The sequence below is a fragment of the Anarhichas minor genome, unplaced genomic scaffold (assembly GCF_050575085.1).
Source record: "Anarhichas minor isolate MPS153535 unplaced genomic scaffold, ASM5057508v1 ptg000054l, whole genome shotgun sequence".
Lineage (NCBI taxonomy): Eukaryota > Metazoa > Chordata > Actinopteri > Perciformes > Anarhichadidae > Anarhichas > Anarhichas minor.
In genome coordinates this window covers 4,368,035-4,489,930 of record NW_027466500.1, presented here as the reverse complement: position 1 = coordinate 4,489,930, position 121,896 = coordinate 4,368,035, and the positions used below count along the sequence as shown (strand labels likewise).

The window sequence follows — 121,896 nt, the reverse complement described above, 5'->3', positions numbered from 1 at the left end:
AGAAATATTCCACAACAATGACCCGTACAGGATGCTATTGCAGTAGTCCAGTCGAGAGGTGATGAAGGCATGGATGAGTGTTTCAGCGGCTGTGGAGGAGAGGAAGGGGCGTAGACGGGCAATGTTTTTGAGATAAAAGAACGCGTTTTTGTGATGTGATTGACGTGGCTTTCATAGGAGAGGGCTGTACTTCCTCCTTCATTTCAGCGATGTGAACAGGATATGGCCCACCTACAGACAGTGCACGTCAAAGAACAGACTTGCTGCCAAAACCAGTCAGACTCGGATTTGAATACTTAAACATTGCAGCCGCTGACAAGCACCTTGGAAGAGTGTTGTCGTCTCATACTCAGGAAACGAACACGGTAAATAGCTAACAGTAAATCATGCTGTAAAAATACACTTAATTTGTACAGTTACCTGTTAAAATGATAATGGTTATAATGTAGTTATTTGGCTTTCTATGCTGTTTTTAATTCGTAAATGTGCAATTATGGTATGAGCCAAGTGAAAAGGCTAATGTAATATTAGAACTCAACTAAACCCTATTTGGACAGGATACATTTCCATCTGGGAGGTGGGGTGATTTAAACATTAGCTGGTCTGTGATTTTTTTTTTTCAAGTCCTGAGTGCATAACATTAGCAGTTAATTCCAGTAGAACGAGGCCCATTTGTGATGTCAGCTAGGATTCAGAGATTTTTGGACCTGTCCACCATATCACAATCAAGAGCGATGGAATCATACTTTTTTTGGTCAACCTGGTTTCTTTTAGAGTTGAAATATCTTTATTGTTTTCTTGGATCAATATTTGAATAGTCCAGTCCAGTTTTTCTATCAAGCTTCCCAGATTAATTTGGACAAATACAAGACCTCAGCGGTTTACTAAGTCAAGAGAAGTATCTAAAGTATGATCAGAAGTAGTGATAGAAGTCTGTAGTGCAATTGTAATTGAATTAGAGGCAGGAGCAGTAGGATTTGAATAATAAAAAGAGTCATCTAAAAGGGATTTCAGTTGAAATGAATGAAGAATATATATTTATATATATATATATATATATATTTATATATTTATATATATTTATATATATATATATTATTCAACCTTGAATATGATCAAATCAGATATATGAGATACACAGCAATCTCCGGTATTAAAAAATTAAGCCAACACGCAAGTGCCAAAAAATGGCCCCTTGAAACTGTCTTGAAAAACAAATGACAACTGTACAGAGGGGAATTTGATTATAACTCACCAATTTTAATTATATTTAGGCTTAAAACTGTGCATTAAGGGTGTGGACGCTTTGAGAGGTGCTGTCACTCTCGAAGCTGTTAATCCAGTTGACACTTGATCACTTGGAAAGTTTTGTGGAATTTATGGCAGTTGACTAGCTGTTACTTTGTGTAATAACAGGATACTATGGGTGTTGGGAGAGTTCTGTATTTATGTCAACGGTTGATGCATTTTATGGTTATTTCAACATCCATCCATGTCTGAATATTGAACTGACAATTGAATGAAACAGAGACAAACAGTATAATTAGCTCCGAGGATGTAGGTTTGGTTTCAGCTTGCAGATATTTTTGTCAGGCATCCAGCAAAGCAGAGAATGACTTGAAGCATTTCCTGTCACTGTACATCAGACTTGCACAACAAGGTATCTACAAACCAGCCCTTCTTCAGTTCATTGGTACCTCTGAACTGTCTTGTGTCAACAGCTCTCGGGTTGAGATCAAAACTCTGCAGTGGTCAATTCAAACAGTGGCCCCTCTTAATGTAATCCTGCTTTTTAGATACTTGTCTTGTTGCAGCACCGAACTTCTATCAGACCTCAGGTAACAGTCTACAACCTGGTATTTTTTTATGTTTTAAAAAAGAAAGTTTTACATTTTTTTAATATTTTAAAATCAGACTTAGTGACAACTTTGTGTTTTACTTATTAGGGGAGAGCACTTTTAATTTAAACCTACAATCTCATTTTAAAATCTATACTTTGACAGCAGAAATTTGTTTTCTAATGTTGTGACTTCAAGGGAATTAAGGCCACAAATTATTTTGTTTTATCGTTCATCTTAAACAATTTAATTTTTCCCTGTCAAACAGTTATACTGTTTGCACCAGTCTTCAGGTTCAGCATGGCTGTCAACATTCCCGGACTGATAGCAATGCTGTTCTTCTACCTGCTGGTTCTCGGAGTCGGCATCTGGGCTTCTATCAAGTCCAAAAAGGAGGAGAACAAAAGTGCGGCTGACAAACTGGAGATGGCTCTGTTGGGAAACCGAAGCATAAAAAAGGTGGTGGGGATCTTCACAATGACAGGTACAGTGTTACATTGTAGATAGGTAGAGGAGGTGGCACTTTAACTGGATTTAATTGTCCGTCCTTTACAGCCTGCAAGCGGTGTTGCTAATTCCTTTCACTGGAAAGTAACTAAAGCCTACTTAAACATGCGTGAACGTATTCCAACTTGCCATCACATTTGCCACCACAACATAAATGGGAAAACATAGTATTATATAAATGGAAATTCTAGAAGATGGGGTTGTGACGAACTGAATTCTCTACAGCATCAGAAATTGTTTTTTCTTTTTGTATGCATGTACTTTTCTCTATACTGGTTTCTCTTGTGAACTCATTTCTGTGTTTGTATGTGTCTGTCCCTCCTGTAGCCACGTGGGTTGGAGGCTGCTTCATCATGGGCCTAACTGAGATGATATACACCCCCTCTATGGGACTAATGTCGGCGGTAATCCTCATAGCAGCTTATTCTTTTACCTTTATTTTTGGTAAGTATTAAAGAATTACAATCAAGAGAAGTTTGATCATGTTTGCATATTTCATACAACAAAAACACGAAGTGAGAGACAAAGAAAGGCAGAAAGGGGATAAAGCACATTACACGTAACAGGCCCACAGAGGCCTTCTCTGGATGAATTAATTGACTTCCTCTTGTCTGCTGCTTCAAGCATTTTGAAATTGTGTCAGGCCTCATGAATGAAATTGAATTCTAATCATATATAGTAAATTAGAGGTGTTTGTGAGATTCATTGATCTTATAATTATCATTGTACAGCCATCTCTTTTGTAATGACTGTATCGGGAGAAAAAGTATTTTAGGGCCCTTGTGCATCATGTGATCCTGTGGGCTTGGTTTGGGTGTATTAAGAGAGCTGGACACAGCACTGCCACAGAAATAAGTAGAACCAGCATTGCTTCAGGAGACTTTTAAAGGAACGAACCAGGGTTAATAGACCAACAGGGATAGCTGAGTTAGCATGACTTCCTCTGTAAGTAAGGTTAGCCTAGTTAGCAAGGCTGAAGGTAACCAAAGAAGGTAACCTTCTGCTGCCTGTCACATTGTGCCTTGAGTCCCACATAGCTCCACTGGACTTGAGACCATGTTTGATGAAGTCTGCCTGATCTGCCACTTATTGAAAGCAGGTGTGAATGCAAGGCTCATGATCAGATGTTCATGTAATGTTCAAATAGATCAGATGTTCATATAACGTATCCAGACGACGCACTGCATGTGAATACCAGGGAGGTGATGTATGTTTTTGCTGTTTTTCTTTTGACTGTATGCATCTTGCATTTGTTAAATTTGTCTGTCTGTTTTAATATTCAGGTGGCCTTGTGTTCATCAAGCCAATGAGAGACAACAAATATGTGACCGTGTTGGACCCTTTCCAGATCAAGTATGGAAAAGCATTCACAGCCATTCAGTCACTGGGTGCACTTCTCAGCGATATTTTGTGGTTGGCTGGATCACTAATCAGCTTAGGTACGGTATACAAGCACTTTACCTACAACTTCTTTATAGTTTCTATTTTGACAACAGGTGCATGTGTGTGTTTCAGGTGCCACCATGAATGTGATTTTGGATTTGCCCTACTCTGTGAGCATCTGGATCTCTACTGCTGTGGTGATTGTCTACACACTGCTGGGCGGCCTCTACTCTGTGGCATACACAGACATCATACAGGTCATCCTCATTTTCATCACCATGGTGAGGATACTATATTGGAACGAAAACAAAGTGTTCTAATGAAATCCGATACAGTAGTTGTGCAATTAATGAATGGTCCTACAGTTTGTGGTGATCTATTTGGTTGATTCATATCGTTCTTTAATGATGCTGACAACATATTCTAATAAAAAACAATTATGTCCTCAAAAATGATTTATTATTACATTATGAGCTTTGCCAGGGTATTTTCTGGGCTTGTTGTACTGGATTGCATTGGAATGCAGGTGTACCTATTATACGAATGTTAAAAGGTTTTTTTGTCTTAAGGAATTAGTTTCTCATATTGAAATGTACACACACACATTTTCTGTAGCTTACCTTGCTTTATTTTGCTGTTTAAATGATTTATTTTTGCTTTAGTTGCTGTCATGTGTTCTTTGTCTTTGCAGAGTGTCTGTTTACCGTTTGTCCTGATAAACCCCACCCATGTGGACATTACTCAGACGGCCCTGAACAACACTTTCCAGGCGCCGTGGATTGGTAAACTGGAGAGGAAGTTTGCTTGGACCTCTATCGATACCTTCTTATATCTGGTGAGCTCAAGACATTTAAGGATGGTTTGCTCCAGTGTAAATACATCAGCCTCCATATAATGTTGCAGCTGGTTACATACAATAAATGGCTATATTGATTTGTATAATGTTGGCATAACAGTTTCATAGGTTTTTCAGGAAAACTCACAGGAATATGATTCAAATTTTATCCTCGTCATTTGATTAAAATTGTCACTTTCAAGTTGCAGTCAATGTAAAGCATGGAAGGTTTACTGTAAATGTCCCACAATGGTCTAAGTGTTTCTTCAGACCTTCTCCACCCTGAAAAACAACATTCAGGGAACTTGTTGTGAATAAAAAACCTACATAGTTTTAGATTGGTTGATTGGGAGTCCTGCTTTGGTCCAGTTTTGGGGACTGATGCACCTGGATTGATAAAAGGACAATGGTAGATGTTATTTTTATTTCTTCTTTCTCCTGTTTATTCAACCCGCAGCCCACCTAGATTTGATCAATTTCTAACCATACCCATGCACGCACATTAAGAAATCCTTATTTTTTACCCATTACAAGAACGTTTTGTGCATTACCAGACCCTGGTTACCATGTGAAGGACCCTAGAAGATTGCCTGTGCTGATAAATGATGAGCACTCAGTTCAATTGTTATCTAATGGTTGTCTTAATGAATTAAACTACCTACTAAATGTGATGTGTGATTGACTATCTCAACGTTCACAGATTCAATAGGAATAACAATTAATATGACTGTATTACTTCCAAGACACTGGGAAGCCTGGGAACCCAAGTCTTCCACCAGAGGATATTGTCTGCTACTTCCACATCGGCGGCTAGGACCACATGCTTTGTTGGGTCTTTCTCTGTTATCATATTTGGAATACCTTCTATACTGATCGGGGCAGTGGCTGCTTCCACAGGTAATAAGAGCTTTTAAAGACATCAACAGATTTTTATTGAAAACAAATTGTCTGTCCTTTACAGCCTGCAAGCGGTGTTGCTAATTCCTTTCACTGGAAAGTAGCTAAAGCCTACTTAAACATGCTTCTCAACGTTTGAGTAAGAATCCCGAGCATAGTCAATTGAAGATTGCATAGATTTAATCAGAGGAGATGTTTAAGACAAAACAATTAATAGTTTAAGAACTGATGAGACATTTGAGTTCCCAAAGATAGCTGAAACAAGTAACTGTGTTAAGACAGATTAGGAAGTCATTTAAATCAGCAGACAAGTGAATGGAGAAAATATAATTGTTTAGTATAACAGATGATGTGTGAGTTGTGTGAGATTATGAGTCTTGATTGACAGCCCCGAACAATGACAGCATGGAGATAAGAGTGAGCATGTCTGAACTGTATGAGAAATAAACTACAGGCATAAGCATGCAAAAGGGAAGTCTTCCTGACTGGACTTAGTCTAGCGCTTCATTTGGCGGACAACATTATATACAAAGTTAATGGAAAGACAGGATTAGGTGCAAATTCGCCCAGGCAAATTGCAAAATTGCAAATTGAAGCACATACTTGAAAATTGCAAAATTTGAGCAGCCAATTTGTGCAAATTCCGAGGCTTTGTGAATCTGCTTCATTAACGCACAGAGATTAGTGGAAGAGGGAGAGAGACATGGAGACAAATGGGAGAAGGGCGCAGAGCTCCTGGTGAGATCATTTAGAGGCTGAACTGAACTCAAACACAAAAATGGTCGAGCTGTTAAATTCTTGCGAACATAGCTGGTCAAAAATATGTTTCATTCTCTCTTTGTTTGTCATATCTGTCTACTTGCCAGACTGGAACCTCACTTCTTATGGTTCTCCGTCTCCATTGGAACGTGGGGAGGCAGCTATGATCCTGCCTATCGCCCTGAACTACCTCACCCCAACCTTTGTCGCTATCACCGGCACCGCAGCCATTTCTGCCGCTGCTATGTCATCAGCCGACTCTACTTTGCTCTCCGCAGCCTCCATTTTCACTTGCAACATCTACAAGACTATCCTGAGGCCTCAGGTGTGAACAACTAAGAATGTTTATTAATGCTACATCTCAAAAAAAAGGAGGCAATCCTTCCTTTTCAAAGATTTGAAAGACTTGAATGAGAAACTGAAAAGAGTTGGAAGCGACTGCGAGTGGCATAAAAGTAATGAATGGGCATTATGGAGAAAAAGGGCAGTAGATAAAGTAGAAGGGTAGAATGAGAAAAGATTGAGAGAATGTGAAACCTTAGCTCCATTACTTCTCTGAAACAAATTTGTCTTTGCTATTTCCTTTCTATTCAGGCATCACAGAGAGAAATCCAGTGGGTGATCCGTGCTACTGTGGTTGTGGCAGGCTTGATGGGAGCATCACTCACCAACCTTAAAAATAGTGTCATTTGGATGGTGTTCCTTGGTAATGAAGTGTGCTACATATTGATCTTCTCTCAGCTCGTCTGTGTCCTCTTCTTCAACATATCCAACTTCTACGGGGCTGTTATGGGCTGGTCGACAGGGTTGGTGTTAAGACTGCTCAGTGGAGAGCCATCACTAGGGGTAGCACCAGTCATACACTTCCCAGGATGCGATCTCGAGGATGGCATTTATGTTCAGTACTCCCCAGTGAGGACCATCGCCATGCTGTCTGCCATCGCTGCCAACTTGTTGTTCTCCTACCTGGCTTCTGTGCTTTCCAACAAAGGGTTGCTTCCTGAGAAGTGGGATGTGTTCAAGGTGAAAGCCCAGCACTCAGCACAAGCACCGACACCAAGCGATGACGGCAAAACATACAATGAGAAGGAGACGCTTGATGAAAATCAATCTCACCAAGATACATTAGAGCCAATGATTACCACCACATGTTAAAGATTTTATGTGCAGTACTTTAATGTAATAATAATAATTATTATTACTATCAACATGCAAGCAGTTTCTTTTGGAGTATTCAAGCTACTGTATTTGGGTTTTTCATAAATGGGGGCTTATCCTCTGAGGATGAGGAGGACTGGAACGAAGAACTTGAGCAAGGATGATCACATTGGTTGTGATATGGATGAGTTGATGTAGCCATTGTATTTCTATGTGTTTTTAAATAGATATTCTTAATTCATCTTAAAGGACAGTATACAAAAGAAAATGTATTTCATTCTGAACTCTTAGTGACGGTAGCAACTAATCAGTTACTTTTAACATGTAACACTTAAAGGTAAAATTTGTCAACTTTTATTTGGATATTCAATCAGTGCTGATGGTAAATGCAGTCCATTGAAGAAATAAATTCTGCAGGTATTGCTATATTGATGTTGGCTGCTGCACCGTAAAGCAGCCTCTATCTGTCTGAATAGAGCTGAGTATCCGAGTTAGGCCAAATACAAATAAAAAGAGTAAAACAATGTATCTTTTGTTTGAAGAGGAATTTTGGATGGATCTGGATGTGTGTGATGCTGTCGGATGGATCAGGCATGTCCCTGCACCTTGTTGTGGCTTGTCTTTTGGAGTAAGGGACAGCACAAAAACATACATAACTAACTTTACAGGTTAAAAGCAGATTTAAATAGATGAGTTTTAAGTGCAGTTTTGAAAGTTGCGAGTGACGGAGAATGTCTGAGGTGCTAGGGGAGGGAGTTCGAGAGGGAGGGGGCAGCAATGGAGAAGGCCCTGTCCTCGGTCTGATGCTTGGACAGAGTAGTTGGGGTATGGAGGTTGGCATCGGCGGATCTGAGGTTGCGGTTGGGAGCGTGTCGATGCATGAAGTCCGAAAGGTATGAAGGGGCGAGGTTATGAAGGGCTTTGTATGTGATGAGGAGAATCTTGAACTAGATTCTTTGCTGTATGGGGAGCCAGTGGAGGTTTTGAAGGACTGGGGTGATGTATGATGTCGTGGTGCGGGAGTGGGAGAGCAGTTGGGCAGCTAAGTTCTGGAAGTATTGTAGTTTGTTCATGATTTTGGTGGGTGAGCCGTACAGGATGCTATTGCAGTAGTCCAGTCAAGAGGTGATGAAGGCGTGGATGAGTGTTTCAGCGGCTGTGGAGGAGAGGAAGGGGCGTAGACGGGCGATGATTTTGAGACAAAAGGCGTTTTTTGTGATGTGATTGACGTGGATTTCATAGGAGAGGGTTTGATCAAAAATGATACCAAGGTTACGGACATGTGTGGAAGCAGGAACAGTGGTGTCATCGCTGCAGAGAGAGAAGTTGTTTTGGGATTTGTTTGTTGATTTGGGGCCGATGATGAGGATTTCAGATTTGTCGGTTTGAGAAAGTTGGCTTGCATCCAGGTGTTTATATCTGTGAGGCAGTTGGTGATGGTGGAGTGGGTGGTGGGGGTGATGGATTTGGTGGAGATGTAGAACTGAGTGTCGTCAGCATAGCAGTGGAAATGGAAACCATGGTGGTGTATGATGTCGCCAAGGGGGAGCAGGTAGAGGATGAAGAGGAGGGGACCGAGTACCGAACCTTGGGGGACACCTTGAGAGACTGGGGCTGTGTCAGACTTGAATTTGTTGATACTAATGAACTGTTCACGGTCAGAGAGGTATAACTTGAACCAGGAGAGGGCTGTGCCAGTAATGTGGAGGGAGGACTTGAGACGGGAAAGGAGGATGGAGTGTTTGATGGTGTCAGAGTGTGCACTGAGGTCGAGTAGTACCAGGATGTTGAGGGAGTGGTCATCAGAGGAGAGGAGGAGGTCGTTAGTGACTTTGATTAGGGCAGTTTCTCTGCTGTGATGAGATCTGACAGAGAGGAGGAGCGGGCAGAGGGCCGGGAGACAAGACATGGCTAAAGTGGAAGGGATAGGGTCCAGGTCACAGGTCGGAGTCTTCATTCCAGAAAGTGATTTATTGAGATCTGAGGGGGAGAATTGGGAGAGTGACCAGTCAGTTAGTGGGGGATTTACAGATACTGGAATTGGCCAGTTGGTTGTAGATTGTATACGTTTTTGCTTGGTATTACCTCATCAAGCATGTTGCTTGAGTTCCGTCAGAAAGATAACTGTGATTTTTACTCTATATTTCTTAAAGAGAACAAGCTTTTATGCCAACAAGTTAAAAACATCTGTGAAATGGCTTTGGGATTTAAGGGTCAGGAATAGCATAATATTGTGAGATCACTGAGAAATGAATGACAAAAAAGCACGCTCAACAAAATGTCTCTCTTAAGAATAACATGTGGTAGAATCTTGTTTTGTGTTTGTCCCTAGACTCAACAGACTCAAGTTTAGGGCAAAGGTTGGCAGCTGTACTTTCTCCCTCATTTCAGCGATGTGAACAGGATATGGCCCACCTACAGACAGTGCACGTCAAAGAACAGACTTGCTGCCAAAACTAGTCGGACTCGCACATCAGGTCTTTCTTTCCCCCAATTTGAATACATTGCAGCCGCTGACAAGCACCTTGGAAGAGTGTTGTCGTCTCACACTCAGGACACGAACACGGTAAGTAGCTAACAGTAAACCATGCTGTCAAAATATAATTAATTTGTACAGTTACCTCTTAAAATGATACTAGTTATAATGTAGTTATTTGGCTTTGTATGCTGTTTTTAATTCTTAAATGTGCATGGTATGAGCCAAGTGATAAGGCTAATGTAATATTAGAACTCAACTAAACCCTATTTGGACAGGATACATTTCCATCTGGGAGGTGGGGTGATTTAAACATTAGCTGGTCTGTGATTTTTTTTCCAGTCCTGAGTGCATAACATTAGCAGTTAATTCCAGTAGAACGAGGCCCGTTTGTGATGTCAGCTAAGATTCAGAGATTTTTGGACCTGTCCACCATATCACAATCAAGAGCGATGGAATCATGCTTTTTTTGGTCAACCTGGTTTCTTTTAGAGATGAAATATCTTTATTGTTTTCTTGGATCAATATTTGAATAGTCCAGTCCAGTTTTTCTATCAAGCTTCCCAGATTAATTTGGACAAATACAAGACCTCAGTGGTTTAGTAAGTCAACAGAAGTATCTAAAGTATGATCAGAAGTAGTGATAGAAGTCTGTAGTTCAATTGTAATTGAATTAGAGGCAGGAGAAGTAGGATTTGAATAATAAAAAGAGTCATCTAAAAGGGATTTCAGTTGGAATGAATGAAGAATATACATATATATATTCAACCTTGAATATGATCAAATCAGATACATGAGATACATGGCAATCTCCGGTGTTAAAAAATGAATTCAACACGCAAGTGCCAAAAAATGGCCACTTGAAACTGTCTTGAAAAACAAATGACAACTGTACAGAGAGGAATTTCATTATAACTCACCAATTTAAATTATATTTAGGCTTAAAATTGTGCATTGAGGGTGTGGACGCTTTGACTGAGAGGTGCCGACACTCTCGAAGTTGCTAATAATACATAGTGTGTCATTCATTAGAATCAACAATTTAGCAAGTGAATGAGCACCCAGCCATAAGCATTTTGGATGTGATTCAGAAACATTTACGCAGAGTTAATCCAGTTGACACTTGATCACTTGGAAATTTTTGTGGAATTTATGGCAGTTTACTAGCTGTTACTTTGTGTAATAACAGGATACTATGGGTGTTGGGAGATTTCTGTATTTATGTCAACGGTTGATGCATTTTATGGTTATTTCAACATCCATCCATGTCTGGATATTGAACTAACAATTGAATGAAACGGAGACAAACAGTATAATTAGCCCCGAGGATGTAGGTTTGGTTTCAGCTTGCAGATATTTTTGTCAGGCATCCAGCAAAGCAGAGAATGACTTGAAGCATTTCCTGTCACTGTTCATCAGACTTGCCCAACAAGGTATCTACAAACCAGCCCTTCTTCAGTTCATTGGTACCTCTGAACTGTCTTGTGTCAACAGCTCTCGGGTTGAGATCAAAACTCTGCAGTGGTCAATTCAAACAGTGGCCCCTCTTAATGTAATCCTGCTTTTTGGATACTTGTCTTGTTGCAGCTCCGAACTTCTATCAGACCTCAGGTAACAGTCAGTTATACTGTTTGCACCAGTCTTCAGGTTCAGCATGGCTGTCAACATTCCCGGACTGATAGCAATGCTGTTCTTCTACCTGCTGGTTCTCGGAGTCGGCATCTGGGCTTCTATCAAGTCCAAAAAGGAGGAGAACAAAAGTGCGGCTAACAAACTGGAGATGGCTCTGTTGGGAAACCGAAGCATAAAAAAGGTGGTGGGGATCTTCACAATGACAGGTACAGCGTTACATTGTAGATAGGTAGAGGAGGTGGCACTTTAACTGGATTTAATTGTCCGTCCTTTACAGCCTGCAAGCGGTGTTGCTAGTTCCTTTCACTGGAAAGTAGCTAAAGCCTACTTAAACATATGTGAACGTATTCCAACTTGCCATCACGTTTGCTACCACAACATAAATGGGAAAATATAGTATTATATAAACGGAAATTCTGGAAGACGGGGTTGGTGACGAACTGAATTCTCTACAACATCAGAAAACAATATTTGTTTTTGTATGCATGTACTTTTGTCTATACTGGTTTCTCTTGTGAACTAATTTCTGTGTTTGTATGTGTCTGTCCCTCCTGTAGCCACGTGGGTTGGAGGCTGCTTCATCATGGGCATAACTGAGATGATATACACCCCCTCTATGGGACTAATGTCGGCGGTAAACCTCATAGCAGCTTATTCTTTTTCGTTGATTTTCGGTAAGTATTAAAGAATTACAATCAAGAGAAGTTTGATCATGTTTGCATATTTCAGACAACGAAAACTGACATTGCTTCAATCAAAAGACAGATTAGCAGTGTGTAAATTTAAAAAAAATAGTTTGGGCCCATTCATTACAATAAAGGATGCTCACACTGAAAACGTTTTTCAGGCTTCTTTGTTCCTATGCAATTTTGGGCCCTGTTACGTACCCTTTTCTATTAGTCCAGAGGATAAGTAGACGAACATACAACAACCAAAGAATGTGAAATAGTCAAAGGTGGAAGTAACAATTTAACAGTATTTATTTAAACTCAGGTATTTTCAAACAAAAGGTTCACAAACAAAGTGGGAGAGGGTGGGACACGTGGTCGTACGAAACAAATAGAAATCAAGGGGGGGGGGGGGGGGGAGCACATAACAGGCCCTCAGAGGCCTTCTCTGGATAAATTAATTGACTTCCTCTTGTCTGCTGCTTCAAGATTTTTGAAATTGTGTCAGGCCTCATGAATGAAATTGAATTCTAATCATATATAGTAAATTAGAGGTGTTTGTGAGATTCATTGATCTTATAATTATCATTGTACAGCCATCTCTTTTGTAATGACTGTATGTATCGGGAGAAAAAGTATTTTAGGGCCCTTGTGCATCATGTGATCCTGTGGGCTTGGTTTGGGTGTATTAAGAGAGCTGGACACAGCACTGCCACAGAAATAAGTAGAACCAGCATTGCTTCAGGAGACTTTTAAAGGAAAGAACCAGGGTTAATAGACCAACAGGGATAGCTGAGTTAGCATGACTTCCTCTGTAAGTAAGGTTAGCCTAGTTAGCAAGGCTGAAGGTAACCAAAGAAGGTAACCTTCTGCTGCCTGTCACATTGTGCCTTGAGTCCCACATAGCTTCACTTGACTTGAGACCATGTTTGATGAAGTCTGCCTGATCTGCCACTTATTGAAAGCAGGTGTGAATACAAGGCTCATGATCAGATGTTCATGTAATGTTCAAATAGATCAGATGTTCATATAACGTATCCAGACGACGCACTGCATGTGAATACCAGGGAGGTGATGTGTGTTTTTGCTGTTTTTCTTTTGACTGTATATATTTTGCATTTGCTAAATCTATCCGTCTGTTTTAATATTCAGGTGGCCTTGTGTTCATCAAGCCAATGAGAGACAACAAATATGTGACCGTGTTGGACCCTTTCCAGATCAAGTATGGAAAAGCATTCACAGCCATTCAGTCACTGGGTGCACTTCTCAGCGATATTTTGTGGTTGGCTGGAACACTAATCAGCTTAGGTACGGTATACAAGCACTTTACCTACAACTTCTTTATAGTTTCTATTTTGACAACAGGTGCATGTGTGTGTTTCAGGTGCCACCATGAATGTGATTTTGGATTTGCCCTACTCTGTGAGCATCTGGATCTCTACTGCTGTGGTGATTGTCTACACACTGCTGGGCGGCCTCTACTCTGTGGCATACACAGACATCATACAGGTCATCCTCATTTTCGTCACCATGGTGAGGATACTATACTTTTATGCTATACGTTTTAGGAAAACACGAAGGAACAGTCTCTTGACTGTGTTTGGAACAACCTGTGACTAATCATACTTCATTAGTGCAGAAAACATTGGAACGAAAACAAAGTGTTCTAATGAAATCCGATACAGTAGTTGTGCAATTAATGAATGGTCCTACAGTTTGTGGTGATCTATTTGGTTGATTCATATTGTTCTTTATTGATGCTGACAACATATTCTAATAAAAAACAATTATGTCCTCAAAAATGATTTATTATTACATTATGAGCTTTGCCAGGGTATTTTCTGGGCTTGTTGTACTGGATTGCATTGGAATGCAGGTGTACCTATTATATGAATATAAAAAGTTTTTTTGTCTTAAGGAATTTGTTTCTCATATTGAAATGTACACACACACATTTTCTGTAGCTTACCTTGCTTTATTTTGCTGTTTAAATGATTTATTTTTGCTTTAGTTGCTGTCATGTGTTCTTTGTCTTTGCAGAGTGTCTGTTTACCGTTTGTCCTGATAAACCCCACCCATGTGGACATTACTCAGACGGCCCTGAACAACACTTTCCAGGCGCCGTGGATTGGTAAACTGGAGAGGAAGTTTGCTTGGACCTGTATCGATACCTTCTTATATCTGGTGAGCTCAAGACATCTAAGGATGGTTTGCTCCAGTGTAAATACATCAGCCTCAGTATAATGTTGCAGCTGGTTAGATACAATAAATGGCTATATTAATTTGTGTAATGTTGGCATAACAGTTTCATAGGTTTTTCATGAAAACTCACAGGACTATGATTCAAATCTTATCATCCTCATTTGATTAAAATTGTCACTTTCAAGTTGCAGTCAATTCTCTGATGGAATATAAAGCATGGAAGATTCACTGTAAATGTCCCACAATGGTCTAAGTGTTTCTGTGTGAAAAACAACATTCAGGGAACTTGTTGTGAAAAAAAACCTACACAGTGCGAGATTGGTTGATTGGGAGTCCTGCTTCGGTCCAGTTTTGGGGACTGATGCACCTGGATTGATAAAAGGACAATGGTAGATGCTATTTTTATTTCTTCTTTCTCCTGTTTATTCAACTCGCAGCCCACCTAGATTTGATCAATTTATAACCATACCCATGCACGCACATTAGGAAATCCATATTTGTTACCCATTTTGTGCGTTACCAGACCCTGGTTACCAAGGACCCTAGAAGATTGCCTGTGCTGATAAATGATGAGCACTCAGTTCAATTGTTATCTAATGGTTGTCTTAATGAATTAAACTACCTAAATGTGATGTGTGATTGACTATCTCAACGGTCACAGATTCAATAGGAATAACAATTAATATGACTGTATTCCTTCCAAGTCACTGGGAAGCCTGGGAACCCAAGCCTTCCACCAGAGGACCTTGTCTGCTACTTCCACATCGGCGGCTAGGACCACATGCTTTGTTGGGTCTTTCTCTGTTATCATATTTGGAATACCTTCTATACTGATCGGGGCAGTGGCTGCTTCCACAGGTAATAAGAGCTTCTAAAGACATGAACTGATTTGTATTGAAAACATGCAAAGATGGTAACTAAAGTATAAGTACATACAATGTGTGTGAGTTAATGACTGCATTAAACCAAATCCCCCAGAAGCTATTACATTTAATGCTGTGCTTCTCAACGTTTGAGTAAGAATCCCGAGCATAGTCAATTGAAGATCGCATAGATTTAATCAGAGGAGATGTTTAAGACAAAACAATTAATAGTTTAAGAACTGCTGAGACATTTGAGTTCCCAAAGATAGCTGAAACAAGTAACTGTGTTAAGACAGAATAGGAAGTCATTTAGATCAGCAGACAAGTGAATGGAGAAAATATAATTGTTTAGTATAACAGATGATGTGTGAGTTGTGTGAGATGATGAGTCTTGATTGACAGCCCCGAACAATGACAGCATGGAGATAAGAGTGAGGCATGTCTGAACTGTATGAGAAATAAACTACAGGCATAAGCATGCAAAAGGGAAGTCTTCCTGACTGGACTTAGTCTAGCGCTTCATTTGGCGGACAACATTATATACAAAGTTAATGGAAAGACAGGATTAGGTGCAAATTCGCCCAGGCAAATTGCACAATTGCGAATTGAAGCACATACTTGAAAATTGCAAAATTTGAGCAGCCAATTTGTGCGAATTCCGAGGCTTTGTGAATCTGCTTCATTAACGCACAGAGATTAGTGGAAGAGGGAGAGAGACATGGAGACAAATGGGAGAAGGGCGCAGAGCTCCTGGTGAGATCATTTAGAGGCTGAACTGAACTCAAACACAAAAATGGTCGAGCTGTTAAATTCCTGCGAACATAGCTGGTCAGAAATATGTTTCATTCTCTCTTTGTTTGTCATATCTGTCTACATGCCAGACTGGAACCTCACTTCTTATGGTTCTCCGTCTCCTTTGGAACGTGGGGAGGCAGCTATGGTCCTGCCTATCGCCCTGAACTACCTCACCCCAACCTTCGTCGCTATCACCGGCACCGGAGCCATTTCTGCCGCTGCTATGTCATCAGCCGACTCTGCTTTGCTCTCCGCAGCCTCCATTTTCACTTGCAACATCTACAAGACTATCCTGAGGCCTCAGGTGTGAACAACTAAGAATGTTTCTTAATGCTACATCTAAAAAAAAAAAGAGGAGGCAAAACATCCTTTTCAAAGATTTGAAAGACTTGAATGAGAAACTGAAAAGAGTTGGAAGCGACTGTGAGTGACATAAAAGTAATGAATGGGCATTATGGAGAAAAAGGGCAGTAGATAAAGTAGAAGGGTAGAATGAGAAAAGATTGAGAGAATGTGAAACCTTAGCTCCATTACTTCTCTGAAACAAATTTGTCTTTGCTATTTCCTTTCTATTCAGGCATCACAGAGAGAAATCCAGTGGGTGATCCGTGCTACTGTGGTTGTGGCAGGCTTGATCGGTGCATCACTCACCAACCTTAAAAATAGTATCATTTGGATGGTGTTCCTTGGTTGTGAAGTGTGCTACATATTGATCTTCTCTCAGCTCGTCTGTGTCCTCTTCTTCAACATATCCAACTTCTACGGGGCTGTTATGGGCTGGTCGACAGGGTTGGTGTTAAGACTGCTCAGTGGAGAGCCATCACTAGGGGTAGCACCAGTCATACACTTCCCAGGATGCACTCTCGAGGATGGCATTTATGTTCAGTACTCCCCAGTGAGGACCATCGCCATGCTGTCTGCCATCGCTGCCAACTTGTTGTTCTCCTACCTGGCTTCTGTGCTTTCCAACAAAGGGTTGCTTCCTGAGAAGTGGGATGTGTTCAAAGTGAAAGCCCAGCACTCAGCACAACCACCGACACCAAGCGATGACGGCAAAAGATACAATGAGAAGGAGACGCTTGATGAAAATCAATCTCACCAAGAAACATTAGAGCCAATGATTACCACCACATGTTAAAGATTTTATGTGCAGTACTTTAATGTAATAATAATTATTATTATTACTATCAACATGCAAGCAGTTTCTTTTGGAGTATTCAAGCTACTGTATTTGGGTTTTTCATAAACGGGGGCTTATCCTCTGAGGATGAGGAGGACTGGAACGAAGAACTTGAGCAAGGATGATCACATTGGTTGTGATATGGATGAGTTGATGTAGCCATTGTATTTCTATGTGTTTTTAAATAGATATTCTTAATTCATCTTAAAGGACAGTATACAAAAGAAAATGTATTTCATTCTGAACTCTTAGTGACGGTAGCAACTAATCAGTTACTTTTAACATGTAACACTTAAAGGTAAAATTTGTCAACTTTTATTTGGATATTCAATCAGTGCTGATGGTAAATGCAGTCCATTGAAGAAATAAATTCTGCAGGTATTGCTATATTGATGTTGGCTGCTGCACCGTAAAGCAGCCTCTATCTGTCTGAATAGAGCTGAGTATCCGAGTTAGGCCAAATACAAATAAAAAGAGTAAAACAATGTATCTTTTGTTTGAAGAGGAATTTTGGATGGATCTGGATGTGTGTGATGCTGTCGGATGGATCAGGCATGTCCCTGCACCTTGTTGTGGCTTGTCTTTTGGAGTAAGGGACAGCACAAAAACATACATAACTAACTTTACAGGTTAAAAGCAGATTTAAATAGATGAGTTTTAAGTGCAGTTTTGAAAGTTGCGAGTGACGGAGAATGTCTGAGGTGCTAGGGGAGGGAGTTCGAGAGGGAGGGGGCAGCAATGGAGAAGGCCCTGTCCTCGGTCTGATGCTTGGACAGAGTAGTTGGGGTATGGAGGTTGGCATCGGCGGATCTGAGGTTGCGGTTGGGAGCGTGTCGATGCATGAAGTCCGAAAGGTATGAAGGGGCGAGGTTATGAAGGGCTTTGTATGTGATGAGGAGAATCTTGAACTAGATTCTTTGCTGTATGGGGAGCCAGTGGAGGTTTTGAAGGACTGGGGTGATGTATGATGTCGTGGTGCGGGAGTGGGAGAGCAGTTGGGCAGCTAAGTTCTGGAAGTATTGTAGTTTGTTCATGATTTTGGTGGGTGAGCCGTACAGGATGCTATTGCAGTAGTCCAGTCAAGAGGTGATGAAGGCGTGGATGAGTGTTTCAGCGGCTGTGGAGGAGAGGAAGGGGCGTAGACGGGCGATGATTTTGAGACAAAAGGCGTTTTTTGTGATGTGATTGACGTGGATTTCATAGGAGAGGGTTTGATCAAAAATGATACCAAGGTTACGGACATGTGTGGAAGCAGGAACAGTGGTGTCATCGCTGCAGAGAGAGAAGTTGTTTTGGGATTTGTTTGTTGATTTGGGGCCGATGATGAGGATTTCAGATTTGTCGGTTTGAGAAAGTTGGCTTGCATCCAGGTGTTTATATCTGTGAGGCAGTTGGTGATGGTGGAGTGGGTGGTGGGGGTGATGGATTTGGTGGAGATGTAGAACTGAGTGTCGTCAGCATAGCAGTGGAAATGGAAACCATGGTGGTGTATGATGTCGCCAAGGGGGAGCAGGTAGAGGATGAAGAGGAGGGGACCGAGTACCGAACCTTGGGGGACACCTTGAGAGACTGGGGCTGTGTCAGACTTGAATTTGTTGATACTAATGAACTGTTCACGGTCAGAGAGGTATAACTTGAACCAGGAGAGGGCTGTGCCAGTAATGTGGAGGGAGGACTTGAGACGGGAAAGGAGGATGGAGTGTTTGATGGTGTCAGAGTGTGCACTGAGGTCGAGTAGTACCAGGATGTTGAGGGAGTGGTCATCAGAGGAGAGGAGGAGGTCGTTAGTGACTTTGATTAGGGCAGTTTCTCTGCTGTGATGAGATCTGACAGAGAGGAGGAGCGGGCAGAGGGCCGGGAGACAAGACATGGCTAAAGTGGAAGGGATAGGGTCCAGGTCACAGGTCGGAGTCTTCATTCCAGAAAGTGATTTATTGAGATCTGAGGGGGAGAATTGGGAGAGTGACCAGTCAGTTAGTGGGGGATTTACAGATACTGGAATTGGCCAGTTGGTTGTAGATTGTATACGTTTTTGCTTGGTATTACCTCATCAAGCATGTTGCTTGAGTTCCGTCAGAAAGATAACTGTGATTTTTACTCTATATTTCTTAAAGAGAACAAGCTTTTATGCCAACAAGTTAAAAACATCTGTGAAATGGCTTTGGGATTTAAGGGTCAGGAATAGCATAATATTGTGAGATCACTGAGAAATGAATAACAAAAAAGCACGCTCAACAAAATGTCTCTCTTAAGAATAACATGTGGTAGAATCTTGTTTTGTGTTTGTCCCTAGACTCAACAGACTCAAGTTTAGGGCAAAGGTTGGCAGCTGTACTTTCTCCCTCATTTCAGCGATGTGAACAGGATATGGCCCACCTACAGACAGTGCACGTCAAAGAACAGACTTGCTGCCAAAACTAGTCGGACTCGCACATCAGGTCTTTCTTTCCCCCAATTTGAATACATTGCAGCCGCTGACAAGCACCTTGGAAGAGTGTTGTCGTCTCACACTCAGGACACGAACACGGTAAGTAGCTAACAGTAAACCATGCTGTCAAAATATAATTAATTTGTACAGTTACCTCTTAAAATGATACTAGTTATAATGTAGTTATTTGGCTTTGTATGCTGTTTTTAATTCTTAAATGTGCATGGTATGAGCCAAGTGATAAGGCTAATGTAATATTAGAACTCAACTAAACCCTATTTGGACAGGATACATTTCCATCTGGGAGGTGGGGTGATTTAAACATTAGCTGGTCTGTGATTTTTTTTCCAGTCCTGAGTGGATAACATTAGCAGTTAATTCCAGTAGAACGAGGCCCGTTTGTGATGTCAGCTAAGATTCAGAGATTTTTGGACCTGTCCACCATATCACAATCAAGAGCGATGGAATCATGCTTTTTTTGGTCAACCTGGTTTCTTTTCGAGATGAAATATCTTTATTGTTTTCTTGGATCAATATTTGAATAGTCCAGTCCAGTTTTTCTATCAAGCTTCCCAGATTAATTTGGACAAATACAAGACCTCAGTGGTTTAGTAAGTCAACAGAAGTATCTAAAGTATGATCAGAAGTAGTGATAGAAGTCTGTAGTTCAATTGTAATTGAATTAGAGGCAGGAGCAGTAGGATTTGAATAATAAAAAGAGTCATCTAAAAGGGATTTCAGTTGGAATGAATGAAGAATATACATATATATATTCAACCTTGAATATGATCAAATCAGATACATGAGATACATGGCAATCTCCGGTGTTAAAAAATGAATTCAACACGCAAGTGCCAAAAAATGGCCACTTGAAACTGTCTTGAAAAACAAATGACAACTGTACAGAGAGGAATTTCATTATAACTCACCAATTTAAATTATATTTAGGCTTAAAACTGTGCATTAAGGGTGTGGACGCTTTGAGAGGTGCTGTCACTCTCGAAGCTGTTAATCCAGTTGACACTTGATCACTTGGAAAGTTTTGTGGAATTTATGGCAGTTGACTAGCTGTTACTTTGTGTAATAACAGGATACTATGGGTGTTGGGAGATTTCTGTATTTATGTCAACGGTTGATGCATTTTATGGTTATTTCAACATCCATCCATGTCTGGATATTGAACTGACAATTGAATGAAACGGAGACAAACAGTATAATTAGCCCCGAGGATGTATGGTTTCAGCTTGCAGATATTTTTGTCAGGCATCCAGCAAAGCAGAGAATGACTTGAAGCATTTCCTGTCACTGTTCATCAGACTTGCCCAACAAGGTATCTACAAACCAGCCCTTCTTCAGTTCATTGGTACCTCTGAACTGTCTTGTGTCAACAGCTCTCGGGTTGAGATCAAAACTCTGCAGTGGTCAATTCAAACAGTGGCCCCTCTTAATGTAATCCTGCTTTTTGGATATTTGTCTTGTTGCAGCACCGAACTTCTATCAGACCTCAGGTAACAGTCAGTTATACTGTTTGCACCAGTCTTCAGGTTCAGCATGGCTGTCAACATTCCCGGACTGATAGCAATGCTGTTCTTCTACCTGCTGGTTCTCGGAGTCGGCATCTGGGCTTCTATCAAGTCCAAAAAGGAGGAGAACAAAAGTGCGGCTAACAAACTGGAGATGGCTCTGTTGGGAAACCGAAGCATAAAAAAGGTGGTGGGGATCTTCACAATGACAGGTACAGCGTTACATTGTAGATAGGTAGAGGAGGTGGCACTTTAACTGGATTTAATTGTCCGTCCTTTACAGCCTGCAAGCGGTGTTGCTAGTTCCTTTACAGCCTGCAAGCGGTGTTGCTAGTTCCTTTCACTGGAAAGTAGCTAAAGCCTACTTAAACATATGTGAACGTATTCCAACTTGCCATCACGTTTGCTACCACAACATAAATGGGAAAACATAGTATTATATAAATGGAAATTCTGGAAGACGGGGTTGGTGACGAACTGAATTCTCTACAACATCAGAAAACAATATTTGTTTTTGTATGCATGTACTTTTGTCTATACTGGTTTCTCTTGTGAACTAATTTCTGTGTTTGTATGTGTCTGTCCCTCCTGTAGCCACGTGGGTTGGAGGCTGCTTCATCATGGGCCTAACTGAGATGATATACACCCCCTCTATGGGACTAATGTCGGCGGTAAACCTCATAGCAGCTTATTCTTTTACCTTTATTTTGGGTAAGTATTAAAGAATTACAATCAAGAGAAGTTTGATCATGTTTGCATATTTCAGACAACGAAAACTGACATTGCTTCAATCAAAAGACAGATTAGCAGTGTGTAAATTTAAAAAATAGTTTGGGCCCATTCATTACAATAAAGGATGCTCACACTGAAAACGTTTTTCAGGCTTCTTTGTTCCTATGCAATTTTGGGCCCTGTTACGTACCCTTTTCTATTAGTCCAGAGGATAAGTAGACGAACATACAACAACCAAAGAATGTGAAATAGTCAAAGGTGGAAGTAACAATTTAACAGTATTTATTTAAACTCAGGTATTTTCAAACAAAAGGTTCACAAACAAAGTGGGAGAGGGTGGGACACGTGGTCGTACGAAACAAATAGAAATCAAGGGGGGGGGGGGGGGGGGGAGCACATAACAGGCCCTCAGAGGCCTTCTCTGGATAAATTAATTGACTTCCTCTTGTCTGCTGCTTCAAGATTTTTGAAATTGTGTCAGGCCTCATGAATGAAATTGAATTCTAATCATATATAGTAAATTAGAGGTGTTTGTGAGATTCATTGATCTTATAATTATCATTGTACAGCCATCTCTTTTGTAATGACTGTATGTATCGGGAGAAAAAGTATTTTAGGGCCCGTGTGCATCATGTGATCCTGTGGGCTTGGTTTGGGTGTATTAAGAGAGCTGGACACAGCACTGCCACAGAAATAAGTAGAACCAGCATTGCTTCAGGATACTTTTAAAGGAAAGAACCAGGGTTAATAGACCAACAGGGATAGCTGAGTTAGCGTAACTTCCTCTGTAAGTAAGGTTAGCCTAGTTAGCAAGGCTGAAGGTAACCAAAGAAGGTAACCTTCTGCTGCCTGTCACATTGTGCCTTGAGTCCCACATAGCTTCACTGGACTTGAGACCATGTTTGATGAAGTCTGCCTGATCTGCCACTTATTGAAAGCAGGTGTGAATGCAAGGCTCAAGGTTCATGTAATGTTCAAATAGATCAGATGTTCATATAATGTATCCAGACGACGCACTGCATGTGAATACCAGGGAGGTGATGTATGTTTTTGCTGTTTTTCTTTTGACTGTATGCATCTTGCATTTGTTAAATTTGTCCGTCTGTTTTAATATTCAGGTGGCCTTGTGTTCATCAAGCCAATGAGAGACAACAAATATGTGACCGTGTTGGACCCTTTCCAGATCAAGTATGGAAAAGCATTCACAGCCATTCAGTCACTGGGTGCACTTCTCAGCGATATTTTGTGGTTGGCTGGAACACTAATCAGCTTAGGTACGGTATACAAGCACTTTACCTACAACTTCTTTATAATTTCTATTTTGACAACAGGTGCATGTGTGTGTTTCAGGTGCCACCATGAATGTGATTTTGGATTTGCCCTACTCTGTGAGCATCTGGATCTCTACTGCTGTGGTGATTGTCTACACACTGCTGGGCGGCCTCTACTCTGTGGCATACACAGACATCATACAGGTCATCCTCATTTTCATCACCATGGTGAGGATACTATACTTTTATGCTATACGTTTTAGGAAAACACGAAGGAACAGTCTCTTGACTGTGTTTGGAACAACCTGTGACTAATCATACTTCATTAGTGCAGAAAACATTGGAACGAAAACAAAGTGTTCTAATGAAATCCGATACAGTAGTTGTGCAATTAATGAATGGTCCTACAGTTTGTGGTGATCTATTTGGTTGATTCATATTGTTCTTTATTGATGCTGACAACATATTCTAATAAAAAACAATTATGTCCTCAAAAATGATTTATTATTACATTATGAGCTTTGCCAGGGTATTTTCTGGGCTTGTTGTACTGGATTGCATTGGAATGCAGGTGTACCTATTATATGAATATAAAAAGTTTTTTTGTCTTAAGGAATTTGTTTCTCATATTGAAATGTACACACACACATTTTCTGTAGCTTACCTTGCTTTATTTTGCTGTTTAAATGATTTATTTTTGCTTTAGTTGCTGTCATGTGTTCTTTGTCTTTGCAGAGTGTCTGTTTACCGTTTGTCCTGATAAACCCCACCCATGTGGACATTACTCAGACGGCCCTGAACAACACTTTCCAGGCGCCGTGGATTGGTAAACTGGAGAGGAAGTTTGCTTGGACCTCTATCGATACCTTCTTATATCTGGTGAGCTCAAGACATTTAAGGATGGTTTGCTCCAGTGTAAATACATCAGCCTCAGTATAATGTTGCAGCTGGTTAGATACAATAAATGGTTATATTACTTTGTGTAATGTTGGCATAACAGTTTCATAGGTTTTTCATGAAAACTCACAGGACTATGATTCAAATCTTATCATCCTCATTTGATTAAAATTGTCACTTTCAAGTTGCAGTCAATTCTCTGATGGAATATAAAGCATGGAAGATTCACTGTAAATGTCCCACAATGGTCTAAGTGTTTCTGTGTGAAAAACAACATTCAGGGAACTTGTTGTGAAAAAAAACCTACACAGTGCGAGATTGGTTGATTGGGAGTCCTGCTTCGGTCCAGTTTTGGGGACTGATGCACCTGGATTGATAAAAGGACAATGGTAGATGCTATTTTTATTTCTTCTTTCTCCTGTTTATTCAACCCGCAGCCCACCTAGATTTGATCAATTTATAACCATACCCATGCACGCACATTAGGAAATCCATATTTGTTACCCATTTTGTGCGTTACCAGACCCTGGTTACCATGTGAAGGACCCTAGAAGATTGCCTGTGCTGATAAATGATGAGCACTCAGTTCAATTGTTATCTAATGGTTGTCTTAATGAATTAAACTACCTAAATGTGATGTGTGATTGACTATCTCAACGTTCACAGATTCAATAGGAATAACAATTAATATGACTGTATTCCTTCCAAGTCACTGGGAAGCCTGGGAACCCAATCCTTCCACCAGAGGATCTTGTCTGCTACTTCCACATCGGCGGCTAGGACCACATGCTTTGTTGGGTCTTTCTCTGTTATCATATTTGGAATACCTCCTATACTGATCGGGGCAGTGGCTGCTTCCACAGGTAATAAGAGCTTCTAAAGACATGAACTGATTTTTATTGAAAACATGCAAAGATGGTAACTAAAGTATAAGTACATACTATGTGTGTGAGTTAATGACTGCATTAAACCAAATCCCCCAGAAGCTATTACATTTAATGCTGTGCTTCTCAACGTTTGAGTAAGAATCCCGAGCATAGTCAATTGAAGATTGCATAGATTTAATCAGAGGAGATGTTTAAGACAAAACAATTAATAGTTTAAGAACTGCTGAGACATTTGAGTTCCCAAAGATAGCTGAAACAAGTAACTGTGTGTTAAGACAGAATAGGAAGTAATTTAGATCAGCAGACAAGTGAATGGAGAAAATATAATTGTTTAGTATAACAGATGATGTGTGAGTTGTGTGAGATGATAAGTCTTGATTGACAGCCCCGAACAATGACAGCATGGAGATAAGAGTGAGCATGTCTGAACTGTGTGGCAGAAAGTATAGAACTACAGGCCTCAGCATGCAAAAGGGAAGTCTTCCTGACTGGACTGAGTCCAGCGCTTCATTTGGCGGACAACATTATATACAAAGTTAATGGAAAGACAGGATTAGGTGCAAATTCGCCCAGGCAAATTGCACAATTGCGAATTGAAGCAGCCAATTTGTGCGAATTCCGAGGCTTTGTGAATCTGCTTCATTAACGCACAGAGATTAGTGGAAGAGGGAGAGAGACATGGAGACAAATGGGAGAAGGGCGCAGAGCTCCTGGTGAGATCATTTAGAGGCTGAACTGAACTCAAACACAAAAATGGTCAAGCTGTTAAATTCCTGCGAACATAGCTGGTCAGAAATATGTTTCATTCTCTCTTTGTTTATCATATCTGTCTACATGCCAGACTGGAACCTCACTTCTTATGGTTCTCCGTCTCCGTTGGAACGTGGGGAGGCAGCTATGGTCCTGCCTATCGCCCTGAACTACCTCACCCCAACCTTCGTCGCTATCACCGGCACCGGAGCCATTTCTGCCGCTGCTATGTCATCAGCCGACTCTACTTTGCTCTCCGCAGCCTCCATTTTCACTTGCAACATCTACAAGACTATCCTGAGGCCTCAGGTGTGAACAACTAAGAATGTTTCTTAATGCTACATCTCAAAAAAAGAGGAGGCAATCCTTCCTTTTCAAAGATTTGAAAGACTTGAATGAGAAACTGAAAAGAGTTGGAAGCAACTGCGAGTGGCATAAAAGTAATGAATGGGCATTATGGAGAAAAAGGGCAGTAGATAAAGTAGAAGGGTAGAATGAGAAAATATTGAGAGAATGTGAAACCTTAGCTCCATTACTTCTCTGAAACAAATTTGTCTTTGCTATTTCCTTTCTATTCAGGCATCACAGAGAGAAATCCAGTGGGTGATCCGTGCTACTGTGGTTGTGGCAGGCTTGATCGGAGCATCACTCACCAACCTTAAAAATAGTATCATTTGGATGGTGTTCCTTGGTTGTGAAGTGTGCTACATATTGATCTTCTCTCAGCTCGTCTGTGTCCTCTTCTTCAACATATCCAACTTCTACGGGGCTGTTATGGGCTGGTCGACAGGGTTGGTGTTAAGACTGCTCAGTGGAGAGCCATCACTAGGGGTAGCACCAGTCATACACTTCCCAGGATGCACTCTCGAGGATGGCATTTATGTTCAGTACTCCCCAGTGAGGACCATCGCCATGCTGTCTGCCATCGCTGCCAACTTGTTGTTCTCCTACCTGGCTTCTGTGCTTTCCAACAAAGGGTTGCTTCCTGAGAAGTGGGATGTGTTCAAAGTGAAAGCCCAGCACTCAGCACAACCACCGACACCAAGCGATGACGGCAAAACATACAATGAGAAGGAGACGCTTGATGAAAAAGAATCTCACCAAGATACATTAGAGCCAATGATTACCACCACATGTTAAAGATTTTATGTGCAGTACTTTAATGTAATAATAATAATTATTATTACTATCAACATGCAAGCAGTTTCTTTTGGAGTATTCAAGCTACAGTATTTGGGTTTTTCATAAACGGGGGCTTATCCTCTGAGGATGAGGAGGACTGGAACCAAGAAGTGGACCAGGGAGGATCACATTGCTTGTGATATGGATGAGTTGATGTAGCCAGACCCTGAGATAAGGCGGGATCCATTGTCAAAAATGTATAAATAGTTTATTTGTTTTGGTTTTTGATCAAATTTGATAATAATGCCACTTAATCAAAAAATTGTGTTTATTTAGTCTACAGCAGCATTTACACTATTATTATTAAGAGGAAATATTTTATAAAGAAAGCCATCAATTAAATATTTACTTTTTTTTTTTTTTTTTTTGCCTTTTGGTTGCTCTCCATGCTGTCTGACTCATTTAGCCACCGGATCATCACAATCCAGTCCCATTGCCATCAGACTACATAACAACAGTGGAGACCACAGACTCATTACTCTCCATCTTTTTTGACTCTCTGTTGGGCTGATTTATTAATATACTTTCTATATTATAGGAGCTTTAGTTTATTGTATACTGTACCATACATTGCCGTAGTTCATTTGATATTCTGTTACACTGCTATGTTATAGTGTCAACATCATATACTTCATTGTATTTCTATGTGTTTTTTAATAAATATCCTTAATTCATCCTAAGCACAGTATTCAAAAGAAAATATATTTCATTCTGAACTGACGGTAGCAACTAGTCAGTTACTTTTAACATGAAACACTTAAAGGTAAAATTTGCCAATTTTTCTTTGGATGTTCAATCAGTGCTGATGGTAAATGCAGGCCATTGAAGAAATAAATTCCCCAGGTATTGCTATATTGATGTTGGCTGCTGCACCGTAAAGTAGCCTCTCTCTGTCTGAACCCGGCTGATCTGCACCTGGTTGTGGCTTGTCCTTTGAAGTTCTGATTATTAACTCATGTCTCATCACTTCACGTCTGAACACCCCATCTTGGCTGGCTTTGACCTCTGTCATGTATGCTAGAGACTGCCAGCTCAAAGTCATGACAACATGAAAGAGATATTTTTACTGATAATCTTAAAAGTGCTTACATTGCTGGATTGCTGCTCCCCTATGTGTCAGAGCGCAGCCTCAGCCAGGACTCTGCTGGCTGTTCCTGTGCCGACTCAAAACTGAAGGTGACCGGGCTTTTGCAGTCGGGGCTCCTCGGCTGTGGAGCCCCCCGCCTGAAGATCTGAGGCTTGCAGAATCAGTGAGATCTTTTAAATCCCTTAGCATTTTAATGTTTTGATTAATGCCAGCACATCTCTTATCTGTATTTTATTCCATTATTTTAACTGTCTGATGACTTCTTTTTTTTGCCTCATTGCAGTCCCGACATGTTTTAATCCTGGTTAAACCATGTAAAGCACTTGCAACTTTATTTTGAAAAGTTATGAAGGGATGCACATTCTTGCAGGCCAAATTCGGCCAGTACAAGTATCCAACAATCTGCACATTTGTGTGACCTTTTTAGGACAGGTAAATCCTTCCTCATGAAGAATGAACATGCAGAGCTTCTCACTGAAGACCTCTTATTTCAAACCCAAACTCTTTGTTTTCTAGATTCAGTGTATTTGTTTGCAAACTACAATACTTGATGGTAATGTCTGTGCATTGTAGAGAAAGGATGTGATGTGGCAGACAGCCGATGCAGTCTGAAAGAATAAGTATCACCCTATAACTTATTCTAGGAGAGTAGAACTTCAGTTCAAGGATATTAGGCATGATCTGAAGTATATTAGTAATATTAGTAGATGTCCACTGAATGTTTTTTACATTTAGTATTTTTTACTTTTATTTTTATTGTATATGCTGTGCATTTTTGTACTCAATATTTTTTATTTTTACTCTGTTACTTTGATTGCTTACCCGTATCATAATGCTGCTGTAGCGAATAAATTTCACCCTGCGGGATTAATACAGTATCTATCTATTCACACTCCATACCAATTGGTGGCGGTAATGCGCCCTAACGTTGTTTGCCAACCACCATAATAAAAGAAGAAGAACAACAACAACGAATGGACGCATGCGCAGTTTCTGCTTGAATCCGATTGGTGCGTTTCAAACTCAGACCGCGACTGTGTTGTGTTGTTGTCTTTAGTTAGCTAGCACACAAAATAATACTATTTCTTCTCACCTAATGTCCCACATATAACTGCCAGGTAAGTGCTTCTGAGTACGTTTCAGTTGTGGTGTTTTCGTTCACGTCTTTTCAGAAAAGTAAACGGACATTTTAAACTATGTTATGTTAATCAACGCTACAGGTTGACAGGTGCGGCTGCTAGTCATCTGAACATTTCTAGCTAAACGGCTAACATTAGCTTGTTTGCTAGCTTGTCCAAGAAACTTTAAGCGGTTGGTGAACACAATTTGTAACGATCCAAACTTGCAGAGAAACCGTTAAAACCGTTTATGAACTGGCAAGACACCGATAACGTTAACAAAGCGGCACTATAATGAGCATTTGGAAGCTATCAAGTGCATCACTAAGTGCCAGATTTTTGAAGGGCGTGGCTTAACTTAACGTTACTGTCCGTTGAGTTTGTCTTGGTAAGGCAACGTTTTTTAAAAGCGAGCTAGCATTTGATGACTTGGCATTTTTTGCTTTGTTTTGGCTGACTTTTCTGTCGTTGTTTTATTTGTGGCAGGATGATGGAATCATGCCTGAACAACCAGGCTGACAGACGGGAACAGGTAGAGGTCGACGATTTGAAGAGAGATCTCTCATCAGAATTCAGCACCTTACCAGACCCTCAGGTAAACCTGGAGAAGTCATTGTAATTCACAATGATGCTATCAATACTAATGTAAGCATATTCAAGGTATATTCTACCTATAGTCACATATATAGGATATATGGAATATATATTTTTGCCCAGAACGAGGACTGTGGGTTTTGTCCCTCCATCACTTAAATTGAAAGTGCATTATGAAGGGATCTTACAATGTCCTGTATGAAAAAGAGGAATCATTACAGTGAGCAAATGTGAACCTATCCTTTCAATTTTAGAGTTTTTAGCCCAAATGTAGTCTTTCACTTTCCTCTTGCTGTTTTTGATTATATCCTGATGTGTTGTGCAGCATTCCAGCATTGAGGAGAGAGGACACCTTCAGGTCTACCTCCGGATCCGACCCTTCAGCTCAGCAGAGACCATTAATGGAGAGTCACAGGTAAACATGAAGAACATACAGAGAGTTGATCAGAAACAAAAGTATGCTTGGTAGCTGCTTGGTTTTGTGGTTGTCAAAACTTTGTTTATATTTACTCAGAAAATAATAAAATAATGACTCCAAGACCCACCCCCCTAAAATGGGCTGTCTGTCTGCCTTCCTCTTCTTTTGTTTTTACCAGCACTGTGTTACCATCGAGCCCCCTGACACCGTTCTGCTGAAGCCTCCCAGGTTCTCCCTCTCAGCGAGGCTCAGCGTTGAAAAATCGCTTCCACAGACTGGACAGCGCTTTCAATTCTCTCAGGTTCGTGTTTCCTGACAGATAAGATAGCCAACAAAGTTTATTGATGTGTATTGCAATGCATTTTGGTCTGCCGCCTTTCATTTTCTGGACCTAAAAACAGGGCCACAGGCAAGGAAAGGTTGAGAAATCCTCATATACAAGAAAGTGTTTCATTGTCTTTTATTAAGTCCCTACTCATTACCTCCCTTTTAACAGGTGTATGGTCCTGAGACGATGCAGAAAGAGCTCTTTCAAGGCACAGTAAAGGATTTGGTGAAAGATGTTCTCGAAGGGGGGAACTCTCTGGTTTTCACCTATGGAGTCACCAACGCTGGGAAGACCTTCACATTCTTAGGTGGGTTCCTCTTTGTTATTGTAGATTCTGCTTTGTTTGGTCTATTTGTACCACAAACCTTAGCTCGGCTAGCTATCAGGAGACTCAGGCTGATACTTTGTCAATAAGTGAGTGAACTCTGAATTTCTGATCTGCCTTTGCTGAAACTGATGACTAAAGTTAAATGTGCTCTTATGTAGTTGAAGCATCTGGGAGGAATAATACTTCATAAATTACCCATTATCAACCGATAATTTGTCGGGCCTAATGTATATCTTGCATCCCTACAAGTATCTTAATAATGTAATGATCTGCTCTTGTCACTCCAGGTCCAGATGCTGATGCTGGTATCCTGCCCAGGTCTCTCGATGTCATTTTCAGCAGTATTGAGGAACAGGTGTTCACTGGGATGAGCGTCAAACCTCAACGTTGCCGAGAGTTCACGAAGCTCACCATGGAGCAGCAGGCCGAGGAAGTGACGTTCAAGAGAAAGTTCTTCAGTCAATTTAAAGAGGTAACCAGTCTGTCCAAACCTGCTGCAGAGTTAGCAGAGCAGCAGCTCCAGTCCTCCATCAATGTCTGCACGGGGTTCATTCACGCACAGAAACAGCGTAAAAGCCGATTCATTTACATGAAAGAATTGAAAGACGGAACGGTTCTTCCCTAAGTTGCACACGAGAGAAGTTTGGCTTCAGGGCTCTCTGCCAGAAAACCCATCCTGCCAAACATCTACTTAGGTTTTAGTCAACAAACTACTTGGTTTGGGTTAAAATAAACCCTTTCTGGCAGACAGCCCTAAGGCATACTCCCATGTGCTGTGTGATTCGTGGACAGACTTTTTAGAGGTTTAAATTGTCAGATAGCCTCCTACACATTTCTACATAATGCATATACTTCATGCCATTTGGAGGACTGTAGGTTTTTGGTCCTTTCTTTTAAGCTGGTAAAGTTTAGGCGAATATCGCCCCCAGACATATACTGCCTTAGAATGCCTTAAAAACTATTTACTAAACTTTTTACTAATTACTCTTTGTAACATTGCTCTAAAAAGTTCTCAAATAAATAAACTTGTGTGTGTATATATATATATATAATGTATTTGTAAGTTGTTCAAATTAAAAGTGTGTTTGATGCATTTTTAACATTTTAATCTTTTACTTCATCTTTTAGAGTGAGAAGAGCAATACCAGCCAGAGGACTCTCCTTGAAGGCAAGATTTAGATTTTTTTATTTTATTCTACTATTGGTTGTTTTTCTGCTATTGTTTTTTTTTTACTCTGCAGCAGCTGAACATCTGACACTGAAAGCACCTGTGCACTTTGATCATGTTGTATTACTGATTGATAGGACTATCGGGCTTTGTTTTTATTATCAGAATGTACTGCTTAACCTGAGGGCAGGAATGCCAATACATCTCTTTGAGTTCTGTTATACAGAAAAACTAAAGCACAGAATTGCTACTGTTACTAAGTGCTGTAGAGCGTGTTACTACAGGTCAATGATTTTTAGCGTTTTTTTTTATTATTATTTTTTTTTTTGCAGACTCCTCCATGCTGGGCACGACCGTAGCAGCAGAGGACAAAATCAGCCTGGCAGTGGAAGCCCACACTAAGTTCTCTGTTTGGGTTTCTTTCTGTGAAATCTACAATGAGAACATTCACGACCTCCTTGAGGTGGTACCCAGCGGGGTGCCGAGGAGGACCGCACTGCGCCTGTCCCAGGACGTCAAGGGCAACACCTTTGTCAGAGGTCTGAAGGGTCGGGTGGGGGGGGGGGACAGACAGACAGACAGACACGTACCACATTATTTGTATATTAAAACAATGCAGACTATTTAAGCATAGATTTGATCTGTGGCAAATTAAAATATCCCATCAAAGTTAAATTACTTTTCTTTTTTTCCCACCGAATGTACTCTAATGCACTATAATGCTTAGTGACATTCGTTGCAGCTCTTGTTTAAAATGAGTACAATTTCCCGGTGCTGTATTTATGGGTTGGTGTACTTTGCTTCTTTGGCCTGATGAACTCTCTACATTTTCTTAAAATAAAGTAATTTAGGACCTTTCCCGTTGAATGTTGAGAAATAAGCATATGAATAAATGAATGTCATGTTGCTCAAATTAATAGTCAGAAACATTTTGGAATTCTTTAACTTTTCCTGCGTTAAGATAAAGAGTGAAATGTTACCTGTCCGTTTTATATGAATCTCCTGTTTTATCACATTTGTATTTAGATCTGCGATGGATGCAGGTGAATAGTGCAGAAGAGGCTTACAAGGTGATGAAGCTGGGCAAGAAGAACCAGAGCTTCTCCTCCACCCGACTCAACCTGCTCTCCAGTAGGAGGTGAGGAAGTCAATAACCATTGGTATATTTAGTGGAATACCATGGTCATGGTTTGTACCTGGATAATATTCTTAACCGGTGGTGTTGCAGTGACAAGTGTACATCACACTGATTTTGTAAACAGAATATTCATTTTCAAAGATTCATTTAATTTTATCTTGGTTATTGACCCCCTTCATATAAGCATTATTATCTTTAAGTCAAATGTGTTTTTTGCCCGTTGAGTAAGACAGACTCACTTTTCTGTGCACTTGCTCAATTGTGGTTATAGTTTTACTAAAATAAACACAACCTAAAAAAGGGGAGCAAAATAAATCGGAGCCAAGTCTCTTAAGAATTACATTCGTCCACTTTATAACTGTGTTGTATGCATTTTATTTCTCTGTTTTTGTGCTTATTTCTTGTGGTAATTTCTCTTTTAAGATCCTGTTTATTCCATCTTAATACAAAGTTACTGAAACGTATGCTCCATATGTTTTGTCTTTCTGCAGTCACAGTATTTTCTCCATTCGTATATTGAGAATTGAAGATATTGGGACTCCGAGGGTCCACGCAGTCAGCGAGTGAGTGACACTTTAGACATATAGACATGGTTTTAGGTGTGGAACTGTCTGGTTGCAAAACAACGCTGCATTGGACATGTGTGCAAAATATAATCTTTAGTTGGATGTACAGCGTGTCCGAGTTATCGTGTACTTCTTGGTGTGTTTGTCATCAGGTTGTGTTTGTGTGACCTGGCTGGTTCGGAGCGATGCGCCAAGACCCAGAATAAAGGAGAGCGCCTCAAAGAAGCCGGAAACATCAACACCTCATTGCTCATCCTTGGAAAATGCATCAACGCACTACGACACAATCAGCAGGCCAAGTGAGATTTTAACTATCTGTCATTTTCTCCTTAATATGCTTTATGGAATATGAAAGGGTCACTCCATAGTGCTCTAAAAGGAGAGTGAAACTCTTTTTTTATCCTCCCTTTAGCACACTGTTTTGGTTTACTGTGGTTGTAATATTTTCAGCAACTACAAAAAAGATAAACCCTACTTTATACAACTTACAGCAGATGGAAAAAGTTTACGGCCGGGGACAAAAATTGATATCTAGCAGCTAAAGGTCCAGATATTTTTCTGGTGGAGGAGTTGGTGGAGACCAAATCAGTGCTAAAAGGAGGATGAACATTGGACTTGCAATCATCAAGTGGACACAAACCCAACTTCTATAGCGTGATTAAATTGCATAGTGTATAAATAGGTAACTGTTTGGAAACACGTTTGCCGTAACAATTTAATAAGCTTTATAATAAGAAATTCTATACAAGTTATCAATGCCAACTAAGCTGTTCCCTCCCTCAGGCTGCGTCAGCATGTTCCCTTCAGGGAAAGTAAGCTGACCCACTACCTGCAGAGCTTCTTCCTTGGTCGAGGTAAAGCCTGTATGATCGTCAATATCAACCAGTGTGCCTCCATGTACGATGAGACGCTCAACGTCCTCAAATTCTCTGCTGTGGCACAGAAGGTGCATATACATCTTCATTTTCTCTCTTGCTTTGCTCTCTGAGAGTTCCCCCTTTTTTAAGTGTATAATTGGTTATTATCATATTTAATATTTTATCTTTTGGTGTGTTTTTTCTTTTTATTTCCTGTCCGTTTCCAGGTTGTTGTTCTGTCCACCAGGCCCGCTCCCATCATCATGCCCCAGAGGTCCGCCAGTGATATATCCTTCATCATCAACAACGCTGAGAGAAAGGCTCTGCGGAGCAGCAGGAGGAGCTCCCTGATTGGCTGGGATGCTAGTCTGGAAGATGTGCAGGTGGGGTGGAGCCTGGGTCACATCATGAGGCGTTTGCTTTTTACTTTACTTGGATTATCACTTGAAATAGTTTGTAAACATTATGTTTAAATCTTTTGTCCAGGAGGATGAGGATGAGGATGATGAGTATGAGGAAGAAGAGAGCCTGATGGAGAGCACAATGGATCAGACAGGCAATGAAGAAGACGCCAATGAAAGTGATGATAAAATTCTCATCAGTGAACGGACGCACCAGGTCAGTCCCTTAATAATATTGGATCCCATCGGCTATCAATCTGGCGACTGATGAGCCTCTCGGGGGCACGGGGCTATATTTCAAGGATTTCAGACTTCCTTCTCCGTACACTTCTCATTGTTCACAGTCCGGTTACCAACTTGAGATGCCAAGTAGCCAGTGTACAAGCTACATTTATACCACTATGAGCTAAATCATCGTCAGACGATAGCTGATGGGTTCCGAGATTGCATTTCGGCTTTTGCTCTCCAAACAGTCAGATTAGTAACTTGAGCTGTCCGTGGGGTCTTGTGACTTTGAAGAGGGCATAGCTCATTTTCAGTTCCCCGTCAGAAAATAGTCTCAATATAGTGTTCACTTTAACGGATATTGAGTTGTGGAGGTAGGCTCTTCTTTCAGGTGGCTACAAAACGTTTTGCGTTATTTTAATTACTAAACTTTATTTTATAAAGTTCCCTATTTTATACGTCAAGCATTTTTTTTTTTTTTTTTCTGTGATTCACAAGGTTTTATTGTCTGAGCAATGATCACTTGTTTCCATCTAATTCCTCATCGCAGGATGTTCATTCCAACACTGGAGAAACTTGAATTTCCTGTGTTTATTTTCCCCCCCAAGTTTCTGCTGGTGCTGCATTTTTTTGTTGCTTGTTCCTAAAGATAGAAAGATTTAACATCTTAATTTTACTAAACAGGACATATACTTAAAAATATTCAGTAGTCTTACTTATAAGAACATTTCTTTTTCGATGTGAAAACTCTTTATTGATGTTTGATACTATTTTGTGTCCCGTTCCTCAGAGGCAGTTGGCGTTGGTTAACCAGCTGCAGGTAGAGCTGAAGAAGGAGCGAGCCGAGAGTCTGCTCATGGAGGCGCGACTCAGAGAGGAGATCTGCAGAGAGTTCTCCGAGATCTTCTCCGAGATGCAGATTGACTATAAGTGAGACTTTTAATATATATTTATATTCCTATATGATGTTACCAGGAATGTTTTGGGCACGATAATTAAGTCGTACAAATGTGTGTCTGTGTGTGCGTTTGTTTCAGTGACCGCCTGGCGAGGGAGAGCGAACTCTTAGAGGAGCGAGCAGAAAGGAGGATGGAGATCTTAAAGAGCCTCATGGCCAAAATGGCCAGCGCTGGACCCAGTCAAGATGCACAATCTAATATGGTAACACCATCTCCTCTCCTGGGATCCCACTTCATGTATTGTGTGTTTTGTTTGCTTATTGGTTGGGTGAATGTTACAAATTCTAAAACAGATTTTTGGTAAAAACAATGTACTGATTAAAACATGAATGAAAAGGCAATTATGTGGAGGCTGTATTTGATGCCTATCCTATTGTATCGAAGTGACAAGATTCTTATGCTACACTCACACTTCATACATCAAGTTCTCAGTAAGAAATAAAATAATGATTTTTCTTCGTTGTCAGAGCAAAGGTAATTTCAAGGTTTCTAACATTCCATACAAAGTCAGGCAAGTTATTTGGTCTCTTCTTGGCATCCAGTATGTATCACACAAGCAGAAATTTGTAAAGTATTTGCTTACTCAAGCAAGTATAATTTGAAGTATCTGGCTCCAGAATAGTGTTGGCATGTGTGTGGGAACCACAGCTGGATGTTATAATTGTGGCGATGTGCTCACTAATCTCCCTGACTGATTTGATGTTTCCTACCTCCCTCAGGACACATCTCTGGACTCCCACTCCTCTGAATTGGCAGGCATAAAGAATGCCGCTCATGCATGTCTGGGTTCAGTCCGAGCAGGTGCTCAGGAAGAAAGGGGAGAGGCTGGAGAGGAGCTGGAGAGGAAGATGTTGGAACAGAGTGAGCACCAGCCGAAAGTCCAAGGTCAGATACCTCAAAAATCTCAATGGTAAAACCTCGTATGAATCCATCAAGTGGAGGAGGAAAATACAAACTGTGCAGTCACATATGTCAATATAAAAGTTGTTTTATTGTTTACTGATGTAAATTCTGGTTGCCTTTTTAAAGTTTTAAAACTTTTTTTTGGTGTTATTTCCTAGGCGAATCCAGTGGATTAGAGGATGAAGAGAAAAGGAGGCTTCTCTCTCAGCTTCAGGAGAAGTCGTCAGAGATTGACCGGCTGGAGAAACAAGTGAGACACCTGCAGAATGTGGCAGAGCTAAGCTCTCAGAGCTGCGCCTCGCTGCTCGAGGAGGGGAGTTCACGTGAGAGACAGCGGCTGCAGGTAAGAACCCTGATGAAAGGAGCACAAGGAGGGAGGACCAGGGGAGGAGCTCAATGCCCTGGCATCAGTATCCTGATCATTCTCAGTAGAACCAGTTTTTAGTGAAGGGCAAGCTGAGCATTATCCTTTACAGTATGTCAGGGGTTTACTCATATAGTTCACAAATAGGTTAGCATGTAGCATTTTGCTCAGTTACCAGGAATATGAATCAGAGATGCACCGACCGATCAGCTGCCAATCAAAACCCGGTTTTCAGCTGATCGCTCGTGACTTGTGACCTTTTATATACATGTGCCTCCGCCACATTATAGTTTTATGTTGGCACAGCAAGTCTAAAGTAAGCCATGGAGGAACAACATTAAAAACATTTGGAACAACTAACTTAATCAGACAGTTATTATATTGTAATTCATTCCCATGCATGCTGCTCCGAGTACTCACAGCATGGGGTCCCTCCTTAGCACAGCCCTGCTTGTAAGCTAACATTAACGGAGGTTGCATTAACTTACATTGTGATGCGTCCAAGCTCTATTCAGTTAAAAGAGTAATGGCCGAATCCAAATTGTAACGCTATTATGATGTGTTCAACTGTAATCTAGTAAAATTTAGTTTTGGGCTAGAAACTTGAATAATTCCTGTTGTTGGGAGAGAAAATACTTGGTTATTATTTATAATCTTTGACGGTTTACACTGACTTGTGGTAAAAACATTATTCTGGAGCTAATTATAGTTCTTAGAAAGAAATGTGGAATTGGCAAAAACAGGAATCAGCAGTGCAGACTTAAGAAAATTACAATCGGTGCATTTCTGTTTCACCAGGAAAAGTAACTGAAGAGCTTCTCAACAGCTGATTTTTTTTTCGTTGTCTAAATGGAACTTAAATATAGTTTAAGCTTAAGTTTATTCAATGCTGTTTAAACATTCAAATAGGAAATAACCATTTCTCTTATCACTCAGGAGGCGTTTACTGCCCTCGAGAAGGAAAAGAGAGGCAGAGAAGACACCCTCGCTGCTTTGGAGTGCCAGACTAAGGGAAGAGAGGAGGCCCTTGCCACACTCAGTGAGCTGAAGCAGAGCAAAGAGGAGGTGCTAGCATCCCTTAAAGAAGAGAGAGAAGGAAACAAGACAGCCATGGCAGCCCTCGAAGCTGAACGGAGAGCCAAGGAGGATGCCATGGCAGCCCATTCAGAAGAGAAGCAAGGCAGAATGGACATAATTGCTGCTCTTGGTCAAGAGAGGAGTAGCAAAGAGGAGGCTCGGTCTGTTCTGGAGGTGGAGAGGAAGGAGAACAGCAGGCTGGTGGAGGAGAGAGAAAAGAGGCAACAGGAGAGTGATGCACTTCGACAAGAAGTCAGAGAGCTGACTGTCAGACTGGAAGCCTCAGAGCACCAGGTGGGCAACAGAAATATTTTGGTCAAATTGAACCTTTTATATCAAACTGTTTTATTATTTGTGTTTAATTAAATGGTCTTGGTGCTAGATGACTTAACTTAAGTGATTTCTTTGGAAATAACCACAGGTGACCGGCAAGACAGAGAGCGCTGAACAAGTGTTAACCCAACTACAAACTGCTCAGGCACAACTGGACAAACACTCCAAGGAGATCCTGGAGAAAACGTCCCACATCCACACCCTGGTGCAAGAAGTTCAAAGCCTGAAACAGGAATTGCAGACTTCAGCATCGTCATCTGATGTTGTTCATGATCAGCTGAGAGAGGAAGTGTCTGAGATTAGGAAGAATCTGGCTGAGGAAAAGGAGACGAATGAGAGCAAGGCCAGACAAATGCTGGAACTGGAGCGCCAGCTAGGACAGACGAAAGAACAGTTGGCACACAAACAGCAGATCTCCGACCAGCAGCTGCAGCAGTTTACAGACGAGCAGAATCAACTGGAAGCAGCTTCAAAACAGCAAGTTGAAGAACTAAGAAAGAAGCTTCAGGAGCAAGAAGAGATGTCGCAGCGAACACTGGATGAACTCCGGTCCAAGCTCGAATGCCAAGAACGTGCTTCCAAAGAAGAAGTAAAACAGCTGAGAGACAAACTTGAGGAACCAACTCAGGCCTCAGAGGAGCTCAATGAGGAGCGACAGGAACAGGAAGTGATATCACAACAGCAGTTGGAGGAGTTAAATTGCAAACTTGGTGAACAAAAAGCAACCTTCGGCAAACTTGTAGATGATCTCCGGCTAAAGCTCAGTGAGCAGGAGCAAACTGCAGAGCTGCTCAAGGCCGAATTAAAAGAAACTAAGCTTAAAGGTTCAAACAATTCTTCTAGCTCTGCTGCTGAAGAGGATCTCAAGAAGTTCAACTGTGATCTCCAGACTGAGATTGCATCCCTGAGGTCAAAGGTTTTCAACCAAACTGAAGCTCAGCAAGCCTCGTCAGAATTCGAAAGCATGCTAAAAGAAAACGACAAACGGATGGAGGAGAAGCTAGCAGAGGCGGCGGAAGTGTCTGCAGAGCTGCAGAAAAAGCTGCTGGAAAAAGAGGCAACGGTAAAACTCCTGCAGAAGAGCCTGCAGGAGGCACAGGAGCAGCGGGAGGAGCAGGAGAGCCAGGCAGTCCAGGAGGCTCGGCGCCGGGAGGTGGAAAGGCGCCGGGAGCTGCTGGCTGTGGCGCATGAGGCCATTGCTCAGAAGGACGCAGAGCTGGAGAAGAAGGCCGAGGAGATCAACAGGTAACCGATCAGTTCCTTTGCACATCAGGGCGGGAAATTACATTCTCCAAAGATTAGAACATGTTCATAGTTGTTCATAGATGTCTTAAAACTTAAATTTGACTTTAAAGATACTGAAACTGGCTTTTCTAAGCCCGACATTCTACTACTCAGCTCTGTGAGAGCTCTGGCCCATACACGACTTTCCAGATAATGACATTTTGGGTTATGCTTCCAGTTTGATATCTAATCAAATCTCAACATCCATGTGCTTGCAGCATTCTGATGTATGTTCAACTTGTCCCTTGATTTTGCAGGTGTACGTGTCGCCCAGGGTTAACGAATACAAACCTTAGATCAGGTGTAGTGGTTGAGGCCGGCCCAGAGATGAGAATATTACTGTAATGAATGAAGAAGTAAAGTAGGAAAACAATGCTTGTCTAGTTTAGAACTTACTGTAAACTTCTGAGGGTAAGGGTATCCGCTGAACACCTCCAAGACCCTTGATGAGACAATACCACTTTGAAACAGAGTAGGGAGATGAGACTCATCAAACAAACATGTGTTTATTACAACAGTCCCAAAGGTTCTTTGTGTCACTAAGATATATTTCATTGCTGTTCTAGATTGTTTTTTGTCTCTCCCTTCCAGTCAGTCACAGGTCTCTGTGCAAAAGTAATTGAAACGGTTACTCATCATCTTTTTAATATTTGGCATCAAAATCATCTTCAAGATGTCTAGTAAAGTTGAAAAATAGCAAAGACCGTGACTAAGAAATAGTGTTGCTCTTCAATTAGCAATTATTGCTGCAATGCTAGCTTTTTAGAATAATAATCTGTTAAATATCTAAATGTAATGTGCCGATCAGAAAGCAGTCTCTCTAAACTAGAGTATTTTGTCCTGGAGTTGTTTAATATCCTCCCTGTCTAAGAATATTCCCCCCGAGCTGCAGAGAAAACTAGTATACGGTGAGAAGCAGTCGCTCTGAATTCCCTTTTGTTGTGTCTCCGTTCTAAACTGTATTATTCTGTCACTGTAAATACATGTTCTCCTTATTACCTTGCCTGCCATCTCTCCACTAGTACATTGGGTCCAGGGAGAGCTGCATTAATCCATCCGTCCACTCGCTGTATTACAGAGCAATGGTGTTGCTCTGGACCACAATGCACTGTCCTGTCTTGTTTTAAAGAATCGGTTGCAGTTCATTGTTGTCTTGTCTCACTCTCCCAGACTAAAAGAAAACGCCAAGCAGGACTCGGAGAAAGTGAAGAGCCTCAGCCTCGACCTCCAGAGGAAGGAGGACGGCACTTCAGACCTCCGAGAGAAGCTAGCCGACTACAAGAAGCAGATCCAGCAGGTCCAGAAGGAGGTACACAGCATTCTTTTATGTCTCTGTGCCTCACTACCTAAAACCCCCAAAATGTCTTTCAGACAAAGTCAGTAAGTCATTGGCCAATAGTGGGCATTTTAATGCATTTACAAATAAATGAATGCTTTTAGAGTGACCAGCTTCTGTGACTAAAAGAGATCCAGTGTGTAAAGATAGGATAGCGAAGACGAGAGCCTCTACGGAGGACTCGCACATATTCGGCATTAATTGTCAGATTCAACTTTTTTTCTGTTTTTAAAGGTGTACTATTGTAATATTTTCATCCACGCTTGAAAAGATGAACAGTGATCAAGAAAAATTTAATTCAGGGAAATGTGAAAACAAACATTGGATAGCTGGACACTAATTGGACGCTGATATGAACAGCAGATGGCTTATATTACGTTTTTCTATAATAACGGTTTGTTTTTGTCCTGAAGATCTCTGCCATGAGAGAAGAGGAGAAGCTTTTGAGGCAGAAGCTGTCTGACACAGAGAAAGCCAAGAAGCAGCTTCAGTCTGACGTTGCCAACAGAGACAGAACCATTCAGAAACTCAAAGTGGTAAAATAATCTATTTACCAGACCAAATCTCTGAAGGCTATAACTCTATATATCCTGCATACTGGTGTATTCATTGTCCATCTTCATGTTCACCTCGTTTCTCCATCTCCTTCCCTCCTCTAGGAACAATCATCTGACACCAAGTCTGACCAGATGCTCTACCAGAAGGCCTGTAAAGGTAAACGATGTGTGTCTTTGCATTGGCTTCACAAGAGTGAAAAAACATTCTGTTTGTGGGAAGTGATCTGCCGTTTAAATCACTGTGGACACTCTTATAAAGGGCTGCAAAAGATGATTATTGTTAATATTGATCTATCTGTTATTTTGATCAGATTAATCATTTTGTCTTAAACATATTATGAAATAGTAAAAAATCCCCAAAATTTCCCAGAGCTGAAGATGACATCTTTAAGTACATGCTGAAAGTGAATCTCCCTGTTGTAAGGTCCTAAAACTCTGGCTGAACTTTGACCTGTTTGTGGAAGGGCAATACAAAGAAGAGTACCTCGGGGATCAACATGTTACAGTATATCGCTCTGGCCTGGTGTTGGTTGTTTATGGCGTTCTGTGTGTGTGTGTTTCTGTTGCTTTGTAGACCTTGAAGTCAAGGAGCGTGTGATGGAGGACATGCGTTTAGCTCTGACGGAGCAGGAGGAGACGCAGGACCAGATGGAGCAGGTCTTGGAGGAGAAACTTAACCTCATCCAGGAACTCTCTAGCGGTAAGGATTTGAAAAAAATCAAAGAAAGAACATGAACAGAAAACAGACATAGTGAAAATAATGTGTATTTTATTGTTTTGAAAGGGGTTTGGCCCACGGGCCGCTTAGTCTAATCTTATGCTTGAAAGCTGCAGAGAAACCAGAATGTTCTTAAACGACATTAAATGAAACTGACTGGACACTGAGACTGGAGTAAATTAGTATTTCCTCACAGTAATAACACATTTAAATTGGATACCAAAGTCAGTCAGTGTTAAGTCACTATGAGGTCAGAAACAGAGGATGCAGAGTGTGAAGCATAGCACACATGAGAGCAGAAGCAATTAAAAAAAGAAAAGCTTTATGTGCTCACAGGCTCATAAAACCAGATACTGCCATAAGTATCGGTGGACTCTCTCCTCCACCACACAGGTTTATTATTTCTAATTTGGAGGCTGGACTACTTAAAGGATTTCATATGGATGGAAGTCATAGAAGTCTGTCACTAGACAAAGATAATAACTCCTACTTGTTTATTCTAAACGGGTGTAAAATAACTGGGGATTGATGTGTAGACAATGTTATGTTTGGAAGTTATATAAATGAATAATAAAAGTACTTAGTTTCTTTGAATGCTATGCAAATATTAATGTTGTGTCGTGTCTTGCTCTCTGGTTTGAACCATTACAGAGGTGGAGAAGTTGAAGGGGATGCTGTTGCAGCAGGACCGACGTGGAAACGACACTCGCCTTCACGTGGACAGCCAATCAGATGACCTCAAACTGGCCAAACAAGAAACTGCCCAGGCTCAGGAAAGCTTGAAGGTAATGAAGGGAAGTTATCTTCAAACGTGGATTTATATGGTGAGACCAGAAATGTGTGCTCTCTGAGTTAACATTAAAAAGGTTCGCATTGCAATAGATAATTAGTTAATGCTTATTAACAATTTGATGGATGACGAATATTTAAGAGATTCTCAGACAAGTTGGCAAAACAGTATTTATATATCCCTCTAACAGATCTTCCAACAAAAACAACACTTTGTTATAACAAGGAATTACAGTAAACAGACAACTCACCCTGATCACATGTATGTGCTGAGGTCCTTTATAAGAACTAGGACGGTCAGAACAGGGTAGCTCATGTTGACGTAGACAGTTGTAGTGGGCACCAACCTTTTTGTTGGTAAATGCATTTTTATCAGGGATTTCACCTTAAACGTGTTCCAGATACTTAAACTGACATCCTCTTAATAAATAAAAAGAATAACCACTTTGTGTACAGCTGCGTGCAGAGAAACACCAGGCCGAGCGGAAAAAGTGGCTGGAGGAGAAGCTGTCCCTGATTGGCCAAGCTAAAGAGGCGGAGGACAACAGGAACCGGGAAATGAGGAAGTTTGCCGAAGACAGAGAGCGCTACACCCGACAGCAGAGCCAGTTGGTAGGAAATGAAACACTAGCTGTAACATGTCAACATGTTAGAATTAATCTCAAAGCACAGTTGGTGGTGTTCTAATATAAATAAATAAGATATTTTTCTTGATCTCTTCACTCACACACATACTGTACATAACCAGTATTGTCTCCCCCCCCCACACACACACACACACACACATATTTTACATATACATTTCCCTCTTTGTCAGGAGTCCTTATCGTCCCAGCTGGCGGAGAAGGAGCAGATCATGGAGAAGTGGAGGAAGGAGAGAGACACTCTGGTAGCAGCTTTGGAGGTCCAGCTACAGAAGCTTCTATCCAGCCAAGCAGAGAAGGACAGACTCATCCAACAGCTCCAACAAAATGCCACACAGCCACCACAAGAGGTCAGTGTAACATAAAGATAATAACACATGCTACAGGGACCACACACTGACGATGTAAACCGTCTAATAATGCTAAATCTGCTTCAGTTAGAGGGGACATAGAGACGAGGGATATTAGTGTATCACATCTCTTAGTCAGATAGCGTCCCTCTCCCTCTTGTGTATAAAGTCCTGAGGATTTTAATGGTTAAATCAACCTTCAGTAAAAACTAAAGATAGTAGCTATTCTCCTGTATATGAGACATCCCAGTAGTCTGTTTCACCTCTGTACACACTCCAATCAATAATGTCAGAGCAATTTGTTCCCATCATCTGTCAAGACAAAACACCTGCTGTGAGAGCATTGATTGGTTTTTAGAGAGGTGAAACTTCACTGAAAGTTTGAGCCACATCAACCGTGTTCTGCCCCGTTTCATCCCGTGGTGGTTTACCCTTTAGATAGGGTTTACTCAGAGAGCACACCCGACTGCTGTGCAGGGAAAGAGATTGGAAAACATCTCTCAGCCAGCAACTTTACCGAAAGGAAGGAAAGGGCCGCTTTGGAACCCAGTTCGTAACATAATTCCACTAATGAAGATAAATAATAACCCTCTCTGCTAATTGGTTCCGGTAATGTTGCACAACAGAGGAGTTTACTTGGCGGAAGAGATTCTTCCAGTTTTGTCACACTTTTGAGTAGCCTGTTAAGCTTTCTTAGCACTGGTCGTTCCTTCTTTCCTTTCCTCTCTGGTGAATTGCAGGTGGTTTTGTAGCATTGTGAACTTGGAGCCGTATCTCTGTTCCACACACACATGACATTTCAGTGTATGGCACTCTGCTCCCTCACATTCTGTCCTCACTGAGCTTTTATTCGATTTTTCACTGTGACCAGACAGCTTCCCCAGGATAACCACAGAACAGGCAGTGTGAAGAGCAGGCTGTAACCATTCACCAAATTAAATTGATGCTCGCCTCCATCTCCCGTATAGCTAGATTCATTTAAAAAATTTGGTTGAGAAATTGCAGCTAATTTCATGCAAGGCGCCTTTGTATCCCAAAAACCACAAATGATTTGAAGTGAATCGATACATGAAACATCCAAACTGCAGTGCTAATCATACACGGATTATTGAAAGGATTAATTCATTTTTTTTGTTATTAATAAATAGAATCCTAGAAGTTAAAATGTTGTCATGGCCTTAAAAATGTAATCTAAATTTGAAGGAGATTTTAGACATAACTGCGTTACGTTGTGTTGACTTGTTGGCTGCTTAAAATGTGAATTATAAAGAGAAATGTTTCTTCTTTCTGCTCCTCATGTATGTAAATGTGGGACTTGTACATACCTTTTTAATATCACGCAGTCCACTGCAGAAACACCAGTAACTATAAAGACAAAGTGTTGACTTCAGTATTTTTTGAGTCCCTAATCGTGTATCGTCTTTATCATAAGATGACACTGGATGCCCCGTCTTGTTTGTGTTGGTGAATGAATCTTAACTACATCCGTAATCCTCTTTGTTGCTTGTGGAACATAATGCTGCGACTATCTGCTTCCATCTGGTCCTATCCTGTGCAGCATGTTGTGCTCGGCCCAAAGGTAGCTCGGCCCATTTCAGTTCCGGGGTCAGAGTTCTCCGCCTGGTTGTTTTTGGCCTCCCTTGTGTCCTCTGTCCAGCTGGAGTCCATCTTAAGGCTACTTCAGGATTGTGCCACTGGTCCGAGGCCAAATGTTTACGCAACTATAAGTGTTGGGACATAAATACACTGAAACCTTTTTGTCAAAAAATAGGTTTATAATCAGTAAAGTTAATTACTGAAAAAAATTACTTTTTGGACTTAATATTGAAATTTTAGTAAATTAATAAATTGGTGGGTTAATGCAAAGTTCTAGTACTTATGGCATCATAAATGACCATTGAGTTTATTTAAATGATAAGCTCCATAAAATGGAATTGACTGCATGACTTGTATTGGCTTGCGTTGGATCAGTACCGCTGTATTATCCCAGCATCACATAACATTACTGCTCAGACACCTTTGGAAACCGTTTCATGCCGAATGAAGCAGAGTTGTCATTTTGTTCTTGCATTTAAAGACGTTTCTTGTTTTATTGTCGTTCATGCTAGCTATACGTCGCTCTGTGCCAACACTATATTTTGCTCCAGGATCTTTCTGTCAACACTCATGCATTTCATGTTTTTAGGGAGCGATGAGAGTTGGGAGCCGGAGTCGTGGTGCATTAGAAGCCGTTCCGTCATTTGTTTCACGTACTGCTCAGTCTTGCCAGAGTGTTCCACTGACTGCGTGGTCTTGTGGATATTGGTCATGCCTATTAAGGTTTCCATGGTTCCGTGCTCGCTCAAAATGTTCAGGAGCCTTATTTTTGGTTTTCCCTGAATATGAACTGAATCTCCGATCGTAAATGGCAACCTCATCTTTGTGTAGGAAAGCAATATATTATTTTGGTTGTATACAATATGATTAGAAAGTGTGAAGTAGCAACTTGTCACGGTCATAATAAATAATGATATTTTTGCATACATATTTTAAATCTGCCATTTTTTAATACTGTTGAAATATTTAGATGAAAATGACTTTTAGTTTAGTGGACTCTAACTGATATGTAATAAGTTATGTAGTGTATAGTCCAAAAGAATCCTTTTAAATGACTCATTATTGTTTGCTTGTAAAGTTTCCATTATAGGTGCTTTAATCTATCGCATTAATTGTTGAAAGCTCTGGATAACATGTTGGTTGAAAAGCAGAACATTAGAGGACTGAACAGAAAACGTCCTCAGTGTCCGTGATCTTCCCGTTACAGGGTGGTGGTGGTGAAGCCGTCTGTGTGGCAGAGCTGCAGGCTGCTCTGTCTGAAAGGGAGGCAGACATCTCACGACTGAAAGAACAGCTCAAGGCCTTAAATGCCGAACAGGAGGATGCAGCCACACAGGTCAGTCTTACAGGAATACAAACATCATTTAAGCACCGAGGCTTGCTTGAAAGGTGGTCCTCTTGAATTTATGCCTCTTGCTGTGTTTTCAGGGTGGATCAAAATGTTGCAAGTTTAAAGGAGTCCGAAGAGAGATATCCAATTCTAGCTTATCAGAATGATCTTGCATTTTATCTTTTACATGAAGCACAACTAAGATTATATAGGAATCTTTCAAAACTGAGCCAGCTTCTCAAACCACTCCGGCATCATGGTTAATCATGGTACAGCAAGGATTTGTCATCTCTCACTGTGTGTTGAAATTGCTAGTATTAAACTTGTTTGACAGACTGTCTGGTGGATTTAAAAGGATCTGTACGCGAAACACCTTCAGCTCCAGAAACAGAGGAGGCACTTTAAGATACATCGGATTGTGTTCTATGTTTTTCTATAGCTTTGTCCCCTGGCATATAGATGTAGGTAGAAGAGCATTCATTAATGCATTGAATGCTTTGGATGTTATTCTTGTAATCATGATTCATGTGATTTTTAATTTCTTATTCTGCCTGTGACAGATTAAAAGCAATGTGAGCCCTGCGACGTTGGTTGGGAAACCCCAGTGTGAAACCATTAACAGGAAATCAGGAGGAAGGAGGGATACCAGAGCGTCAGTCAGCAGTCAGGTACGCCCATGAGATGAGAAGAATATGGAAGTCACGGATCGGATCAGCACAAAAGACCAAAAGGAGCAAATATAACGTTTATGCTGCCATCGTCACAGCTCCTCCTGTCAATTTAAACACAGATCGATTGTTTGCAATGTAATATTTTCAAAGATTGGCAACTAGAAAAGCATAAATGCCGATCGCATATTTTACTGAATATTCAGGAAACAATCGTCTTTATTGTAATTTATTTCTTCAACATTGCCAAACACTTGGCGAAAGAAACCAAACATCCTATTTAAAGTCATGCTTCAGATAGTTGACATAAGGTTGTTTGAGGTAGTTACTGCTCACACTTTGGTCTGCACATTATCTCAGTCTACAGATGACTTGTTTGGAGATACTCCAGTGAGCCAGCAGCTGGCCAGACATTAACTCGGAACAAAAAAGAATACGTGGCCAGTTGAATCATTTACAGCAGAATATGATTTCCAATTCCCTTATTCTTTTGCGGCTCAGAGGCATCTGTATGTTTTGTATGTTTTCTGTAGGCATCAGTTTTGACACACAGGTACGTGAGCATTGTAGAGGTTGCCAGTGATGAGTGGGCAGTCAACATTCGGCAGCCCGAACCTTTTCGGATGCCGTCTTGCGAGTGGATACCTTGGCTTTTGTGGTGGCTCACCTCGACACCTTGTCGTAGCACACAGACAATCCTGTATTCTCAGACCTAGACACATCTTTTCTCTTGCGTGACCAGGAAATGACCTTTAATCTAAAATCACGTGTGGTCCCACAGAGCTCAGCTGGCTGTCCGTCAGTGCTAGACTCCTCTGAGATTTCCACAGAGAACGGCAGGATGAGCCGCTTCCCCCGGCCGGAGCTGGAGATCTCCTTCAGCCCTCTGCAGCCAAACCGCATGGCTTTACGACGCCAGGGAGAGGAGAACGCCGTCACCGTCAAAATCACGCGCTCGGCACGCAAGAGGAAGAGCGGCGAGATGGAGAAGGTAAGAGCCAATCAAACACAAGCAGCTTGTCCACATGTTCACTAGGTGTTTACACTTTATTTCATATCCAAAGTTAGAGGTCATTGAAATTTACTAATTAGCAATTTCAAATCGATTGAACATTCTCATGTCTTTTGCCCTTCGTGGATACATTTCCCACTCTCTGTGTCCAACTACAAAAGATGGTGCACGTGAAATCATCCTACTGTAAGATCCTGCATTTGAACACAATGTTACCCTCTAGGTTTCCTAAAAATACATCCTCCCTAGATAACTAGAAAACAACTGCGCAACATGAGACTCAGAGATGGGCTTTTTCAGTTATTTTCGGAGATGGTAGTTCATTTTTCACACATTCTGTGGAGAAAATGTCCCTGTGAAACCTTTCCCTCTGCTACTATCAATCCAGCACCGGCAGTGCAGGATTGTCTCAACAGTTACTTTTGAGAATGCAACAGCCGTTGTAATGGGTGTTGTTGCTGTTACACCAGGACATGGCAAACTCAAAATGTTTCCCATCAAAACATACACAAATTAAATATTAAAGTATATAATGGCGTTGTCATTGTGTGCGAAGTCTTTGTTTTGCAAAGTCTTTGTTTTGAATCTGGCGAAAGAATATCTATAGTATACATATCGTCTTAATGTGGACGTTGATCATTCAACACTCAACCAATGCAGTTTGTATACTGGTAGGCAATGTGTGACTAGTGCAAGATCAACAAGCCAGTCCCACCTGTGCCATTTGGAAATGCAGTAACATCCTGTGAACTGGTCGATACTATGGATGTTCTGTAAGACCAATTGTAAGTCACACATTGTATTAAACTGATCCCAGACCAGAGCAAAGTGCTTCTGTGGACAGGAGCAGACTGTAGAAATGTGAAACAGGGTAACGGTAGTTTTCAGGGCACCGCCTCACTACAATTTGATTTAATGCGGCGGAGTATCTGCACTTGTGTTTGTTCCTACTAATGCAAGGGAGGTAGGCTTTGTCGTATTTGGCCTCCAAAGGCATGTGACACATGATGTATTTACATATACAAGACACTACATATTAATATAAATAAGGTCCATTTTTTTTCAAATATAAAGGAAACCATTGCGTGTCATTTTCATGATACATTTTTCAGAACTTTAATGTCCACCACACAACTTGTAAATGCATATACAGTATAATTATAAGTTAGTAGAGAAAATAATTAAAGACAGATTGAGCAGCTATTCAATTTGTGAATATTTGTACAACAGAATATTTTCAGATGGTAATATAGTTCTAGTTTTGTTGAATTATTTCATGAGAAATTAACACTGAGTGATAATACATTTATAGTATCTGCCAGCCTCAATAAGTGTGGAAAGAAAACCAATTTCATTGTAAAATTAAAGTTCTCAAGCGTCTAAATAAGAAAATATGTTTATATGACTCAAGGCCATATTTTTGCTTCATATGCATGCGTCTTTAGTTTTGAAAGAATATTGTTGTTCAAACCTGGGGAAGAAAAATATTTTAGTGCTAACATTGCACCACAAGATATAAAGCATACAGTGTAGTTAGTTAAAACACTCCCATGCATGTACCATGAGGGGAAAATCATAAATCCCAATAACCAGGAGAAACACTTTAGAGATAGCACAAGCATACACACACTTACACCCACTCCCCCTACAGGACATTAAACAAGCATCCCAGTAGGAGAAAAACACAGTTGGGTACAGTACACCTGTCGCATCACTGTTCCTCTGTCACTGCAAAGGTTAATGCTGGTTGCAGCTTTTACAACTCCTGTTTCACAAATCACTCACTATTTTACTTTTTCTCTCTTTGGCCAGCATCTTGAACACCTACATGTCTGCATTCGGAAAAATACAGACGTAAAGTACAAGATTTTGCAAAGGCAAATTTTTAACTATAATTTCTACTCATCGTGTCTTTTTGTTAATTAGATTTATTTAGAAAGTTCAATTTCCAAATATGAAAAACAAGCCATCTCTGAGCAAAAGGCAGATCAGTTCTATAAACCAGTCGATGTTTTCCTGCTGCCTCTTTAACTTTGTCCTCTAGATAGCCGATATTGTACTGCACTCAATATTTCATATACAACCACATAGTAAGAGCCTGTAATATTAGATACCATTATTATTGTAAGGTCAGTGTTGGCTGCTTGTTGCTCATCTCGTAAACACTAAATCTGCCTTATTTCCACATAATCCAAAGTGGCGTTGTGCTTGAGACGTGCTGATTGTTCTTAAGCTTGAAAATGCCTCATGTTGATTATTCATACTGGCTCAGTGTTGTAAGTTTACTACTGACAACGTTAATTTGATAAAAACTGCAATACAAGTCATCAAGCCAATTTCATGCATGGCAAACCAGCATGATGAAATGATAATATTAAAAGGACAAATAAAGGAGACTGATCTTTGCTGAGAGTAGCAGCGTTTAAGTGATCGCTCGATAAATGTTGCAATCTTCAGGCCATATTCAGTTCATATGTAAACGTTTACATGCAAACTTCTGTTATACAGCATCTTAAGGATATTTTCTCTCAGTAGCTATTGCTTCCTTGTATGAGCCAACTAAATATACGATGATGATCATTTTTGTCAGGGATGAATAGTTGTTTACTGACTTCCAGCCAGTTCATATGTTAATAGTTTTTGCTGTTATCCTTTCATATATTTTCGGTCAAATTTATGATTTTGAGCAAGCTGCAGTTGAAGTCCAACAAAGAAAAGTAGTTATTTAATTATTTGTTTTACAGTGGAAAACTTTTCTTTTTCATATTTCATTTCCAGCAGTTTGATCCCTCTTTTTGAATCCTGAGTTGATAGTTGTTTGATATCTTATTGACTGAGAGCATATAATCCCCTGGTGATGAATCAATATCCCGAGTATACAAGCATTATACAATATGTATCATGAACACAAGTTTTAAACTTGTTGCATGAAAATATCAAACCCCACGTTTAAGAGGGTCGTGGTTGTGTTGCCGTCCCATTCATGTGCGTTTAACACCGTTGCTCACAGTGTTGTTGGCAGTATCTTCACAGCAATGTTCACACCTTCAGTGACAACAACACACTTTAATGAATAACACTTTGTCACCCAGGGTAAGGCTATGAATGCTGTTCAATCAGAAGACATGTAGGCTGCCATGTTAAAAACAATTGAACTGACACAGCGGAGTCCATTTAACATCTACTTATGAATGTAAAGGACATTCTGTAGAGCGGTTTGTAAAACCTGATGGCTTCAGCACTTAAAGGGTAACAGTTTAATGTGCACATTAAACTGATTCGTGAACGCTGGTTATTTTGACTGCAGCAGTCGGCATATGATGCTGAAAGGAACCAACATATTAATTACTGACGTTATGTAAATCTTCTCGAGAATCCGTTTTCCCAGATGCATCTTGAATTTGCAGTCGTGGAAAGTGAACCTTGCTGAATAAAAGATGAAAATCATTTTGAGACGGCAGCAAGAGGAAAGCTATTTAGAAGCTGAGTCAACTGTGTGATGCAGCAAGCTAAACCATGTTGCTCACTTAAGTGTTTTTCATCAACAGTTTGAACGGTTCGGGTAAAAAATAGAAGTTTTCATTTTGCTTCGGAAGGGTACCATTTGAAATTGTGCAATACTAGAACCGAGACGATACCAGTTTCATTACTTTTATTTGACACCTAACTTTAAGGAATATCAACATGTTTTGTACAACTTTTTTTAACCTTAAATATTGACTAAACACAAGCAGCTCATCAAGATGGTTGTCTAACTAAAATAGTGTAAACTCAGCACACCGGTGATTTATCCCAGTGAATATCTGATTAAAGAATAAATAAATGACATGACTAGACATTCAATGCCCTGACCATTTTGGAAAATTGGGGGCTACTGAAACATTTTGGTGTGTGATTAGAACAATTCTCCGATTGAGAATAACGAATGCGTGTTTAAATCGGCAGGAGGAAAGCTAGTAACCATGTTATAACATACGTAGGTTATCTTTAGTTACATTAAGGTGCGTTCATGCTTTATTCAGCAAACAAAGGTAAATTATAGCGTTATCATGATGTGGTGTTATAAAAATGTAGTTTTGGTGAGGAATTTGCATAAATAGTTGTTTTAAGCAGAGAGGTAATATCCGACTATTTCTGCTGCTGACTAGCGAGGATGGCAGCGTTTAACCGCGGCAGTGCCAAACCTGTACATGCTTTTATTGTATTCCAGAATTTTGAGCAAAGAGACCGGCTAAAGCTCATTAGCTGAAACTTATTAGTATTAGTATCCCTGTAAGAAGGCTCTTTGACTCAGGCTCCCTGTACTTTGCTGGTATGATGACATCTTGTCTTTTGATACCAGCAGTGGGAGTGAAAGTAATTGCACTAATGACTGAGGTTCTCTTGACTGACCTGGGTTCAAGAGGGAGAACTGGAACAGAAACAGAGGGGAGGGATGTGAAATGAGAAGCCCACAAAAAGATGTCGATGTTCTTGTTGGGGAGGGGTTCTACAGCACAGCCAAAGGGATGTGAAGTCAGATCTTACTCTGGGGATCTGGGGCACTTCAGTCACCATTAATGAACATGAACACATCTCTTTTTAAAAGGGCAGTAGGGACTGAGATGAGAAGATGGGAGACTCGGACAAATGCCCTGTGGGTATAAAGATATTTTGGTTGTCCATAACTGCAAGACAATGACATAGAAATCCTTAGACTTAAAGTGAGGACTGCCAAAATAATTTGAGCTGCCTAGAAATGTCATTCTTTTTCTTTTTGTACACTTTGTACTCTAACCTATACCTCTACTCATGCTGCTGCAATGACCCAGTTTCCAATTGGAAAGCAACTTCCTCCTCTGAACACATAAGAAAAAACGACATGGGGGGGTTTGAAGTGTCAAGAGCCCAAGGGTCATAGGGGTGTCAACACATCGATGACCCTGTCAGCCTTCATACAATAGCAGGCCAATAACGGAGGCGGAAGAAACATGTATTTCCAGCAACAGAAAAATGGAGACGATACGGTGTAGAGAAAGTGAGCCTTAGACCAAGGGAGAAATGGCCCAAAATGCATTGAGGTGCAGACGGAGGTGGAGGCAGCACAGAAAGAATACATTTGGAGAGATTAGTTAAGGGTTAGAGGGAGGAAATGCCAGCAAGGGAGGTGAAGTGAAATGAAATGAGACTGGGAAGACGAGGACAGATGGACAAAGACACCTGAGGGAGTACAAGAGTGAAGAAGAGGGTAGGAGGAAAAGAGAAGAAAACAGGGTGGAGAGAGGAGAGGCTGGAGATGAAAGTGGCAGGCAAGCAGAGATGGTGGTGGTGGGGTTTTTTTGGGGGGGGGGGGGGGGTAGATGAAACAATAAAAAGCAATGTGGGAGAGAAAAATGGGAGCAGAAGAAGCTGACACAGCGGGGACGGTAGCTGCTGAGAGTTTAGATCTGAGCCGAGTGTAACTGCACAGCCTATATGTACACATCCCTGAGCACAAACATCTCCTTCATGTTCTCGCTTTATCACACAGTCACATTGTGAAATGATGTGTATATATGTGTTCACTCTTTAAAGACTTTGCCTATAGTTATTGCAATATGGAAAACCTTAGAACACTAGACGTCTGCAGATATGTCGTATGCTTGTTATTACATGTGTATGCTCAAAGCCACACAGTATAAAGTCACACAGTCTAGGAGAAAGAATTGCAACAGCCAGGTAAGATAAAAGCCGGAAGATAACGGATCTATGAATGAAATAGTTTTGTTTTTATCTTTAAATAAGAGCATGACTTCAGGTTTTTTATGTTACTAAATGACATTTAGCTGTATCTTGTATTGGAAAAGAACATTCACAACATTTGCATGTAGCATGAGGATATATTAAAGCCCCGTTAAGTGATATTTTTGATAATAGGATCAAATCAAGGGCCTTAGTGTAACGTGAAAGGGTCATTCATGCTGCAGAAACCTAGATGAATAAGGTGTGTAAAAACAAGAGGTGTATGCTAGTCACCTAGCACCAAAGAGCAGGTAGACGAACATGTTTGATTCGCTGGTAAAGCTCGAGGAACATCTAGCAGCTACAGTAAATAGTCAGACATTGTTTCTCTGGAGTTGGAGGAGACCAAACCAGAGCTAAAAGGGAAGTGAATGTTGGCTTTAGGTTGTTCATATTTTACACAGACATGACTCTAAACTAAAAGAATGATAATGTGACTTTCTGACTGCTGAATGTGGAAATAGTCAATTGTTAGCAGGTTACTGAATGTAAAAAGTACCAAAAGGATATGGACTGAAACTACAATAACTACATATTTTCATTGGCTTCTTTGGATACTGAGAATTTGTACAGCGGGTATCATATGTTTATTATATTAAGCTACTCAAAGCTCATGTTATTCCAAGGTAAGACGTGCAGTATGTGGGCCAGAAGACATTTTAGATCTGAAAAACATATTCCAGTCTATCTCTCCCTCTCTGTGGGCTTATCAGCCAGCAGGATCTTGGCCTATCCTTGATCCAGCCGAGAGTCAGCAGGAACACGGGCACAGAGCAGGTTCCCCGTTGATTAATGGGACACTTAATAGAGCCTCGCACAGGTCAGGGAGAGAGTGGGAGTCGGAGAACGCAGACAAACAGTGAAGTCCTCGCAGGCATTGCAGATCTGCAATTTCTCCTGTCAGTCAACTGTCAACAACAAGCCATCCATCTCGTTCAGTTTGGCTCTTCATTAATTGGATGGAGTGGGTGAGTTTGTGCTGCGGGAGTTTCTGATTGGCTGTAGTTGTGGATGCATCAACGCAAATGTAGGGGAAAGTCATGAGAATGTACTGCTTTGAATCATTTGTTTTCTTTTTAAATAGAATGTCCCATTAAATAAACTTTTTGTTGCTCTGGAGCTTAAATAGTTTTTGTTCGGTACCTTTTGACGAAGCTTTTTGGTTTTGTTTGCTATTGCGTAAGTCGTTCATAATAGATCATTCTTTGAATATGAGACCGTATGGGCTGGGCAGCTGGACATCAGACATCAATCTAGAACACAATCTTTCAGGGACGTCTTCTCATCTGAGATCCTACTGATGACGACTGTGCTTCTACAGTAATACAGGGAATTTGTCGGAGAGCTCTCTTTAACCTTAAGCAGGTTACTGTGAAGATAAATTGGGGAAACATTGTACAACTGAAGTACCTGGATTCCACCATGTCCCTTCACTCCGTCCACTTAATCAGTAGAGGAGGTTTAAGGGTCACGGTTAAGTATGTTCTCAGTAAAGTTGGGAATACAAAGGAACTGCCTCGCAATCTCCAGCAAAGCATGTGCCCATTCACTAGCGTTTGAAAATAAGCTAGTATCACTGCTGTTTGCGATAGTTATTCCACATATTTGTCATTTGTGAAGCATTATTTTAACGGTGCGGAGAACTTTGTTTCTGCTGTGAACAGTTAGGTGACTGCTTGCATTAGAATTGACATGTGTGAGGCAGAAATGGAAACAAGTACCGGCCACACAGACGATGCTTAAGACATTCAGTTTTGTTTTTAGGCTCACCCTTTACCTCTCGATAGTTTTCATTGTGTCCACACTAAAGGGGGACAAGAATATTATAATGACCTTAACTCTACGAAGCAGAATATGACCTAATAATCCTTTTCAGTACAGAATACTCTTTTCAACATGAATGGAGCACAACTGAAAACATCTTGCGGCCTCAAACGATACAAACCTTAATGGTCCTAGAAACCACACCAGCACTGAAATCTAAAACAACGCTTCCCAGACGTCCAGTTTTGGTTCCTCGTGACTCTTAAATAGCTGTATTTAGTGGCTCTGTCACAGAAGGCAAGCTTGTGGCCGCTGAATGTACCTTCTGTGAACAACACACAGTATATACGAGTGATCTGCATCTTCAAACACACAGAGCCTATTGGTTTTGAACATTAAACATGCATGCAGCAGGAAGTAGTGGGACACTTTACGGTCCAACAGAGCTTGATAAAGAGACTCCGCATCCCACGGTGGCATCAGTGGCACTTTATATCCGATCCCATCAGGACCTGGACTATATACACTGCTCTATAATTTAATGATTCCCTCCAAAATGACATGAAACATTAAACCATGTCGGTGCTTCCATCTCGTTAGTGTCGGAATAGGGCATGATGGAAATCGAACTGGAAAGATACACGAGTTGTTACTTGTGTACATATGTTTGTGTACCACTTCTCTTAACAAGTTTAGTGCTTTGCAAAGAGTGAACAAAAAAACTACTATTATGCTCCTTCCTGTCTATCACAGGATTATCTGCAATAGCTCTTATCTGAAGAACGCTTTTGGGCAATTAACATGCTGCATTTGTTGCGCCCTAAGATTCATGTAGTCTGTTGTTTTAAGTTATTCTAGTTTTTTAGAATCAATAAGTCTTAGTGGGTGGCGCTGCCAGCCTAGAGTCTGCATGTGTGACTGTTATAGTTCGACTGTCATCATTATAACCTAAGCAATACATGGGCATAGGGGCATACATACTGGGTTTGTGTTCGACTGCTGGTTAGCAGTACAAATAGCAACAACATTAACGCTTTTCACTATGTGAGCACAGTTTAACCAGATACTCACCTTGATAGCCAAAACATGTTTCAAAAATTCTTTGTTTGTTTTCTTGTTCTGTTTTCAGTAAATGGTTTTGCAAATTAGTATTTTAATGCACTGCTAGATTTTAACCACGTTTTCCTTTCTGAAGCTTCACATTTTCAGGAGGAGTAAACGACGAACGAAAACTGAGGTACTTTACAAAACAGCATCATGTTCTCATTCCTCCGTACTCATAATCAGTCAATCATTCCTCATCAGTCATCACATTCTTCATCATCTTTTTTATGTTAATTTTCACTTCCGGGTCAGAAAATTTGCTGCCTAATTGCAAACTCGTCATGGATATCTTGCATCATTTGGTAAATAAATGTATATAGCAACTTCCTTTATAGCGGCAGCAAAGAGTGCTTCTGACCAGAAGGCTGCTGGCCTGATCTCCATCCAACCGAGTACTGAGGGAACCTTTGCTCCAGAGACACAGAGTAGCTGTCCTTTAACACTGTTTTTCACCTCCATCCTTGTGCGTTGGATTCTTGCCGACAGTAGATGCAGGCGTGAATAACAGTGAGGATATGATTCAGAAAACGGCATGTGTTCATCCAATATCCCCTGCATCTGAAATGATTTGAAAACGGATGTCATAACTGACTGTCTCTCCTGAGTTTTAAAGTAGTGCGAGAGAGAGAGAGAGAGGCTACATTTACTTGTACATAATCTTATTACAGTCAATATCCAGAGTAAGGCATCGCACCAATGAGGATGTTTACATGGCTGGCTTGTCGGAGTGTTCTGTTAATTTACCCGTTTCCATGCTACCGAGCAAAGTGACTAATGCCTCAAGACGCTGCCAAAATTATTCTGCAATGTCACAGATGCCCTCCGGTATTCTCCTTCAAAAACACATTTCTCCCATGATGCTAATGTGCTGTAACCTTGTGCTGCACTATAGGCCCGCTGTCCAATCTTATTTTTCTCCTATAAGATATGGGGGGGGGGCGGGGGGTCATTTTCGGTAGAAGGTGGCAGAACTTTCTCAGCATTTGTTCAGCAGCTAAATTGCTGTGTGTTGAAAAATGTGTTAAAAACTGATAGTTCATAGTTGTTTACAGGTTCAAATTCCATTCATGCAACTCTGTTAGAAGTATTCTACACATCTTACTCTGATCATGCTCATTGTAGCTATGAAGTTAATCACATTAACTTTTAATCATATTATAGGGTTTACATGTGCTGCACCGTGCTTGTATTTCTGCCTTGATCACATGGTCATTTCATTGTTGGTCTGCATGATAATGTAGCCACAAAGAGCAGCACTCTGTGGGGAAAATGAGCAGAACTCGGGTCTGCTTTGTACCGTTGTAGCTGCTGACTCTTGGTGTTTTGGGCGGAGTGCAAATCTAGCTGTAGCCTGTTGTTCGTCCCTCCTACTGGGAGGTCAGAGTTGAGGTTGAGCCACAGGGCAGCGCTCCTGGAAATCTTTGGGATTCAGTTCCTTGTTCAAGGACCCTTGAGCAGATAACTCGGGGTCAAATCATACAATTATTATTACAGGGTGGCTTGTATGACCACAGGTCATGGTACGAGTGCGTTTCCCCGGGGGAGCCATGTGAATGTGCCAGATTTAGCCATGCAGGTTAATTTTCATCTATATTCTTTGGTGAGTGTTTAGTGCGTACGTTTTCCAAAGTTAAGACCCTGTATACCTGTCATGTTTTTTCTTAAATCAAGATTCATGTAATCTTTCTTCTATTCAATATTAATTATAATTTCATAATTAGGATTACTTTTTAAATGCATGTCACATGAGCAGTGTTCCTCTTTCTGCTTTTATACATTTTTTTTTAAATGCAAAGTACATGCTTCCAATCTTGTCTTTTTTTCCTGAAGTAATTACACTGTCAAAATCAATGGAACAATGTTGATTTAATGAATTGGTCCCTCTTAAATGGAGTGCTCTGATTTCATCCGTGCAACAGCCGGCTGTCGAGTTTCATGGTAAAGTAGGTTCCCATCTGATGGGTTTGACATCTGTAGACAGCGACCCAGCAGCCATTTAGACTCCTGCACCATTCAATCTCTCTCTGAGATAATGGACTGTTGGCAGGCTGGAACATGTAAACTGGCACAATGTGAAGACACACAAGCGGCTTTTACTCTTTGCACACAATCCTTTTCTCTCCCCCTCTCTTTTCTCTCTCTCTGTCCTTTAACCTCTGTCAGTCATCCCTCCAGCCTCCATCTCTCCCAGCCGGCCATGTCAGTCTGTTCAGCAGATCATTTCGTAATGATTTATTGACGATGTTGCGTCTCTTCTTTAGAGGAGACATCGCTGCCGTCTCAGAAAATCTTTATCTGAATTTTTGTCCGTGGAGTCGACCTACCAGACACACTGATATACTCTTGCTATATAACTCTATATCTGTTCTCTTCCTACAGTCTTTTTTACCTTTATTTATTCTCACCGCCTGTAGTCTAGTCCTCCAAAATCCCAGTGTATTTAGATGACTCAGCCATCAGTTATTCCATTATGATGATTGTGACTGTCTTCTGCTCTTAGTCATTTCAATTTCTTCGTAAAGAATTCCATCTATATATAGAGGACTAACTTTTGCCTTGTCAGCACGTTGGGCAACAAGTGTATTTGGCTGGGTGTTATTTGACATCTTTGCAACTCCTTTTAACCTAATATATTGGCACATATTAAGCTTATTGCAAATACATATGCATTGTGTATGTGTCTGCCAACAAGTAACAACAAATTGCAGTGCAGACATCTCAATGATGTAATGGATATCGTGATGCTTTAGTGGCTGGATCATTTTTAAAACTAGTGACTCTGGCTAGAAAGATTAATACCAGTGAGACTAAAATGTTATTTCTATGACTATACAAAGTGTATATATATATGTGTGTGTGTGTGTGTGTATATATATATATATTTTAACAAACTATTATATTTGTTCAACACTACATAATTGGAGTCAAAATCTATCAAGAAACCATATACTTGCAGCACAGCTCGGCCTCTCACTGTCTTGTCTGCATCTTACTGTGTCCGGAGTCTTGATTCATATTATCTCACGTCTCATTTACTTTCTCCACACGCTCCCTCTATCATCTCTCTCTCTCTCTCTCACGCACGCAGACACACATTTCATCTTGTTTACTTTCTCCACACTCCAATTACGGTTTATCGCTATCACTTATCACTCCACTACTCATCTTTATCTTTCCACTTCTTTCTTCACACACACACATACACACACTCCAGCTCCATTAAGTACTTTCTTCAGATTATTTTTATTTTTTATCTCTACCGATCTCTACTTCCGTACCTCGCTCTCGCTCTGTTCCGGTCTTCCTTCCCTCGGATTATTTATAAAACCGTCCACTGAATCACTGATGACTTCACATGTTTTGACCCCGTTTCTGCTCCTCAAAGTGGAGCATGTTTACGCCGTTCACCGCGCCCACTCCACCGCCCGGCCAGTTAGCCACCCTCTCAGGTCGGCCTCGTCCCCAGCGGCTAGGTGTGAGTCAGCAGTCTGTCCAGGGATGTATTGAACTGACTGCTGAGGAAAATACCAAGAAATCACTGTTGGTTTTTTATTATTAAGTGAATGTTTTATTATTATTGGATATGGTTTTTGAACACTTATTTCCCTCATAGTTCCCCTGTGGTCATGGGCCACTGCTGACTCTGCGTAAGATGTAGAGAGGAGGTCCCATTCCAAACCTTGTAACAAAAGTAGAGATTTTTTTTTTTTTTTTTTTTAAATGTGGAGAAAGTACATAATGGAGCTGCAGTGTGTGTGTGTGAGAGGTCCCTCTGTTGGGAGGCTGTGCACCCCTGGGTGTGAAAACATGTGAAGTGAAGGTTTCTTGTAAAAAAATAAATAAAGGTTTCAAAGCGAAAAGGGTCCAAATTTAGGATTTTAGAATCATTCTCCATTAACTCATATGCCATGATGTCATTCAACTCAGATCAAGTCAGATATTTCACCTGATATCAAAGATCTGATGGCGAGGTGGTTATCCTCGGTATGTCTCAACTAAAAAAAGAAAGTGAATTGACTTTCCCTGATAGTGAAAGACTTCCTTACAACATTGTGTTTACTGGGAACAACAGAAAGCATCACACTGTTAATAAAAGGTTTTCTACACATGGTTGACAGTAGTGCGCGTCACTGCCGTCAGAATGTTGTTCCAAAGTGAAAACTGATTAATTCTCTGTGACATCCACATGATGTATCTGGAATCGTAGCGGTTGAGCTTGTGGCAGGTAAATTGGGGCTTGTTTTCCAATTATTCCAGCTCACAAAATGGTAAAAGTGGAATTGAGCGACGCCGGCGCACAAAGTGTCTGAGCGCTTTTCTTCTGATGTCTACCTTGTATTGATGACCATCTCGTTCAAACAGTTCTGTCATTGTGAAACATTTTATGCTTGTTGTTTTTTAGCTCTTTGCCTCATTCTAACCTCTCTGAGTCATCGGTACCAGAATATTTAGTAAGAGGCTGACGAGCAGTTTGTTTGTGTCTCTTCATTTTGTGTGTCCTTGTGAATTTCCCTCGTGTGTGTGTGTGTGTGTGTGTGTGTGTGTGTGTGTGTGTGTGTGTGTGTGTGTGTGTGTGTGTGTGTGTGTGTGTGTGTGTGTGTGTGTGTGTGTGTGTGTGTGTGTGTGTGTGTGTGTGTGTGTGTGTGTGTGTGTGTGTGTGTGTGTGTGTGTGTGTGTGTGTGTGTGTGTGTGTGTGTGTGGATAGGAAGAGATGGAGGCAGAGAACAGAAGGAACACACGGACCAAAATGACGCCAAAGCTAACCCCACACCAAGAGGAGGTGATAACCAGACAGTAACACACAGACACGTGCAAAACCATGCAAACCGTCCTGTGATGCATCCTATACACGTACTAAGACAACTAACTCGGGGTTAAAGCCTCGATGTAGCTAAACCTACTTTTTACAAGGGACAGTTTTTCTTTAATGTTTTCTTTTCATGATCTGTGGTTTAGTTAAACTCGACCTCGCCACCAGTCATGTTTTCAGTATGGTTGTACTGGAGGCCACATGCGGGAGGGACTAACCACAGTTTACTGTCGTCTGTGATCAGATGTCCTCTCCAGCGGCTCACCATGACTCCCAGAGCAACCTCCGCAGCAGAAAGGAAGGAGCGCTGCAGAAGATCGGAGACTTCCTGCAGAGCTCCCCCACGCTGCTCGGCACTAAAGGTCAGTGTGTCGGCGTGAGGTATCTAACTTTTATCTGGCTGTGAGAGTAAAGGGTAGCAGTAGCAGATACATATATTTCAGGCATAAAGAGGAGTTTAAATATGATAAAGCAACATACATATTCATATTTCAAACCAAAATACATTTAAATCAAATTGAAGACACCATTTAAGTAAAATCAGAAAAGGCTCTCCAATACAAGTGTCGTCATGATATTAAAAAGTTACATCAACAGTACTTTTTACATTTAAAAATAGTGTTGATTACTTGCTTCTTCAGGTCCATTGCACTGGGTAACATGTTGCTTACACATTGCACACATTGTGATGCTGCCACAAATACTCAATAGAGGAGCACATGTGCATTAATCTGCCACTGAAAGTAGTCCCCAACAGATTCACTATGTGCAGAGCTTTCCATAAGCGCCGATTACTCATATGTCTAGCTGGCTACTTTATTTTTTTATTCTAATAATAATAATACATCGATTTTCTTTAGTGCTTTTCAAAATACCCAAAGATGCTTTACAGGGCAAAGACAAACAAAACAAACAGAACATTTTGGTTAAAAAAAAAAAAGAAGAATAACTGGAGAAGCTGTGCGGAATGGGAGGGTAGGGTGCAGGGGTTAGCAGGTGAAGAGGTGGGTTTTGAGGGCTTGTTTGAATGATTATAGGGAGGGAGCCTCACGGATGTGGATGGGGAGGGCGTTCCAGAGGGGAGGTGCAGCAGCTGAGAAGGCCCTGTCACCCCAGGTCCGGCGCTTGGTCCTGATGGTCTTCAGAGTGTTTGCACCGGCGGACCTGAGGCAACGGGTTGGGGCGTGGAGGGGGAGGAGGTCTGAAAGGTAGGGATTGGCCAGGTTGTTTAGGGCTTTGTAGGTGGTGAGTAGTATTTTGAAGTCTATTCTGTATTTGACCGGGAGCCAGTGGAGGTTGCGAAGGACCGGGGTGATGTGTTCATAGCGGCGGGTGGAAGTGAGCAGTCGAGCGGCAGAGTTCTGAACATATTGGAGTTTATTGAGGATTTTGTTGGGAGAACCGTAGAGGATGCTGTTGCAGTAGTCGAGTCTGGAGGTTATGAGGGCATGGATGAGAATTTCGGTGGTGGCAGAGGACAGGGAAGGTCGGAGGCGTGCAATGTTCCTGAGGTGAAAGAAGGCAGTCTTGGTGCTGTGGTTGGCATGGGGTAGGAAAGAGAGGGTGGGGTCGAGGATGACACCGAGGTTGCGGACATGGGTGGAGGGGGTGACGATGGAGCCATCAATGTTGAGGGAGAAGGGCTGGGCTGAACGGGTGAGGGAGTTAAATAAATAACCGTTATTCTAGTTTTCATTATAAAGTTGAGATTGACTATGAGTGCACATTTTTTTAAACTACTAGCTTTTACTTCGATCAATGCGAGCATGATGCTAGAGAGTCATGCCCCTGAATAATCTATGTGAATGTGTGTGTGCAAGCTCACCTGTGGAGTCACTTTCAGTTTGATTATTATTATTAGCTAAATAATTGATGACAAAGCACATGAAGAATTGCATTGATTGCACAGAAATAGGAAATCCTCAGAACTGAGTGTGTGTAGGCTGTGCGTCAGCCTCACTGTAGTTTAACATTACATGTCCTCACCACTGAGCCCACACACACACCAGAGCTTCCTCTCTAATGCATTGTGATGCATTCTATTCATTCACCTTCAGTCAATTACTGATGGCGTCCAGGAGGTAATCTCATGGCCCAGGTGGGTTTTTAGAATGTCACAGAAACACAACGTAGGACACACAAGGACAAGTTTTGTCGGAGTAATTTATTGAAGGATAACAACGGGTTTGAAAAAGTAACCGGGCAAGGGCAGCCGAGTTTGGGACACTAATGATGGCTTAAAGGGGGAAGTTAAGACGGGGAACACACTGGAATCAACCAGTCATCTCTTGAGTTCTACCCTCGGGGACGGTTTCACTCGGTCAATTAATTGTTGCCCTGGGGTTCCGACTCAAGGTTGCTGTCGCCATCTGATACTCCCTCTCTCTGCTTGCTGTTTCTTCCCCCTGTCCCTCATCTTTAATCTCCGTTATTTACTTCCACCAACACATCAATCTTTTCCCTTTCCCTCCATCACTTCCTCCATTGTTCTTTCTCTGTCCGTCCCTGTTACTGCTGATCTTATCCCACCTCCCTGTCCCCTTTCTCTGTCCTTTCCTTCCTATACCCTTCAGTCTCCTCCTCGGATTGTTCCACCTGAACGTTATATTGAAGGATAAAATAACTTTTAATGGTTAACCATTTAATAACATTAAATGGTTAACCGACATGAAATTATGTAATAAATATGAAATATTGCTCAAGTTCCTCTTGTCTTTAATCGTCTCCGTCTCTGCAGCCAAGAAGATGATGAGCCTGGTGAGCGGTCGAGGTGATGCTGACTCAGCAGCCTCCTCTTCCTCCCTCAGTCTGAGAGCAAAGAAGACCAAAAAGAAACTCTTCAGGCCTGAAATCTCCTCCCCCATGGACATGCCCTCACACCCAGTAAGTGTCATGAAACATAAGCTTATTACGCCAACACGCCCAGTTCAGCTGGGTAACTCAAAACTCTTTTTATAGGATGTAAATATATATATATTCATAAATGATCTTGGCATTGGCAGTTCTAATTATGTACACTAAGCTGCTTAGAGGTAGAGTTAGGAAGTTAAACTGGTCATAATTACCTCTAATATCTATTTTATATTGCTGTGATAACATGTACTGTATTCAAGTTTTTCATCAAAACTACATTTTAAAAGATTACATTTGAACACATCACAATAGCAGTAATTCACTTTCTTCCATACTTGTTTCTACTGAATGAGGCCTGAATACACCGTAATGTAACTGAATGGAATAATATCAGCTGTTATAATAACAGCTGATAGCTGCTGCTGCCAAAGTTACTACTCTCCTCCTGCCCATTTGTTGTGCACAGTGTAGCAATATCAGGGATGGCCGACTAGACAACATTAATGCCGATCTCCAGATCGGCACTGAAGCTTTTTTTTTTTTTTTTTTTTTCGGACTGTAGCAACCACCAAAGCCTATTTAGTCCCGCCCCTGTTTCATAACGAGCTGAAAAAATGTTTACACTCTTTAACGGCAAACAACTCCGGCCGTGTGCGCTTTGCTCCTTTCTCTTTACTCGGTTTACTGTTTCATGTCATCACCGTAATATCAATAACAACCAATGTGTTTATGATTACATGTACTAGTGCAATGTTTGTGCATTGTTAAAACAATGTTTTAACAATTAGTTCTTTTCTTGTAGATAATCAGCAGAGAGCCGGAGGAGAAGGAGAGCGACCATCAGGTCCTTAAGAGGCGTCTTCGCTCCAGGATGGTTAAATAATCATCTTTGTTTTTTTGTAAACACTTTCTTAACTAAATGAAGGAAGCATTCAGCTGCTTATAAGTCTTGTTCTGTGTCACGGTGGTTGAAAAATCCCCAAACTTAACTTAGTTGTGTTATTTAATCTAAAAATCTATTTTATGAGTAAAATACTATAATTTCAGAATATAGCAAAGTCACTAATATACAGCTGGTTGTGTGGAAAGATTAAAGTTAGAGTTAAAGTTTAACATTTTGGACAAGTACAGTTGTGTATATGTGGGCTCAGTGCGGAGCTGCATCCAAGAGGCCTTCAGCTGAGTTCAGCATAAAGACTGGAAGCAGTTAGCTAGAGCTCACTAGCATGTTGTATTTGTGTTTGCTTAATTAATCTATCCACAAACACAAATGGAACAGCAGTTGGTGGTTTTAGGGGGAGGTACAGGCTGAAACTATTTCATGCAACAGTTGATCCAGTATCTGAGCCAGGCTAGCCGTTGCCCGTTGCTTCCAGTCTTAATGCACAAACATGAGTGGTATCGATCTTCTCCCACAATGTTGAACCATTCCTTCCCCCATACTGCTAAATAATTGAATCAACTTGTGTCTGGTAGATGCTATTTTGTCCACATTTACCATCAAATGACTCCAGAGTCACGACGTATACTCCGTTAGATAGTAAGCACTCTACATGTGTATCTTCCACACTTCATAGACAAAATATGCTGCTGTTTTTTTTTTTATTATGATGTGCAATTGTTTATTTGATGCGAGTAAGCTAAAACAGTTAGTCATTTTTCAAATCTCCGTTTTTTTTAACCACCAACTTTATTTTCTGAAAGTGATCAACAAAGCTGCTAAATGTTTTACATTGTTCTCAGCAACTTAATGGTTCAGATGTTCGATGTCTCTGCCGTTTACTTTGTGTTCAGCTGCGAAACCTCTTCTCACTAAAGTCCTCCTGTGCACCTTTCTGTATTGTCACTACATACTTCTCTGTCATTCCATAATGTTTTATACCTTTGTTCTATAGGTCTTATTGGTCATTTCCCAAATAAATATACAAAGCTGTTTTTCTTTGTTTCATGTTTTTTTTTTTAATGCAAGATAAGTTTCATTTATTTATGTTCTGAGATTGTCGTAACGTATTACTATTATATTTTATTCCCTAATTATTATAATTGATAATCAAATCAAGTAGTAGCAGTTGGGCATTATCTTTTGTCTCGTACATTTCTGTGTTGAAACTGCAGTGAAGAACACTCGCTGCGTAGACGTGAGGAGAGCTGCTGCTGACAGCGAGAGCCCCGGCCGGCTTGTGTTGGCGGTGAACTGCTGCGGAGTGGCTGCGGTGTGTGTGTGTGTGGGCACAAATAAAGAAAATATATTTCAGTAAAGAAGTATTGAAAAGTGTTCAAGGAAAACCATTAAACCAAGAGAAAGAAGTGTTGACCAGAGAGGTCAGGCTGGAGCTCAACACAAAGAATAACGTTTAGAACCCTGCGTGTGTTAAACCAGATATTTCCATCGCTACGTTTGTGTTAAGTCCTTCCTTAGTTCTTAGTAGCTACGAGTTAACTTCAAACTAGTGATTTACTGAATTGAGTTGTACCACTACAATACAGTACTGTTGTGTGTGTGAGGGCCGAACTCTCAGAACTAGTTTGTACAAAGTGTTGTCCGACCACGCTGGAAGTCAGAAGTGGTATTGGTTGTTCTGGAAGGCGAGACTGATATTGTTTGAATATGGGGATAAGGGTGCACATTTTCAGACGGAAGACAGTCATAGTGTGGCATTTGATTGTTCGCATCAAGTGACCAAAATACCCACCGATGTACGGACAACTTTCAGTGGATTACTTCAATTCTGACGAAAACTTAAAAGCGTGATGGTTCTGAAGCACTTCTCTGTGACGTCTAAGCAGATTTAAGGATGGTGGAGATAATGTCAGTCACAGAATGATAAACATAAGATTCTAATCTGAGAAGAAGTCCAATTATTATTAACCTCAAGTATTAACTTTTTCCCAGTGAAAGTGTCCCCTTAAACTCTCTCTAGTCTAATCTCTAGTATGTCACAATAATATCACAGTATTGTATGACTTGTAAAAACTTCAGTGTAGAAGGTCATGAAAAGTGTCATATTATTGCATGTCTTCACAATGCACCATAGCATAATGATGCTATATATAAAGAAAAAACACTAGCTAATCCTGATCTCTCCAAACATGTTGAATGTGTGCAGAGACGAGCAGAAGGGAATGAAGGGGCACAAGCAACGGATAAAATTTAAAGTTGCAATATGCAACACTTTTACATGAAAGTAATGTCATACTAAACTGTACATTGTCAGCCTGTGAACGCAGCTAGAGTGTAGTGACTGAGGCAGAACTTCCACTGACATTGGGAACACAGATGTTGTGCAGATGTCACCTGCCACTTTCTGAGGGGATGTTGTGAAGCCTGGGGGTCACCACTGACCACCGCCTCTGTCAGGTCATGGAGTCAGAAAATCGAAAGGGAGGCATGAGCGGAGCTGCAGTTGAGACCAGCAAACAACATGGCTGACTGAAGAAGAGATTGGAAAAAAAAATAAAAAATGTACAGCAGGTAGGAATTAAAGGAAAATTCTATTTTTGTACAACCGGAGTCTTTTACTTGTTTTGTTGATGGTGTGAAGTCGCTGAAATCAAGACGAACAAGGCAGGAATATAAGTGGCCATATGATCCCAGAGGTGGTAAATAAGAGAGCAGTTAAGTAACAATACCAGAAAAATGCATAATATCTCATCTGATCTTGGTACAATGTTAACGGTTTCAATACTATATGATCACAAACTTCATTTGACAATTAATTAAAAGGAGTGGCAGAATGAAGACTTACACACTACAGCTTCAACATGGAGTCATGAAGCGGAGACATCAAGCACACACCTACTGTCATTGTGGAGACTGTCGGTGGCAGGAGGACAAATTTGCATGTGGTTCTGTGATTATTAAGGTATGAATATGAGGTTTTGAAACAGCTGCAGTCTGCATTTTTCTGCCTCTTTGTCACATTATTGCTGCCAGAAACCTTCCATGCAGCAGAATGCAGAAGCTCTCCGTGTGTCAGAAAGACTTTAATCCAAAGACATCATTAAGGAGGGAGCATCATAATCACCATACAATGGAGGGAGGGAGGGGGGGGAGGGGAGAGAATGACAGCCACAGAGGGTATATGGGGAGAAAATAGAAGGAAGGTGGGGTAAAAAAAATAAATCAGGGAAAGGAGAGTTTACAAAACATGTGAGAAAAGAGGATGAGGGTGATTAAGGATGGCAGAGAAGGTTTAACTAAGGAGACATCCATCCGCAACTGAATCTTTCTTTTTCTTTCAGCTCAGGAACTCCTTCGGAGGATGGAGAGAAAAGAAAAGCAGTCACGTATTGGGTGAATGATGGAGAGGCTGCCATGAGGCAATTTTAGTACTCATTTCCCACACAGCTGGGCCTTTTGTGCGGTCTGAACAGCCCGGCCTTTCTGTGCACAATCCACACGAACAGGAACAAGGATGTGCACGTGTGGAGTTCACTATACATTTCATTTATATATTTTCATTACTCAGACTCGGAGGTGGGACATAGTCATTGTGTTACAAGTCACAATTAAGTCTCAAGTCTTTGCACTTATTTCCTAAGTCAAGCTCCAAGTCCTAAAATTTGAGTTTCGAGTCCGAAACAAGTCAAATGGGTTCTTTGCCAAGTATAATGCTGTTTTAACAGCAAAGAAAGTGGCCCCAACTAGTGCAACGTAACGGGTCTTTGTTTTCTCCTGCAACTTGATTGGATTCTGTTGGATTGATTCAAACAAAGTGGATCTGGGGAATTAAGTATTGACTTGCTGGGAGAATTAATAGCTTTAACGTTAGTTAATTAAGGAAATTAAGGAAAACAATTGATTTGTGGTGCACCAGATCGCCTATATATTATTAAGGTGCCAGCCAGAGTTACTTCCGACAATTCAATGTTTACATTTTTTTATGGTCAATGGATACTCTGTCATGAACCCACTTCTCTTAAATCAGTACCACTGGACAGAGTGCAGGCAAATAATTAATAATATAAAATTAGGAATAATTAGAGCAACAATGCAAACTCAGATGATCAATATGAGAGTGTTTTGGAGATATAATGTGAAACCACGCCCAACAAAAAGAAATGTCCTGTACAAGTAAGTCCTATTAATCAAATGCAAGCTCAAACATATTCACCCAAAATAATGAGTTCAGAGTTTTAAAAAAACAAGGACAACAACTTTAGGGCTGATAGAGCGAGGCTTGAGTTAAGGCTAATTGTTATATGCAGTTAACCACAACAGCTACAGGGACCAAGTTCTGTTTGAGAGGATTTTTGTTCGATTTAAGTTCTGTGGAAAGCTGTAGGAGGGTAGAAAACAACAACAACCTTCTGTCTGCTGCATCACAGGGTTATCTCCTTTTCCATCAAGCAGGTGTTGGTCATCTGCAAAACCCAGATTTCAATTTTAGTTCATCTACTTTATACGATCCATAATAATGTCATATTTTGAGACTGTTTTCCATTTCCCGCTCATCTGGCTTTTTTCCTGAGGAACAAGAACAAAGTGAAGAAGTGGGTGGTTACCATGAGCAGTGATGGCACAGAGCCCAACATATGTGACTGCAATATAATTATGTGCACAGGGATAATTAGAATGTTCTATTATGAAACGTTTAAATACACTCAGCAGGGGGAGACATCCATGTGTTTCAGGCCCGCAGGTCCTTCATTCTTCTCTTATTTCACCTCTCTTTAAAACATAAAGGTGGGATTGAGCATCATTTCCTGGCGATAAATGTGCCATTCACATTTAGAATAAATCATGTTCAATTTAATGTGCTTTCCAGTCTTTGAAGTTCGTCTTTTCCACAGGTAGCCTGTGTGTGTCATCACAACATGTTGAGGGGAAGACAGGAGGCCGTTATTTGCATAGAAGCACAATGTCTAAAAGATTCAGTAGAAGGGAGTAACACCACGGAGACGTTTGAAGGTACATTTGATACACTGAACGCCTGCGTCAAAGCAGATTTATTCATAGCTTAGCAGGTTTGTCACAAAGTGTTCTTTACCAACGACACATAAATTGAAAGAAGAGGACATCACAGCGGCTCTGATGTGGAACTCTTCAAACACAGAAGCAGAAAGCTTAAATTCTTAAATTACATTTAATTTCGATCTATTCTCATCTAAGATCGTCTTTATCCCTCACAGAGAACGGATAGTCACCCCGCTTTGTATTTATTAAGGAGTTAAAACTTGCACGCACACCGTTTTAGTCATTTAGCTTAAAAACCTAATTCTTCTGGTGCATCTGGCACCAAATTTGATGAAAACAAAGCATGAACAGGTCGTTCATTTTTACCATATTTTATTGTAAATTTTCTATTTTTAAATGATGTCTCATGCTATTGCAACGTGTTTATTGTTATGCACCATTCACCTAGCCAAATTCCTTGTATGGGTAACATACTTGGCAATAAACAGTTCTCATTCTCATACGCACACAAAGCACACGTGCCTTAACACGCTCATCAGCAAGGGTGTATTAAAAGAAGCCGACAAACAGCCAAAGCTCCCATCTGGACCAAATTACCCCAAAACCTCAATGTCCTTTAAATAGCTGTTATCTTCACACGGGGACGTTAACCTGCTGAAACTGGATTTTCACAGCAGCAGTAACAGGACAAAGCCAGAAAACACACAAGATGGAAGGAGCTTTGAAGGAGCTTAGAGGTGTTCACATAAATATGGGGTTAACAGGGCAGAACTAAGAGCCTTTTTTAAACAGTTTCCCACTTTAGGACACTTTAGGACTGAAGGTCCTGATGCTGATGTATAAAAGTTGTGACCAGAAACTATGTTCAACAATCGGATTGGAATCAGAAAAGCGATTTATAATTTGGTTATTGTGGGCGATTGTGGCTAAGTGGATAGCAGGGCCGTCTTTCAATCAGAGGGTCGGTGGTTCGAACCCCGGCTCCAGCTCTGCTAGTCGCATGTCGATGTGTCCTTGAGCAAGACACTTAACCCCAAATTTGCTTCAGTAGTTGTGCCTACGGTGTAGAAATGTGATAGACTCTGAATTTTAAGTCGCTTTGGATAAAAGCGTCTGCTAAATGACTGTAATGTAATGTAAAATGTAATGTTATGGGTTACAGAGTAACCCATAACAAGAGTATCTTTTGCAGTCTTCAAACGAAAGAAGACTGCAAAAGATTTCTCAGCAGCAAGTAGAGAAGCTTTTATTACGCAACAGGCCTCGCCGACCTGTTACCACATTCTTTATTTGGAAATGTGGATCTAGAGACGCGTCCCTAAAAAGATGCCGTTCTTTGGTGCCACAACTCAAAAGACATTTTTGTCACACGGTGAAACAAAAACCACAGTACAAGAGAAAACAGGCCGAGCGAGCTGCCTAAATGGGACTGAACAGCCGCCCCGGCAGTGCTGTTTCTGTGCTGCTCTCTAATGGGCTGCCTCACAGCAGAGATGGAGGAAGAGGTGCTTGACAATCCCATTAGAACCCAAACATTTTCTGAAAAACAATGACAGTGGTTTGACTCAAATTGTTCCCTCGCAGGAGAGTTGCCAGCTGTCATTCAAATAGTCATCACCCAAAACCATGGATCTCCTCTCTGCTTTAAAGAAAACAAATGATGCTGTCAATAAAAGACACGTATGCCACTACGTTACTTATTTCCATGTTGGAAAAACAAGATCCTGCTAAGGGGAAAGACAGTTATTCCAATGAAGCACCCTTCACTGAAGTCTTGGTGCATCATTTTTGTTCATTTCTTTTCAAGAAGGGAGATCTCCTCCATTCAAGTAGCAGCCCTTTACAGTTCTGAATTATTCATACTGTCAGACGGTGAAATTGGCGGTAAGAGCTGAATGTGGGACGGCAGTGAATCCAGGTCCAGATGGTTGTGTCTCTTCCACCAACCAGGCCTGGAATTTGGCTGCACTGAATGGGCTGGCAGAGTGTGCGTGCGTGTGAGAATGTGTGTGTGTGTGTGTGTGTGGGTGTGTGTGTGTGTGTGTGTGTGTGTGCGTGTGTTTGTGACAGAGTATCGCCTGTCAAATCTTACAGACAAACCAGCCACATTAAAATGATTTATTGATGAAATGTCTGCGAGTGTCCACGTGTCTGAATGTGTGTGTAAGAGCAATTATTTAAAATCCTTGAGAGCTGTCGTACAACCAGGCCGCACTAAACTGGCTTATTGATAAAGTATCAGCGTGTGTTTGTATGTCATGATTCAGTCTTTCAAATCTGTACGAGCAGAACGACATTTTATTGATTTGTGTGTGTTTTGAATCCATTTGTTCAAACCGTTGATTGTTCTGGAATCACATTTAATCGGTTGCTTACATGGCCAGTAACAGCTGACCTTACAAAGTCCAACACAGCTGTTTTCATGTGTAATACTACAGACTTAGAACAGAAGGTAATTGTGTATCTGTGTGCAGCGCAACAAAACAAAATAGTCGTTTTAATACAGAAGTCAGTCAATAATAACAACCACGATCGACACAACAGCAGCCAAAGCAACTAGGCTACACACTTTGCACACACACATAACTAAGGCTAATATTGTTTAAAAAGGGCCACTCACACAACTGCACTCTGCAGCAGATTACACACAGCACACTGCCTCTCTCTCGCTCACGGGACACACATGCACACGCCCGAACCCGACACACGGACCTTGGCTCGGCTTCGTCTAGTTGCTGTCCTGGTATCCGAGAAGAGGAGAGACAATGTCCTGCTTTAATCCAGGTTCTCAAGAAAAGGCACTGGAGTAAAATGTGTCCACAAGTGGTCCAATTAGGTCCACAAACAGGCGCGAAGCCCGGCTCGCTTCGCTCAACCTGCTGCGGTTCTGGCTGGCTGTGACATTTACGACAGAAATGTGCTCTGATTAATAAATGTATTGTTTGATTTTGAAACAGTAGCCTTATGTTGTTGCTATTTAGCCCTTCAGATGCTATCACCGAGATGATGCTTCGATGTTCCCGCAAATTTGGATAGTGTACTATAGTCTACATTGTGATTTATTCACGCACACTAAGGAGATTAGTTACTTACACATTTCTATAAAACAGTATTATTAATAGGCTCATATGAAAGAAAACAAAGCACTTCAACCCCCTGAAATAGCCAGCATGGAATTGTCCATTGTTTAATAATCACATTTTTTTCACCACTTCATGGTACAATTTAGATAATCCACTCCAAGATGTAATTCTAACAATTGAGTCAGCGGACACTGCCGTTCTTTTCCTGGTCCATCATTATATTACAACAGGATACCTTGCTGCCGATGTTTTGCTTACGTAGGCCACGCCTCCTATATGTTTTATGGAAACAACAGTGAACAAACTGCAGCCAACTACCAACACATGACACTCTAGCTCTCATAGTTCTGAACTGTTAGTCCCTTTTAAGCGCAGTCAAGTTTCCCAAATATTTGCCGGATAGATGTGGCTGAGGAAGAAGTTCCAACATCGTAATCAACAACTGAACCGTGCACGGGCTCGTTTGGGGTCGTATAAAGTCAAAATGTTCCCACACTAAACTGATTAATGTGGACGAACCTAAACCTTTGTCGGAAGCTGTTGTAATCCTATTCGTCCTCTCTGAAACTCTGGGATCATTGCCCTGTAATCCAGCCTTCATGCTGCTTCAAACAGGACTAATATCATCAGACGACCTCTGTGTTTGGTCAAATCTTGTAGATGATTTGAAATATAGTTTTGATTGCAGATTTGCACAGGATTAGGAACAGAGAGGAGCCCTAAAATGATCGCAGTAGGGCTCCTAGTTAACATTACTGATGTCTTTAGCGTTTGCAAGTCTGAAATGTCTTAAAATGTAGAAAACTTTTAATTTCTTAATTGGATTATCCATTTTATAACAACGACCTCCAAGTAATGCTACGGAGGAAATGTATGCGACACCCTCAATTACTTTCATTTGTGACGACTGTGAAGCTCCGTCTGTCTGTGTTAATCAGCCACACATACTGGAGTCTTTTGAAGGTCTGTCCTGAACCTGACGTCGTCGAATTCAGCAGAACTCAATCGACTTCAGCAAAGAGAGAGAGAGCCTCTGTCACATTCCATTTCCCCCCCCCTCCCCCCACTGTCTCAGAGCTCTTTCCCAAAAAGCCTCCCCATCACTCCATCCGGTATTCACCAGAAGTGCTCCGATGTCAGAAGAAAGGTATGTGTGGGAGCACTCTAATTGTGTGTTTCTGAGAGTGTTCCTGCAGCTTCAGCTCAGAAAAAGTAGTAAAAAGTCGTCACATTGTGACTTTGAGGATTACAAGTGAACGGGGTCCTTCTGAAACCTTTGTCAGACTGATGTTATAGCCCTGGAAACGTACACATAGGTGTAAATGTACATACGGAGGAGTATTTTAGTTTCAAATTACAGGCTGCTATTTGTTATATATTTCAACATATTTTGGAAGTTTGGATGAGACGTAATTCTGTCTGACTCATTCAGTTCACCATCTGACGTTTCTCTCTCCATCTTAGGGTTTCAAGGGTTTGATGACAAGATGTTAGTTAAAATATGGATACATCTAGTCATGCATGTGTAATGTGTTAACGTGTTACATCGACAGTCAGGTCGCCACATTTTTTTTTACATCTAGAACATGGGGTTGCTTGTACGGTTTTGTGTTTGATGGACTAGTGGGAATGTGTCCTATTAAAAAGGTCACATAAAATATCGGTGACCTACAAATTTAAACAGATGGCCGACGCTGTTGTTTGCAGGTGAAGACCGTCTTTGAATCAAGCTTTCTATTCAAATAAGATGTCATGAAATTGAACACAAAGTGAGAGAGATGCATCAACAGGAGAGCTCTCAGGTCAGGACTTGGATCCTTAAAGGTGTTACAGGATCATAAATGTGTTGATGTGTTTCATCAAATATCTGCTTACAAACCAGTACAAATAAAGCCAATGACATTTGACAATTAAGATTTATTTTACAGTTTTAACAGCATTCAACAGCAACGGTTTGTGAGGGTGTGTCTGTCTGCTCCAACATTACCCACCTCACAGCCTTTCTCAAGCTCCCTGGAGTATGATGGACACTCTTTATGGATGAAAGCTGATGGGAATGGAGGTCACGTAGAGGCAAACGACAGTATGATGCCCTGAAGCATTGTGGTCATCAGCGGGTGAAGGTACGGACATGAAATGAGCATTCTGATGGGAGCCATAGAAAGCTGGACCTCATCCTCAGAATATCTACTTGTATCTAGCGGGGACAGGGAGCTTGTGCTTTGGTTCCTGTGTACACCCACGCTCATATCTGAACAGGGATGGAGACAGTCTCACTGAGAGGAGCCATTTGCAACCGCGACTATTCAAGCCGTCCTGCTTTTTTTGTCCCCCCATAGCACTGCAAAGTAAAAGGTGTGAAGTGATTGATGACATGTTTAGTTTCAGATATGGGCCTTATGTTGCGAAGAACAGGTGGCGTCTCCGTCAAGTCATAGATATAATTTAGTTTGCTGCTTCTCGGAATCGACTGAAAGTAAATTGGAGCGGGTGATCTTGACTACAGGCCTGGTCGTATCCAGAGCATCTCACAGCATCGATACTTCACGTTTCTGGCCTTTGCTGCAACATTACAGTTTCAAGTCTGACAGTGCTGGAGACCGCAACACAGTTAATGAGTCAGTCTGCCACGGCAGAAAGTAGAAGCTCCAAAAAATGCAAACAAAAGCGGGGCAGCCATCATCAGTCATCCTTAATGAGAGCAGCGTCTCCACGTGAAGGACTTCCAAGTTTGTAAATGGTAGCCAGCAAAACAAAGGCTAGAGAGAAGCAGACAGATGCATCTCATATTCATCACGACGTCCATGTTTGTTCCTCACGGCTCATCGTTTGTGGATTTCATGATTGTTTTTGTATCTGTTTATATGTTAGACCCGGCAGTACCTTCACGCACCATAAGATCTGCAGAGTTTTCACATCAGCGCAAGTAACCTTGACAAAATGAAGTTGGGCATGATGTTCACTATGATGGATTACTTTACTCGCGCACGTTTCAAGTGTGACTTTTGTTTCGTAAAAACAACAACAACTAAAATAAATGGTTGCATGAGACGAAGAAAAACACATTCAAAATCTAAATATGTGTGCAGTGTAGTGAATGGATTTCGATATGTAGATTGTTATTTAACTCTGCAGGTTGATTTTGACTATTTGTCTCTTTCTTTGCTTCGTACAGGACCTTAGCACAGTCCTCGCCCCAGACAGCTGCTGCTCAGCAGAAACTCGGCTGTAAGTTTGACTTCTCAATTTGTCAATTTAACTCTGGAGTTCATCTATATCTGTGATCTGTGTATTATGTTTGATTCACAGTAACTTTATTTTGATATGATGTAAAGACAAACTGAGAAAACCACTTGGCTTTCATGCAGCATCTCATTTGTGTCACATCTTTCATACACAATTTTTAGACTGTCATTTGGTTTGTTTTGGAAAGTAAAGCTCACATATTAAGACATGATTATATAATACTTAAACAGAATATTTCACGTTTGTAATTTGCTTCTTTTTAGGGCCCCTCATTGGCGAAAGGAACCCAAGCAGCTGGGTTGGGGATCGCTGTGACATCGCTCCACTCACAAACTTAAGAGCCAATTCCATTGAAATGTCCGATCTGACTCACCACCCACACTGCCCTTCACGAGTGCTTGGGTTGGTGTAGAAACTTCAGCCTTTGTTTGGTTCATCAGTGTTCCAACCCACACAAATAACCTCACCCATGAGACTACCTCAGTGTTCATATGCTATATATTTCACCGTGACATCTAACAAATCACATTTTTTTCTGTCAGTTACTGTGAAACATCAGATTTCCACACGGTCATAGGAAGCGTGCGTCCTGCTCATAGTTCAGCGATAAAATCCATAAAACCACAGAGCGTCTCTACTGCCGCGCTGCACGACAGCGATGTCAGCCGAGGAGTCGGTCACACTGGTCACCAGTTGAACAGTCTGCATCAGTGTTTGTTATAAAATGTATAGTTTGGTCGTATTTGCTAAGATTCAGCACCAGAGCTGAGTGGGTCGGAGCAACAAACAGAAATGAGTCACGATAGCCTCTGTACATATCTGCCCCCGTTTCCATCACAGTTAGTTTTGTAGTTCATTTGCAGGTCATTTCCCATCATGCTGTTTTCCTGCGTCCTCTATCCTTTAAATCTAAAAATCATGTCCAAAATATTGCAGTTAATTTTAAAAGTAACAGGTTTTCAATTCTCAGCTGAGTGTCTCATATGTACTGACAATGCAACCACAACTTCCAAGTCTATTGTTGGGGACGCTCACATGGCTATAGGAAAAGCAACCGTACTCTGTCCCTGCTTGGCGTAACACACGAGGAGGGATCATTCAAAAGCGTAAACCAATTTCATATTAACTGTCAATAAAAAGAAGCTTCATAGAAGAGCGATGTGATGGTATTAATGGATTGAGATAACATGTCCAGATGCTGCTACAACATCAAGGCAACCACTGACAAAATGCTCTTCTCCTGCAAGTTCAATCTTTAGATTTTTACATGAATATAGTCTATATGAAAATATACAATTTTTTTTACTGGTGTTCATTGCGAAACATAACCTCAAAAATCAACTTGACAAGTCAGGAAAAAAAGTCCCTTTTAATAGCAATGGTTGCTTTTATTGTTGGTGTTGTTGCAGCTGGCCTCAGATTTCATCAGCAAAGTCAGCGAATGTAGAATGTTTATGTCTCGCTTTATTTCCCCCCTTCACATGATGTTATGTGAGGCATAACATATCTTGAAGTGTGATTTCCCTAAACACTAGGTTCTCTCCTTTTTTTCGCTATTCATACAGCTTCATGTTCCCCAGGGCAGTTGACTGGTTTTGTGCAACATCCAGCAAAGAAAGAAGCCTCTCTCGATCATCTGCTGATGAACTTTAAGCAGCTCTATCGGAGTAATTTGGGGTTCTGAACACGCTCCACAAAACTCTTCCCTTGGAAAAACGAAATGTTTATGTGACTCAGTCAGCGCATTCAATCACTGCAACTTCATTTGAGCTCTGCCCCTGACCTTTTTTCTGTTTCTGCCCTCGAACACTGCAGGCTGCTGGCGTGAATTAAAAGGTGTCATACGCTGCTTCGAGTGCATTAGGGGGTGAGAAAGTGTATTTTTACACTCGCAAAACATCACATTAAAAAGGTGTCAGATCCTTATCGAATAAATCTATGTTATTTCTTGTCTTTGGCGGAGCGCGCCCATCTGTCCAATGGTATAATGCACACACGACGTGCTTGTGCGGCCTACATCATCATGATGAGTGTGGAGACAGAGGGAAATAGAAACAAACTAAACTGTGGTCGTGATCGGAAAGAAAGATGGAGATTAAAGTCGATGCACATGCACAGATCACGCGTCAACCTCCGGTTTTGAAAAGTGAAGCTGCGTGTGGTACTGCATAAAACTTGTATTCTTTCGAATAATTCTCTCTTTCAAAAATAAGTCTGATTGTACAGAAGTCGGCGGGAAAATGACTCTGCTTCTCACTTGATTTATTACCTCAGTAAACATTATAAACGTGAGTCTATGGTCTCAATCGCTAGTTTCAAGTCTTCTTCAATACAATATGATGTTCATTTAGTAGAGTGTGGTCCATTTAGAGTAGAATAGACTGTAAATCAAGGTATGCTTTAGGGCGGGGCTACCTTCTTACCATGTCTGGGATTTGTATGTGTTTTTGTTTTCGAACTTTAACCCTTTCAGTGTGTTTTCAATTCCCTAGATGACTAAACATTTTGACCACCCTCAAATGTCTTCAGTGTTCGGTTGGACTTAGCTCCACCCTCTTGTGTCACTTCTGGTTGCAAAAAAGAAAATAAAAGATGGCGATGTCCAAAAACCAAGATGGGGACAGCCAAAATGCCAAACTCAAGGCATCAAAACAGTAGTCCACAAACCAATGTGTGACGTCACGGTGGCTCCGTCCACTTCCTGTATACAGCCTATGGCAAGTCCCTTATTATGTCCAGTGGTTAGTAAAAAATGATAAAATCCTTTCTGGGAGGAAGTGAAAACGAAACTAAGGTACTGACATGTGTGCACACACAGCACAAAAAGAGAAAGTAGTATTAGGTAGCCGACTAATACAAATGTAAGACTACAGGTCTAGAGTCCTGCTTGTGGTCTCTTCAAGCTGCATGTTCATTACACCAACAGTGATGATTTATCTTTTCTTATGCAGGTTTCCTTTCCTTTCCAGATGGTCACTGAATCAGATCAGGTAATCACGGTGCCTGAAATTCCTGCTGTAGATTGTCCTGCAGGGAGACTACAGAGTATAGTGCATCCTGACCAATGGCAGCTTGCAGTCGTCTTGACCTGCACGACATCCAAAGGTGGCTATGGCTTTCTCTCCACAGTATCTACAGCACAGTTGTGCACTGAAGAGTACATCTGCTCATATTGGTCAGCAGCATCATGGAGCACAACTTATTCTTCTAATTTATTTGAATAGTTTTGAAAAGCCATACGGTACCTGTATAGACATCTTAAGTGGGTTTTAGTGTATGCTCTGTTGTGGCATGAGATATGTTCACTTTATGAACTTGTATTTTGTTGTGTATTCTATAGAAGTACTGATTATTTACATTTGATTCGATCAATTCATGGTTTAGTCGTAAGAGATCCTGTTGAATGAGAAATATTTGATTAGTTTTAGTCGATCAGCGAATCCTTTCATAACTAACTTATTTCATCAAGTGTATTAGTTCAGGTTGGAGTTTTACAAACGACCTGTGCAGTATTTTGTGCTTCCTGAGTTTTGAGGAGAGCTGTAGTCAATGATAATTAGTTCGGGCATTTATAATACTGGGAACTAAAGGTTGATGATAATACATTCATGCATTTATTATCAACTTAATTTGAGTTTCATTTATCAAATTAGCAAGTTAGCTCCATTGAGAAGCCAAATGTCTTTTCCAATAGAGACTGCGCCAAAACATGCTCAGCAGCATATTTAATTAGAGACAGAACAATGACAAACACTTTTCAGCTTAAGTCCCAGTGTAGAGCAGAGAAAGAAGTGAGAGAAGGAAGGTGCTGGAGGAATCAACTTCGACCAATTAATCATCATCATAAAACAATACTTTATCAGGCTGAGGAAGAGTGTTACTGTCACTTATTCATAACTTACTCCATCTAATATACACATTTAAACCAGTATGAGACACGTACAGCATTGCAGTTTTTACATCACTCCTCAACTCCTCCCTGGTTTACTAGCATATTTTTGGACACCCTGGATACATGCTGTAGTATTGCTTCAGTCGGTGAAAATTCTTAAACATATTTGCTGATATTTCTCAATTATTTTCTGTTCTGCTCTCCTGCTTCTGATGTGACTGACTGTTTACCCACGCATGTTTATTCACACACAAAAATTGTCTTTCGTCTTGTTTACAAAAAACCCATTTGTCCTTTTCTTAATTATCTTTTATTCCTCTTTGATTTATCCCATTATTACCTGCTGCTGCAGCAAAAGCCTGATTTTCCCCTCAGGGATGACTATGATTAATCAAGTCTATTGATATTTTTCAGTAGCTTCATCTAGTATAATCCCAACGAACTGTTTATCAATTTCGGAGGCCTCAGGATTTACAGATAGAGTGCGTGTTTGTATGTGTACCCTTATCTTGCTGTCTTTGTGTCAATAATTCATACTTGTGGTCTCGCCTGTGCCCTTGAAGGAAAGGCTGTGCTCCAGATCCATTTAAATGATCTCCAAAACACTCAATACAGCAAAGAGTTTAAGCTCTACACGAGTTTGTTTGAAAGCCATTCCCAGTTAGGGTAGTTTCTGGTAAACTTGTAGGAACATTTAATTGCGGTAGAGATCGCCTGCTGGTTAGAAAGACTTTCACAAACTCGATCACAGCTGGATCCTTTCCTCGTTAATGTGCCCTTGGGCAAGACATCGACCCTCCTGAGATGACATATGGACATTACAGCCACAATGTCAATTCTTGGAAAGAAATAGAGAAAATCTGCACTCACAATGTAGGATTCTGTCTGCACCTGCTGCTGGATTTACAGCTTAAAATTATTGGGATACACAATGCAGCAGGAATGTGTCATGCGGCTGACAACAGGCCTTCGGTCTTTGAGTTAAAACTCCTATTTGTCCAATGTCCTTACATACTGTTTTTCAAGGCCAGCCGCAAATGGCTGGATAGAACGTGAGGTGAACGAGTAATTTAAAGGTTCTACGGGAACCCATGTTATACTGGAGTTAGAGCATTAATAGAGCCATACAACTAATTGCAATGTTAAGATGTAGCGGAGTAGCCTGATGTCGACCTGAGCAGAGAATAAAATCGCTCTTCCTCTTATTTATTCCAAGAATTAAAAAAAAAATATATATATACACACACACCTTTGTTTAAATGTGCTGCTTTTTTCTGTGAAGCACTTGAACTACATCTCTTATTATACTGTGCTAATAGCACTTTTCGTGCTATTAGCACAGTTAGCTGCTGGCCACCAGATCAGCCGACACCATGTTGAGAGCTGTGTGGAGCCAATAGAAATGCTTTGAATTCCGTAGAAAGAACCTTTAAGGCTTTCATATCTGAGCCAGCAGAATTTATTGCAGTGCAGAAAATTGGAAATTGCAGGATCATATTCTGCATTTAGCACAGCCCTGAAACTCTTAGCACAGCCCTGAAACTCTCAGGGTTACAAAGTTCCATTCCCAGTTGATTTACGAATGCAAAAAAAATGCATTCATTGTACTTGATGGAGGCACTTGGGAATAAAGTCATTCCGCATTAAAAAACCTTAAAAAATAACCCCAACAACTGATTAGTCAGCTAACTGGCTAAGAGGAGCCAGCTCTGCACTCCTTCCGTCTCATTTATTGAAGCAACAACGGCTGATTTCACCCTGAACTGTACTCACTATACAACGCCTAGTGAATGCCTATTTCAGAGCTCGCCTGGCAGCTGCTTTGTTCATCTGTTTGAAAGGTGGAAGGCAATCAGACCGAATGTGTCATCCAGACATGACTCTTTAGGGATTCAGAGGACAAGATAAGCCTCATTCAGTTTGATTTCTCTTGAGAGGGAAAAGTTTGAGGGACGCAGGGTTCTTGCCATTCTTAAAACCTCTGGCAACTTTAGGACCTGGGGGTGTTTTCAGAGGGCCGGTGGCTTCTACAGCAGGGATGTCACATCTCACTCTCGAGCTTTCGCATACTGAAAGCCGCATGAACAACATATCTGTTTGTCATACGCTGCATGATAACATCCACACTGCAAGAGTTGATTTCTTCAGCATTGGTGATTTATTCATTTATGCATTTATTTTTTCCACTGTTTTTTTTAGCAACTTTGCGCAAAAGAGGGTTCTTACTCCTTAATGTCCTCTGTCCAAGAGTTAATAAACACTGAATGAATGGAAACGCTGACGTCAAATCTCAGTTCATATGTATTGCAATAAATGCAGGAGGTCAAAAGTGACCGAATATGGGCAAAAGATAGATTGTATAGACCCAGCAGGAGAGGTGAAATGCCTCCCAATCTTTAGCGTGTGGCCCACTTGAAGAGTGTGGTGGTGTCTATATTAGCAGAAAATCTGCCCTTCTCCTTTCTTTTAATTTTGCCGTGTTCGGGACATTTCAACCTATAAAAAAAACCTAACAACCAGGTACCAGATTGTGAACATGAACTCAAGAGGAAGCTAAGAAAATGGCAGACACGGTGCCAAACAATATGCTATTGTAGTGAGGTGAAGTGCCAAGCGGACAATGCTCATTCCAAAAGCAGAGTGAATCTGAGATTGGCTTTCAACCGCTGGTGAGTATGATAGCGTTCGTTTAGCTGGGAGCCACATTTGAATGTTGTGTTTACAAACCTCAACCAACTAACAAAGAAATGACAAATAAAGACCTTACCACAACTAAATGACTAGTGAACCTAAGGATCTGAGGCCCTGGTTGCCCACTTTGCCCATGTGATAACTCAGCCTTGGTAACACCGGAGACAACTGTGTCTGTGGAAAAATAGAAGTGAGAGAAATTCTCATGGTTACTGTGAGACTGAAAATTGTCTTGTCTCTCCAAACACTTGAATCAGTGTAGAGAAGAATCAGCCGAGATAGCCTGAACAAAAGGGCAAAAAAAAACTTCAAAGGACACGCCACTCTCCTATTTTCTGGCTCTGACACTTCACACGTCAAGAAATACCACACTTTCATTCAATTTGCTCCCCAGATGGCCAAATACCAGCTGCTGTACCTTGAGTACATCTTCTGCCTGGGGTGTGCTACAGGTATCAATCAACACACATCAAATGGCATGATGCTCTGCTGGGGCCAGTGTGTGTTGCACTTAAGGGATTGATGGTAAACACGGCACCACTATCTTACAGCCTTCAAGATCAGCAGAGGCAGAAGACAACACTTTGATACTCAAGTTACTGATTTTAAGTCAAAAGCAAATATACAGAACATCAGAGGAGACAAACCTTTGATACCGGTGGCAGAGGTTCCACATGTTAGCAGAAATACTTTCACACTGGAAAAGTGTTTGTTAAAGATGAAAGGCAGACAATAAGCTTTGATAGCTTACTTTAACTTATTGCTATCCTTTTACTTTGTTATTGTCATATATAGTGTTTATTTGCATTAAAATTGGATTAAACATTTTTTGGGGTATTAGTAGTTTTAATTATGTATTATAAGCTGCTTAGAGCTAGAGTTAGGAAGTTAAACAGGTCATAGATCGCACTCTAAATTATGTTGCTGTGACAGCTTCTTCAAAACAATTTCTCGCCAAAAATTAAATTTGACAAATTGTTACTGTTTGGAGCTTGAACGCACAATAATGTAATTGAATGGAACCTCCGTAAATAAGCTGTTAGCTCCGTTATACGTGCTACGTAGAGACTCCGTGCAGTCGGCAGAAGAGCTGCTCACTGCGATTACTCTGAGCAGCATGCGTGGGAATGGATTACAATAAAATAGGCCTGACGTTACGTGTCTGATTAAGTTAGTTGTTCCAAATGTGGCTATGCTCTCAGCTACGTTATTTAGCCAAGCAGGACTGTTCTGCCAACCACTGCGAACAGCTAACAGCAACTGGCCCTGAAAGGTTTGAGCTGCTGCCAGCTACAGCCTTCGGTTCTCACCCCCACAATGATGCAACTCTAATATAGAAACATTGGTAAACCATTTAATCATGTGTTTGTGCATCGTTGCGACAAGTGTGCGACTACTTTCATCGACACTTGCATTTTCACCATGATCAGCATCTCTCTAACACTGGTGTGTGTTCCTCCTCTCTCTCGGCCTTCTGTTCTCACCGACGCAATGATGCTATCACCGTTACTGTTTAAAAATGGGGTTTTAAACCAACATGGCAACTTGTCAATCAACACAGACATTTTCTATGGCCTGTTAAAAGATGTGATATTGGCTTGCTGCTATAGTATGTGTGTGTGTGTGTGTGTGTGTGTGTGTGTGTGTGTGTGTGTGTGTGTGTGTGTGTGTGTGTGTGTTGCAGCTGCCTAGATTAATAGTCTGTTTTGGCCAGACTGCTGCTGAACGTAATGAAAAGGTACCCGGCTTAATGTTCACTATATACCACTTGGGACTGTAAATCCAGGCCATTGCCACCGTACAAATGACTGTTAATGCTGAGATGGCTTTTCAAACCTATGAACCTTTTCAGCTAAATCACAATAAAGCAACACTTCATTCAGGAAAAAGCACCTCATTGATGCCCTATCATTTTAAAATAACAGTGTGGCCCTTGAATAGTTTCCAAGAGCAGAGGGATGAGGATGCACACATATACCTAAACACATTTCAGTTCAAGAGTATTGTATTATATTGTATTTTCAAGGGCCATTAATAAACACATTTAGTTGATGCACCACGACAGTAAATCAACTGCACACTTCAAAGCTTCAAGAGATCAGTGTGAGCAGTGAGGTGGCAGGAAGGAAATGAAACCTCCTCAAAGTTCAAAGAATGAGCACGATATTCAATAGAAATGTGTGCCTCATGCAAACAAAGTTGTATTAAATCATTTCACTGATTTCATACGTTTTCAGAGAGAGGGCTGAATTCAAATCAGGATATCTGGGGGATGGTGTATTTAGGCCTTTTTAACAAATAAAGGGAACTGAAGTTGACATTATTTACATGTTCTTAGAGAAATAGTGGATCATGGCAAAATGTGGCGACATTTTACTGATTTTAAAAACTAGATTGAAGATGATACCACTGCACTATAGTAAGAAAGAAAGGTTTCTTAAAACTCCCAACGAGAACTAAGCAACAAAACAAGTTGTTTGTCACTGCCTTGTTTTCTTAACATGACTTATTATAATTAAGTTTATTTCCCACAAGAATGAAGTCACTTACATTTGTAATCCAGCACTGTGCACCATTTTACCCTCTGTAGCAACCTTTCAACTCTTCAGAGCTAATATTTGCAGAATGTAACTATTTTCAATGCAACTGCAGAGAAAAGTGGCTTTATAAAGTCTCACACATGTAAGGACAAATTACTAGTCTCCTCACTTACAGTGATGGATTACATTCATCAATGCAGCAGCAAGTCTCTGAACAATGGGTTCTTTAAAAGCATGGCACCTTGTGACTACAATATGAGAAGAAACTGAAGCTACTGACTGTGGTAAACTGTGAGCTGAGCCTTTCCATGAGCAGTAGCATAAAATATGTTTAACTTAATATCCTTTAATTTGAATTTGTGCCCTGGGTTCTGGTTGATTTCGTGCCAGAACCGATGCTGGAGTGGAGCTCCAGAGCATGCCCGGATAATTAAGTTATTTGTTTTATTTGATTTAGTTGTCCTGAATGGGAAAAATGAATGGGTGTATGTTTGTACTACTATTGGCTGGTAATTGCAGAGAATAATAGACAAAGATAGACAAAGTAATTGACTGTTTAAAGTCAAGAAAAGTGGGATTTTGGTGTAATGTCATGCTGGATTTTTGAAGAGAAAAATGAAACCTGCTAAACTTTAGTTTACACTTTGTATATTCCCATATTGTCATGAAATAGATGGAGGAGTGCCTACATTCGCCTTAAATGGTTATCGAGCATGGAAATCTTTTACAACCAGAGCATCTTGTATAATACATAAACTACGAATCCAGTGGGAATATTGATATTTGTCCTATTGATTGATACACGGAACGACCATGACAACATGAATAACTTCACACGAAAACACAAGGGACAGAGAAGACGCACGGGAGCTACAGAAACTGCAGTTTTGAATATAAGTACCAAGTTGCTCTGGAGCCTACTAGTAGAGGGGACACATTTTTGCCTCTTTTTCTATACAAAGACACAGAATAGAAACTTCACTTTGAGAATCAGAGTGAGGATGACATTTGAGCTCACGTGGATACAAAATAAAGTCCCTCTGAGGGAAAATAAATTTCCATTTAAGTCGTTTGACTAGACTGGAATGAAAAAAAGAAACACATCAAGGCTATTTCCCCCCTCTGAGCAATTACTGCTTTTTCTCTTTGTAGTCCACCGTCTCTGATCCGGCAAGATGTCATTTTTCGCTCTCTAACCCGAGCTTTAAGGATGAGTTGGTTTCCAAAGCTCTGCAATCAGTTTGTCTTACTGTATCTGAGCCTCACATCTCTCAACTAACCAGCAACTCATTAATGGAGTCTCTCCAGACGTGCTTATCAGCGCATGCACAGACATAAGTATGCAATGTCACACTCACACCTCACACACACTCACACCTCACACACACACACACACACACACACAGTCAATAATTAGATGCATCCATACTAATCAAATGCTCAGTCGCAAAACACACACACCACTACATGATACATGTGCAAAGTGACAAACGCTATAATGCACGTCTAGACAAGAGCATGAATTTATGCATCATCACATAAATAAAAGAGAACATTACAAAGGCTGACATCACATTGCAGACATCACATTGCACGCTTGCAGAAATTCGAAACACAGAAGCACACAAAATGGAGAGAAGGTCGTCGTTAATAAGGCGTTGGGGATAAGCTTCCAATCTGCATTCTCTCTTTGTTTACTTGATGTAACTTCTAATTAATCATGTTACCACTAATAAATCATTTGCCTTTGTTGAACTGCCACTGCCAGCCAAATTGCTAAATCTGTAAAGTACAGACCTTTGTGGAATGGAGCTATTGTAGCATGGTTTTATTTAGAAAATAGCTTATGCGCTTTTAAAACTGTACAAGAAAATAGGACATAAAGAGAGTGACATGAAATGGAGTTCAGAGGTGCAGTATTCTGATACTTTACTTTAGGAAAAGCAGGAATACCACAATACAAAATTCAGAAAAACGATGGCGTACAATGTTTTCACAAAACACTTTGCAAAGCTAATTAATAAGTTACATAGTACCTAGGGGTAGGGGAATAGAATAGAATTTAAAATCCTTCTCCTCACCTACAAAGCCCTAATTGGCCGGGCACCATCATATCTTAAGGAGCTTATAGTACCATATCACCCCACTAGCGCTGCGCTCCCTAAATGCGGGGTTACTTGTCGTTCCTAGAGTCTCAAAAAGTTCCTCTTTGATAACACTTATGGTTAGGGCTGACTCAGGTCTGCCTTAGTCCGCCCCTAGATAAGCTGCTGTAGGCCTAGACTGCCGGGGGACTTCCTAGGATACACTGAGCTCCTCTCTCCTCTTCTCTCTCTCTCCTTCTGTATTCATTCATGCCCCATTAATGAAGCTCTAGCGTAAGTTCAGACAGGAAGACTACTCTCGCATGCCTAAGCCCATAGCTTATTTACCATACATCTGCCATCCTCATGCAGACGCACTCATTATTTCCTTGCTGTTATTGTTTGGGGCTGTCAATCATGATATCAGCTGTCTAGATCAGCTGGTCTCTCTAGCCAATAGCACAACGACACGAGGACATCGTTAGCCTATCATCTTGTTGCTGTCTCTCTTAAATATGACCGTCTCTCTACCTTCAGTACGTTCATGCAGCTGTTGCGCAACCCTCCACCTCCCCATCTCCGCCCCAATCTTTGCAGATTCATCAGCTTCATCAACTCATCATTCTATCATCCTCATCAGCCATATGCATTGAATGTGTTGGAACTCCATCATGTTGTTCATTCTGTACACTGACCATCGTACCCCCTCAGCACACACACACACACACACACACACACACACACACTTATTTACTTTGACAGTAACAAGGACTACTGCATATTCAAACACAATACATTTTTGTATGTCTTCACTGGCTTACGCTTTTTTATATTTTGGTGGTCACACTCAGAACATCCGGGGCTTAGGCCCAGGCTAAATGACGCTGCAACGCCGATGTTCCACCCTTGAAAAATAACCTCTTCCAAACATACCTCCCATGATATTTCTTTTCAGCACTGTTACATGAATGAAATAGTTTTGTCTTTAACCCGAGTGTCAGAAGTAAGCTAATGTTCACATGGTTGGAATGGTTCATCCACATTCTGGCCAACAAGCTTTTGCAATGGCTCCATATTTCTTCCCTCCTGTTTGGAAGCGACTCTTGGCTACAGCGCTCGCATATTCTCCACAGAAATCAATAGCCGACGCCAGCTCGGCTCGACAACTTTCTTCCCCTCTTTCATCGGAGATATGAGGCCTAGCGGTCAAACGTCACCTTGGTGGATGACTCCAAGCGTGAATTCAATGAACTTGACTCAAGTCGGATCTCTTCAGTCTTCAGCATCTTTTTGCCCCTCTGTCTTTGCCCTGCTTCTCCCCTATTATCTCCCTCTGAAGGAAGCACTGAGGGACGGAACGTCCGTGGGGACTAAAACTCAAGTTCAATCACATCCTTTTCATCTGTAGACCTTTCACGAGGAGTTTACCTCAACATCAGGGTGGAACTTTTTCAACCTTTGTACAAGTCAGACTATGCTCCTGTAATATAATCAGTGGTGGGCCGTCAGGGCCTGCAAGGCCTTCTCTGCTGGCCTAAACAGAATCACAAAGTTATAGCTATTTTATAATTTTTCTTAAATACACTACATGTATTATAATTTATAAAAATATTTTTCCCATTATCTTATTTTCTCATTGCACAGCTCCTGTCTTCCTCAGTTGCTCTGCTTCCAGTGCAGCTTGTTTTAAGTAGAGCTTTTATCCAATCAGATTTCACCAGATTTCAGAGAGTTTTTCTGTTTATGGAAGTTAGGTGTAAGAGCATTTTAATTCTTGACATTTGGATTTGAGTTTATTTTGTCAATTTATTAGACTAAAACTAAGAGAACTAGAGGAACGACAATTGTCCGTTGTTGGGCTGATGGCGGCAGGTTGGAAAATTTGAACATATCCCACAAACCAAGTTTACAAAGACAGACTAGGACTAAAGTCGTCAAAAAGCAATTTGTTTGAGTACGTCTTATATTTTTCACCGTAGAACTCTCCGTGACAATTTGCTGTTTTGTTTGAAAATATGCAGAAGCTAAATGGGACTTTTCTGTATCGTTTTAGGCTGAGGAGGAAATTTGTCCTGATTTTTCAAATATTTAACATAGACTAAAATAGAACCATTATTCACCGAGTGAGTTCACACAACAGGAAGTATTCTTACTGAGATTCAAATAGAGGTATTGTTATTAACATACATAGCACCACCACACACTGTGACTCATATTAGAGAGATGACAGGACCTCATTTGCTTTGCATGTATTCATTTTTTGAGTGCCTTAGGAGTGAGTGGGTGAATCCACCTTCAAATTTATAAGCATTCTGGATTGTGACCGAGGAAAAGTGAAACTGGCCGAAGAAAGAAAAGGAGAACACTTTTGAATTCGGCCTGAGGAGACTAAAATGACACTTTGATGAAGGTCTTTTGCTCATAGGGGCACTACAACTCAGAGACAGAGGGATAATCCTGAGCAGGTTCTAAGCCTCGGGGCCGAGACTCACCAGGCAGCCGAGAGAAGATGTTAGAGGGGCTGTGACATAATGCATGTGATCTGAAATTTTTTTTTTGTGACTAATTCATGTTTTTGCTTTAATGAAATCACACACATTTGTAGCCACATGCAGTTGACATATACTTTGAATATTTGCAGATTTGATAAGGTATGTTGTAGTCAATACAGCAAAACAGCAAGTAAATAGGAGATAATAATCAAATGTTGGTAATATTTCACCTCAGCTTCGTTTTCACGGATCTGTGAGGCGTTGAGGTCGAGCATCACTGCCGTGAGCAGCGATGGCCCCATGCTCCGTACACTGGGGAACAGAAAGACAGACTTATAATACATCTGTATCAGATACAACATGTCCCCGGTGGTGATGAAAGGATGTCTCATTCTGTTTCTGGGTCTCACCTTATCTCTGAATCAGATGCACATACAATTTCAGTTCAAACCATTTCTGGGCCGATGCACTCATTCATGTTGGTCTAAATTACTTGCATGGTGTTTGTGCTGTGCTGGCTCCCAGAAACCAGTGAATAGAGGAAATGAGAGAGAGAAAGGAAGAGAGAGAACGACGTGTCATACTGTAGCATTGTAACTACAAGGTTCCAGTGGGGTTCATTGTAGTTTTGTGGTAATGAGTATTAAAGTTTTTACCTCCCATAGACCAAAACGAATAGAAACTTTTTTAATTAATGGCTTTTACCCCCTGAAGGAAAACTGTTTTGAAATCTATCCTCAGCCACATTTGAATAGTTTATGGGGAAGCATGCCGGAAGTGCATAAAACACTACAAAAAAAGAAGTAATTTATTATGCTGTGACCAGAAATGTTAGATTATTAGATTATTCTTTTCATTATGTCAAGACAAAACATTTATCTTGCAAATTTTAAATGAATTTCCCTTGAAACATGGAATAGAAGCTGTTAGCAGATGAAAGCCTTGCAAGAAAGAAAATACTCGAAGATGGTTTCACTTTTATCATGCAAATGTCAACAACATAACAAGCTAACAACTTTATCTGGAAAAAAAGAAAGTCAGGAGGATTTCTGTGAAAAGATAAGACAATAATTATCTGCACTAAGATGATTCACATGAAACAACTGGACAAGGAAAATGACCCTGCCATGGTTCGTACAATACTTCACTAATGTTTTGTCATTTTCTGCATGGTGATAACTCTGAGCAACGCTGGCACTGAAGTGCCACAGAAATGGAAATAGAAACGGTGTGAGGTGGTTGTTTCTAAAAGCTCAGACTGAAGTCAGTTTTTGACGTCTATGTTTCTTGCAGCTTATATTGTAGTTCGCTTCAACTCATTTACTGGTATTATTGTAATTGTGAGTCGAAGGCGTGTGGTCACCTACACTGATTCATCGTCAACCCATGAAACACTTGATTCAGTGGTGACGGTAACAGTCCACAAATAAGGACATTAAATAATGTATATTGATTTTCCGTGTGTACGATATAATGTGAGATAGTTTCCTTGAACTGCCAACTGGGTGCAATAACATTGTATACTTAATGTTGCCTTCAACTTAAATCTATTACTTTTATTCAAAACCTTCCGCACATGTAAAGTCTCTTGTCATTGTTGTTGTTATGCAGCCGTGTAGCAGATTGAAATGTCATTGACTGAACATGTAAGGAATGTATTATTTATGTTATTGATGCTCATTCTCAACCAGGACAAGTGCAACCTAAAAAACTTGATCAATAATTCTCAACATGCAAATGGCAAAGTGTCTCCAACCCCTAAAAACACTCCAGCTGCAAACTATTGCAAGATGCCACCATACCGAGAAGATTTAAGAACATTAACACAACTTAAAGGTGCCGAATGCTCATTATACCCCACTTACATAACTGTTTAGCCAATCGCTAAAGTCATTAAGCTCCGTCAGTCAGTATCCTCGGGCATTGCTGCAACACAAAAAACTCAATGAATTCCAGCTTTCAGTCATTATTTTGGCCACTAACGGCTTTCAGATTTTCATTAGAGTATATTGAGTCAGGACACGCCTGCAATCTTCGTCGACTCTGATGAAACTTTCCTTAAAAAGTAAATGCAAAATAGAAACACACAAACACAAACAAAAGACATAATGAGTCTGAATGTGATGTAACATCTTCCATGATGGTCAACAAAAACACCCTTTAGCTGTGTCTGTTTTGTTTTTTGTTCTTGCAAAGAACACAAACATTGTCGAACTTTTTCTTCTCCCTTCTCTCTGCAAAACTCTCAAACTGAGTTTTATAAAAGCATACTAACACAAAAACCACCAGATATATAGACACACAGTCTCCACTCATAGTGCAGACACATGAAAATACCTCAGCGTTTCTAGGTCAGCAGTAAGGAGAGAGCTAAGGCATACAACGGAGCGACTGGGTCTGGAGCGGTGCTCTGGGAGGACGGATGGATGATTCACTAGGTTTGATGTCTGCACTACACTGATGTTCAACTAAAACGCCACCACAGCCAGATGTGCATCACGTGACGTTTAATGTGTATCTCTTTGGGTAATTTACAGAAACAATATTAAACCTAAGAGGGTTAAAAGCTACAGAATGTTTCTGGTATTCTGTTCCAAGATGTGATATCCAATAAAACAGACTACAAGTTGTCAAATTAGCGAACAAGAGCTAAGAGTAATGCCAATAAATGGCCTGAAGGAAAGCATTAAAAAGATTCTGAGGGGTAGTTGTTGTAGTCCGGGGAATAATGCTATGTGGCCGTCAACTTTGTTTCAGTTCAGACTTGTGACCATTGTTTCAAAGTATCCCCCTCGGTCTCCTCAGGTTTTCTCTCTACTATTGAAAATCCAATTGAGGCAAAATACTGTTGCTGGTGTTTTTGGCTCCTATTGTTTCAAATTGTTGTATTGTAAATAAACTTTTAGTGAGCTCCTCCCGGAGTAGAGATCTTAATGGCTGCTTCTCCTTACATTACTTCGCTGGCAAACTGTTGATCTATGAGAACATGCTGATACTTAAATTGTCGCCTCAGGAGGGCTCGATGGCTGGGTATGAAGAGCTTCAGGCAAACAGTTCCACCTGAATTAGACCTGGACCAGACTGAGGGCAGCAGCCGGGTTAGCCCATGCATCATGTTTGACCCTTCTGTTTTGCCCTCCTACCCATCCGTCCCGGACTAAACAAGTTGAGAAATGTCAAAGTGGAGCCAGAACAGCTACAGCGACACCATGTTTTGACCCCGACTGACCCTCCGATATTGGCCCCAGATGCTGCATCGTCTCTCCCGGGAGCAATCGGTTAGATCCTCAGCTCAGTTTGTTTTTTGTTCACCGAAAGAGCTCAGCTGTGGAGCAGTCTGTTTTGCACTGCTGCCTTATAGTGTAAATTGGAATGTGTAAAACTGAATGTTTTCTCTCAGCTAGTATAGGAAATGTTCTCACAGTATGTTAAACGTATGTTAAACAAGTTTGCTCAATATTTCATGTGATAGAAAGTGAAGAATTAATTTACAAGAACTGCCATTAAAATGATCTGCTCATATACCAAAGTCAGACTTCTTTAATTACATGTCACACCTACTCAAAAAGATAGTCGTGTCACTTTACAAACCAATCTATCACATCATTCTGCTGAGATGGTCAATACATTTCATTTTAACTCTTGTATTGATCTGGTTAAACTCTCATTTCTCAATCTACAGAAAACTGCTGAGTCATATCTCTCGAAATCAGTTTGTTTTCATATCACTACGTGGTACTTTCTAACGGTCAGTTCATGAGGTTGTGCTGAACCAATTAAAACAGAAATCCACACAAACACACCGTTTCGGGCAGCACCATCTATCACACTGTTTTATTACTCATTTGTCTTCTTGTCTGTCTATTTAGTCTTTTTTTATTAGTGCGATAAAATGATTTTACTGCGGAGCACTAATGATAAAAAAGGTAAAATAGTGATGTCCTGGCAGCTTTCTGTAGGTGTTGAGCCTAACCAACATCCCCATCCGCACTATACTCTACACTTTCAATAAATACAAAAAGAATACGTTCATTTTGTAATAAAACTTAAAATTCTAGTTGTGTGACCAAAAGCTTGAATAAATGTGTAGAAACATAAATGATGCATTTGTTTGAGTAGTCACTGAATAGTTTGATGAGTGAGAAAATGACGTGAACCTGCTGGAGAAGTGTGTAGTAGTGTGATATTAGAGCGCACAAAGACAAGTCTGATCTGTTCATTCATCCAAGTACAGGATAACAACAAGGTCACAGAAGCACTGCAGCAGAAGAAACAGCAGAAACTTTCTGTCACAGAATCATATGCTACAGTATGGCCTTCATGAAATATCAACCCAACTGAACACCTATGGGAGAGTTTAGAGCAATAATGTGAGATGAACTCTCTACCACCAGCATCAAAACCCCAAACGAGAGAAAATGTTTTGATAGAGTGATATTCATTGCTCTAGTTGAAGGCTCTTAACCTGTGTGGAGACTGGTGGCTTCAGCAACGGGGAGTGAAACATATATAGTTTTTTGAGAGGAAAGGTTTAGAGCCAATGAGAAGTATCTTTGTTGATGTAGGTAATTGTTTGTGATCCATATCTGTAGATCATGAGACAGGCAGTGAAGGTATTCAAGAACTGTGGAGATAAATATTGATTTGGAAAGAGGCCGATCGTTGTTTAGGTCACTAGTGTCCAAACCAAGTTGGTCTGATTACTCTCAGTTAGGGACCTCTACCAGAGAGGAATCAATGATGGAGGTTATCAGGGAAATGACAGAGAGCAAGCATGCTTTAACTAGGGTTGGGGGGATTGGATCCAGGTGACATGTGGAGGTGTTGGACTTAGTAATAACTGTTGGAGTTGGAGGAGTGTAGTCTCATAAACAGTGGATGGGGGCAGTTCCATGCCTGCCATCAGTCTGCATGATGTGAGCATAGGTCAGCTGCCTCTTTGGAGCTGAACAACCTAATATAAGCAGAGTATTGCTCATTAGAGAGGTTACTGTTCATGTGGATTTCAGGTGGTTTGATCATTTCACTGTGTAGAAAGGTGTTGAATAACACAGCTTTTATGGTTTGAGATGAGTAGTGAGATGAGAGGTGATTTTATCTGGTGTAAACCGGAACAACAGAGTAGGTCAAGGATATGGCCCTTAGTGTGGGTTGTAAAGTTGACTTATTGCATTAGATCGAAGCAGTTTAATATTGCTTCAGAATCTCTAGTAAACACATCAGTGTTATCAAAGTGAACTTTCAAATTCCCCTATAAAGCTGCAGCCTCGGCAGTAGTTTCTGCTTATCCTGTTTGTTCCAGGTGTGATTATCGTTTGAAAGAGCAGCCAACACGGTGATCCTGTATTTTGGCCCTTCACAGTAGCGCACAAACCGAATGCAACAGTTAAGAGTTAGAACGCTGATCTTCTCTATTGGCAGAAATCCCAGATCAGGACGGCCTCTAAAAATTCAAGCTGATCTTTAGGCAAGATGATATCCAGCCACCAAAATCTGTTTGGTTTGTAGCTTTATGACATTTAAGCCGCCACTGACTGGACACTCTAAACCAAATCAAACTTGGCATGTTTGCACAGGACAAAGTGTTGGTTTGCAACTACAGTAGTACAGCAGTATGCGTGCACAAGCCTGCATCCCTACAGTCCATCCCTGCTGACACAATTGGCTTACGTTTGGAGAGATGAACATATTTATCCCACTCTTAAGGACAGGCTTAAACTCAGCGGGTCCCTTTTATCTCAGTTCATTGTGCCTCCAGTCCGAACCAAACGTGGTGAAGCATTTAGCTACTATCCAAAGAAGGAACCAACTTTGTCATGATCTTAGATCCCAAAGATAAATTCTTAAATAAAGAAAACGAGTACTTTTTTCCTGTTCCTCAGTATGTGAAAGGTGCTATATAAATACATGAGTCAACACAAGAGGAGACATACGTATCTGTATCTCCTGAATGCTCACACATGACAGAGAGAAGTGCAACCAGAAACAGCATTTTGTTTCTTAGCGAGGAAGGAAGCCCAGGTGCAGATGGAGAAACCCAGCACTACCCTCCCCACCGCTCCGACCACGGAGTGTCACTCTGAATAAAGTCACTGTTGCAGCTGTGAAGGACTCTCTGCATTAAGGGGAGGGTATAAATAAACAGGAGATATCCGCCTCTGTGGATATTGATAGAAGCATTACTCTCTCAGATGTTGAGTTAAATTATGCTTCACCGTAACTGAAGCAACAAAGAGCATTTGCTAAATACCAGATGGTACGTTTTGTTTTCATAATTTTGAAAAGTACAACACTTTGTCATGCTGTCGCCAGCCTCAAATGCTAAAAGAGAAGTAGTGCATATTACAATATAACTGTTCTCCACCATAATTAACAGCCGATGGTTACGTCTTTCTATTTTCCTGCATTTTCCCATCAGCTGTGCCTTTTTCTGCATCTTATTGTTTTCTTACTTTCAAACCAAATTGGAGAGTCAAATTCCTTGTATGCGCATGCATACATGGCTAATAAAGCTGATTCTGATTCTGATTCTGATATGACAACAGCAAAAATATTCCCCTTGTTAGTTATAGGAAAAGGTGGAACAGTGCTTAAGTTTAAGTCAGAAGAACAACTTCGGTTACAAGTATCCCCATACACCTCAATCAGCTAGCTCTTCAAGTTCAGACTACTTACTGTTTTTTTTCATATCTCCTGCACATAATCCTTGCATGGCAGAGACTGATTTCACTGTGCACATTATTTAAATATGAAAATACTGTGCTGTGGTCTGAGAAAGACTTGGCTCACAGTTTAGGTATCAGTGTATTCTTAAAGGATTTATTCATTCTGTTTTTTAAATCCTCTATGTGCTGTTTGGCTGCACAGAACATCAATAGGAACGAATGCCGAAAACTGCCAACTTAAATCAATAATTAATATTTATAAATAATAGTCAGCTCAATATTGATCAGAATAATCGTGATTGTGATCTAGCCATAATCGTGCAGCCCTGTGTTCACTTTATTCTAATTTAATCGAAACAACGATCTTTCTCCAACCTTACTCAAAGTGCTTTTATTGTCTAAATCTAAAACGTTTTATTCCATGCAGCAATTATGTTTCCAATCAAAACATAATTGGGAAACTAAATTAGTATATACACATCATTTCAAGGATACAGGGTTGATTAAATTCCCGGTAGATTGCTTTGTTACATGAATGGCATAATTCCGTTTACAGCCACAGCAACGAGGAATTGAATATCTGGTGCGTTTCTGAGTTGTTCAATTCTGTCCCGTGGTATGTTGAGATGCTGCTGTTTCCATTCCTCCTGATGACAAATAAAACAGTAATGCACTACTGCTTTTGTTTTTTGCTTTGGTCAGGTTTTTCTTGTGTAGCAACCATTTATTGCCATGTTGCATAGTGGCAATAACTGATCCCTGAATCCTTTATTAAAGTTAAACGGAGCAATAAAGTTTGCATAATATACATTCAAATCATGTCCGTTCCACACGACGTGATTGGTTGATACCTTTATTCGCGGTGCGATCATACGTTTCAAAGTTTTTTCGACGCACAATATTAGAGTTTTGTGCAAAAGTACTGATGACAAAAACAACAGTTTAAAAAATATATATACTGATGTACTGAATTGCGAGTTGATTGCACGAGACAAACATCTCTGGTGCCTTTATGATCCCAAATAGGCATTCATCTTTTTTGACAGGTCAAGTCATTGGCACAATATCTCAACATTTGACAGCCAGATTGACATGAAATGTGTCACAGATATTGATGATAGTAACCACTTATTTGACTTCCAAATTTTCACGATCAACTAAGATGAATACTACTGTTGTTGGTGACTTCCTATTCTAGCTCTGCTAGGATCTGAGAATACTTAAATCATCAGCATATTATTTTCCCCCATTCAACATAATTTACAGAAAATTGACGAATGTGTAAATGGGAAAAATTCCTGCTTGAGAGTCAAAAATAAAAAATCAAGTCATTTAAAGCAGCATCATTTTAAACCCCTAATTCACACAAAAATACAGTAACTTCACGTTTACGTACCAATACATTACTTGCTCACATCCAGGAATAAATCTACCTCATTAATAATACACCCATGATTAGTATTGAAGAATTTACAACCGAACAAATCACTTACCAACTCAACTGTGTAAAAACAGTTTGCAGTCGGTCGATCTTACACCAACCATCTATCAGGCAAAAAGCAACTTGTCTATTGGAGCAAGTCATCAATGAACGCCGACAGCTCAATCCATCAAGACGCTCTCGTACTTCACAGCCATGTGATCATAAGTCATTTGTCTGAAACCCCCGCGGAGACAATCCCGCTCTCCTCCACAAAACTTTATCCCCGCTCAGAATGTATCAGGATGTGTGTGAGTGCCAACGTCTGTCAGAGAGAACCGGATGTTAAAACAACAACTGTGCCTGAGCCAAGACACTTCACCTAGCAGGACTGTAGGAGGAAGTCATTATGTAACAACGGATGTAACAAATGTGCCCATGCGTAGGCTGTCAATCCATTTAATTATGAGTAATTTCAATTAGTGCCATATTTAGACACATATTGACATTACTTTTGCATAAAACATTTTCTGAATTACCCGTAGGAAGTGAGGCGGCAGTGAGCGTGTCGCTGCATTTCTACACTGACTGCATCAAATCGAGCTGACAAGGCCCGTCTCTCAGTGCAGAGGCTCCTTCCAATGCATCTCAGAAACAGGGTTTCCTTTTGCCGGAAGGAAACAATTAGTGTATCTCACAAACCAAAGTGCATCGGCCCCGTTGTTCAGTAGAGCATTGACTTTACATGTCAGAAAGAGCCTGAATGTGCAAATAGTTTCAGTCTTTGTGAAGCAGGACTGTCTCGTTGGTGGATGAGGAGCAGGTTCAGAGTGTTTACAGTGTTCAGGTGAAAAACAACGATCAAACACGGACAATATTAGAAACGATAATGTGAATTGGTACCCACCCTCCGGTTCCCCCTCAGGTAAACACTGTATGCTCTGTCAGCACTTTGTAAGCACTGTGAGCACCATTAGCTACAAGCCGTCAGCTCGGGTACGCCATGTCGAGAACCATGGAGAGACCAAGGAAACATTCCCAATCTCGTATCGTGTTCCGTTAATTGTAATATTCCAGAAGCATGCACAATGGCTCTTTGTCCCACTGCATGTCAAAAGATAACGTGCTTTGGGGAGAAGCGGCTCGCTTTGATTAATAATTACATTATTGGTAAACTGGTCCCTCTTAACCCAAAACTTTGCATTTAAAAAATTCATCCCGAGGCCTTCATGACCTCAGTGGAAGAGAGAACAAGTGGTTAGATTCCCTTGTGGCTCAATCTGATGACTTCTTTAGAAAACATGGTCTATTTGGGATCTTTTGGGAGAGCAATAATGGTGAAGCACTTGCAGTATGTAGGGTCTCTAATATGAGAGTGAATGATGCATACATTTCACTTTATTCAGGGAATTGAAAGTGTACTCCACTCGATCGGCTGCCACCTTTTCCCTGTTGTATTATATATTACCCCTCCTATGTTTATCTCACTGACGGAGTATCTTTAGTTGAGTTGTCACATTGTAATGCAATCAGGGCTGTTGCTCCCAATGCGGTTTCCAGTTAGGTGGGATCCTAATAGTCTTTAGAGGCGGTGTTCTTAAAGGTGACTGTGCATTTAAACCATCATACAGGAAGAAAAACTTTACAGCAAATGTACAAACTGAACATTTTTTCTGAGGGAAGTGGAGTTGTGTATTTTTAGAATGCTGGCTATGGCACTGCTATTTTATACTTTAGTAATTGTAATCAGGGCTTGTGTCAAAATAATTTGTGTTCTTCTTGAAAATATTAATAAAGATGGGTCAAAAAACAAAACTGCATGTTACCACGTAATATTTTCCTGTCAGCTGAGACGGACACATTACAGCATCCTCTGCCTCAGCTCTCATCACTGCACTTGTTGGCAGCAGGGGCTCAAATAGAGACGGAGGGAAGTCTCGATAAAGTGCAACAAGCTGGAACAAACAAGGCAGCCGGAGTAAATACAACACTTTGACTCCACTGACTCATAACGATAACTGATTATTTCTTGGAAGACTGATTGTTGACATGCTCTCAATTTCTCAGAATCATTCAGCATTAAAAGAGCATCTAGTTATCTGACCTCTATCAACAGCTGCTGCTGAAATCAGAGTCTTAAATAGTTGATAAACAACTCTGTCAGACACACTGAGTCATTTCATCAAGTTGGGCAGTAAAGCTGTTTTTTCTTGACACGTTGACTGTATACATGCTGTGACATTTTACTTTCTTTTCTATGCAAATCATTACATTCAAAACTTTAAAGAAGTGACTGAGCCACAGAGAAAAAAAAATAAAAAATGATGCAGATAGATTGGAAAAAGTAAAAAATCCATCATCATTGTCGACTGTCCAGCGAGTAACAGACAAGCTGTTGACCCACCCCGTTCTAACATGCCTGTTGAAACAGCTCTTGTGTTTAAAAATCACACTATATGACCAAAAGTACGTGGACACAATTCCACATCGAGCACTTTTGTCTACTTTTGGTCTGGGGACTTTCCTGATCTGGGCTAAGTGCCATATGTGCAGTTGAGGGAAATCTTAATGCCACAGCATACAAAGACATTTTAGACCCCAGTGTGCTTCCAACTGTGCCGTGGGGCACAAAGCCGGCCTTCATATGAAAATGTTTTCCCAGTTTGGTGTGAAAAAGCTCGACTGGCCTGCAAAAAGCCTCGACCTCAACCCCATCCAGCACCGCTTTCAGCTGGAGCGCCGACTGTAAGCCAGACCTTATCATGAGCCATAAAGTGGCCTGCTTTCCTAAATAATGAAATATGAATCATATCCTGAGCAGTACCTTTTACTTTTTATACTGCTGCTTTTCAGTAACCTTTGCTGCTATCATTATGTTTTATTTTATTTTATTCTGTGCTTTCTATCTGCACCATAGTTGTCCAAATCCCAATTCATGGTTCTTCAAATCATTTAGATAAGAAAAATAACAGCAACTCAGCAAATTGTGTTATTATGAAAGTAACTTTGTGATTTGGCCAAGAACTGAAATGCCAAATCACAAATAAATGTATTTAAATGAAATTTTGTCAACTGAGCTTTATTTCCGAAACTGAAAGTGTGAAAATCAAAATTGAAGGAACCAAAATGTTACAATCAACAGTGTCAAACAAATCAATGAACAAACTAATGAAGTCAATCAGGACAGGAATACATTAAAGTTTATAGAGAGGAGGCTGAGGGAGACACTTAGACAGTGTGGCCTGTGACATGATGGACACAACAATAGCTTGATGAAGATGGATGATTATGGATCAACAAGCATGCAAATTGAAAACACAGTGATCAGCTGTTGTTGTCAGAGGATGATTGAAGCAGTTTTTAGGGAAACAATTATGGAATCACAAAGACAGGATCTGAATGATAAAATGATTCACTAAATCCACGTTGTGTCTTTGCTCTCTTGTTTTTGTGCTTCTGGTGCTCATATTTGCATCATAAACTCAGTTCCATACTGTAGTCCATACTTTAAACGTATGAATCCCATTAGATGGTTATTACATTCAGATCTCTTTTTTTAAATCACTTGATAATTGTACCAAGAGAGGCAAAGACACAAAAAGTCTAGGAAACTCTGAAAAAGAGGTTTTGTAGCTGTGAGACATTACTGAGCCAAACTTTGTGGGTAAACATAGGTGGTTGTTAATGTTAAAGGGCGTTCCTCAACAAAGGTTGGGTAAGAAACACAGAGTGGGTGAAATACCTGTAGTATAAAGGCTCACATGGTAATCTCAGCATAATATACATTTCCACAGCATTAATACAACAATGAAGGCATTCCTTTGAACAAAGATAGCCTACTGTTTCCATTCACCACTGAATTCTTATTGCTTCCACAGTAAAACGCTACCAACAAAACACTCCCTAAGTTCCAAAGTTAAAGCCCACCAAGAAAAGAAAGGATTGTGTGTTTTAACAGGAATGTTTTTGAATGAAACCATCTGACTTAGCAGGGATTAAACTGAACATAGTAGAAGCAATTGGAATTCATTAGTGCAGGAAAATAGAATTTCTGTCCCTGCACTGGAGAATGTGTCAAGTTTGCATCAATGGCAAATTAAAACAGGAGCATATCAGAAAACAGGAAGAAAAAGAACAACTTATAAAACAGGAGACATCTTTAATAAAGGCCTCTCTCTAATAAGGCTTATGAAGGTGTCGTTAAATTTGCTGCAGCTAAAATGGAGCCTGAGATGGACAGGTGGATTGGTGCGGTGTCAGCAGTTATGCAGGCGTTGTACCGTCCCTTTGTGGTGTTGAGGAAGCTGAGCCGGAAGGAAAAGCTCTCGATTTAACAGTCGATACGTTCCGACCCTCACACATGGTCATGAGCTTTGGGTAGTGACCGAGAAAATGAGATCAAGGATACAAGCGGCCAAAATGTGTTTCCTCCGCAGGGTGGCTGTGCTCAGCCTGAGAGGAACATATTGTCACTTCCAACTCGTTCCTAGTTTAAACCATGACGCTCTATATGCCCCTCTAGCGTCAGTTTTGCACGAGTAAATGACTGCGTGTCAGTTTCCACTTCACCCCAGCAAACCGGCCTTTGAGAAGAAAACAGAGGGACGGTTGGAAATTGTTGTTGTAAATTTGCTCCTTCTAACTCTTAAAAAGTTGTCACTGCCACACTGTTAACATCGTATCAGAGTTAACACGAGACGATATGCCAATGCTGACAACTGGAATAAAATTAGTAATTGCACAAAAACTTGTAATACAAAAATTCTCCATCATCGTCTTCTCTTTCCGTTTCCAGAAGATTCCCTGAACTGTGCCGAGTCTCCTCATCATTTTAATTTTCATTAAAATCATTTTCATTCATAAAATTCTCTTAAGTGTGAAGCATGTTCCTCAGATTAACGGAAAACGGTGAATTCGAGGGTAATGTAATTACATCCAATTATCCAGATGCTAATTAACATGAAAACATGGAGGGATCGCTGCCTGCTCCATTCAGGTGAGTTATTATGCACCAGAAAAAACATAAGTTATCACAGTGTTGTCTTTTCACTGCGGCTCATGTGACATAAGTTAATTTGTTACACACATCTGACAGCTTCTTGTTCACTCTTTTTTTAATTCGTTTTTTTCTGTTGGGGCGTGTGATTATGTTGTGAATTCACCACAAATTTGTGTTTTATTCTTTTCCCTATTTTTTACCAGGTACAAACCTAAGACTTGTTTTTACAGTCTCAAGTCTCAAATCTTCATATCTGTGATTTAAATGTGGTTCAAGTTCAAGTCTCAAGTCTGCAGTTCTGGTTTTCACTCGTGTAAATTCTGTTTGGGTCTCAGGCTTTTAATCTAGAATGCAATATAAACATCACCCACCAGAAGTTTATTGTAGTATTGCTAGGGCACCCGTGTGTGTGTGTGTGTAGAAACAACTGATACCCATCAGTCCAGCTGTGCACACAGGGCTCTCTGTGCATACAAACCAGGTTGCCACTGGGCAGAATGTCTAGTGCACCCAGCCTCATAAATATGGATTTTAAGAGGAGTGCAGCCGAAAAGTAGAAGACCATTGTGATCACTCACATTGAAAAATGTGCCCGACTAACAGACAGCATCAATTTACCTTGAAGGACATCATTAATTAATGAAAGCCAATGAGCTTCTTTTATAGTGTGTTAGTGAAGAAAAATAGCGGTCTGAAGACATCTGGACGATGGAACTATAAGAGAAAGTCTTGTCGAGAAAAGCTTGTCTTTTGAAATATAATTAATGTAAGAATCTAATTATTTCCATCCTCTTGTTCAGAGGCGTAGGGGCCCAGTATGGATCTATGTTAGCGGTCCTAATATTTTAATTAGACAACTGTGCTTGACAGAACTTTAATGTGAGGTCAAACTGAGACCCGCACTGCTCTTTAAATGTGAAGCGCCCAGTGTTGAACAGCAGTCTGATCTGAGCTCACACTTTAATGCTTCAGACCAGAGATGGAATGGCCATCTGGCATTTGGATACATTTCAGAAAAGTCATTAAAAAACAAGCTGTTCCGGGCACTCAAAATTAATAATCATATACTGATTTTTTAAAATAAAAAAATCGTTAAACATTTCCCAACTATGCAACTAATAAAAATAGAAAAAGAAAAGCAAGGAATGACAAAATCCATTTTTGTTTATTTTTGCTTCATCAATACATTTTTTTTGACAGCACTAAGGAATGCACCATCGACATGGAGTGCAGTGCCGGTGAATGTCACACTTGTCGGTGACATTTTGTGATCCCAAGCCGTCAAAACATGTTGGTGGTTGTCATGCAGTTGTTGTATTCGGTGCCTCTGTAATGCTCGATTAATAGCCATCAAATGAGAAGTAGTGCAATCAGTCGTGGTGAGTTTTAAAGACATTTTCTAATTGCTTGAATTACTTCTCACAACTTTGTTTCCACATGTGCTCCGGGGTAAAAAATACAATTCACAACATTATAACATTCACAGCCTAAATTGCAAACACAAAATGAAAAGATGCCAGCGTTTGTGTTGGATGCCGCCCACAGGGCTCGTCCCCTCAGCCCCTGCAGGTCTGTCTCAGACAAAGTTTTCTGTAACTCCATGCTAATGATGTGGATCTTTTAAACAAACGACTCGTATTTTGATGTAATGTCTTTCACCAAAAGTGCTGAACAAATATCTCTCGTGATGCGTGAAATTTGAATTCCTCTTAATATTGACCCTTTCAAAGAACTGACTTTCCCTGTGAAAGAAGCAGAGAGAGTGAGGGAGAACAGATTGGTAATTAACACTGCTGGCGTGCCAAGCCATTAGGACCCACACTTTAGACACCAGCACTCCTCTGCAGAACAGAATATAAGACAACAGTCATTATGTGTATCACGCTGAATCAAATGTGATTTAGTCTGCTTTATAATTTTCCATTAAACCTCCCAATATGGAGACGGTTTGGGTTTTATAGCTTGGCTGTGGGGCATGAAATGAGACTTTAACCACAAACCACTTTGGTTACTCATTAAAAAAAGGACTGGGAAAGTCTCCAGAGAGACATTATTGCTTTTGTATTGAGCCCAAAAGTGTGTGTGAGATACATTTTTAGAGGTCTTTAAAGAGGTAATTTGATGTTAATTTCACTAACTTTGTGTGTAAATCCAGAGGAATGTGCAGAAAGGTGATTATCTCGCACTACTGCACATTGCATAGATTTAATGTATCGGAGACACCTACTCTGGAGCACAATCCTCCGTACAGCTCGAGATTGCCGAATGAAAGCTGACCAAAGGAAACAGAAATGTCCACAGAGACGCCCCTCAGACCCGACACTGTGGTCACAGTCAAAGGAGCAAGTGGTCATGCTGGAGCCAGGCGGCAACCTCCGGCTCTAAAAAGAAAAAAAACGCCACAAAAAGAAACGACTGGCAATGTAATCAACCGGTCACTGATATCCAGTACATATCATCACTGTACTTGGGAACCACTACATGTGCTGTGTGGAGAGGAGCCATCGTTTCCATCTCATTTGATGTCTGCTTTAAGGATAACTTTAAAACCCGTTGACAGATTTTGATTAAATTTGCTGGAAAGTTAGTTCACAGCCCAATAGAAAAGAGATTAGCTTCAGATGTAGATCCTGATCTTGGTCCTGGGATTTTCGGAAGGATTTTGGTTATGTTTTGTTTTTTCATGTGTCTGGATAATTTCTTCCATCAACGGATTCATGGAAGCAGTGACTGATTTAATTAATGGCTTCCAGACATGATTATTGTATCAAGGGAATCATACACTAGTCTTCTGTTGTCACATCATGTCACACTGTGATTCAGACTTTTGGTTTTAAGGACTTTTGCAGGAGAATAAATTACTGACAAGCTTGGAACTATTTACACAGGATTCAAAGTCCTATAAGAAATGAATTGCAATAATTTGGAGATTATAGATGATCCATGTAAGTCTTTGCTTTCCAAAGTTCCATGGCATCTATCGATGTTTTCCATGCGTTTTCCTTCTGAATATGATTCCCAACTGTCATGGAAAATCTAGACATTAGCAGAAGGAATTAAGAAAGTTTTTTGTGCGTGCATATAAAAGTCACAAACTATTAAATGTTGATGTCTTGAGCCACATTGAATCTGACATTTCTTACACTTTGCCCTGCAAGAATGAAGTTGTAGCTGCTTACAGAAAGCAACACCAAACTCCTGATCCATTACTTTTTCCCTCAAAAATAATTCTCCATACGAGAGCAGAAATTTGTTCCGTACCTCGTAGCTTCAGCCTCCATGCTCCACAGGCTTCACAGCCTTACAATTTATTCCATGCATTTCCATCCAACTCAGTGCAACTATTTCATGGTGGCTTCCACTGCACTGATGGACACCTGTACGGCTTCAAGCGACTGCATGAAACACAACCTGAATACATATCATGGAAACAGGTAGATATGGAATGTGGTTTGTATGGCTTGCTGCCTATCCTACAACCTTAGACTGAATAAGATTATGTGATGATATCAAAATGTTCATGACTTATTACGATTTTTTTTTTTTTTTTTTTTTAGGATAGTGTCTGAAATACTTAAAAAGCAATTGCTTTGATAGTTGGGGATGGGAACTGAGCCGTAGGGTGGTTTCTGAAGATGATGAGTGATGGGTTTTTGTGTGGTCCTCAGGGCCGGACTAAAGACACTGGAAACAGCCCAGAGCTCAGAGCTGGAATGTCTGCAGTTTGAAGGATTGTTTGACTAATAAAAAAAAGACCAAATTCGTTTTAGTCTTATGGGACTGAGACGTTACTCTGTTGTGAAAGAAAAAACACAACTAAGGTATTGATTCTGAGCCATAGACTGTACAAAATATGAATAAAATGGAAAGTTAGAGAAATAAATCACTCCCCGTACAGTTGTCGTAAACCAGGCTGTAAACGTGTTTACTTCTGCTGTAAAGTTGAACATTTCAACAAAGAGGTCTGTGGGGATTGACTCGCTTTTAGAGGCAGTCTCAGCTGGCTTTTTTGATGAACTTCAGTTCTTTGCACTTCTGTGTTGGCTTCATTTCTCAGCACCGGAGGTTGACCTGAGCTGAACCCAGGGGATCATGGTCACATGGCGTATGCCCATTACATCACTGTCCACGGTAGTCACCATGATCAACCCCCCCCCCTCCCCCGGCCAAAGAAAAGTGCAAAAAACACTGCTCCAGTTTTTAATTTCAGCTCCACCCAGGTTCTGACCCTGTTGCCTTTACTTTTCTGGTTTCAACAAGCATCAATGACACCGCCAACACCTGTGGGTATGTCACTGGTACCACACTCATATTCTGCATATTCTTGTAAACATGGTTTCATTTGCAGCTTTTTGCGAACGCATCTTGCGTTGTTGATTCTTTGAAATCAACAACGCTCAGTGTCTGAAATCACTCGCTCACTCATTAGATACTCCTTGACAATAAGCCACGCAGTGAGCAGTACATTTAGAGTGCTTATGAATAATCATGATTTTTTTTTTGTCACCATCGCAGACAGGTGTGTTGCACCTGTCTGCGATATCTGCAATGTGCAATATCTCTAATGTGTGACACATTGCACTGTGGGATTGATAGCAGGACATGGCAATGATATTTGAAGGACATAGAGGACTAGACTATGATGTGCAAACATTTCACACTCTACAGTCAGAATATGGCACAGCAAGGTTAATCTGCACATCCTTGTGAAATAGGTGGTGCTAAAATCTCCAGACATGGTGCTACTCGCAAGGATATTTGTAGCACAGACTCCTGTCTCATAACTGTCTGGAAACCTTGTCTTTTTGAAGCGGATAGTGAAACACAGACAAGCTACAATAGCGTTGTCCATTTCGGACTCTGTCGTTCGTGTCTGTTCCCTCAAAGGTCAGCAGCATCACCCTTTGCCATGGGTCAGTGACTAAAAATTCACCAAAGTTGAACAGGACAAGAACAAATTGCACTGATGTACTTTGCCCCCGGGTGTGAATCCTCTCATTGGGGTTTTAAAATGCTATGCAGGCATTTAGACCCAAATCCCATTTCCTTTTTTTCTCTGTCTTGCCTGTATCCCCATCTTTTATCTCCATCTTTCTCTGTCTCTCTCTTTCTCTCAGGCTAAATCCAATGCACATCAGGATTACTGGGTCTAATGACTGTTGCTGACTCCATCCAGTTGAAAAGTGGAGGCTTAAACTCTTTTAGAAAGTCTGTTTTTTCATCAAGTACAATCAATCGCCAACTGACATCTGTCGCTGCTCCGCATGTGGAAGATTTACAGCCAACATTAAATTATAAAATTAGCATAGTTGACAAGTTGTGTCTGTCTATCTTTTGACTTTGGATGAGTTTTATACAATGGCTCATTTAAGTTTGGCCTCATGATAGATCTTCAGGTTTATACCTAAAAACTACAATAGAGCAGAACAAAATGGAGAGTGATCAACAATTAAACCAATAAGTGAATTAGCCTCCCTCACCTTTAAGGACAATAATACACCGTAATAGACCCCTTGATTGTTTTCGCTCATGCTTTATTAAGAAATATATTAAGGTTCTTAAAACAATTGGTCCACATAGCATCCGTACAGTAGCTGTATGCAACAACAATACTCACATCGGCAGCTTGCATTTACCAACTATGTGGCTCAGCTATTAAAATGGCTACTTGGTTTATATCGCACATTGCACAAAACAAAATTACAATGTGCTTCATATAAAATCATAGAAGAGTAATACAGTTAAGAAAACAAATTACAAACGTGACACACTTTGCACTCTGTTGGCCCCCAAACAGCAGTAAGAAATCCAAATCCCGTAAAAGATCAATTGATATTCTTGACAGGATGGTCATTTTTGACAAAAATCAGACCTGACACTATAATTTAATTTGCGCGAAGGTGGTAAAACTCTTGTGTCTCAGTCGGTTGAGATGAAACTCTTTTCTCCAGTGAAGCCAGACTTTAGGTTGATTCCTGCGGCATTAACATTGCGCTGTGGGACTATAAGCTGCCCAGCGGAGAGAAACTGGCAGTCACAGAAATGCTGATGAGCTTAAGTGTCCCTGTGGAAATAAACTTGATGAAGTGGTGAAAATGTAAAAAAATGAAAATGTAATGCCTTGGGCGTAGAGGAGTGTTAATTATCCATCTGCTCTCTCTTTTTTTCTCACACTCCCTTCTTTTCATTATTCTACACTTCTTTTCCCACTGCTGCTTCATTCTGTTATTCACTCCCTCATTATTCTGCTGGAGCCATAGCACAGCCTCACTTCTCCCCTTCTCTCCTCTCCGGCTCTCCTGCTCCTGTTGTTGGGATTATGTGGGGATGACAGGAGGCTCAATGTCTGGAGTTTAGGCCCAGCTGAGAATGAAAAGAGAATAGGAGGACGAGGACACGGCGGAGGACGAGGATGAGGAGGCGGTGAAGGATTGGATAATGAGTCTGATGCCATGAGAAGAGGATGCAGTAGGCCTAATGGGATGATCAGTGATCTAAAGGAAAAGGAGGACATGCTAATGATGAGAAATGGTGTTAATTCAATCTGGATGGAAAGGGAGGAGACAAAAAAACGTCTGCCGTTTCATTATGGTGTTTCCTCTCTCTATTTGGTCTTTCTTTCTCTCTCACATTGACACTAAATCAGTCAGTCTTATTCAGGTTTTTTTCCGTTTTTACATGTTAAAGAGTTTTTTTTTCAAATGAGTTAAAACAGCATATTGTCTTTGCTCAGTTTGTGTTGAATATCTTTGGGTTTTGAAATGTTAGTCGGACAAAACAAGCACATTAAAGTTATCACCTCAGGCTCTTGGAAACTGAGATGGGAATTCTTTTCACTGTTTTCTTACATTTCATAGACGGATAAATGAAAAAAGCTTCTTCCATATAGGAAATAATGCATAATATGAATTGAGGAGCGGGCTTCAGAGTTCTGTTAAGATCTTTCTAACTCCACACCCTCAGGTTTTTAGATGAGAGCCACAGAAAAAAGCTTTATACAACATTTGTATGCCTCCACGCCTGCGACAGCCGTGGCCGGAGGCATTGTGTGTTCAGGTTGTCCGTCCAGACGTACATGAACATCTGTCCGGTCCATTCTCGTGAACGCAATATCTCCGGAACCCCTTCCGGGAATTTCTTTAAATTTGTCATTACGTACACTTGAGTTCAAGGATGAACTGATTAGAATGCATTGGTTGACTGACGACAGCAAAGAGCAAATACGCGAGTGTGTGTTTGTGTGTGTGGGAAGCGCATGGCTGAGCTCTATGGGTTCGCACCAGCATGTGTTTTGCATCACTGTGATCCTGCTATGAGATTATGGGGCCCACACAAAGCAGACTACCCGCTGTGGTAACACACAAACGACACACACACACACACACACACCTACATACATACGCACACACCAAAGCAAAGAAGCACCAAACAACAAAGTCGACTCCCGAGTGATGATAGACTCATTCCTCACAAGCCCACCACTGTGTTGTTCACTCACACATGAAACAATAAAGACATTTTGAGCGTGTGTGTGTGTGGTGTGTGTGTAGACTGACAGAAGCAACATCAATATGCAGTTATAGATGAATATGCAGCAAATTAGCAGAGCAATTTATCCATATTGAAAAAAGAATAAATCCGTATGTTTTATCTTTATTCATGAATACTTCTAAAATGAACGCCCTTAAGATGCCCGTGCAGCAACAAGACAGTGTAGTCTGTGCCCGCTCCGACCTGTGGTGTTCCCTAAGGCTCCATCCTTGGCCCCCTGTTGTTCTGCGAATGCACCACTGGGACATACGTGAACACAGTAATCAGTGCCATTTTCATATGGATGACATGCAAATTGTCTAAAATGATTATTTTTTGTCCTCCAAAGTCTATTCCAATTTTACAAAAACCTCTTGTCTCCATGTAAAAACAAATGTAAAACCTGCAGCCAGAAACCTTGGTGTGTTGTAACGACCCTTATTTGACGGGCAACTTAGAAGTCCGATCTTTTCTCTCTCATTCTGAAATCACGATTCAATACTAAAGGAGACTTTGATTTCAAATATTTGTTGAAGCTGATTTCACTTAGATTTTCAATTTCCATCCATTTGTTTGTTTTATTCAAAATAAACACATTTGGTATTGGAATATATATATATATATATATATATATGATATACATCGTTTTTTTCAGTTCGTTAGTTGGTAATGGATGAAAAAAAAAGTTAAAAAAATAAGTTTATAATTTAATTTAGTTCCTTTCATGTCACTCAGCTTTGTCAGGTGTCCAAGTTGGCTGAGCTCCAACTAATTATGTCTAATGAGGTCTCACTCAGGTAATTTATTTCTGCCTCCAGAGTCGCTCTGCTGCTTCGCGGGAAATGTTTGCTCAACTCGAAACCTAATGTGACATCGCCTGATGTCAAGGGGTCTGTAGAGGAGAGCCTGGGGGATGAATGCAATTAAAAATTGAATATTGAAGTGACCGCCAACAATAGTAGTAAACCGCAAGTAACTTATTTATTTCAAATGTCATTTCAATTTGAAAGATTAGCAAAGTCAAGTGAATCTCCAAAGTGAGTAGAATTGACCAATCTGCCGCAGTAGAGAGTGAATCCAGGTGCAATTTGACTTTCACATGTGCCAGTTAAATGTATTTGTGTGTGGTCTGACAGATGAGTCATCCTTCGCCCTGTTCTCCAGTGAATGAGTGCATCCGCACCGCTCGCCAATAGAAGTCAACAGACCCGAGTGCTTGTTTCCCGCAGAGAGGAGATCTGGCAGCACCGCCGTGATCCCGGCTGTGTTTTCTTGGCATGGGTTGGGTCAGAGCTGAGCGACCGTTGAGGGAGAAGAGCCTGCAGGGTTTCATTCCAACCACACATTGCACTGATTAGCACGCCTTTGGTTCAGCTGCTGAAGTGTTTTTCAGGCTACAGGAAACGGTTGCCCAGTCATGGTTTAGGGCCACTGAACAACCCCAGAGAGCCGTATGAAAGTGCAACCAAATACAAAGCCGTTCTCTGTGATCGTATTCATTCTGCACCTCTTTCCTGACAGCAGCAGGACGATGACAATGAAAATGATGTGATCCATGAAAATGTACAAAATATAATTTCAGCAGTTATGGGAAATGGGCATATTTTCTAACCTGGGTCTTTTACTCAAAAGGTCATCACGCCCCTTAGCTAACTGCATTCATATTTACAGTACAGTATATATATTTTCAGTACGGGGCAACGTATCAGACAAACTAGCAGATAATTCACCTGAGGAAATTTAAAAAAAACATTTATTTCTTATTACAGATTTAGGATTTAAGAAACGGGAGACTGTAAAACAACAATGATTCTTTGACCTTAATCACATGTAATTGTTGCAGCCATAGAGATAAAGAGAATCCCTCCTCTGTAGCTCCTCTTGAGTTTTTTTCCCCTATTAAAGGTTTTTCTTATCTGGATCAAGGGTCTATTATTAGAGGGGGTCAGGTATCGAAATTAATTGTCTCCCTAGGTGGACACATCTAGAATTTCCAATTCTGTCATCAACCAGGTCTGTCCACTCTGCTGTACAGGGCGTTGGAAAGTAGCGACGACACGAACAATCCCATTTTTGTTCGCTGTCTTTCCTCTGTACTTCCTCTGCGGTTTGATTTAGCACCTTGTCAAAGTCATCCTCATTAAAGTGAGATGACTCCTGATATTCCTTCTAACAATCCACTAGATAACCAGGCATTGCCCTGAGTTATTTCCGTGGCAATAAAATAAAATGTATGTTGTTTGGCCAGACAGCATTGTCTTAATCTTGGGACTATTACCTGGTGTGATTTGTAACTGTGGGCATCGTAACTGTTGCTGACTGCAGGGTTAACTTTGGTATACAAGGACACTGTAAATAGCTTGACCTTTTAAAATTGTACCTGGCTCGCCAGTGACTTCACTGATCCTCACTTCCTGTTAATATCAGGGAGAATCTTTTACAGCGCTAGCCATCAAAACTCAAATTCCTTCTGCCTCATCCCTGCAGTGGTGTTGTGGGATGAAGAAGTGGTGTACATTGATATCTTTCAATCCTTTCCATTTCATATTCAGGTCCAGACAAGAATAGAAAGTGTGGCCTACATGATCAAAGGGAAGTTGAAATTGAAATTAATTTCATATTCCTATTGTAGCTCAATATTTGTGTTATAGATGAATATCCTGATCAGGACCCTGCAGTCTGAACACATGTGGTCTCCTAACTGGCACAGAGATGGTTGTCGTCTGTTCTTCCCACAGCGGAAACCCTCAGCTGGTCGTCGTGCTTTTCTCTGTTTGACTTCTTGTTTGCTTTGTTCCCACTCACAGGGCAACATGGAGGGTTTCTATGCAACTCCAACTGACGGCAAACTTCTGCTCGTAAACCAGATGACCCAGTTGGAGCAACATGAACTGAGTGTATTGAGTTGTTTCTTAAATACAGTTCATTTTCAGAAAACTCAAACATTAAAAAGTCCTGACTCAAGACAATCAAATGTAAAGTAAAAAAAGACAAATACAGACATCACTAGAATGCAATAACCCTCACTGTTTGTGTGTTCATGTAGGATCGTCTTTCGATGTGACCCGATAGGGCAGGTAAAGAGCTCACAAAATAGGGAGAGTTGATTATGATTTATTTCATTATTAGTCCATTTTCTGTCATTTCCCTCCTTCCAATACAAGTCATGCAGATACTGAAGATTAAAATAGATTAGGGGCCAGATGGAGACTACTTCAAATAATAGTTTGACATTTTGAGAAATATGCGTATTCGCCTTGAGTTAGATGAGAAGATCGTGCCTGTACATTAAATATGAAGCTCAAGCTCGGAGGTTAGTTTAACTTAGACTACAAATGGTAAAAAAATATGTCTCTTTCCGAAGGTAACAAAAGTTGATCACCAATTCACGTGTTATATGTTGTAAAAACGACAGTTTGATGTTTTATGGGGTTTAACTGATATGATTTCAGGAAGTTGCTTTAAAAGGTTTTAAAACTGCGGGTCAGTTCATTTCAATTGATTTCTTCACATATAATCTGTCTTATCAATTACTGGATCTGAATCTCTTCAGTAAAAGCCTGTTCATTGACATAGCATTGAAGTGAGTGAGTGAGTGAGTTAACAGCAGTGCTGAAACTGAAAGTTCCTTACGATAAACTTCCACTTTTCCCACAATCTAACTGAGGCTGTAAAAGGGAAATTGAAAACAAAAGTGCCCCGTTTGGTCATAAATTAAGGCACACGTCTGGACTGCAGACAGCAGCTCTTGTGTGCAGGAACCCATAATTACACACCGACTTCTCCATCACTGTGCGCTGCAGGCGGTGTGTGACATGCAACAGAGGTCACTGCAGCAGCAAACTGTGAAGAAGCTGCACTACGCCAAAAACACACGGAGGGGTTTGTGGTGAAGACTGAAGTGAGGGAGTAATATCCAGTGTGTGAAATTGTTATTCGACACCAACAGTACATTTGTCCCGAGACTGAAGATAAGCTTCATCCTGACTGAACAAAACTCAAATTTATATGTAAATCCACTTCCTCAATTGAAAATAAAGTTATTCCTTCCTGAACTCTCCAAAGTTAAACGGAATTTATCACATTAACCTTAAAGAATGTTAGTGTTCATAGCCGATACTCTTGTGGTATGCATAGTAAGCTGAACTGCCTGAGAAGACAAGCTTAGTGTTTCATTTTAGATTTGTATTTCATTTATTATCAGTTAAATAATTGTATACTTAGGATAATACGTTTGTTTCAGCTGTCAGTGTGAAATTAATGCTTACGGCTACTTACTGTCCGGTGCTTTTCCTGGCTGTAATTATCTTATTATTCAATTAGTCTTTCTTGGAACAGAGTCCTGGCAATGGCCCACTCACTCTTCTAATGTAGAATTATTGATGTATTAATCGATGTTTTCCTCGCTGGCGTTGTCTTGATGACGCACAAACAAATACATTAAAAAAGACAACTTTAATCATGTTTGATCAGATTAAAAACACACTAAAGATTCTGATCATAAAATCCATCACCACAAGTAAATGCATCATCATCTGCATCTGAAAAGTCTAAACTCTAGATCTGGACTGTGCATCACTCATCTCTCCACACACTATAATCCCATATCACCTAATCTTGCCCTTTTGACAGCAGTACAAATATTTACTGTATCAGCAGATAGTTTTATCACGCATGAGTAAAATTTAAGAGCTTATATGTCACCAGATGTTTTAGTGTGTTGTAAGGTCACGGCAGTAAAAACTGTTATTTTCCCCTCCGAAAATACATGAATCCACGGAATGTTGCACAAGTATTGTGTGTGTGTCAAATCCTGATATATCTGTTTCTCTGTGCCATAGAGCTCCATTGTTGTCCATTGTCCATCAGTGAGCCACACTGTTGCACTGGTTAACCTGTTCCTTTGTTACCATGAACACACACTGATGTTTATTTTTTACTTTTAAATTTTGAAAAATGTATTTTAAAATATATCAATTGAATCAGAATCAGAAACGTTTATTGCCAATGTATGTAACATACAAGGAATGTGTCATGGCAGGTGGTGCATAACATTAGACAATCAACAACAATCAATTGATCTTTCCTCCAGCGATTGCTTCCACCAACGTCAGGCCAGACCGGGCACTGTGGCACTCCTTCACTGAAGACTGTTCACATCATAGAGCTCACGGCCCCACGGGAGAACGCGCTTGAAGAGGAGCGTAAGAAGCTGCGCTTTGCGGAGCTTCCATCAGAAGCAAAGCAGCGGGGCTGGAACACTAAAAACTGTCCAGTGGAAGTGGGATGCAGAGGATCTGTGGCTTCTTCGACCATCAGACTGTTGAAAGAGCTGGGAAGCCACGGCCAGGCTCTGCGGCACACCGTTAAGGCAGTCTCAGAGGCATCTGAAAGAAGCAGCCTGTGGATTTCGATCAAGCGGAATGACCCATGCTGGGCTCCAACTATGTCAGCACAACCCACTAGGAGAATCCCCACCTGTTAATCATTCAAGCGTCTACCATTCTCAATGTTGTCAATTTCGAGACAGTTGGGCACGGCACACAAGCTGAGGGCTGATCATCCTGCAGATGGCCACCCTTGGGGAGGGTGTATGGTGTTGAAAGGCCGAAACACCCAATGACACAAGGGAACATTACTGTCCCAAAATTCTACAACCTAAACCAGACTGAGATACACCCCACACAAGCTGGAAAACCCCACTTGTCGATCGTCAATCACTCAAAACAAGGTTAATTTCCTGTAAGTGCTCACCACTTTGGCACAAGGGACAGACAAACATGTCCTGTGTTTTTTGATTCTGCCTCCCATGTTTTTGGTGAAGGATCTAAAATACTATTCTGATGAACAGGAACAGGTAAGACCTTGAAGCAGTCTCAGCATAGTTTGATACATTGTGTGCAACATTCCTAAAAAAACTGAAGAGCCATTTCTGCTTTTGCCTTGTTTGTTTGTTGTTTGTCCTCATAATGGCATGCAAAAAGTTATTCTTTGTTCTATTGTAAACTGTACCCTGCTGACTGTAAATAACTCACGGTAAATACCTTGAAAATCTGCATTCTTGTTATAACATCAGCCTCCCTCTTTTCCTTTCATTATGTTTACTGAAGCTGAGCCAATTGTTTTTGGTGAAAGCATTTTGTGTCCGTGTGTCTGAAGGGGAGGGAGAGTGAAAAAGCAACCGTGATTAACAGTATTTACTATAAGCAGCACATGGAAGTAAGTTATCAGCTTTACTGTATTGAAAGATTATGACTGATTTGCTTGAGATTAGCAGAGTTGATTTTGGTGATGGTAGAAATGAAGGTGATGTTGACAACAGCATTAAAAACCTTCTCCACGTCAATAAAATTCTCCAAACTCAAAGATCTGCAAATAATGTTTCATGTCTTTTCCAGCGCATTCGCCCTCCTCTGTACTTTCATCCGTTACTTGACATGTGTCCATCATGCTCCCCTGCTGCAGTAATGTACACTTCACAGGCATACCGCCTATGGAGCGCAGCTCTGCGGTAGGTGTGATGTGATTTAAGCTGTACTGGCATGACTATGGGTGCTCTGGAGAGTGTATATCCTGTGATGAGGCTCTAACTGACACAAGGACTACCTTGTAATCTCAAACGGAGGCATTTGAGATGAAGGTGCTGGCTCCTGGCTGGCAGCTGAAATGCTTTCCCTCTGTAGTGATGTAAGGAGTGGCTTAAGATCAGTCTCATGAGGGAAAAGTAGAACTGTTAAATACACGTTGTCTCCTGCTTTGCCCTCTCCTTCTCTGCACTTTATCTCCATTATCTCCATGATTAAGCGTGACCTTCAAGATAAAGGGGACTCTGCTTTTAGCCTGTGCTTTTATAACTAAAAAGCTTTCCCACTCTCCATTTGTCCCAAAGTGCTGCAGACTGCTGGTCCGTTGCATCGACTACCAATACTAAACTGTGAGTGGACTGAATAGTGCACCCCCGCATCCCCTTCAAGGCAGGGGATCCAATACAGGGTCCCACATGTCAGCAATGCCACATAATACAAAGAGCCTCGACCCAGATCTATTTAATCTATTTTTTTCCATCAGTGTGTATATTAGTTTATTTTGGACCAGCGGACGCATCAGGCAGCAAATTCTAATCGGCATCTGTTACATCAGCACAGAGAAAACCAGATTAAAAAACAAATAAATAAAAATGCCAGCAGGGTGCCAAATGGGTCTTTAAACAGCAGAATTTACTGCCAATTGCTCTTAGATAACAGATGTTAGGAACGACAAATCCTATCGGAGCAGGATGGTGAGTAACGCGGACAGCTCCTGCATCCCAGAGGGTCCCGGGATCAGCACCATGGACAGCGGTCATGACACTCTGCTGCAGAATGTTCTAAATGATCAGGACCCTCCCGATCCTCCTGTTGTTGGTTTACCTGGCTATAACTACTGCAGTCTAATACAACAGCATGGGTCCTTTGTGAAGGTTGTGATGTCTAGAGAAGGTTTGACAACAGTATTGTCATTTCAGGGTCCGTACTTTGTTGCGCTGTTGCTATGTATTGTGTGAGAGATCTTTCTAACATTTAGTCATTGGGGTGTCATTTGTCAAGACATCCAGTTGCAAAGCACTGCTGGTCTCACACACACACACACACACAAGACTGGATGTAGATCTATGATCTAATTTCATTATATTAATGTTATGGTGTGATCAAATAATTTTTGTTAATGCTCCTTTTCCGTTTTTCGGAGTTGTTCTTTCTGCATGTGCTTTGGAATGCCGATCAAGCAAATACAAAGTGAATTTCTAAAATGATGATATTGCTCCCACTTTAGTACGCTCTGTTCTGAGTAACTGAACTAAATGAAGCCTTTCAGACTTTATGAACTTAGGAGGATAATATTCAAGCATATCTTTTTTCTTAGTTTTACTGGGTCGGCTCTAGTTCAGCCACAGTATTGGAGTATGTTCAACGTAATGACACAGAATGGTTCCCCTTAAGGTGTTATGCCACGGCAGAGGCTAAATGGATTTGTTCTTTTTTCCTTCAATGAGTTTATTTCTACAGGGCTTGGGGCTGCCTGCAATGTGTGGTGGAGTCTAAAAATCTGACAACTTCAAGAAGGCGGCACACATTCTTCAAAGTTTTAAGCAACTGGATTTTTTGTGAAGAATTTTTACTCCCCCCTACCAATGATATGAATATCCTCGTCCCCCCCCCCCCCCACCACCTCCTCATTCAGAACAGAACATGATGCAAATATTTTGCTTTCCAATATCATGTTTTAATCCTCCATAAGCCCTGTGATAGAGTCTAAGGGGCTGATCACACCGAGACGCCTCGCTAGAATTGTGTCGCCAGAAACGTGTCGCCAGCTAAACCATCGTTTTCTTATGGTATGGTAAGTAAGAGGCAGGCTTTGCTACTTTACCACTTCCTTCCTGTTTTGATGCCGGTAGATGTGGTAGGGAGTATTAACGCATCTCGGTGGTATACGCCCCTTATACCTTATACTAGTGTTCTGATTTGAATTCATCTTGAATCCTGTCCTGATGAGGCCTGGTCGATGCTTCCCTCGGTCTGTGACCATGTTGTTTGTCAGCACCTCCTGTTCACATGACACATAACCACTTGAGAGCGATGACATCTGCCTTTAAAAATGTTCGGGTCTCTGTGATTTTACAAAACGGAGAGCATTAAAGTAACTTGTGCCAAATGGGGCCAGCAAAGTGGTGAGCGCTCAGCTTCCTGGGACGGGTAGTGTCTGCCAAAAAACCCGACCAGGCACCTTGCAAGTGCACACCTTTGATCCATGCAGCTGTGCCAACATCGGTTCTGCTGAGCAATGTTCTTAACAGACCTATTTTCACTTTGTTGCATCTGCAGTCTGTTTTGGCTGTAAGGCACTCGCACCGCGCACACACAATCTTCTCTCCCTTTCTCTTTAGCCTTCACTTTTCTTCAGCTCGTCCTTTAGTTCTTCTCCAAATGAAAAAGGATTTTTTTTCGACTGTGTCTTGCAGCTCTTCTTTGACCCCAATTTGGTTCACTGACTGTTGCTTGCACTTCTTTCCCTTTTCATTTAACATGCAAAACAAAACATGGACCAATTGGTGATTTTCTGCAGATAACCACAAATGAAATCTTGCTAGTTCCTGTACTACTCACTCTGATGCAGCTCTTTGTGACTTTTTACATTTCTATTGGATCTAATGGATCAAATAGAATAGTTTTGTTCTGAATGTGTGAGGTTTTTCTTTGACCTGCAGTTACAACTGTGGCCACAACAGCTATATCGTCACACAACCTGGCGCTGTTCACAGGGGATCAGCATGTAATAACCAGCCATTATAGCTGATGTATACTCAACATACTGATACAAAATAATGAATTAACACTTCAATTCATATAAATGTATATACAAAAGTATATAAACAAATATTAAGTCATTCTTAATGTATGAATAACCAATTATAACATATTTATGTTTTGACTGAATCTTACAAATCTGTCACAGGTAAGCTTTTACCAACTACTGAAGATGATTAGACCTGTTTACAGCTGTCACACTGTGTTATCAAGTATTCATATGCACCAGGTAAGGATACTTCATAGAAGAATCCACGAGGAGAAGGAGTTACCTAGAGAAGTTATTACCAATAATTGAACTATAATGGTGTACAATAAAAGTTAAATTGGAAAAACACAAAAGAATTAAAAATAATTTAAATGTAACCTTTATGTCCCTGGCATTGTATCATGCACTGTAACTGTGTCACAGAGATAGCCGTCAACATGTCCAGTACATCCAGCGTCAGACTTCAGACTCTCATCATCATTTGACTCTGATTGTCCTCAATTTTCCCTCCAGGTGCTTCCCTTTTGTGTCTTGCTTCCTATTCAAACAGATTCTCAGCCCGAGCACATACGTTTCCTTGTTGAAGATTTTTCTAAATCTGCGACAAGCGTTTTGATTTACTAGACTTCTCACTTACCTGTCAGAACTGGGTTGAGTGCTCCTTAATACCTCCTCTTGTTTGCTTTTCTGTCACTCCTC

At 40.7% G+C, this 121,896-nt stretch overlaps 4 protein-coding genes across 4 annotated transcripts; all 4 read left to right on the top strand.

The window, feature by feature from the left end:
• The first annotated feature begins 227 nt into the window (after positions 1–227).
• On the top strand, positions 228–7,903 carry LOC142931717 (high-affinity choline transporter 1-like). The gene is made up of 9 exons (XM_076075785.1): positions 228–365; positions 2,107–2,322; positions 2,673–2,789; positions 3,629–3,784; positions 3,861–4,009; positions 4,420–4,563; positions 5,307–5,460; positions 6,327–6,544; positions 6,814–7,903. The coding sequence occupies exons 2-9, from the start codon at positions 2,139–2,141 to the stop codon at positions 7,372–7,374; spliced, it is 1,683 nt and encodes a 560-aa protein (XP_075931900.1). The 5' UTR covers positions 228–365; positions 2,107–2,138; the 3' UTR covers positions 7,375–7,903.
• Positions 7,904–11,507: 3,604 nt separating this feature from the next.
• LOC142931764 (high-affinity choline transporter 1-like) lies at positions 11,508–17,680 on the top strand. The gene is made up of 8 exons (XM_076075843.1): positions 11,508–11,691; positions 12,043–12,159; positions 13,306–13,461; positions 13,538–13,686; positions 14,194–14,337; positions 15,060–15,213; positions 16,100–16,317; positions 16,591–17,680. Exons 1-8 carry the CDS (start codon positions 11,508–11,510, stop codon positions 17,149–17,151), a joined length of 1,683 nt encoding a protein of 560 aa, XP_075931958.1. The 3' UTR covers positions 17,152–17,680.
• A 3,492-nt stretch (positions 17,681–21,172) lies between these two features.
• LOC142931799 (high-affinity choline transporter 1-like) lies at positions 21,173–26,929 on the top strand. Its single transcript, XM_076075898.1, has 8 exons — positions 21,173–21,356; positions 21,739–21,855; positions 22,995–23,150; positions 23,227–23,375; positions 23,883–24,026; positions 24,754–24,907; positions 25,773–25,990; positions 26,261–26,929. The coding sequence occupies exons 1-8, from the start codon at positions 21,173–21,175 to the stop codon at positions 26,819–26,821; spliced, it is 1,683 nt and encodes a 560-aa protein (XP_075932013.1). The 3' UTR covers positions 26,822–26,929.
• A 1,550-nt stretch (positions 26,930–28,479) lies between these two features.
• On the top strand, positions 28,480–67,237 carry kif20ba (kinesin family member 20Ba). The gene is made up of 35 exons (XM_076075851.1): positions 28,480–29,068; positions 29,555–29,663; positions 29,988–30,077; positions 30,259–30,381; positions 30,577–30,715; positions 31,024–31,208; positions 31,865–31,904; positions 32,237–32,443; positions 32,931–33,042; positions 33,534–33,605; positions 33,761–33,907; positions 34,392–34,554; positions 34,693–34,848; positions 34,952–35,083; positions 35,882–36,021; positions 36,129–36,252; positions 36,770–36,935; positions 37,112–37,296; positions 38,254–38,688; positions 38,816–39,972; positions 41,182–41,320; positions 41,761–41,883; positions 42,007–42,061; positions 42,479–42,604; positions 43,274–43,407; positions 43,868–44,023; positions 44,229–44,405; positions 47,209–47,337; positions 47,892–47,999; positions 48,781–48,990; positions 57,731–57,772; positions 62,345–62,419; positions 62,694–62,811; positions 65,187–65,332; positions 66,105–67,237. The coding sequence occupies exons 2-35, from the start codon at positions 29,556–29,558 to the stop codon at positions 66,183–66,185; spliced, it is 5,700 nt and encodes a 1,899-aa protein (XP_075931966.1). The 5' UTR covers positions 28,480–29,068; position 29,555; the 3' UTR covers positions 66,186–67,237.
• The last annotated feature ends 54,659 nt before the right edge of the window (positions 67,238–121,896 follow it).

Coding starts and splice junctions, on each gene's coding strand:
- LOC142931717 (XM_076075785.1), top strand. CDS start 2,139: ATGGCTGTCAACATTCCCGGACTGATAGCAATGCTGTTCTTCTACCTG. Junction 3,785..3,860: donor TGGATCACTAATCAGCTTAG/GTACGGTATACA, acceptor TGTGTGTTTCAG/GTGCCACCATGAATGTGATT. Junction 6,545..6,813: donor AGACTATCCTGAGGCCTCAG/GTGTGAACAACT, acceptor CTTTCTATTCAG/GCATCACAGAGAGAAATCCA.
- LOC142931764 (XM_076075843.1), top strand. CDS start 11,508: ATGGCTGTCAACATTCCCGGACTGATAGCAATGCTGTTCTTCTACCTG. Junction 13,462..13,537: donor TGGAACACTAATCAGCTTAG/GTACGGTATACA, acceptor TGTGTGTTTCAG/GTGCCACCATGAATGTGATT. Junction 15,214..16,099: donor GGCAGTGGCTGCTTCCACAG/GTAATAAGAGCT, acceptor TCTACATGCCAG/ACTGGAACCTCACTTCTTAT.
- LOC142931799 (XM_076075898.1), top strand. CDS start 21,173: ATGGCTGTCAACATTCCCGGACTGATAGCAATGCTGTTCTTCTACCTG. Junction 21,357..21,738: donor GGGGATCTTCACAATGACAG/GTACAGCGTTAC, acceptor TCCCTCCTGTAG/CCACGTGGGTTGGAGGCTGC. Junction 21,856..22,994: donor TTCTTTTACCTTTATTTTGG/GTAAGTATTAAA, acceptor TTTAATATTCAG/GTGGCCTTGTGTTCATCAAG.
- kif20ba (XM_076075851.1), top strand. CDS start 29,556: ATGATGGAATCATGCCTGAACAACCAGGCTGACAGACGGGAACAGGTA. Junction 41,884..42,006: donor CCATTCAGAAACTCAAAGTG/GTAAAATAATCT, acceptor TCCCTCCTCTAG/GAACAATCATCTGACACCAA. Junction 44,406..47,208: donor CCACACAGCCACCACAAGAG/GTCAGTGTAACA, acceptor TTCCCGTTACAG/GGTGGTGGTGGTGAAGCCGT.